This window comes from Eschscholzia californica, unplaced genomic scaffold (assembly GCF_041429995.1).
Source record: "Eschscholzia californica isolate CP2 unplaced genomic scaffold, dmEscCali1.0.p SCAF_1, whole genome shotgun sequence".
Lineage (NCBI taxonomy): Eukaryota > Viridiplantae > Streptophyta > Magnoliopsida > Ranunculales > Papaveraceae > Eschscholzia > Eschscholzia californica.
This window is the reverse complement of record NW_028238198.1, coordinates 28681424-28825242: the sequence shown is the minus strand read 5'-3', so window position 1 is coordinate 28825242 and position 143819 is coordinate 28681424. Positions and strand designations below refer to the sequence as shown.

At 36.8% G+C, this 143819-nt stretch overlaps 10 protein-coding genes, 1 long non-coding RNA gene, 1 other non-coding gene and 2 pseudogenes across 15 annotated transcripts; 10 read left to right on the top strand and 4 right to left on the bottom strand.

The window, feature by feature from the left end:
* The first annotated feature begins 7628 nt into the window (after positions 1-7628).
* LOC147565810 (protein TIC110, chloroplastic-like) lies at positions 7629-10442 on the top strand. 2 transcript variants are annotated; one of them, XM_086668043.1, is made up of 4 exons: positions 7629-7750; positions 7898-9362; positions 9724-9783; positions 10232-10442. In XM_086668043.1, the coding sequence occupies exons 2-4, from the start codon at positions 9070-9072 to the stop codon at positions 10296-10298; spliced, it is 420 nt and encodes a 139-aa protein (XP_086524169.1). In that variant the 5' UTR covers positions 7629-7750; positions 7898-9069; the 3' UTR covers positions 10299-10442. The 2 variants fall into 2 exon arrangements, 1 of the variants encoding a protein (XP_086524169.1); XR_015237370.1 differs by having other exon boundaries at positions 7633-7750; positions 9156-9362.
* Positions 10443-17178: 6736 nt separating this feature from the next.
* LOC147565809 (secreted RxLR effector protein 161 pseudogene) lies at positions 17179-17796 on the bottom strand (annotated as a pseudogene).
* A 12998-nt stretch (positions 17797-30794) lies between these two features.
* LOC147565808 (F-box protein SKIP23-like) lies at positions 30795-32400 on the bottom strand. The gene has a single exon (XM_086652301.1). It carries the CDS (start codon positions 32105-32107, stop codon positions 30992-30994), a length of 1116 nt encoding a protein of 371 aa, XP_086508427.1. The 5' UTR covers positions 32108-32400; the 3' UTR covers positions 30795-30991.
* A 22249-nt stretch (positions 32401-54649) lies between these two features.
* Positions 54650-58962, bottom strand: LOC147565807 (rop guanine nucleotide exchange factor 1-like). The gene is made up of 5 exons (XM_086652294.1): positions 57734-58962; positions 57460-57576; positions 56712-57247; positions 55449-55802; positions 54650-55362 (listed from the first exon to the last, which is right to left on the bottom strand). Exons 1-5 carry the CDS (start codon positions 58017-58019, stop codon positions 54937-54939), a joined length of 1719 nt encoding a protein of 572 aa, XP_086508420.1. The 5' UTR covers positions 58020-58962; the 3' UTR covers positions 54650-54936.
* An 11775-nt stretch (positions 58963-70737) lies between these two features.
* Positions 70738-73242, top strand: LOC147565806 (expansin-like A1). The gene is made up of 5 exons (XM_086652293.1): positions 70738-71225; positions 71417-71526; positions 71633-71811; positions 72461-72593; positions 72848-73242. The coding sequence occupies exons 1-5, from the start codon at positions 71111-71113 to the stop codon at positions 73100-73102; spliced, it is 792 nt and encodes a 263-aa protein (XP_086508419.1). The 5' UTR covers positions 70738-71110; the 3' UTR covers positions 73103-73242.
* An 853-nt stretch (positions 73243-74095) lies between these two features.
* Positions 74096-76671, top strand: LOC147565805 (NADH dehydrogenase ubiquinone 1 beta subcomplex subunit). Its single transcript, XM_086652292.1, has 4 exons — positions 74096-74373; positions 75515-75560; positions 75650-75724; positions 76460-76671. The coding sequence occupies exons 1-4, from the start codon at positions 74267-74269 to the stop codon at positions 76469-76471; spliced, it is 240 nt and encodes a 79-aa protein (XP_086508418.1). The 5' UTR covers positions 74096-74266; the 3' UTR covers positions 76472-76671.
* Positions 76672-78876: 2205 nt separating this feature from the next.
* On the top strand, positions 78877-81159 carry LOC147565804 (protein FAR1-RELATED SEQUENCE 5 pseudogene; annotated as a pseudogene).
* Positions 81160-81980: 821 nt separating this feature from the next.
* On the top strand, positions 81981-84219 carry LOC147565803 (uncharacterized). Its single transcript, XR_015230289.1, has 3 exons — positions 81981-82072; positions 82718-82784; positions 83793-84219. It is a non-coding gene; the product is annotated as an uncharacterized LOC147565803 (long non-coding RNA).
* Positions 84220-90070: 5851 nt separating this feature from the next.
* Positions 90071-92072, top strand: LOC147565802 (cytokinin riboside 5'-monophosphate phosphoribohydrolase LOG5-like). The gene is made up of 7 exons (XM_086652300.1): positions 90071-90323; positions 90411-90508; positions 90636-90666; positions 91015-91114; positions 91214-91284; positions 91406-91549; positions 91932-92072. Exons 1-7 carry the CDS (start codon positions 90201-90203, stop codon positions 92028-92030), a joined length of 666 nt encoding a protein of 221 aa, XP_086508426.1. The 5' UTR covers positions 90071-90200; the 3' UTR covers positions 92031-92072.
* A 1689-nt stretch (positions 92073-93761) lies between these two features.
* On the top strand, positions 93762-93834 carry TRNAA-UGC (transfer RNA alanine (anticodon UGC)). The gene has a single exon. It is a non-coding gene; the product is annotated as a tRNA-Ala (tRNA).
* Positions 93835-95792: 1958 nt separating this feature from the next.
* On the top strand, positions 95793-99701 carry LOC147565800 (uncharacterized). Its single transcript, XM_086652299.1, has 6 exons — positions 95793-96302; positions 96835-97073; positions 97148-97406; positions 98917-99096; positions 99193-99348; positions 99436-99701. Exons 1-6 carry the CDS (start codon positions 96273-96275, stop codon positions 99607-99609), a joined length of 1038 nt encoding a protein of 345 aa, XP_086508425.1. The 5' UTR covers positions 95793-96272; the 3' UTR covers positions 99610-99701.
* Positions 99702-100200: 499 nt separating this feature from the next.
* On the bottom strand, positions 100201-106658 carry LOC147565799 (uncharacterized). 3 transcript variants are annotated; one of them, XM_086652295.1, is made up of 16 exons: positions 106437-106658; positions 105015-105385; positions 104683-104908; positions 104328-104579; positions 104133-104233; positions 103804-103902; positions 103624-103711; positions 103282-103511; positions 102942-103126; positions 102505-102704; positions 101833-102165; positions 101644-101745; positions 101246-101543; positions 101011-101159; positions 100636-100920; positions 100201-100502 (listed from the first exon to the last, which is right to left on the bottom strand). In XM_086652295.1, the coding sequence occupies exons 2-16, from the start codon at positions 105293-105295 to the stop codon at positions 100317-100319; spliced, it is 3015 nt and encodes a 1004-aa protein (XP_086508421.1). In that variant the 5' UTR covers positions 105296-105385; positions 106437-106658; the 3' UTR covers positions 100201-100316. The 3 variants fall into 3 exon arrangements, with proteins under 3 accessions (XP_086508421.1, XP_086508422.1, XP_086508423.1); XM_086652296.1 differs by having other exon boundaries at positions 106399-106580; XM_086652297.1 differs by having other exon boundaries at positions 106308-106563.
* Positions 106659-118460: 11802 nt separating this feature from the next.
* Positions 118461-122448, top strand: LOC147565798 (polyadenylate-binding protein RBP47-like). Its single transcript, XM_086652291.1, has 6 exons — positions 118461-119156; positions 119404-119869; positions 121476-121543; positions 121624-121754; positions 121881-121977; positions 122086-122448. Exons 1-6 carry the CDS (start codon positions 118869-118871, stop codon positions 122218-122220), a joined length of 1185 nt encoding a protein of 394 aa, XP_086508417.1. The 5' UTR covers positions 118461-118868; the 3' UTR covers positions 122221-122448.
* Positions 122449-130530: 8082 nt separating this feature from the next.
* Positions 130531-134305, top strand: LOC147565797 (putative pectinesterase 15). The gene is made up of 5 exons (XM_086652653.1): positions 130531-130655; positions 132219-132390; positions 133529-133735; positions 133828-134078; positions 134158-134305. The coding sequence occupies exons 1-5, from the start codon at positions 130531-130533 to the stop codon at positions 134303-134305; spliced, it is 903 nt and encodes a 300-aa protein (XP_086508779.1).
* The last annotated feature ends 9514 nt before the right edge of the window (positions 134306-143819 follow it).

Genomic DNA, 143819 nt, shown 5'->3' with positions numbered 1-143819 from the left:
CTTTGGTAACGACCAGTTCTTTCTTTTCACTTCTTGAGTAACAAGATTAGTAGAGAAACTTTCTTGTTGTCTTAACCTTGTCTCCTCTTGAACTAACATACTAGATAGTTCATTCACATTCCATTGTTCCTTAAGTGAATTGTAATTCATCTGGAATGGTCCATACTGAGGAGGCAAGGAATTCCTAATAAAACGAACAAGAAAAGGCTCCTCTACATTCATACCAAGTCCATTAAGTCTCGCCGCAATGTTAGTCATTTCAATTAAGTGCTCTTGCATATACCACATGTTATACATTCTATAAGTAGTGTTCATGAGACAAGTTAGCAATTCAAAATCTTCTCATGAACACACAAGAATCTAGGGACTCATGTTTGTCACAAAATCAATATGGGGATATGAACATTAGATAATTATTAACATGAAATAATTACATACCTTTCTCCATTGTAGAGATTAGAAACAACTTCTTACTAGAACCAATATAAGCTCCTTATAACCAATATAAGCTCTTTACTTCAATATGTTTTAACTCCTTAAATCTCTACTTACTAGAAGATGAACTTGTATACTCTTTTCTCTTCTATTCTTCAAGCACTAGTGATGGAGAGACTAGCTTGAATTATTGAGCAAGAGCATAGCTTTCCATCTCATTCTCCATCTCTATTTATACAATTCTCTAATCCATCATAGAGTTTGTACAAGTTACTACATGGGTGTCATGTGTCCCCTTATGTGTCAAGCAACAAGTCTATTAGGTGTCATTAGGTGTCATGATACAAGACAAGTGTCTCTTATGTGTCAAGCCACAAGACCATTAGGTGTCAAGACACAAGACAAGTGTCCCTTATGTGTCAAACAACTAGACCATTAAGTGTCAAGACACAAGACAAGACAACACACCTCATTAGTCTATACACCTCATGCTTATAGATGGGCCTTGTTGTCAACACATATTTAGTGTCCATAGATTCAATACATGAATGAGTTTTATGAGCCCAACAAACCTTTAGCCCAACAAGTCTATACATGGTCTTATTGTATGGGACATACTAATGGGCCTTGTTCATGCAAATTGGCGAATGGGCCTTGCATGAACATAGCCCATGTTTACATTCTCCCACTTGGACCATACAATTGAAAACAAAATTTTAGGTTTTCAAAGATCATTTAAAACTTTTAGTAAATGTATTGGTTAAGGCTTAGGCTCAAAAACATATATGCGCGCATTTTAAAATTAACTCCATTCATATCTAGTGAACACAATCTCATTAACAGGTAGGCTACTAATGCGAGTCATAGCGGTTATATGTCTTAAAGCGACATATTTCCTTCCATGTACCACGACACTAGCAACTTCCTAACATTACCATTCATTGGAGATTAGATACAAAACCAAGTACATAAGTGGTTTTGTTTCAATTCAGCTATGTCTGATTAAGACTATTCCTGTCTAATCAAGACTATTCTTGTCACTTTCACTCATTTCGATTATGCACATATGAGTAAACAAGAATTTGGAAACATAACATTCATGAGATCTCAATTAGTATTTGTAGAAACTTACATACATATCAATCCACTACGATACAAGGATTACTAAGACCCATCGTTGCAACATGTTCCTTAAAGGTCTTAGATACCAAACCCTTAGTTAGTGGATCAGCTACCATACACATGGTACTAATATGTTCTACAATTACTGTATGTTTCCGAACCTCCTCTTTTACAATAAGATATTTGAGCTCAAGGTGTTTGCTTCCTCGTGAGTTCGAATACTTATCATTTTTAGAGAAGTATACTGCGGCAGTATTATCACAATAAATTCTCAGCGGCTTGGCAATAGAGTCGACAAGTCCAAGTCCTGAGATAAAATTCCGCAGCCATAAAGCATGAATTGTGGCTTCATAACATGCCACAAACTCAGCCTCCATTGTGCAAGATGCATAAATACTTTGCTTAATGCTTCTCCATGATATCGTTCCTCCAGCTAATAGGAACACATATCCAGAAGTGGATTTTCTACTATCAGTACATCCAGCAAAGTCGGAGTCTGAGTAACCTATTATTTCCAGATTATCTTTTCTTCTGAAAGTAAGCTTATAGTCTTTCGTTCCTTGTAAGTACCGCATCACCTTCTTTGCTGCTTTCCAGTGAGTCATCCCTGGGTTACTTTGGTAACGACCAGTTCTTTCTTTTCACTTCTTGAGTAACAAGATTAGTAGAGAAACTTTCTTGTTGTCTTAACCTTGTCTCCTCTTGAACTAACATACTAGATAGTTCATTCACATTCCATTGTTCCTTAAGTGAATTGTAATTCATCTGGAATGGTCCATACTGAGGAGGCAAGGAATTCATAATAAAACGAACAAGAAAAGGCTCCTCTACCTTCATACCAAGTCCATTAAGTCTCGCCGCAATGTTAGTCATTTCAATTAAGTGCTCTTGCATATACCACATGTTATACATTCTATAAGTAGTGTTCATGAGACAAGTTAGCAATTCAAAATCTTCTCATGAACACACAAGAATCTAGGGACTCATGTTTGTCACAAAATCAATATGGGAATATGAACATTAGATAATTATTAACATGAAATAATTACATACCTTTCTCCATTGTAGAGATTAGAAACAACTTCTTACTAGAACCAATATAAGCTCCTTATAACCAATATAAGCTCTTTACTTCAATATGTTTTAACTCCTTAAATCTCTACTTACTAGAAGATGAACTTGTATACTCTTTTCTCTTCTATTCTTCAAGCACTAGTGATGGAGAGACTAGCTTGAATTATTGAGCAAGAGCATAGCTTTCCATCTCATTCTCCATCTCTATTTATACAATTCTCTAATCCATCATAGAGTTTGTACAAGTTACTACATGGGTGTCATGTGTCCCCTTATGTGTCAAGCAACAAGTCTATTAGGTGTCATTAGGTGTCATGATACAAGACAAGTGTCTCTTATGTGTCAAGCCACAAGACCATTAGGTGTCAAGACACAAGACAAGTGTCCCTTATGTGTCAAACAACTAGACCATTAAGTGTCAAGACACAAGACAAGACAACACACCTCATTAGTCTATACACCTCATGCTTATAGATGGGCCTTGTTGTCAACACATATTTAGTGTCCATAGATTCAATACATGAATGAGTTTTATGAGCCCAACAAACCTTTAGCCCAACAAGTCTATACATGGTCTTATTGTATGGGACATACTAATGGGCCTTGTTCATGCAAATTGGCGAATGGGCCTTGCATGAACATAGCCCATGTTTACATTCTCCCACTTGGACCATACAATTGAAAACAAAATTTTAGGTTTTCAAAGATCATTTAAAACTTTTAGTAAATGTATTGGTTAAGGCTTAGGCTCAAAAACATATATGCGCGCATTTTAAAATTAACTCCATTCATATCTAGTGAACACAATCTCATTAACAGGTAGGCTACTAATGCGAGTCATAGCGGTTATATGTCTTAAAGCGACATATTTCCTTCCATGTACCACGACACTAGCAACTTCCTAACATTACCATTCATTGGAGATTAGATACAAAACCAAGTACATAAGTGGTTTTGTTTCAATTCAGCTATGTCTGATTAAGACTATTCCTGTCTAATCAAGACTATTCTTGTCACTTTCACTCATTTCGATTATGCACATATGAGTAAACAAGAATTTGGAAACATAACATTCATGAGATCTCAATTAGTATTTGTAGAAACTTACATACATATCAATCCACTACGATACAAGGATTACTAAGACCCATCGTTGCAACATGTTCCTTAAAGGTCTTAGATACCAAACCCTTAGTTAGTGGATCAGCTACCATACACATGGTACTAATATGTTCTACAATTACTGTATGTTTCCGAACCTCCTCTTTTACAATAAGATATTTGAGCTCAAGTTGTTTGCTTCCTCGTGAGTTCGAATACTTATCATTTTTAGAGAAGTATACTGCGGTAGTATTATCACAATAAATTCTCAGCGGCTTAGAGTCGACAAGTCCAAGTCCTGAGATAAAATTCCGCAGCCATAAAGCATGAATTGTGGCTTCATAACATGCCACAAACTCAGCCTCCATTGTGCAAGATGCATAAATACTTTGCTTAATGCTTCTCCATGATATCGTTCCTCCAGCTAATAGGAACACATATCCAGAAGTGGATTTTCTACTATCAGTACATCCAGCAAAGTCGGAGTCTGAGTAACCTATTACTTCCAGATTATCTTTTCTTCTGAAAGTAAGCTTATAGTCTTTCGTTCCTTGTAAGTACCGCATCACCTTCTTTGCTGCTTTCCAGTGAGTCATCCCTGGGTTACTTTGGTAACGACCAAGCATTCCTACTGCGAAGCTAATGTCTGGACGGGTACACACTTGCGCATACATAAGACTTCCTACTGCAGAAGCATAAGGAATACTTTCCATTCCTTTTCTTTCCAAGTCATTCTTAGGACATTGCATGAGACTTAACTTATCTCCTTTCTGTATTGGTGTATCAGTCGGTGCACAATCCTTCATGCCAAATCTCTCTAAAACTTTTTCGATATAGCTCTTCTGAGACAAACCAAGTAGACCTTGTTTTCGATCTCGAAAAATTTCGATCCCGATTACAAATTTTGCCTCATTCATATCTTTCATTTCAAAGTTCTTAGAGAGAAATTTCTTGGTTTCATACAGTAGACCAAGATCATTAGTGGCTAGGAGTATGTCATCCACATATAAAATCAAAAATATTATGGTCCAAGTGGGAGAATGTAAACATGGGCTATGTTCATGCAAGGCCCATTCGCCAATTTGCATGAACAAGGCCCATTAGTATGTCCCATACAATAAGACCATGTATAGACTTGTTGGGCTAAAGGTTTGTTGGGCTCATAAAACTCATTCATGTATTGAATCTATGGACACTAAATATGTGTTGACAACAAGGCCCATCTATAAGCATGAGGTGTATAGACTAATGAGGTGTGTTGTCTTGTCTTGTGTCTTGACACTTAATGGTCTAGTTGTTTGACACATAAGGGACACTTGTCTTGTGTCTTGACACCTAATGGTCTTGTGGCTTGACACATAAGAGACACTTGTCTTGTATCATGACACCTAATGACACCTAATAGACTTGTTGCTTGACACATAAGGGGACACATGACACCCATGTAGTAACTTGTACAAACTCTATGATGGATTAGAGAATTGTATAAATAGAGATGGAGAATGAGATGGAAAGCTATGCTCTTGCTCAATAATTCAAGCTAGTCTCTCCATCACTAGTGCTTGAAGAATGGAAGAGAAAAGAGTATACAAGTTCATCTTCTAGTAAGTAGAGATTTAAGGAGTTAAAACTTATTGAAGTAAAGAGCTTATATTGGTTATAAGGAGCTTATATTGGTTCTAGAAAGAAGTTGTTTCTAATCTCTACAATGGAGAAAGGTATGTAATTATTTCATGTTAATAATTACCTAATGTTCATATTTCCATATTGATTTTTGTGACAAACATGAGTCCCTAGATTCTTGTGTGTTCATGAGAAGATTTTGAATTGCTAACTTATCTCATGAACACTACTTATAGAATGTATAACATGTGGTATCAGAGCTATGGGTGTGGACTTCATGTTTGTTCGAAATCGTTTTGGCAAATTATCGAATTTTAATCTATGTTTAGTTGCCATATTGGAAATATATTTTTAGAAGCTATATGAGTTGATTTTGAAACTTAAAAATTTTTGTATTAAGGAACTCATGTAGTTTCATAAAAGGTCTTTTAATTGAGTTAAAAGTTATTAAAAACCACTAATGAATTTTGGTTTGATTTAAGAGAACCTTTCTTTATGTGTTTTATCGCCTTATGAATTTTCGATAAAAACTAGCAAAGGTTAATTTTAGAACTTGTAAGGAGACAATATTAAAGTTCATTATGTTGACTAATTAAAGTTTGGTTATAGTCAAATAATTGAAGTATATGAAAATTGTCTTTTATAAAAGTTTTAAATGAAAATTTGACATAAGAATAAAAGTTTAATCATGATATGTATAATTAGTGAAAAGGTTGCCAAAGTGACTTTTGAACTAATCTTACATATCTAAGAAGGTTAATTAATGTTCAAACTTATGTCGGATAATTTGCATTAAACGATTTCGATAACGTGTAATGTCTCCAAAGAAAGAATGATGAGATTAGTGAAGGATGGGATTTTGTCAAACCTAGACTTCACCGATTTCGGGATGTGTATCGATTGTATAAAAGGAAAGACAACAACACACACCAAGAAAGGAGCCACAAGGAGCAGAGAACTTCTTGAGATCATCCATACTGATATTTGTGGACCTCTCTCCACTGCATGTATTGGTGGAGAGAAATATTTCATCACATTTATAGATGATTTTTCACATTATGGGTATATCTATTTGTTACATGATAAATCTCAGGCAGTCACTATTGTTGAGATTTTTATCACTGAGGTTGAAAGACAATTAGATAAAAAGGTGAAAATCATCAGGTCAGACAGAGGTGGTGAATATTATGGAAGGTATGACGAATCGGGACAACATCCTGGTCCGTTTGCTAAACTCCTAGAAAAGCTTGGCATTTGTGCACAGTATACAATGCCAGGAACGCCTCAGCAGAACGGTGTTGCTGAAAGGCGTAATAGAACTCTAATGGATATGGTTAGGAGCATGATGAGCAACTCTACTTTACCCATTATGTTATGGGGTGAAGCTCTTAAAACTGCTGCATATGTCTTAAACCGAGTTCCTAGTAAGTCAGTTCCTAAAACTCCTTTTGAGTTATGGACTGGTAGGAAACCCAGTTTAAGGCACTTTCGTGTTTGGGGTTGCGCAGCAGAAGCTAGAATCTATAACCCACAAGAAAAGAAATTGGACTCAAGAACTATCAGTGGGTTCTTTATTGGATACCCTGATAAATCCAAAGGGTATAGATTTTATTGTCCTAACCATACCACTAGAATTGTTGAAACTGGCAATGCAAGATTCCTTGAGAATCATGAGAATAGTGGGAGTACTGAACCACGAAATGTGGTTATTAAAGAAGTAAGGGTAACTGTTCCCATACCCTTACCTATTGAAAATATTGTTGTTCCTCATGAAAACTATCCAACTGTTGATAGTGAACAACAATTGATGGACCCACAATCTCATGATCACTACAAAATGGACGGCTTTTAGCTACGGATTTTTAGTTACGAACTCTCTGATCCGTAACTATTTGTCAGCATTTGCTATGATTATGTGGCTGTCGTAGCAAATACCAGCCAATAGCTACAGAGTTTTCATGCACTTGCTACACATAAATCCGTAATAACTGAGTCATACGTGAAAATATTTAAGAAACTGAAAAATGTTTTTTTGCTATGGTTTATTTGTCATAGCAATTTAGGGGCAGTTGCTACGAACTGTCCGTAGCTAGTAGGTTTATAAACAGTAGCAGATCCAGGAGACGTTGCGCGCGAAAATTTGGGCCAAAATTTTAAGGTGCTTATGGTAAAAAGAGGCAAAATATTAGGTGCTCTCTGTACAAGAGTTCAAAATTTTGGGGTGCCCTAATCCCGGCCAAAATTTGGTGTCTTCTTCCAAACCCAAACTGTTCTAGAGAGAGAGAGAGAGAGAGAGTTCTGGAGAGATTTCGAGAGAGAGGGGGTTCGGGATCGAGAGAGAGAGAGAGGGGGGTAAGAGCAAGAAGAAAGAGTTCCAGCACATCATTCATTGAAGGTGAGAATCATCACAATCATTCTTGTTCAAGATTTACTCTGACTGATTTTCTAGGGTTTATTTCATCGAGCATCATCATACTCTTAATGTACGGAACTTACATTAAGAGTAGGGATTTTAATTAGCATCATCTTCATCTTTATGTAGGTATCAAAGAGCATCATCATCCTTTTTATTTTAGGGATTTTTAAATATAATTTTTTGAAGCTTCATCAATAATTACTAGGTTATGAAGACGAGCAGAAGAACGGAACTTACTCTAGTAAAACTAGGGTTTATACATCTTCGTCTACAAAAGAGAGGCACTTGTGTTTGTGAGATAGGAATTTAACTACTTAACTATCTAAACCAAGGAATTCACATACTTAGTACTTTTTTTTTCATATTTCAGACGAGAAAGAGGGGTCTGAAATTTTTTATCAAAATTTTCCCTCGCAGTCCCGCATTTTCATCGTCCCTACCAATTTTCTCTCTCAATAATTTCTCGTTTTTAGGGTTTGCTCTACTTCCTATTCAGTTCTCCCAGTAGCTTCTCAGTTTGATCATGATCGTGTTTATTATTCAACAGAGGTCAATTGGGTTAATCTAGATCAATTTTTGAGGGTTGTTTCTTGAATCTTTCTGTTTTTTGTTGATTTAATCTTTCAATTTCTGTTATCCTATTTGTAGGTTATGAGGTTATGATTCGTCTTTCATTTTAGGGTTTGTGTCTCTACAGTAATCGAACTTTTAATATTTCATCTTGTCTTGTTCAATTGATAGGTGGTAATATAAGTTTTTTGGGTTGATGTATTTATGTTTATTTCATTTTGAGTGGTAGAGTTTCAATATGCTTGTATTCTAGTGATGGCACCTCAACTTTCTGAGTTTGAAAGAAGAGGTGATTGCACCTCTACTAGGGTTTATGTTTCAGGGGAGAAAAACCATCCAACCTGGGGTCGGCTTCCTTGGATGGGCCTTGTTTCTCAATAGAATCCCAACAGTAGATTCCCTCTAAAGGAAAGGCTTCTCTCTAGCTACTAGTTGCTCCCTTGATTTCAAGTCTAGGATACTTTGTTGTTAGTTTTCATAGACTATAAGAGAAATGATACAGTTTTCTCACGTTTATTTACATCACGTAAATTTACGGGTGATAGATAGATGTCAAACTATGAAGTCTGAGCTCGAGCTTATCATTTTACTTTCTTCGTCTACTAAAGAGACACACTTGTGTTTGTGAGATAGGAATGTAACTACTTAACTATCTAAACCAAGGAATTCACATACTAATTAGTTTGATCAATCCTCCAAATTATACCTAGTTAGCTAAAAGAGGATATATGCATGATATGTTTTTTCAAAATGGGGGTAACAAAGAGTTCTTAGGATTTCAAACAGTTGTTGATAGTTTGTCTCCTCCTGTTAGGTTAGCTAGCTCAGTTGTGATTGTTGCTAGTGCATTGGCTGTTGGATATGGATTAGGTTTTCGATTTGGTGCGGCAGGTAGTGCTGCAGTTTATGCCTTGAATTCTTCTGTTCCAGAAGTTGCTGTAGTGAATTTGCATAATCTGGTGGCTAGTTCTGATGATCCAACAGCTCTAAATAATGAGCATATTGAAGGAATTGCAAAGAAGTAAGTTTTTTCTTGGTTGTTTTGTTAGTTTGCTTATGTCGTTATGGTTTCTAACGATGCAAATTAGAATAATCCAATCTTGTTATGATTTTGGGAGGTGAGTTAGGGATTAAAGTGACAGTTCCTATAATTATTACTAGAATGATCAGCAACAATGGTTATGTGAGAAGAGGAGTGCTTGTGCAATTTGAGTTCTTTAGGATTCAAAGAGTTTCATTTGATGAGGAATGGGCTTAATATCACAATGGATTTTGATTCTCCATCTTTTTGTATCTCATTTTTTTCTTCTATATCCCAATTTTATAAGACTTACGAGTTATCTAATCATATTCTTATGTTTTATACATGTTCAACTTTCTAGGTATGGTGTTAGCAAACATGATGAGGCCTTTAATGTGGAGCTCAGTGAGTTGTATAGTAGGTGAGGTTCTTTCTTCGTTTACTCATAAGTTTTCATCAAATTTTTTCTTCCGGCTGAGTGAAGCACTAGTTGTGATCATGCTATTGCTATCAGATGATAACCACCAACATTTAGACCCTGACGTGCCATCACGAGGAAATTTTATAGTGTGATTGTCATAATGTTTATGATATTTTATGGTGTCTAGACTCTATACCGTCATCATGCGTCTTGCATAAAATGGTGACTTGTGAGTGTATTTTTATTCGTTTTGAACTTACTTTTATTTTTAACATTTATTCTCTTTATACTAAATATTACCATTGTTTCTCATTAATTATGAATATAATAAACATCATGTTGCTCGTGTAAGTGTTCATTCGTTTTGAACTTCTTTTTATTTTTAATGTTTTATCATATTACCATTTTTTCTCATTAAACTCTAACAAAATATTATCTCTTGTTACAGGAAAAGCTGGAGAAGTGGACCCTCGTACGAGATTTTTTTGTTAATATATAGTACGTTGAACTTATAGATAGGTTGACATTATTTAGTTTGGATTGTTTACTCAATGTATTACGTTCATATTTTGGTAAATGTAGTTAGTAGATATTGTACTTTCGCGTTTGTACGAAGGATTTTTTATATATGAATGGATGAACAGATGATTGACATGTTATTGTATGTCTTATATGAATAGATACAGGTTGAACAAGGTTATGATTAATGAATGCGAACAGGTGCTAGGATCTGAAAATGGTCATTTTTTTGCTACTGATGTTTCTGTAGCTAATGGACATTTGGGGAATCTTCTTTCAAATATATGACCTTTTGCTACGGCCAATTCCATAACAATTAGACAGTCAACGGTCAATTATTTTTAGACATTTAGTTACGCCGAAATCCATAGCAAAAGGTTTAAATTAGTAGTTACGGATTAACTCGTAGCAAAAAGTTCGTAGCTAAAACCTTTTGTGACGGCAATATCAGTTACGGGGTGAAGGTCGTAGCAAGACATCTTTTGCTACAGAAATTGGGGTAACAGCTACGACCTCAGTCCGTAACTAAAGGCAGCCTGTTTTGTAGTGGATCCAGTAGAGTTACGCAGATCTCAGAGAATAAAGAAGTCTGCGATTTCTTCTGATTATTTAGTATATCTTCAGGAATCTGAATATGACATTGGGACAAGTAAGGAAGATCCAGTTTCATTTTCACAAGCAGTAAATAGCAATAATTCTTCTAAATGGATTGATGCAATGAATGAAGAGTTGAAATCTATGAAACAGAACAAAGTCTGGGATCTGGTTCAATTGCCTGAAGGGTGTAAGAAAATCGGGTGTAAATGGGTCTTCAAGACCAAACTCGACTCTAAAGGCAAAGTTGAACGATATAAAGCCAGACTTGTTGCAAAAGGTTTCACTCAGAAAGAAGGCATTGATTATCATGATACATTTTCGCTTGTATCAAGAAAAGACTCATTTAGAATCATTATGGCTTTGGTGGTTCATTATGATATAGAGCTTCACCAAATGGATGTGAAAACAGCTTTTCTAAATGGGAGTTTAGAGGAAGAGGTCTACATGGAGCAACCAGAAGGTTACTCAGAAATGAGTATGGAACATATGGTGTGTAAATTGAATAAATCAATATATGGACTTAAGCAAGCCTCCAGACAATGGTTCCTTAAGTTTAATGATACCATTGTGACCTTCGGATTTAAAGAAAACATTGTTGATCAATGTATATATCAGAAGGTCAGTGGGAGTAAGTTCATATTTTTGATTTTATATGTGGATGACATACTCCTAGCCACTAATGATCTTGGTCTACTGTATGAAACCAAGAAATTTCTCTCTAAGAACTTTGAAATGAAAGATATGAATGAGGCAAAATTTGTAATCGGGATCGAAATTTTTCGAGATCGAAAACAAGGTCTACTTGGTTTGTCTCAGAAGAGCTATATCGAAAAAGTTTTAGAGAGATTTGGCATGAAGGATTGTGCACCGACTGATACACCAATACAGAAAGGAGATAAGTTAAGTCTCATGCAATGTCCTAAGAATGACTTGGAAAGAAAAGGAATGGAAAGTATTCCTTATGCTTCTGCAGTAGGAAGTCTTATGTATGCGCAAGTGTGTACCCGTCCAGACATTAGCTTCGCAGTAGGAATGCTTGGTCGTTACCAAAGTAACCCAGGGATGACTCACTGGAAAGCAGCAAAGAAGGTGATGCGGTACTTACAAGGAACGAAAGACTATAAGCTTACTTTCAGAAGAAAAGATAATCTGGAAGTAATAGGTTACTCAGACTCCGACTTTGCTGGATGTACTGATAGTAGAAAATCCACTTCTGGATATGTGTTCCTATTAGCTGGAGGAACGATATCATGGAGAAGCATTAAGCAAAGTATTTATGCATCTTGCACAATGGAGGCTGAGTTTGTGGCATGTTATGAAGCCACAATTCATGCTTTATGGCTGCGGAATTTTATCTCAGGACTTGGACTTGTCGACTCTAAGCCGCTGAGAATTTATTGTGATAATACTGCCGCAGTATACTTCTCTAAAAATGATAAGTATTCGAACTCACGAGGAAGCAAACACCTTGAGCTCAAATATCTTATTGTAAAAGAGGAGGTTCGGAAACATACAGTAATTGTAGAACATATTAGTACCATGTGTATGGTAGCTGATCCACTAACTAAGGGTTTGGTATCTAAGACCTTTAAGGAACATGTTGCAACGATGGGTCTTAGTAATCCTTGTATCGTAGTGGATTGATATGTATGTAAGTTTCTACAAATACTAATTGAGATCTCATGAATGTTATGTTTCCAAATTCTTGTTTACTCATATGTGCATAATCGAAATGAGTGAAAGTGACAAGAATAGTCTTGATTAGACAGGAATAGTCTTAATCAGACATAGCTGAATTGAAACAAAACCACTTATGTACTTGGTTTTGTATCTAATCTCCAATGAATGGTAATGTTAGGAAGTTGCTAGTGTCGTGGTACATGGAAGGAAATATGTCGCTTTAAGACATATAACCGCTATGACTCGCATTAGTAGCCTACCTGTTAATGAGATTGTGTTCACTAGATATGAATGGAGTTAATTTTAAAATGCGCGCATATATGTTTTTGAGCCTAAGCCTTAACCAATACATTTACTAAAAGTTTTAAATGATCTTTGAAAACCTAAAATTTTGTTTTCAATTGTATGGTCCAAGTGGGAGAATGTAAACATGGGCTATGTTCATGCAAGGCCCATTCGCCAATTTGCATGAACAAGGCCCATTAGTATGTCCCATACAATAAGACCATGTATAGACTTGTTGGGCTAAAGGTTTGTTGGGCTCATAAAACTCATTCATGTATTGAATCTATGGACACTAAATATGTGTTGACAACAAGGCCCATCTATAAGCATGAGGTGTATAGACTAATGAGGTGTGTTGTCTTGTCTTGTGTCTTGACACTTAATGGTCTAGTTGTTTGACACATAAGGGACACTTGTCTTGTGTCTTGACACCTAATGGTCTTGTGGCTTGACACATAAGAGACACTTGTCTTGTATCATGACACCTAATGACACCTAATAGACTTGTTGCTTGACACATAAGGGGACACATGACACCCATGTAGTAACTTGTACAAACTCTATGATGGATTAGAGAATTGTATAAATAGAGATGGAGAATGAGATGGAAAGCTATGCTCTTGCTCAATAATTCAAGCTAGTCTCTCCATCACTAGTGCTTGAAGAATGGAAGAGAAAAGAGTATACAAGTTCATCTTCTAGTAAGTAGAGATTTAAGGAGTTAAAACTTATTGAAGTAAAGAGCTTATATTGGTTATAAGGAGCTTATATTGGTTCTAGAAAGAAGTTGTTTCTAATCTCTACAATGGAGAAAGGTATGTAATTATTTCATGTTAATAATTACCTAATGTTCATATTTCCATATTGATTTTGTGACAAACATGAGTCCCTAGATTCTTGTGTGTTCATGAGAAGATTTTGAATTGCTAACTTATCTCATGAACACTACTTATAGGGACTCATGTTTGTCACAAAATCAATATGGAAATATGAACATTAGGTAATTATTAACATGAAATAATTACATACCTTTCTCCGTTGTAGAGATTAGAAACAACTTCTTTCTAGAACCAATATAAGCTCCTTATAACCAATATAAGCTCTTTACTTCAATAAGTTTTAACTCCTTAAATCTCTACTTACTAGAAGATGAACTTGTATACAAATCCAAAAAACAACCAGTATCAAGTTTTAAACGATAGGTTCCAACAGATAAAACTTCAGAGGAAATCTGGTTTGCCATAAAAATGAAACGTTCAGACTGACTTGGGTTTCGGCTTGAAACAAAGCCCTGCATCGTTTTAGAAACATGAACATTAGCGCCCGTGTCGAGCCACCAAGTATTAGAAGGAATTTTAACAAGATTTGATTCGAAACATACAAGAGCTAACTGCTCACCTTTCTTTTCGAACCAAGCCTTACGCTTTGGACAATCTGCCTGAAAGTGTCCAATCTTTCTACAAAAATGGCATCTGAATTCCTTCTTCTTAATATGAACCTGTGGAGCTAAAGCAGGTTCATGGTTCTTTGGTGCGACAACTTTCTTACCTTTCTTGGGCTTCCAGTTCTTTCTTTTCACTTCTTGAGTAACAAGATTAGTAGAGAAACTTTCTTGTTGTCTTAACCTTGTCTCCTCTTGAACTAACATACTAGATAGTTCATTCACATTCCATTGTTCCTTAAGTGAATTGTAATTCATCTGGAATGGTCCATACTGAGGAGGCAAGGAATTCATAATAAAACGAACAAGAAAAGGCTCCTCTACATTCATACCAAGTTTATTAAGTCTCGCCGCAATGTTAGTCATTTCAATTAAGTGCTCTTGCATACCTCTCACACCGTCATACTTTATGGTAGTGAGTTGAGCCATTAGCGTGCCAGCTAGAGACTTATCGGCTGCACGAAATCTCTCCTCAACTGCATTAATGAAGTCTTTAGCATTATCAGTTTGAGGAAGCGATGACTTTATATTGCTTGCAATAGTCATTCGCATAAACATCATGCTTAGTCTGTTTGATTTTTCCCAAGCGTCAAACAAATTTTTCTCAGCAGTGCTACTTGATACATTTAGAGTAGCAGGTCTATCAGACATAAGGGCTCGATCCATATCAAGAACACCTAAAGTGAACTTGACATGTTCGCTCCATTCTGAAAAATTTGAGCCAGTAAGCAAGGGAACAGACGCAGCTTGCGAATGTAGGGATATCGGCGCAGATACTGCAAACATTTAGACAATATACTATAAGCAAGTTAACTATATCAAAATTTATCCTTTGGGTCTAAATTAAGATATATACCATACCATTCATCATTTAAATATCATACATAAATGAGTCCATTAGTGTATCGTCTAACCACAAAAGAGTTCATCACCTTTGGGCAAAAGAACCAAGTTGATTAGACGGTACAAAGCATTAACAATAATATTCAATCAACTTATAATTCTTCTTTGGAAAAATTACACGTTATCGAAATCGTTTAATGCAAATTATCCGACATAAGTTTGAACATTAATTAACCTTCTTAGATATGTAAGATTAGTTCAAAAGTCACTTTGGCAACCTTTTCACTAATTATACATATCATGGTTAAACTTTTATTCTTATGTCAAATTTTCATTTAAAACTTTTATAAAAGACAATTTTCATATACTTCAATTATTTGACTATAACCAAACTTTAATTAGTCAACATAATGAACTTTAATATTGTCTCCTTACAAGTTCTAAAATTAACCTTTGCTAGTTTTTTATCAAAAATTCATAAGGCGATAAAACACATAAAGAAAGGTTCTCTTAAATCTAACCAAAATTCATTAGTGGTTTTTAATAACTTTTAACTCAATTAAAAGAACTTTTATGAAACTACATGAGTTCCTTAATACAAAAGATTTTAAGTTTCAAAATCAACTCATATAGCTTCTAAAAATATATTTCCAATATGGCAACTAAACATAGATTAAAATTCGATAATTTGCCAAAACGATTTTGAACAAACATGAAGTCCACACCCATAGCTCTGATACCAAATGTTATACATTCTATAAGTAGTGTTCATGAGATAAGTTAGCAATTCAAAATCTTCTCATGAACACACAAGAATCTAGGGACTCATGTTTGTCACAAAATCAATATGGAAATATGAACATTAGGTAATTATTAACATGAAATAATTACATACCTTTCTCCATTGTAGAGATTAGAAACAACTTCTTTCTAGAACCAATATAAGCTCCTTATAACCAATATAAGATCTTTACTTCAATAAGTTTTAACTCCTTAAATCTCTACTTACTAGAAGATGAACTTGTATACTCTTTTCTCTTCCATTCTTCAAGCACTAGTGATGGAGAGACTAGCTTGAATTATTGAGCAAGAGCATAGCTTTCCATCTCATTCTCCATCTCTATTTATACAATTCTCTAATCCATCATAGAGTTTGTACAAGTTACTACATGGGTGTCATGTGTCCCCTTATGTGTCAAGCAACAAGTCTATTAGGTGTCATTAGGTGTCATGAAACAAGACAAGTGTCCCTTATGTGTCAAGCCACAAGACCATTAGGTGTCAAGACACAAGACAAGTGCCCCTTATGTGTCAAACAACTAGACCATTAAGTGTCAAGACACAAAACAAGACAACACACCTCATTAGTCTATACACCTCATGGTTATAGATGGGCCTTGTTGTCAACACATAGTTAGTGTCCATAGATTCAATACATGAATGAGTTTTATGAGCCCAACAAACCTTTAGCCCAATAAGTTTATACATGGTCTTATTGTATGGGACATACTAATGGGCCTTGTTCATGAAAATTGGCGAATGGGCCTTGCATGAACATAGCCCATGTTTACATTCTCCCACTTGGACCATACAATTGAAAACAAAATTTTAGGTTTTCAAAGATCATTTAAAACCTTTAGTAAAATGTATTGGTTAAGGCTTAGGCTCAAAACATATATGCGCGCATTTTAAAATAACTCCATTCATATCTAGTGAACACAATCTCATTAACAGGTAGGCTACTAGTGCGAGTCATAGCGGTTATATATCTTAAAGCGACATATTTCCTTCCATGTACTACGACATTAGCAACTTCCTAACATTACCATTCATTGGAGATTAGATACAAAACCAAGTACACAAGTGGTTTTGTTTCAATTCAGCTATGTCTGATTAAGACTATTCCTGTCTAATCAAGACTATTCTTGTCACTTTCACTCATTTCGATTATGCACATATGAGTAAACAAGAATTTGGAAACATAACATTCATGAGATCTCAATTAGTATTTGTAGAAACTTACATACATATCAATCCACTACGATACAAGGATTACTAAGACCCATCGTTGCAACATGTTCCTTAAAGGTCTTAGATACCAAACCCTTAGTTAGTGGATCAGCTACCATACACATGGTACTAATATGTTCTACAATTACTGTATGTTTCCGAACCTCCTCTTTTACAATAAGATATTTGAGCTCAAGGTGTTTGCTTCCTCGTGAGTTCGAATACTTATCATTTTTAGAGAAGTATACTGCGGCAGTATTATCACAATAAATTCTCAGCGGCTTGGCAATAGAGTCGACAAGTCCAAGTCCTGAGATAAAATTCCGCAGCCATAAAGCATGAATTGTGGCTTCATAACATGCCACAAACTCAGCCTCCATTGTGCAAGATGCATAAATACTTTGCTTAATGCTTCTCCATGATATCGTTCCTCCAGCTAATAGGAACACATATCCAGAAGTGGATTTTCTACTATCAGTACATCCAGCAAAGTCGGAGTCTGAGTAACCTATTACTTCCAGATTATCATCTCTTCTGAAAGTAAGCTTATAGTCTTTCGTTCCTTGTAAGTACCGCATCACCTTCTTTGCTGCTTTCCAGTGAGTCATCCCTGGGTTACTTTGGTAACGACCAAGCATTCCTACTGCGAAGGTAATGTCTGGACGGGTACAAACTTGCGCATACATAAGACTTCCTACTGCAGAAGCATAAGGAATACTTTTCATTCCTTTTCTTTCAAAGTCATTCTTAGGACATTGCATGAGACTTAACTTATCTCCTTTCTGTATTGGTGTATCAGTTGGTGCACAATCCTTCATGCCAAATCTCTCTAAAACTTTTTCGATATAGCTCTTCTGAGACAAACTAAGTAGACCTTGTTTTCGATCTCAAAAAATTTCGATCCCGATCACAAATTTTGCCTCATTCATATCTTTCATTTCAAAGTTCTTAGAGAGAAATTTCTTGGTTTCATACAGTAGACCAAGATCATTAGTGGCTAGGAGTATGTCATCCACATATAAAATCAAAAATATGAACTTACTCCCACTGACCTTCTGATATATACATTGATCAACAATGTTTTCTTTAAATCCGAAGGTCACAATGGTATCATTAAACTTAAGGAACCATTGTCTGGAGGCTTGCTTAAGTCCATATATTGACTTATTCAATTTACACACCATATGTTCCATACTCATTTCTGAGTAACCTTCTGGTTGCTCCATGTAGACCTCTTCCTCTAAACTCCCATTTAGAAAAGCTGTTTTCACATCCATTTGGTGAAGCTCTAGATCATAATGAGCCACCAAAGACATAATGATTCTAAATGAGTCTTTTCTTGATACAGGCGAAAATGTATCATGATAATCAATGCCTTCTTTCTGAGTGAAACCTTTTGCCACAAGTCTGGCTTTATATCGTTCAACTTTGCCTTTAGAGTCGAGTTTGGTCTTGAAGACCCATTTACACCCGATTTTCTTACACCCTTCAGGCAATTGAACCAGATCCCAGACTTTGTTCTGTTTCATAGATTTCAACTCTTCATTCATTGCATCAATCCATTTAGAAGAATTATTGCTATTTACTGCTTGTGAAAATGAAACTGGATCTTCCTTACTTGTCCCAATGTCATATTCAGATTCCTGAAGATATACTAAATAATCAGAAGAGATCGCAGACTTTCTTATTCTCTGAGATCTGCGTAACTCTACTGGATCATGAGATTGTGGGTCCATCAATTGTGGTTCACTATCAACAGTTGGATAGTTTTCATGAGGAACAACAATATTTTCAATAGGTAAGGGTATGGGAACAGTTACCCTTACTTCTTTAATAACCACATTTCGTGGTTCAGTACTCCCACTATTCTCATGATTCTCAAGGAATCTTGCATTGCCAGTTTCAACAATTCTAGTGGTATGGTTAGGACAATAAAATCTATACCCTTTGGATTTATCAGGGTATCCAATAAAGAACCCACTGATAGTTCTTGAGTCCAATTTCTTTTCTTGTGGGTTATAGATTCTAGCTTCTGCTGCGCAACCCCAAACACGAAAGTGCCTTAAACTGGGTTTCCTACCAGTCCATAACTCAAAAGGAGTTTTAGGAACTGACTTACTAGGAACTCGGTTTAAGACATATGCAGCAGTTTTAAGAGCTTCACCCCATAACATAATGGGTAAAGTAGAGTTGCTCATCATGCTCCTAACCATATCCATTAGAGTTCTATTACGCCTTTCAGCAACACCGTTCTGCTGAGGCGTTCCTGGCATTGTATACTGTGCACAAATGCCAAGTTTTTCTAGGAGTTTAGCAAACGGACCAGGATGTTGTCCCGATTCGTCATACCTTCCATAATATTCACCACCTGTGTCTGACCTGATGATTTTCACCTTTTTATCTAATTGTCTTTCAACCTCAGTGATAAAAATCTCAACAACCGCTACTGCCTGAGATTTATCATGTAACAAATAGATATACCCATAACGTGAAAAATCATCTATAAATGTGATGAAATATTTCTCTCCACCAATACATGCAGTGGAGAGAGGTCCACAAATATCAGTATGGATGATCTCAAGAAGTTCTCTGCTCCTTGTGGCTCCTTTCTTGGTGTGTGTTGTTGTCTTTCCCTTTATACAATCGACACACATCCCGAAATCGGTGAAGTCTAGGTTTGACAAAATCCCATCCTTCACTAATCTCATCATTCTTTCTTTGGAGACATGCCCCAATCTTTTATGCCACAAGTTGCTAGAGTTCTCATTTATTTTATGCTCAATTCCAAAACTTACATTAGGATGCAGGCTTAAAATAGATTCAGCAAACTGATTATCAAGACTGATTTTATAAAGTTTATCATATAAAACGCCAGAACCTATAACACATTTATTTTTATACAATTCAAAACGTTGGTCTCCTAAAGACAGTTTATAACCCAAAAGATCTAGTTGAAACATAGAAACTAGATTACGAGATACGGTTGGAACAAAAAGAGTATTATACAAATCCAAAAAACAACCAGTATCAAGTTTTAAACGATAGGTTCCAACAGATAAAACTTCAGAGGAAATCTGGTTTGCCATAAAAATGAAACGTTCAGACTGACTTGGGTTTCGGCTTGAAACAAAGCCCTGCATCGTTTTAGAAACATGAACATTAGCGCCCGTGTCGAGCCACCAAGTATTAGAAGGAATTTCAACAAGATTTGATTCGAAACATACAAGAGCTAACTGCTCACCTTTCTTTTCGAACCAAGCCTTACGCTTTGGACAATCTGCCTGAAAGTGTCCAATCTTTCTACAAAAATGGCATCTGAATTCCTTCTTCTTAATATGAACCTGGGGAGCTAAAGCAGGTTCATGGTTCTTTGGTGCGACAACTTTCTTACCTTTCTTGGGCTTCCAATTCTTTCTTTTCACTTCTTGAGTAACAAGATTAGTAGAGAAACTTTCTTGTTGTCTTAACCTTGTCTCCTCTTGAACTAACATACTAGATAGTTCATTCACATTCCATTGTTCCTTAAGTGAATTGTAATTCATCTGGAATGGTCCATACTGAGGAGGCAAGGAATTCATAATAAAACGAACAAGAAAAGGCTCCTCTACATTCATACCAAGTTTATTAAGTCTCGCCGCAATGTTAGTCATTTCAATTAAGTGCTCTTGCATACCTCTCACACCGTCATACTTTATGGTAGTGAGTTGAGCCATTAGCGTGCCAGCTAGAGACTTATCGGCTGCACGAAATCTCTCCTCAACTGCATTAATGAAGTCTTTAGCATTATCAGTTTGAGGAAGCGATGACTTTATATTGCTTGCAATAGTCATTCGCATAAACATCATGCTTAGTCTGTTTGATTTTTCCCAAGCGTCAAACAAATTTTTCTCATCAGTGCTACTTGATACATTTAGAGTAGCAGGTCTATCAGACATAAGGGCTCGATCCATATCAAGAACACCTAAAGTGAACTTGACATGTTCGCTCCATTCTGAAAAATTTGAGCCAGTAAGCAAGGGAACAGACGCAGCTTGCGAATGTAGGGATATCGGCGCAGATACTGCAAACATTTAGACAATATACTATAAGCAAGTTAACTATATCAAAATTTATCCTTTGGGTCTAAATTAAGATATATACCATACCATTCATCATTTAAATATCATACATAAATGAGTCCATTAGTGTATCGTCTAACCACAAAAGAGTTCATCACCTTTGGGCAAAAGAACCAAGTTGATTAGACGGTACAAAGCATTAACAATAATATTCAATCAACTTATAATTCTTCTTTGGAAAAATTACACGTTATCGAAATCGTTTAATGCAAATTATCCGACATAAGTTTGAACATTAATTAACCTTCTTAAATATGTAAGATTAGTTCAAAAGTCACTTTGGCAACCTTTTCACTAATTATACATATCATGGTTAAACTTTTATTCTTATGTCAAATTTTCATTTAAAACTTTTATAAAAAGACAATTTTCATATACTTCAATTATTTGACTACAACCAAACTTTAATTAGTCAACATAATGAACTTTAATATTGTCTCCTTACAAGTTCTAAAATTAACCTTTGCTAGTTTTTATCGAAAATTCATAAGGCGATAAAACACATAAAGAAAGGTTCTCTTAAATCAAACCAAAATTCATTAGTGGTTTTTAATAACTTTTAACTCAATTAAAAGAACTTTTATGAAACTACATGAGTTCCTTTTTTTTTTTTTTTGTTGAACTAAACTACATGAGTTCCTTAATACAAAAGATTTTAAGTTTCAAAATCAACTCATATAGCTTCTAAAAATATATTTCCAATATGGCAACTAAACATAGATTAAAATTCGATAATTTGCCAAAACGATTTTGAACAAACATGAAGTCCACACCCATAGCTCTGATACCACATGTTATAAATTCTATAAGTAGTGTTCATGAGACAAGTTAGCAATTCAAATTTCTCATGAACACACAAGAATCTAGGGACTCATGTTTGTCACAAAATCAATATGGAAATATGAACATTAGGTAATTATTAACATGAAATAATTACATACCTTTCTCCATTGTAGAGATTAGAAATAACTTTTAACTTGAACCAATATAAGCTCCTTTCTTGAATAAGATTAAGTCATTAATTCTCTACTTACTAGAAGATGAACTTGTATACTCTTTTCTCTTCTATTCTTCAAGCACTAGTGATGGAGATACTAGCTTGAGTTAATGAGCAAGAGCATAGCTTTCCATCTCATTCTCCATCTCTATTTATACAATTCTCTAATCCATCATAGAGTTTGTACAAGTTACTACATGGGTGTCATGTGTCCCCTTATGTGTCAAGCAACAAGTCTATTAGGTGTCATTAGGTGTCATGATACAAGACAAGTGTCCCTTATGTGTCAAGCCACAAGACCATTAGGTGTCAAGACACAAGACAAGTGTCCCTTATGTGTCAAACAACTAGACCATTAAGTGTCAAGACACAAGACAAGACAACACACCTCATTAGTCTATACACCTCATGGTTATAGATGGGCCTTGTTGTCAACACATAGTTAGTGTCCATAGATTCAAAACATGAATGAGTTTTATGAGCCCAACAAACCTTTAGCCCAATAAGTTTATACATGGTCTTATTGTATGGGACATACTAATGGGCCTTGTTCATGAAAATTGGCGAATGGGCCTTGCATGAACATAGCCCATGTTTACATGTTAAAGTACTTCAAATTCATTTTATTTGATTCTTAACCTAGAACATTTCAAAACAGGGTTTAAGTTTAACCAATTCAAGGGTAAATTTACATTCGATCGTCATTAAACCAAGACTATCTCCATCATAACAAGAAAAGAACAGTTAACAAGTAGATGCAGTATGCAATATCTAGACAAAATTGATGCTCAAAGACAACTATATTAGTCCATACTTCATCTCCTTTCTTACTGAAAACTAATGACCCACTCTGAATAAGAATTGATAAAGCAATGTACTTAAGTGTCTTGAGAAGTAGCGAGGGTTAACAAGACTAAAAACTGTAAGAACTAAACCCATTTCATCGATAGCATAACTAAAGAGAACACAACCCAACTTCAAATACTTCTGTCAAATATTCTTCAAGGATTGCAACCTAACATGGAATAGGGGTAAACCAAATAGGAACAGGACCTAACCAAGACATGCTCCTAAAAAATGGTATCCATTTGATACTACCGTTTGCTAAATCAAATACTCCCATATAGTGATTTTCGTTTCCATTCTCAGTTAGGTCATCAATAAAATAGATGCAGTTACCTTCACAGCCAGAAAAATCAGTAGCTAATAGAGACGACGATGAGTAACCACGACCCACAAACAAAATTCGATCGTCTAAGCTTGAAACTGGCTCCCATTTTTCTCGTTTGAATCGAGTCTGTAGACATCGAATCTAGTTGTTTTAGGGGTTAGATCTTGAACCTTAGGATCATCTAAGAAAGAGAAATAAATACAAATGATAAAGCATCTGAACAAAAAGAGAAATAAATTCAAATGATACAAGGATGAACTCAAATGGGGGAAGATGACCTAGGATTTTAGAATTCACCTCATAAAATCACCTTTAATACACATAATTAAATAACTAGTTCTTTTTTCTATAACTCAAAATTCTGGATAATAAACTATCCGAATTTCGGAAGATGTTTTCGATAAAATCGATTTTTAGATCATAAAATGGTAATTGTCTTCTTTTGAAAAATATATTTCTAGACTACTATCTATCAATTAATAAGTATGAACCGTCAAATGATTTAACATAAGCACGATCCATCAAATCTAAAAGCATAGATAGTGAAAAGATAACCGATTTAACAAATCAAAACAAATTAATCTTTATCGTTTAATCAAAAGAATTAGTCTATTAAGAATATGCCTAAAAGATCAAGATTTGGTTTCATCATCAACCCTAGATAGAATGTTAGCTAATCATGATTGAGATTTAAACAAATATGACAAATAAGAGAGAAAAGGGAAGATGGGTTAAGTTTTTCTCACTGATTTTCCATCTAGGAGCCAAACGCGTCCTTAAGGAAAATACTTTTCCAGCAGTGGGAAAATGATTTTCCAGCAGGAATCTAATTCCAAACGTGGTCTTCTTCTCCACCAAAATCTCTCTCTTTCTCTCTCTCTCTTTTTTACTTCAATCAAAAACAACTAAGACCAGAAATTAAAGATGAAGATTACTCAACACTTCTCTGTTTTCAATTCCTCTCTCTCTATCTTCCCATACAATATAAAATTACAAAGAAAAGAAAACAACTGTTGAACCTCTCTTTCTGACTATTCACTCACTTCTTGTTTCTCTATAAAGCTCTCTCTCTCTATACTGTTCTCTCTCACACAAAAAGAAAAGTACAGAAGATGGTGAAGAAGGAAAAGATAAATGAATAAGAAATAATATTCTCTTCTCTACAATACTCTGTCTCTCTCTGTCTATCTATTACATCATGAAGCTCAAGAGAGGATCATCTCCCCAAAGATGAGATACCTTTCAATTCTCTGTTCTCTGATATTTATAGCAGTAGCAGAAGCAAGAAGTTGTAGCAGCTCCTTTATCTCTCTCTAAGAATATTTTGAATGAGGAAAAGAAATCCGGCCAGCTTCTCTCTGAAAATCATCTCTTTCTTTATTCTGTAAAATTCTTGTTCCAGCCAACTATCTCTCTGTCAAAATTTCTCTCTGATTTTATTATATCTGTCGAAATCTCTTGGTTGTCCTCTTTCCAAGTTTGTTTCAATCAAAACCGAGAGCTTCTCTCTTACTTACATATTCAGCCGAATCCTCTGTCCAAGTATCTCTCTTTGATGTAGATTGTTGCGGAAGCGAAATAACATTGGAATCCATTACTAAAACTAAAGAAGAGACAAGAAAGAGACAAGAAATAACTAATGATAAACTAAAATAACTGTAAAGAAAGAAGATGCAATCAAGGGGTTTGTTTATAATTCAATTCAATGTCTTACAAGATAAACTGAACTTCTCTTATATAGAGATTATGCTTTCCTAATTAGACTCAAAGTGGGAAATAAGATAGCTACTAATATTACTTTCCTTGATTGCTAATATTCCTAAACATAGAAACCCTAAATAATAAAATAGGAAACTTATAATAATATAACTTCTAGGCCGTTGGGCCTATAGTTGGGCTAGCCGTGAGGCCCATAGGTGGATGGCCGCCATCATACTCCCCCTCCGTGGAACAACTTGCCCCCAAGTTGGTGTCTTCATAAATTGGTTCGTCCGGAAAAAATGGATAAATATCGGAAACATTAAAAGTGTTGGAAATATTGAAATCCGATGGAAGATCAATCACGAACGCATTATCATTGATTTTGTGGAGAATCTTGAATGGACCAAATTTATTTTGGCCTAACTTCTTGAAAGTTCCCACGGGAGTACGTTGCTTCGAAATATAAATCATGACCAAATCACCTTCTTTGAAATCTTTATGAACACGATGACGGTCGGCGGACGCTTTGTAGGACGAATTGGCCATAGAAATATTATGCCGAACCTCATCATGTAAAGAAAGGATATGAGAGGCGAAAGTGTCGGCCAGTGGGTCAAACTCGGCAATAGAAGGAAGAGGGACGAGGTCGACCACATGGTTCGGTCGAGAGGTGTATACTATCTCGAATGGTGTCTTCCTCGTAGTACGGTTGACGGTGCTATTATAAACGAACTCTGCATGAGGAATAGCGGTTTCCCAATTGACACCCTTATCTTTGATAATACAACGAAGTAGGTTACCAAGAGAACGGTTGACAACTTCCGTTTGTCCGTCACTTTGAGGGTGACAAGTACTACTGAAATTAAGCTTAGTATTGAGTCTCTTCCACAAAAAGCGCCAAAAGTGGCTTTGAAATTTCACATCTCGATCAGAGACGATACTTTTAGGTAACCCGTGAAGACGAACAATCTCCCAAAAGAATAAATTAGCAATATTAGAAGCATTGTCAGTTTTCCTGCATGGAATAAAGTGAGCCATCTTGCTAAAACGGTCAACGACTACCATAATTGAATCTCGTCCTTTCTGAGAACGGGGAAGACCAAGAACAAAATCCATCGATAAATCCTCCCAAATAGTTCCCGGAGTTGGCAATGGTAAGTATAGGCCTGAATTTTGTGTTTTGCCTTTACTTGATTGACAAACATAGCAACGCTCTACAATTCGGGAGACATCTCTTTTGAGCTTAGGCCAATAAAATCTTTCAGAAACTAACATGAATGTTTTGTCACGTCCTACGTGGCCCTCGTTGTGTAATTCTCGAATAATATGTTCCCGAAGAGAAGAGATAGGAATACATAACTGATTACCACGAAATAAATAACCGGAAGATACGGAAGATATAAAGAACTCACCTGAAGAACGATTTTGACTGCATGAATCCCAAATTGTACCAAAATCGGGGTCATCTTTATATTGGTCGGGTAATATCTCAAAACCCGGAACGTGAACGGTCATTGTGGTTAACAGACTAGCTCTCCGACTAAGGGCGTCGGCCACGGTGTTAGAAGACCCGGATTTGTGCTTGATAACGAAGTTAAAACGTTGAATAAACGAAATCCATCTCATATGCATAGGATCTGCGGTTCTTTGATCGTTAAGTGTTTGTAACGCTTTATGGTCCGTATATAGGACAAACTCTACCCCGAGGAGAAAACGTTGCCAATGACGTAGTGCTCGGTAGAGAGCATAAAATTCGGATTCATAGACCGTCCACTTTCGTCTTGCGTCCCCTAATTTTTCACTCATAAATTCAATAGGTCTTTTATGTTGAGATAGTACTGCTCCAATACCTAAGCCTGACGCGTCACATTCCACTTCAAAAAGTTTGGAGAAATCTGGGAATGCCAAAACTGGAGCTGAACATAATCATTGTTTAATTGTAGAGAAACTCTCATCCTGTTGGGGTCCCCATAAAAACTTACCCTTCTTTAAGCAATCAGTAAGTGGTGCCATAACTGTACTGAAATCCCGAATAAAACGTCTGTAAAAAGAGGCCAAACCGTTGAAGCTACGTACTTCGGAAGGTGAGGATGGAATAGGCCACTCAGAAATAGCTCGGACTTTGGCGGGATCAACTTTCATACCGCTTTTACTGATAATGAATCCCAAAAAATAAACTTCATCCAAGAAGAAAAAACTTTTGAGAATATTCATGAAAAGTGAGTTTTGTCTCATAACCTCAAAAACTGCTCGAATATGAACTAAGTGATCGTTTCTTGATTTACTAAAGATGAGGATATCATCGAAGTAAACGACTACAAATTTGTTCAAAAAAGGTTTAAGAATTTGATTCATGAAACGCATAAAAGTACTAGGAGCGTTAGAGAGGCCAAAAGGCATTACTAACCATTCATAAAGTCCTTCTTTTGTTTTGAAAGCTGTCTTCCATTCATCTCCTTCTCGAATCCTTATTTGGTGATAACCTGCTTTTAGATCGATTTTGGAAAAAATTGCTGAGAGAAGATATTCGGATCAAGAAACCCTAATTACGGATTTTTCTAAATTTTGAATCGACAGAGTTAACGAATCACAAAGAAAGTTGGTGTTCCTAAAGATAATGAGAAGATTGGATCTAAAACTGGTTATAAGACCCCCCCCCCCCCCCCCCCCCCGATAGAAACCCTTGAAGAAACGAATCAAAGAGGAGAGGGAGACATTATGGGGAGAGATAAGATGAAGACCAGGGAGCAATATTTGATCAAATTATTTTTTGGATTAAAAAGAAAATATGTTCCTAAATCAATATTTATTGACGAAATTTTTATTCCCTAGAGATTATTCTTTATTCCCTAAAGTCGCGACCATAAGAAAATATCCAGGAAACAAAGAGATCTTACCAAAATATAGGCACCAATCAAGTACTGTTGGTTGTCAAGAGGATGTTATGGTGCTTCTCGGGACAGTGAAGGACGTGCAGCAGAACCCCTTAGGTGTAGCCACGTATGCTAATGGTTTTAAGCCATTGGATCATAAGAAGTTGTGGTATGCCTAATTTCAGAAGAATTTATTTTTGTAAGTATATTATTGAATTTTTAAAATAAATAAAATGCTAGAAAAAATTTGAGAATTCTGTTATATATAAGAATATTGTTAGAATCAATAAGATGCTAGCGAAATAATAAAATGATTATCAACCTACTTCTAACATATTCATAACAGATGCTAATAGAATCAAGAAAATGTAGTAAAATACTGAAAATGTAGCAAAAATAAATTCAGTTTATATTTATTTTTTTGAGAACAAGATTATTGTATGGGAAATTTGGCCAAAACTCCCTAAAAAATTTGAGTTTTGGTTAAAAAAGATTTATCAACTTTTTATAGGCTTCAGCTCCCTATGACATTTTTGTAAATAATCTAATATAGGGAAAAGACGAAACTAACCTTATTGCAAACCAGCTTGCAAACGAGAGTGCAAACCAGTTTGCAAACGAGATTGCAGACCAGTTTGCAAACGAGATTGCAAACCAGTTTGCAAAGCTCTACAAACCATATTGCAAAACTTTGCAAGACAAATCAAATTGCAAAGTAGTGCAAACTAGTTTGCAAAGCTCTGCAAACTAGATTGCAAAGTGTGTGCAAAGTCATTGCAAGGCAAACCAGATTGCAAAGCTCTGCAAACCAGATTGCAAAGTAGTGCAAACCAGTTTGCAAAGCTCTGCAAACCAGTTTGCAAAGCTCTGCAAACCAGATTGCAAAGTCATTGCAAGGCAAACCAGATTGCAAAGCTCTGCAAACCAGATTGTAAAGCTCTGCAAACCAGATTGCAAAGTAGTGCAAACCAGTTTGCAAAGCTCTGTAAACCAGATTGCAAAGCAGTGCAAACCAGTTTGCAAAGCTCTGTAAAACAGATTGCAAAGCAGTGCAAACCAGTTTGCAAAGCTTCGTAAGCTAAGAATCTAAGGGCAATTTCGGCATTAGAAATGGGAGTGCTTTTAGAATTGTCCTTCAAGACTATTTTCAAACTATATATGGGGCCTAAAAGGACAAAAAGATAACTTGTCCTTTTGACAAAAAAAAACATGAAATCGGGCCTTCTGCCCAATTTCCTGTTATTTATTGTAATAGATATTTCAAAATTCACGATGTACGAAAAAGTGTTACATTTTAAGTTTGTTGTTATAATAAAATATTTTTTTAACAAGATTCTAAGTTTAATCGACATATATAAAATTTTCTTAATGATTTCCAAGAAAAAAAATATGTTTTAGAGGTGGAAATATCGAGGTAGAGATAAAAAGCCAATCACAAATTCACAATTTCTTCAAGTTCGAAGAACATAGAGTTAGAGAGAGAGAGAGAAACCCGTTTTAGGTAAATCACGATTGTTATGGTACGATACTTTAGACAAATATAAGTTTTGAAAATAAATATTGACAATAAATATCCACCATAAATATTTCTCTTAAAATATATGGAAAGAATAAATATATTAACTCAACCATTTATTTCAACAGAAAAAAAATATTAACTCAACCATTAGAACTTTTGATTGGCCCTTTTGATTTACCAATGGTTAAATTTATATTTATGAAAGGATAAAAATTAGAGGAAATAAATAGCTTGATGCATGGGGCCCACTAAATAGTAAATTTTTGGACTTATTTTCCATTTTCTATTTGTTTTGGTTTTATATTATTTATTAATTTAGGAGTTGATATATGACTAATTACCAACCTATTTTTGGACCTTAAACTCAAAAATCCTTATGTTTATTGTAGGGGTGAGAATCGATCCGGGACCGGTCGGTATCGGACTCTAACTTCATCGAATCGGTCGACTCGATCATAAACTGTTGGTGACCACCTATTTACTCGGGCGGACTCGGACGGTCACTATCAAGAATTCTTTGTCCATTGATCGTCCAAGACCGTTTATTTTACCGGGCCAGTCGGACACCGAACGGTCTCGGTCCGGGCTTTCCAATAAAATTTACTTAAATTCAGAACTTTATTTTTATTACCAAAAACAAAATTACTTACAAATAAAGATGTTTAACCAAGAAATCAAAAGTAAATATAAAAAAGAAAAAAACATAGTTGATCACCATTTGACAAGATATAATTAAGTCATGTACTAATGTTTGGTCTTCTAGAGGACTATATGACTATAGGCAACGACCATCATATATTCATATGTCTGTAAAATTCAACGGTGAACTTCTTAAAATGAGGACAGTTTAGTCGGTCAACCTATTCGGTCACTCGTACCGGTCGGTTATTTGGACGGTCTATATTTGTCGGTCAGTTAACGGTCGGTCTTTCGACATAGAATTTTGACTGTGACCGCCCGCCAATTTTTTCGGGCCGGTCGGACATTGACCGTTATGACCATCTGGTGTCCATGGACACTTTTTATCTCGATCGAACGGGTCGGATAGCGGTCTTCCGGATCTTTTCCCCGCCCCTAGTTTATTGTGGTAAATCCTGCTTAATACAACACAGAAATTGGAACATTTGATGTTCATACAAGGAACTAAATTGAGGATTAAGGAGATATGGTCATCATTGCATAAACAAAACTTCAGGGGGAAAAGATCAAATTAGAAGTCTAACATCAACCATTTCAAGAACAAGAAACTTCACAGGATTAATAGTAACTCAACTTTATTTATTTACTCAAAAGTAGCAACTACACCACATCATCTAAACCTAGCATTCCTCCGATTTCACCACATTATCACACAACATAGCTAATAACATAACTAAAGAAGAAATCACAACTAAAGAAAACACAAGGCCAACTTCAATTACTACTGTCAAACATCCTTACACGATTCCAATCACTTAACATGGATTAGGGGTAAACCAAATAGGAGCAGGACCTGACAAAGACTTACTGGTAAGAAATGGTATCGGTTTAATACTACCATTTGCTAAATCGAATACACCCATGTCACGATCTTGGTTTCCATTATCACTAGTTCCAGTGTTCTCATCAGTAAAATAGATGCAGTTACTTTCACAACCAGAAAAATCTGTAGCTAATAGACACGACGATGAATAACCACCACCCACAAACAACATTCGATCGTCTAAGCTTGAAACTGTTTCCCATTTTTGTTCGCTCGGATCGAATCTGTAAACATCGAATCCTGTTGTTTCATATGGCCCAGGTTGAAATTCAGGATCGTCAAAGCCACTGAAATACCGAAAAACCAGCAATAATTCCCCAAATGAGTTTACTAGATAAAGCTTGAAGTCATCACTGATGTATACTGATTCCGGTGGTGGTGGTTCGATTGTAGAAACTAATGAAGGAACACCATTAATAACATCACAAATTGCTAAAGATCCATGTATGTTTACAGCATAGAATGAGTTATTATAATATATAACATCTTCGGTATAAGATCGAGCATCTTCGATAAATGTCCATGATTCATCTCCTTTCTTATAAAAACCCAACTCCCCAGTTAAACTAAAGATCGTTACAGCTACAAAATCTTGTGACATGGGATTTGAAGATAAAACAACTTTCTTCATTAATGATTGCAATACATTTGTAGTAAAGGAATCCACTACAAAAGGTGGAAGTTGAATTTGAACCCTAGTAAGGGGATTGACTATGGTGTTTGAGCTTTTTTCATGTAAAATAAGCCAACCTAATGAAGACCCACAACAATAGCTTCTCAACCCATTACTGCTAATCTCCTGCAGATCCAAATGATGAACTTTGTTTTCTAAAAGATTGAAGAAATCAATTTGGTTTGATGGTATCTCTGATGAAGAAAGCAGTAGCCATGGAAATTGGGGAGGAAGATGATGAGGGGTAGGTGATAAAGATGAACTCCATTTCACACAAACAGCACCAAATCTAATGTAATCAGCATATATTGTTATTTTTCTAGCTACCATATCTATTAGTTCAGGTGGAAGTTCAGACCAATCTACTCCTTCCATGATTTCGATTTGAAATCTTTTTCAAGAAATTCAAACTGAAAGGAGTAATGGGTAGTGAAGAAAAGTAAGGTAAGATGAAGTAAAGAACCTGATTCCTGGAATTTGATCCTCCTCACCTGAATGAAGTCTGGAGATTCACCAAGGAAATTAGTTGAGAAAAGTAAAGAATTGGTCATGAAAAGTCCAACACAAATTCATTTATGTGCCAATGGTCAGGTATCAATAGGACATAACTTTTTGTGACAATTGGTAGCCGTTCATTTAAATTCATCTTACTATCTTGTTTAATCTTTACCATTGATCTAAACAAATTTGTACTTTTTTTTCTGATGAGATAACAAATTTGTACTTGGAAAAATAGAAGTGAGATATATGAAGTCAGTCTATTAGGGTTTGTTTGGTTGGGGAAATGGGACACTGTAAATCGATTTTCTCGAGAAAATTGTAATCTAAAATAGTGGGGAAATGACTTCTAACTACGGAATCAACAACCAAAAACTCATTAATATACTTTACGCCATTTTACATGTGAAATCCAAATCTCATGGTGGAACTTTAGGGGTGGGAATCGGTCCGGTCGGGACGACCGCGGGCCTTAACTTCATCGGTCGGTCTCGGTCGGGCACTCAAAATCAATGTTCGCCTATTTACTCGGTCAGTCCGGTCCGGTCAAAATCAACATTTCCATTGACCAAATCCCGCTTGTGACCGAGAGACCGGTCGGGACTCACCGGTATCGGTCGGACGGTATCGGGCCAAACCACCTAATTTACAATTAAATAATACCTAAATGAAAAGTTAAAATTAGATTTCATTAACTATTCTTATACTCTTAAATACCACTTAGACTTAGACTTGGTCACTTACAATTTACATGTAAGACTAATGCTTTAAAAAAAAAAAAAGTAACATTACAATATTGTGGGTATTTAAAATAACAAAAGGGAAAAGTGAGATATTAGTATATTAGTTACAAAGGGATATGACGGGCCTATCGGTCGAGGTAGGTTGTTATTTCGGTACTTAATAGTCATGCCTATCGGTATTAACCATCGGTCTTTAATCGGACGGGTTAATCGGTCCGGTCACCCGGTCAAAGGGATATGACCATTTCCCGCCTGCTAACTAGTCGACTGGCGGGCCGGGCTTTTCCCGTCACGGGTATCGGGTACCCGCGGTACCTAACGGACCCGGGCGGACCCAAGCGGGTATCGGGCCTCCGGGCCGTTATCCCACCCCTAGGTGGAACCCTCTACCTCAACTCTCTTATGATCTTAGTTAAAAATACATGAATAATTGAATATTGATCTGTATCCAACTCGATTTGCAACCTAAGAGATCTTCTAATCCGCAACTAGAAATTTTAAGTCGACTAGTTTACTTAATGAACAAGAGAGATAAGAGAATCTACAAGAAGCCGAGAAGAATGGAGACTGCTCCAATCGTCATGATGAGTTTGTATAGGTGTGAAGAGGCGTCCATTGGGGGTTTGAAGAGATGGCCCTTCTTAATCGACAGTTGGATTCTCTCTTGAAGAGACGACCCTTCTTAATCGACAGTGGGGATTCTCTCTTGAAGAGACATGTATCCCAGACGTTAAATATGTGTAGTCTGCCATGCGGGCATTTCAAGTAGCAGGTTTCTCATGTCCGGGTGTTTCGAGTCTATACTAGTGTCCCTACCATTAATGTCTGATTTCGTCGGGTGACCCCGACTTGGACTCAATATTCCGACATACCTTTTGTAGGTTAGGCGCTCTGGTTCGAGTGACATGCTCTCAAGTCGTTTTCCCAACCCTATTTACACCCTCGTGTCTCTCAAAATTCCCCCTATCTCTCTCTCTCATTGTGTTCTCTCTCACTTAGAAAATCTCTTTTCACCTAAACTCTATTTTTTGTACTGACTTCCTATAACTTTGCAAAAGTCTAAAATTTAAATTTCTTATCAAAAAATTCATATTCTTTTCTCTTGGAAAAAAGATATTTTCTTATCAATTTTTTCCACAAACCAAACAGAGCCTTACGTCAAACAAAAGTCTGTAAATTCACCAATTAACATAATGGACTCCTGAAAATTTCCTTTCAAAATCTGAAAATTTTTTAAAGACCAAACAAACATGGAGACTTAGAGGCTAAGCAAACAAAAAGTTAAATCAAGAATATGAAAAGCAAAGAAAAGAGTTAAGCACAAAAGGACAAGATAATGGATATCTGAGCTGTCTAACAAAAGCTGAGGTTTATATTTTGATAAGGACAGTCTTTAGTTTATGAGAGGACATCAATATATGATTATGCCTAATGCATTATAATAAGAGCCTTTTGACAAACCAAAGTGCTTATAAAATTTTGAAATTGACCTTTAGTGGTGGGTTAGGCTTGTGTTCAAGAAAAATCTAAGGCCCCCCCTGAAGTGTTAGCTATGTCCCCTCCTCAAGACAAATTTGAGGAGGGAAGGGGAGAGAACGAGGAAAAGGGGGGCCTATAACCCTCCGCGTAAGGGTCAATGAAACTACCCTCACTTTTTTGGAGATTTGTTGTTTTTCTCTTTCGTATAATTGACTAGTTTGAATTTTTTCTCAGTGTTGCATTTTGAACTCTCTTTTAACTGTATCACTAATTATGTTGATATTCTGTTCGACCGGATTTAAAGAGAGAAAGTGGTCGGGTAGATTTTCTAGACCTTCATTATGTTGCTTCAATTTGATTAGACTACATGATGATTGTTGCAACATAAAAAACAAGATCAATGGAGAGCTCAATGATCCAAGTTAGCAGCAAATTCAATGGAAAAAAAGGCTTTTGTGTGAACAAATAATTGTGGTGGGGGTCTTTTAGACCAATTAAAATATGCATGCGTTGAAGACAATGCTCTCAAAAGTTTAAAACAACAGTGAGGAGAAAAAAAGAAGGGTATGAGAGAGTGAAAGTACTTCATCAAAAAAAAAAAAAAAAAAAAAAGAGAGAGAGTGAAAGTCACATGACACCAAAGTAAGAGAGAGAGAGATGAAAAGATGGACCAAATTGGGCCCATCATCACCAGTTTCATAACCACACTTCCATCATTCATGTCCTTAAGAATCTGCAAATAAAATGTCAAAACCCAAAATCTACCTAATTAACCTCAACCTTCTCTCTCTCTCTCTCTCTCTCTCTCTCTCTCTCTCTCTCTCTCTCTCTCTCCCTCCTCCTTGAGGGCATCATGCATGAACATGATTCATAGCTCACCTGCCATACCCTCTGTCACGCTCCATCATTTCATTATCCTCACATGCTAGTCTTCCCCTTCCATCTCCTTAATCAATTACCCTTATTACTTCCACTACTTAAATCTCTCTAGAGGTTAATTAAGTTATCTTCTGATAGCATATATACTAATTAACTAGTTCGAGAATGTAGCAGTATAGTACTAATTGACTAGCCCAACCTAAGCTATATAATGTAATCAAGGTATTTCTATAAATTCATCATGGCAATCAAAGATTTGTAGTAATCAAATGTCTTAATTTTCTCAACCCCAAGTATAAGGAATCATCATGTCAACGCCTATCTCTCACTTGGCGTGCCACCCTCTGCCTCAACATCTTTTTATCTACTTTAACTTTAGAATTACAAGTCAATAAAATATTCTTTACATTATCATTAATAGCTAAATTAGTTTTATAAACAATTAAAATGTAGATTAAATGTTTACAACTATAAAATATTACTCGTCTTTTACTATCTATCGGGATATAGATTATGGGATGACTTAGTATCTACTTATTTTTTCTTGTCTTATAATCATACGGTCAAATTAGAGGTCTTGTAGGTGTTGCATTAAGATTGACTCGGGTATCTATGAACATTTAAGACTTTTAGATCGCTAGCATTTGTAGCTATAAAGTATCAAGAATACTATAGTTTGGGATCAATTCGAGCCAAGCAAGTTTAAAAGTATTTTGCCCAAAATCTGTTGTTGGCTCTTATCGGTGTAACGGGCTAATGTGGTAACGGGTAATTTGAAACAAAAGCAGTCCCCACCGTAGTCAAACTTTGAAAAACCCTTGTCTTTTAGTGATTCCACATCAGCTGGGCATTAAAATGCCCAAAAATTTGGGCACTCTAGCATCTCCCTTTATACGTAACTCAACTACATAACAGATAGTTACGTAGTTACGTGTACGGCTCCAATTGGTTAGCCCATGTGGATCGAGAGAGAAATGGTTGTGAGCTAGTAACGTAAAACCCTAGTAATGGGCGTGGAAAGGCAAGGAAGATGGACAAAAAGTTTGCCCCTCCCCTTAAATTACTGGCATCTCTTTTCACCTTGCATGCCTCTCTCTCTCTCTCTCTCTCTCTCCACCATATATACCTATTACATTGCATGCATATTTGTCTTTAAATAGACATACTTGTGTTACCTCGCTCTGGGTGGGTGGAGAAAGAAAACAAAGAAGACATGCATTGAAGATAGAAGGTTTCATGGGGGGTTTAATAAAGGGTTTCTAACAGAGATTATTTGGCATTCTGTCCACCTCTCCTTACTGCAGAAACAAAAAACAAAGAATTTAAAGAAGATGCATTTTCTTTAATATCTTGTTAATGGGGGAGGTGGGCATCCTGCCAACATAACTCTGTTTGGTTTCTCTTTGTTAAATTCCCATGAATCATATATTTTACTACTTACTACCATGGAGCTCTCTCTCTCTCTCTCCCTCTCATGCATTTTAGTAGTATTTGATAAGAAACTAAAGGTGATGAAACTTTGGCTTAATCTATAGTACAATGGTAATATGGAATATATCTCTCTCCTACTAGAGACAATATCCATATCTTCTTTTTTTTTGTTGAAACAGTGTTTGAATCTTACTATTTCCAAAAAAAAAAAAGTTTAGCAGTATGTGTTATTTGTAAGTTTTATTTATTTATTTATTTCCCATCAATTTGTTTGTTATATCCCCATTCATTAATTTCTTATTTGCAGGTTTGTGTTAGAGAATGTTAGATTGTATTTTACTTTTTAAGAAAAGGTTCAATCGTATATATTTAGTTTGTCAAGATGGCAACAACAAAGGAAACAGTGAAAGGATTGATAACTGGCCATTCCAAAATGCATGCTAGTACTCGTTGACTACTAGTAAGCTTATAATTAAGGTTACAATTTGGAAGATCCAACCAATTAATCATACCCTTTTATGACCTTTGCTAGCTAGTGGTCAGGTTAATTCATTTATTTTTCTCTATCTTCTACTTGTCTACCTAAGTATAGAAGAAGCAAAGAAGATTTGCCAAAGGAAGAAAAGAAAGAAACAATGTTTGTGATGCTTCATTTTGGTTCAAATTGTCGGGTGGTCTTGGGCCTCTCTCAATCCAAAAGTTAGCTCAAGATGTAAGGCTTCTCCCACACTTATTAACGCACCCCGGCCTTGCCCCTTCTACAACTAATGTGGGATTAATCTAACAATCTCCCCCTCACACATTGGCTCTTAACATTAATAATTATTGGGCCGAGACTTGTTATTACCTGGGCTCTGATACTAGTGTTGGGTGGTCTGGAGTCTCTCTCACCGCAAAAGCTAGCTCAAGAGGTAAGGCTTCTCCCAAACTTATTAACGCACCCCCTGCCCCTTCTACAACCAATGTGGGATTAACCTAACACATTCACTGGGATACTAAGATTTTGACTGGGATACTAAAATTTGGTGGAGTAACAACATTCACTGGAGTTGTTTTCCGGTGCTTATTTGGGGTCATTGAATTTTCCAAAACAAAGTTCAGGTAGGTTTTTTTTTAGTGAGAGTGTTGTCTTTACTGGTAGTGTAACTCCTTTGTTTAAAGGAAAATGTTGTTATTCTCTCTCTGCATCTGGCCCCGGCCGGAATTCACCTGAGAGAGTGGTTAGGCATAGTATCACGACTGTTGTTTAAATTGTTGGAAGGTCCACTCCACTCGGCCAAACCGAGTGGACTTGGTCCAAATAGGAATCCTACTACAACTAGGATTCCTTAGATATTAGGATTATAGTTTAGATTAGTTTTGATTAGTTTTGATATTTTAAAACTCTATCATGTAAACCTATATAAAGAGATCCATACATAATGTAATATACAAGTTGTAGTGTTAATAAACAAGGTATTTACCTATCTCTCTCTCTCTCTCTCTCACGATCAACAAGCTCACCAATCTTCATCTCTCGGTTTTCACCCGAAGATCATCAACAACCATCCTCGGTTATAACCGAGAGCACCATTCTCCTCTCTCGGTTATACCCGAGTATACTCATCATCACTCTCGGCTTCACCCGAGAGTTGTCACATGCCCTTGATGTGACACGAAAATGTCACATTTAAGGAGCCTAACATAGACTAATTAGTCCTTTTCGAGTGTTATCAATAACATTTTATGTGTTTTTCTTGTTTAGGTACCATATTTGGAATAAAGAACTCAATTCGGAATAAAGGGAGCGAATTATCATTATCATTTCATGTACCCAAAACGAGAGAAAAAGACTTCAAACAAATCAAATGAGAAGAGGAGTCAAAGACGAGTCCAACGGTGAAAACGGAAGTCCATTCCGAGTTCGGACGGGGAAGTTGTGAAAGAAAGAAGTCGAGGTTCGGTCTTAAAACAAAGATTCTATGAAGGCACCCCCCTTGATTTCCAAGTGTAGATTAAAGCCTAAGTCTAAAACCCAAGAGCCTAGATATGAAGGAATAAAACCCAAGCCCAAAGAAGATGAAAGAAGGAAGAGATTTTGGAGGCACCCAATGGACTCAAGTTTGAGTCAGAGTCAAGGTTGACTAAGTCTAGGGTTTGAGTCAAATACACTATTCATCTTCTTCTTCATTCTATCAACTACACAACTTTGAAGTGAGAGAAAGAGGCAAGAGGCTAGGGTTTTTGTTCTTGGAGTTAGAGAGCTTGAAGGTTCGATAGAGAGAGAACAAGAGAGCAAGAAGAAGGAGGTTCCGACCAAAGAATAGGCCGGCCAGCTCACTAGGCCGGCCTAGCTTTGGCCGGCCGAGCAGCAGCTCGGGCTGCACACGAGCTGCTGCTCGGGAGAGCTGCACGGGAGCACGGGACAGTAGCCTTCACGGGACGCGCACAGAAGCTCCAGAACGAGCAAGGTCGCGGGCAGCAGCAGCACCCGCGGGACAGCAAGGGAGCAGCCCCGATTTCGCTCGGTTTGGACAGATCGTGCACGGGAAGCTTGCTAAGGACGCGGCTACAGCTCGGAATGCTTCGGTTGTGCACGGGACGCTCGGATCTGGCCGAGACTTGGATGGATTTACATGGTTTTTGGTTTTGGCCGAACCCTAGGTCTTTTCTTTGGCCGAATTTCTAAGGTGTTCCGGCAACTTTCTTGATTCAAAACCTTAGGGCTTTTACTCCCCATGTCTTGATCTATCTTCCCATGTAGTTTGATTTGATTTTGGGTGAAAAATCTTTAGAGAGAAAGCTTGGTGAAGCTTTAATGGTGGATGTTCTTGAGATGGAGAAGATGATGATGGGTGCTATGGGGAAATCTGATTTTTACTCGGGGACACCCAAAGTTCACTATTAAAGGGAAATCCAGAAAATTGCTACGGGGAGATCGACTATACGTAGAGACTCATTTTTCTCGACGAACCTAGCCTCGAGCCACATCGAAAAAGGGGGATTTCTCATCATCTTCTTTTCATTTATTACTTATTCACCATGTTAGCTAAATCAAGTGTGTCGATTATATGAGATGAAATGTGATGAATTTGTGATTATGTTTAATATGATTTGATGTTTTGATTATAATTGATGTTCATTCATTTCGATTATCGTTTTGATCGTATTTTCATGTGTCTTGTCATGCACTTCACATAGTTAGGCGACTAGACGACACTTTCGATGACTCGGGATTAACCGATTTAGACGTTTGTTTGACTAAGTATGATCTCCGGATATACGTAGTACTTAGAGACATCTACTTTAGGAGTCGAATATCGATTGTACCTCGACACATTAAATCGGACTACACATAGTCGTAAGTTTATCATTATGGATTCCCGGACTTCGACACCTCTCTCACTTATTTGTTGCCCGAATCGAGTCTTACTGTTTCCCGACTCTTGTTCCTTCGACTCTTCTCTCGAATCTCTCTCGCCCGTTTACTTTTATTGTTTAGTTTAGTTTATTTTACTTGTTTGCTTTATTCTCTTATCACCTTATTCGATCAAACCCCCATTTATCTTTGTTTCCTTTCCTTTTTAGTCTAAGTTAGCTAGTGATACCTAGACCGTGGGACAAGACCCTTCGATATCCAAATCACCTTCCTATCCTTGGATCGACTCCGGTTTTACCGGTTACTACTTGATACCTCCGCTTGGGTGTGCAACCTTTTCGGGTGCATCAAGTTTTTGGTGCCGCTGCCGGGGATAGGTTTAGTAGTTAGGACAGCGTTAGTTGTTTTGTTCATTAGTTTAGTGTTATTTGCTTCTTAGACGTCTTTATTTTATTTTGTACTTTCTTAATTTCACTTTTTTTTTAGGTACCGGTTTATAGAAAAGAGTCAAAAGTGACATAAAGGCGAAGGAAAAGGAAGGAATCGAGAAGCTTAAGAAGAAAGACGAACGAAACGAGAGGAGCACTCGATAGTATCACATCCTATCTCTTCCTTTTTACTTGTGTGTGATTGTTAGTCTATAAGTGTTTGTTCCCATTTTGCGATTGTGTGTTAGTATCCTTGAATATTGTGAGATCATGGCAAGTTGGTCATTTGATGAGAATGATCTTATGCGAACCCTTTCCAACACTAGTCGACCATCTACAAGTCATCAGGACTACTCAAATTTACATAGGAATGTTCCGACTAGTGATAGGAATAGGCGAGTTGAGCCTGACCGACCTAGGATAACCATGGGTGAATATCGACGGATGTATGGAGTCGGTCAGACTCGTCATGAACATGGTTTTAGGAATTATGAGCATGAGGGTAATCAACCCCGTAAGAGTCTTCGAGACTATCGACAAGAATTTGGGATGACCACACCTTCATGTATGAATTTGTCATTTGATGATAACCGTAGTTCTATTAGTATTGATCGACCACGTCGAAGTCTTCGTGACTATCGACAAGCATATATGAACGGTTCATTTAGTGATGACAATTCCCGACTCGATGATTCCACTCAAAGAGTCGAGTCTAGGTATCTACATGAAGGTAGTGAAGAAAGGACCATGGAGACCATTAGCGCGGTTTGTGCTATTTGTGCGAGCTTGCACCATTTGACCGATTATTGTCCCATGATCCGTGTTCCGCGAGAGTCTTCGTCTAGTTATACTCATGTGCCTTATTACGAGGAGATGTCTGAAGAGACTCTCCAATTAGTTTTAGAGTATCAGACTAGGTTCAATCGAGATGTAGCACAGATCACGGAATGGATTCTCAAAATTGTTGATAGACTTGAGTCGGAGCCTATCGTCGACGAGGAAGGGGTTTGCGCACCCCAAACTCAAGGAGAGACTATGAATGATGGTGAGGGTAATACACCTAACTCTAGTCTTAAGATAAATGTCGATGAAGCTCCTGATAGACCCTTTGAGCATGAATTAACCGATGACTCTCATTGCTCACTCCCTCGACCATCGTCATCTCACCATGATCAGACCTCGTTAGGTTTTAATGTTCAGGATGATAGCTCCAGGAACAATTTTGGGGATGACACTATTTTGAGCTTTCCGATTTTTAACACTTGTGAGGAGGCAGTCTTAGATGCCATGTCAGAAAAGAATGGTGTTGTAACAAACTTTGAGGCTCCAGATGCCTTTAAGGATGTCGATAACATAGTAGTTGAAGAGAAAATGGATAGTTTGTCAGACCATTTACCTAAGGAAACCACGGACCTAGACTTGGTCCCTGAGCCGATTGCCTTACCTTTAGAGTCTGGTTCGACCTTCCACATGATCTTAGACTCGGTTGTTGACCCCTTTTGGGACGCTTCGGACGTCTTTCCTAGTATGTCTAGGGACTTAGTGGATGTTCTATCCACTAAGCTTGAGTTTGACTTTTTGCCTTCGACTGACCTTCCCTCACTTCGCCTATATGTCGATCCTTTTGACGACTTTTTAGTCGTCGGCCCTGGCATTCATGCTTACTTTGTGGACAGTGCATCCACAAAGTTTGGGGATGGCTTCTTTTCGCTTTTAGTCTCACATGCACTTCTTAGGATTGATATTCTTGTGAGACTATTAGCATTTATATATAGCTTTCTTTGGGTTGACCCCCAAATCTTCCGTCTTTTGTTATATGATCGTTAGGCCGACTAAGATGGGCCTTGATGTTTGTGGGTAACATCTCTGGAAACCCTCCGCGAGACATGACTCGTGCTCTTGTGTGAAAACAAGAGAATCAAAGGCTAATTGCATAGCTCGATGCAATCGTCTATACCCGCGTTAGTGGTAGACTTTATATGGTCATGTCTTCTTTTGTGCTTCATTCTCATTATATTTTTGGATATTTTAGGAGCATTTCTTATATGTTTTACTTCTAAGGCGTGGTTTGTTCCAAGTTTGGGGATGGCACGAGCTTAACATCAACTTGGAACCTCTTTATACATGAGCCTTGGTAGTATCATCTTTATCTCCCTCGGTTATGGTAATATCTCTCCACTCTTCTCTTTAAATTGATGTGCCTCTTTATCTTTTGGTGAGTGTATGCTTAGAACATTGAGGACAATGTTAGTTTTAAGTTTGGGGATGCGGGATATGACCATAACCAATGCATGACCATGGGTTTCAAAGACAAAAGGGTTCAAATTAGCCAAAATTTGAAATTTTTTTAACATTTTGAGTAGATTTGCATGTGATTGTAGTGATATTTTAGAATGTTGATGCATATGTATCGAGTTGTTGAGTTTTGTGATTGCTAATGGTCTTTGCATGAAAGTCGAGTCTTTGAGTGTTTGTGTTATACTATGGGAGTAACATCTTAGTGAAGAAGAAACATCTCTAAGAAACCTAGAGTAGTCATTAGTGGAGACTTAACATATGTGAGAGCTCAAAGCCTAAAATGTCCTTCGAGTGTACTCTTCCGCGCTAACTCCGAGTAGAATGAAGAGCTACTCAACCTCGTAACTATTAAAAGAGCTCATTTGATCTCGTGTGCTCAACTTTCTTAGCCACTAGGAGTGACATTAGGATAGCGAATTAACCTTGCCCTTGTAGTCCATGAAACCCGATAAGAATGCCAACTAGAGGGAGGCGGATACTCCATCACCATCCATCATCTTATATCCCAAGAATGAAGACATGAGAAGAAAAAAATGAAGAATGTCAAGAGCAAGTATGAAATGAAAAGTTGATTGCAAGAATAGAGTTATGTGTGTTGTATTTTGTTTTGGTTGATTGTATTTGTGTTATGAAAAAAAAAAGAAAAAAAAAAAAGAAAGAAGCAATAAGAATAATAGTGGTTCATGTTATGTTTGAGCATGTTAGCTTTTTTGTGTGAGTAATGTGATTGTATATATGTGTTTGTGTTCATGTTCATGAATAAGTATTCGAAGCAAGAAACAAATGTGGAAGTGCTTGAGAATTTCTATAATGAAGTAGTCGACATTCTCGGGAATCCACCATCATCATCCATTTCTAGTATCCGCTAACCTTTAGAAGGCATCTTTAGAGGGTAGAATGGGTGAGAAGGGCGAGTGAGCTTCCCCACTCTATATAGTGGCTAATTCCTTTTCGAAGATCATTCGTTCCAAAATGTTGTCCTCACCCCTTTTTATGTGTTGAGTCCATGTTAGTGATCACACTCACACATACGAGCGAACCATTCTTGAGTGATTTCATATTTGGAGTGTATGTCCGTGAGGCCGAAGTCGAGGCGAAATGTACTAACTTAGGAATCAAGGTTTTGTGGCTTCGGAACGTAGATGTTGCTCATTATGGTATGACACTAGCACTTTAGGGTAAGATCATTAGTGAAGGGGCCTTTAGCTTTTACAAGAGCTCATTTACTTGATTCATTATGTATTGACATGCTTAAACCCTTTACTATATGAACCATGTTTATCTATGATTTAGATTTTGGACCCTTGTGTATTTGAAACCACGATGTTTGTGGGAGTCATCTATGGAAACCCTCACGAGACGACACTCGTCCTCTAGGGGTAACCTAGAGGTTTAAAGGCTTGTTGCATACGCTAAATGCAACCGGGATGCCTCCGAAAGTGAGTTAGGCTTTTATTTTGTTTTATTTGCTCGAGGACTAGCAAAGTTTAAGTTTGGGGATGTTGATGTGACACGAAAATGTCACATTTAAGGAGCCTAACATAGACTAATTAGTCCTTTTCGAGTGTTATCAATAACATTTTATGTGTTTTCTTGTTTAGGTACCATATTTGGAATAAAGAACTCAATTCGGAATAAAGGGAGCGAATTATCATTATCATTTCATGTACCCAAAACGAGAGAAAAAGACTTCAAACAAATCAAATGAGAACAAGAGTCAAAGACGAGTCCAACGGTGAAAACGGAAGTCCATTCCGAGTTCGGACGGGGAAGTTGTGAAAGAAAGAAGTCGAGGTTCGGTCTTAAAACAAAGATTCTATGAAGGCACCCCCCTTGATTTCCAAGTGTAGATTAAAGCCTAAGTCTAAAACCCAAGAGCCTAGATATGAAGGAATAAAACCCAAGCCCAAAGAAGATGAAAGAAGGAAGAGATTTTGGAGGCACCCAATGGACTCAAGTTTGAGTCAAAGTCAAGGTTGACTAAGTCTAGGGTTTGAGTCAAATACACTATTCATCTTCTTCTTCATTCTATCAACTACACAACTTTGAAGTGAGAGAAAGAGGCAAGAGGCTAGGGTTTTTGTTCTTGGAGTTAGAGAGCTTGAAGGTTCGATAGAGAGAGAACAAGAGAGCAAGAAGAAGGAGGTTCCGACCAAAGAATAGGCCGGCCAGCTCACTAGGCCGGCCTAGCTTTGGCCGGCCGAGCAGCAGCTCGGGCTGCACACGAGCTGCTGCTCGGGAGAGCTGCACGGGAGCACGGGACAGTAGCCTTCACGGGACGCGCACAGAAGCTCCAGAACGAGCAAGGTCGCGGGCAGCAGCAGCACCCGCGGGACAGCAAGGGAGCAGCCCCGATTTCGCTCGGTTTGGACAGATCGTGCACGGGAAGCTTGCTAAGGACGCGGCTACAGCTCGGAATGCTTCGGTTGTGCACGGGACGCTCGGATCTGGCCGAGACTTGGATGGATTTACATGGTTTTTGGTTTTGGCCGAACCCTAGGTCTTTTCTTTGGCCGAATTTCTAAGGTGTTCCGGCAACTTTCTTGATTCAAAACCTTAGGGCTTTTACTCCCCATGTCTTGATCTATCTTCCCATGTAGTTTGATTTGATTTTGGGTGAAAAATCTTTAGAGAGAGAAAGCTTGGTGAAGCTTTAATGGTGGATGTTCTTGAGATGGAGAAGATGATGATGGGTGCTATGGGGAAATCTGATTTTTACTCGGGGACACCCAAAGTTCACTATTAAAGGGAAATCCAGAAAATTGCTACGGGGAGATCGACTATACGTAGAGACTCATTTTTCTCGACGAACCTAGCCTCGAGCCACATCGAAAAAGGGGGATTTCTCATCATCTTCTTTTCATTTATTACTTATTCACCATGTTAGCTAAATCAAGTGTGTCGATTATATGAGATGAAATGTGATGAATTTGTGATTATGTTTAATATGATTTGATGTTTTGATTATAATTGATGTTCATTCATTTCGATTATCGTTTTGATCGTATTTTCATGTGTCTTGTCATGCACTTCACATAGTTAGGCGACTAGACGACACTTTCGATGACTCGGGATTAACCGATTTAGACGTTTGTTTGACTAAGTATGATCTCCGGATATACGTAGTACTTAGAGACATCTACTTTAGGAGTCGAATATCGATTGTACCTCGACACATTAAATCGGACTACACATAGTCGTAGGTTTATCATTATGGATTCCCGGACTTCGACACCTCTCTCACTTATTTGTTGCCCGAATCGAGTCTTACTGTTTCCCGACTCTTGTTCCTTCGACTCTTCTCTCGAATCTCTCTCGCCCGTTTACTTTTATTGTTTAGTTTAGTTTATTTTACTTGTTTGCTTTATTCTCTTATCACCTTATTCGATCAAACCCCCATTTATCTTTGTTTCCTTTCCTTTTTAGTCTAAGTTAGCTAGTGATACCTAGACCGAGGGACAAGACCCTTCGATATCCAAATCACCTTCCTATCCTTGGATCGACTCCGGTTTTACCGGTTACTACTTGATACCTCCGCTTGGGTGTGCAACCTTTTCGGGTGCATCAGCCCTCTCGGTTATAGCCGAGACTAATACCTTTTCTTCCTCTCTCTCGGTTATCCGAGACAATCGTCTTCTTCATCTCCACTCGATCATACTCGAGTGTGTTCATCATTCAAAGGTTTAAACCTTTTCACATGGTATAAGAGCCTTCAAACTTTTTTTTTCTCTTGAATCATGACTACTCCCGAAACTTCGGAAACTTCTCAAATTCACACTAATCTCAATAGTGGGCCGTTTGATGTTCACCATTCAGATTCTCCTACTACTATTCTTATTACACCACTTCTAACGGGTGATAATTACTCCTCATGGTCTCGAGGTATGTCAAAAGCTTTAAGAGCTAAAGGCAAACTAGGTTTCGTAGACGGAAGCATCGATAAACCCACCGATCCTAATGAATTAGAACAATGGGGACGATGTAACGATCTCGTTTCTAGTTGGCTTATTAATTCGGTAGATCCACCTCTTCGATCATCTATATTATATGATGAGACGGCATCCGATATACGGAAGAATCTTTTTGATCGATTCCATCAAACCAATGCTCCTAAAATCTTTCAATTAAAGAGAGCATGGACATGATGTTTCCTCATGCTACAAATTACATGGGTATCCACCCAACTATGGTCAACGTGGAAGGAACCGTACACGACAAGATGCCGTGACTGCCTCCGTTATGGACAACAATGGTTCGGCCATGAACCATAACGGTTCGGGGGTGCCTGCAACGTCATCTTTTACTAATGAGCAATATCAAGGTATTTTAGCATTATTGGACCGAAATAGGCAACCAACCGACCACTCTAACGGCACCAACAAGGATCCCCTCATCAATCTCACAGGTAAGTACTCTTCTTCTTCTCATCCTCCATGGGTTATTGATTCGGGAGCCGCTAAACATATTTGTTCCAATCTTTCAAGATTCTCTTCTTATTCCCTTGCACCACCGGATTTATATGTCCGATTACCGGACAACTCCCGAGTCAAGGTTGATCATATTGGTACCATCTATTTTACGAATAGATTTTATTTAAAGGATGTTCTTCACATCCCTTCTTTTCAATTTAATCTCATATCTATATCTCAGATTTCTAAATCACTTCGTTGTACCGTCCTATTTGACCGTGATTTGTGTCTTTTTCAGGACCGAATAACGAAGACGGAGATTGGGCATGGTAGTCTTCATGACGACCTTTACTTCCTTCGCACGGAGCGTCCCATCCTTTCAGTTTCAAATCTAGTTCGAGATAATTCTAGTCATGAGTCTTTTGTTTTATGGCATTGCCGTCTTGGCCACCCATCTTTTTCACGTTTTCAATATTTTAATTCTAGACTTCCATGTATGAATTTTAATTTTTTATCGAATAAAGTACCGTGCGAATTATGTCCTCTTTCAAAACAAAGTCGCTTACCTTTTCCAAATAGTACTACTACTTCTTCACGTATTTTTGACATAGTACATATGGATTTATGGGGTCCCTTTCCGGTTCCCTCCACCTCCGGGTGTCGTTATTTTTTAACCCTTGTTGACGATTTTTCACGTTGTACTTGGATATTTCTCATGAGTTTCAAATCGGACTCAAACACGTTAATTATGAATTTCTCTAATTACGTCCACACACAATTCAATTGCAACATTAAGACAATTCGATCGGATAACGGATCCGAATTTATGAATAATTCTCTACAACGTTGGTTTCTTGAAAAAGGAATTTCCCACCAACGTAGTTGTACCTATACACCTCAACAAAACGGAGTTGTTGAGCGCAAACACCGTCACATTCTTGAAGTGGCACGATCTTTACGTCTTCAAGCTCATCTCCCTCTTTCCTTTTGGGGAGAATGCGTTCTAACCGCCGTCTATCTCATTAACAAGTTACCTACACCTATCCTTGATGGAAAATCACCTCATGAAGTCCTCATGGGTTCTCCTCCGAATCTTTCACACTTACGTGTATTCGGATGTCTTTGTTATGCCCGAATCCCTTTGGTCAAAACTAAGATGGATGCTCGTTCCTCCGCCGGTATCTTCCTTGGTTATCCAAATGGACAAAAGGGTTATCGAATTTATGATATCTCCACACGACGTATATATATTTCGCGTGATGTGACCTTTTTTGAAAACCGATTCCCGATGTCTTCCACACCGACGGTCAAACCCTCTAGCTCGCGTCCGGCACCCTTCATCTTCGTCGATGACGACGACACGTTCGTCTTTCCGGCAAACGATAAACTTCAATCCATCTCACCGCCGGACAACAGCAGATTCACTGATGAATCTGCTGTTGCTGTTCCCGCGAGTCTGGATCCAGGAACAGGGGTGCCTTCAGACACCCCTGGCGACCCGACTACAGGCCCTGTTCGCACAGGACCGTCTTCCCCATCAGAGGTGCCTTTAGCAGACCGTGATGGGGATCCCGGTTCTGGTGTGCCTCCAGACCAGTCCGCCCCACCACCGAGCAATGACTCCTCATTGCCGAACCCCTCATCCGACGACCGCAGCTCCGACTCTGTCGTTGCCGATTTCGGCCGACCAGTTCGGTCTCGCCGCCCACCTAGTCATCTTGATGACTATGTGTGTTCCAATACAAACACTATAAAATATCCTCTTGAAAACTATTTTTCCATAAATTCGTTTTCAAATTCTCATCAACAATTTCTCTCTTCGGTATTATCAACTACCAAACCAACCTCTTTTACTCAAGCAATGAAGTCCCCTCATTGGAAAGAGGCCATGGCCAAGGAAATCTCAGCCTTGAAAGAAAATAAAACCTGGACAATCACTGGTTTACCACCCGGCAAAAAGCCCATCGGTTGCAAATGGGTGTATAAAATTAAATTCAAATCCGATGGATCCATATAACGATATAAAGCCCGCTTAGTAGCCAAAGGCTACACCCAAATCGAAGGGTTGGATTATAATGACACTTTTGCTCCAGTTGCTAAATTAGTAACCGTTCGTGTTCTTCTTTCGCTTGCCGCCATTAAAGGTTGGAGTCTCCATCAATTGGATGTCAATAACGCCTTTCTTCAAGGCGACCTTAATGAAGAAGTTTACATGAAATTACCCCCTGGTTTTTCATCTCAGGGGGAGTCTAAAGTATGTCGTCTCCATAAATCTCTTTATGGTCTCAAACAGGCCTCCCGACAATGGTTTTCCAAATTTTCCTCCGTTCTCATCGAACGTGGTTTTTCTCAGTCTAAAAGTGACTATTCTCTTTTCACCTTTAGATCTCACTCCACTCAAATTTATGTCCTTGTCTACGTAGACGATATAATTATCACGGGAAATAATGATCATGCTATCTCCCAGTTAAAAATATTTCTGAATAAAGCTTTTTCACTAAAAGATCTGGGCCGTCTACAGTACTTCCTTGGTATCGAAGTATCTCGCTCATCACAAGGCATTTTCCTATGTCAAAGGAAATATGCTCTTGATATTTTGAAAGATTCTGGACTCACCGCTGCACGTCCTTCTGAGTTTCCCATGGAACAAAAACTCCGTCTCAGTCCCACCGACGGTACATCTTTACCAGATCCGTCAGTTTACCGTCGTCTCATAGGCAGATTACTTTACTTAAAGGTTACACGGTCGGGCATCACCTTCGCTGTAAACAACCTCAGTCAATTCATGCAAACACCTAGCCAAGTACACTTAGACGCAGCTCATCGCGTTCTACGATACTTGAAGGGTACTCTTGATAAAAGAGTCTTCTTATCCGCAGACAGCTCTCTCCATATTACAGGATACTGTGATTCAGATTGGGCTGGCTGCCCTTCAACCCGTAGATCCACTACTGGATACTTCACAATGTTAGGATCCAGCCCTCTCTCCTGGAAATCAAAAAAGCAACCCACAGTTGCCAAATCTTCGGCAGAAGCAGAATATCGAGCTTTAGCCATCCTCACATGCGAATTACAATGGCTCAAGTATTTACTACTTGATTTTGGAATCGACCACTCTGACCCGATGACAGTTTACTGTGACAATCGGGCCGCTCTCCACATTGCTGATAATCCTGTCTTCCACGAACGTACAAAACACATTGAGATAGATTGCCACATCGTTCGTGAAAAGATTAAAGACAACGCCATTGCCACACGCTTCACCAGTACAGAAAATCAGTTAGCGGATATCTTCACAAAGCCACTTGGGGCAGAACCGTTCAAGAACATAATTGGAAAGTTAGGCGTTACTTCCATTCCCGCTCTAACTTGAGGGGGAGTGTTGGAAGGTCCACTCCACTCGGCCAAACCGAGTGGACTTGGTCCAAATAGGAATCCTACTACAACTAGGATTCCTTAGATATTAGGATTATAGTTTAGATTAGTTTTGATATTTTAAAACTCTATCATGTAAACCTATATAAAGAGATCCATACATAATGTAATATACAAGTTGTAGTGTTAATAAACAAGGTATTTACCTATCTCTCTCTCTCTCTCTCACACGATCAACAAGCTCACCAATCTTCATCTCTCGGTTTTCACCCGAAGATCATCAACAACCATCCTCGGTTATAACCGAGAGCACCATTCTTCTTTCTCGGTTATACCCAAGTATACTCATCATCACTCTCGGCTTCACCCGAGAGTTGTCACATGCCCTCTCGGTTATAGCCGAGACTAATACCTTTTCTTCCTCTCTCTCGGTTATCCGAGACAATCGTCTTCTTCATCTCCACTCGATCATACTCGAGTGTGTTCATCATTCAAAGGTTTAAACCTTTTCACATAAATCAATAAAAACAACTCTCTTTCGCATGTTTTAGTTTTAAAATTCTCCAGATGCTAGAGATGAACAGATAAATCTTTACAAAAATGATGATGATGATTACAATTGAAGGAAGAGTTGATGAAGGCCAAAATGCGAGTTGGTGTTGCCCCTAGTAATAGTTGGAGTGCTCTTGCGTGTGACAATTTTATAGATGGATGAGTTCCAAAATATAGTACTATTTTCTTTGTAATCTTGAAAAGATCCTAATTATGCACCAAACATCTCCGGTTGAGGCCTCTCAAATCTATCCTCTCGATTGAGTTTAGAGTCAGAGCATAAGAGCAATCTCAATGCAGCGTTGAATTTTAGTAATTTTTAAGTGTTACATTAGATTGTTAGAGTTTATGATTGAAAATTCTATAAAATGCAAATTTCAATTGGATGATGTAGCAGTATTTAAATGGGTTATTTCCTAAATAGCCCCCAATTTTGTGACCAGCTTCCTGCCTAGCTCCCAACTTTATCAAAAATACCCAGATGGCCCCTTTTTTGAATTACCGTTATAACTCCGTTAACCAGTCATATTTTCTCTCTCCTCCATCTCATCATCTCTCTCTGCCACTTCTCGCCACTTCATCTTCTTCACCGGCGAAGGTCGCCGACCGACCAATTTTTCGGTCGGCGACCTTCAAACCCTAAAAAAAATTTCTTCTTCCTCTCTCCTGTTTTCTCTCTCTTCTTCTTTCTCTCTCTTCCCCTCTCTTCTCTCTCTCTCTATAATGGTCGGCGAAGGGTCCCCCCTTCGCCGGCCATTATAGAGAGATTGAGAAGAGAGAGAAAGAAAAAGAGAGAGAGAGGAAGAAGAAGAAGAGAAATATATATATATATATTAGGGTTTGAAGGTCGCCAGTCGGAAAATTGGTCGGCCAGCGACCTTCGTCGGTGAAGAAGATGAGGTGGCAGAGAGACATGATGAGATGGAGGAGAGAGAAAAATATCAGGGCTTTGCAATATTTGATTGATCACAATTCTGTATATTCCATTTACTATAGAGGTTCGCAGGGAATTCATTAAAGGAATGTTTCCAATAAATATGGGTTGTTCTTGTATATCCCCACCGGATGACTGGTTAATGGAGTTATAACGGTAATTCAAAAAGGGGGCCATCTGAGAATTCTTGATAAAGTAGGGGCCTAGGCAGGCTGGTCACAAAGTTGGGGGTCATTTGAGAAATAACCCTATTTAAATAAAGATATCTCAAGAAGACACTTGAGATATGTTTAATTGTCTGCTTAGCTCATCACTTTTAATATCTAAACAAATAAAAAATCAAGTTCTGGTGTATCTTCAGAACAATTAATTATTCTTTTTTTAAAAATAACCATATCATATAAAGTAAATAAAACTGTTTCAGAATTTTGTACTAGAGACAAAAAAAATTTAGGGTCTCATTTTGAAATACTCTAAATGACACGTAAGATTATTTGAGTTTTTAGACAAGAAAAACTTTCCCCAAAGCAACAGTCAATTTAGATCTCAAAATGATGTGACATCTTTTAATGTTGAGATATATCAAAAGAAACCTAATATCTGAGTTTTTTGTCTTGGTCACCCAGCCTTATCTTTTAATTTTTCTTCATAATTAATTTATTTTTATTGAATCAATTAATGACATATATATCGAGTAGAGTTCTTTTTCAAATATCCATTGGAGACACACAAGCTTAAAGACACTCAATTTTGCAACGTAGGAAGGAAAATCTCAATTGAGACTTGATATATAGGACTAATTGAGTTTTTTAGTGTTTTTTGCCGCTGATTTTAGGGGAAATAAAAAAATCATCCGGAGAAAAATGCGGAAACCCCAAAAGACATAAACCAAACATACCTTTAAAGTCGAGGGCACTAAGTCGCGAGCCGGAGTTAACTGGCGACGACTGACGACTTCGTTCTCTCCTTCCTGTCTCTCTCTCTTCTCTCTCTCTCTCTCTCTCTCTCTCTCTCTCTCCTCTCTATCTTCTCTCTCTCCCTTTCTTCTCTCTATCTCTATCTCTCTCTATCTTCTCTCTCCCTTCTCTCACTGAATATTCAAAGTTTCTTAAGTTTTGCATTAGATTTTTGCAATAAAAAAAATTTGCATTATAAATACTTCTAGTTGGGAATGAAAATCTTGATTGAAACTCGACCCACAGTTTCTACTTTAGTTTGGCACTAGAGATGCTCTTACCTTATATAGTCGGGGCTCGGGAGTCATGATAGATATTAAGAGCATCTCCAATGGAAAATTCAAAAAAATCTCTATTTGTCCTATGTGTGAAGCTCCAATTGAGTTTCTCACTCCTATGTGGTGGAAATAGAGATCTTCAACTCTTTTAGAGCATCTCCAATGCAAAACTCAAAAAAAAATCTCTATTCATCTTATGTGTCAAGTTTCAACTGAGATTCTCACTCCTAGGTGGCGAAAATAGAGATCCTCAATTTTTTTGTGTCTCCAATGCAAAACTCTAAACTTATCTTATTTACTTATGTGGCATAGTTATTTTTGTAAATAAATAATTAGTAATTTTAGATAATATAGAATACTCGATTTCTATTGGTTGAAAATCAAATATTGATGAGTTGGACAAATAGAGATATCTCAAGAGGACACTCTGATTGAAAACACTCTAGAATCAGTGTCCTCTTGAGATATCTCTATTCCACCCTTGACACGTCATATTAGAGATCCAAATAGAGTGTTGCATTGGAGAGAGTTTTTAAGAAGAAACTCTAAAAATCATATGTGGCACTCAGAGTTTCTAAGATTGAGTGTTGCATTGGAGATGCTCTTAGGTCTCCAATGCAGAACTCTAAAAGACTGATTGTTACTGAAATCTAAGGTAATCTGGTGATAATATATGCATCCTTCCATAAAAGAGACCAGGATTTGAATCTTCCAGTTTAAAAAATAAATCATATTCCATTGGTCTGAAAACTTGGTAACCAGTAGTTGGGACAAGTAGGGCCTGAACCGAATTACAAATACTGGTAGGACCATAGCCAATTGAATAACAAATTGGGTCCATGGGTTTTAAGTCCAAAATAAAGTTCAAAAAAAGTTTAAGGTCCAATCTTCCTAGAAAATAGGTTTTTAGTCCTTTTCGTTTTGGAAGAAACATTGTTGATAAATAACGTGTTATGTATGACACATATAAAAAAAATGAAATAAAGTATGGAAAACATGAAATAAAGTATGAAACTTTGACAATAAATAACAGGTAATTTATGAAACAAAACAAGAATTTTTAAACAGAAAAATACTGTAACTTTGAAGTCTAGACATACTTTAACTAATTTGGACTAAATATCCATTATAATTATTATTTTGGCTTAAAATCCTATATTAATATTAAGGGGGACTAAATGTGTGTTTAGGGGTAGATTTTTTGGACTAGGAACCCAAAAATTCTAACAAATTCCACTTGAGAATCAAATAAAAGATAAAGGCTTGGAGCAACCAAAAAGGACAGATAACATAAAGGAATTAGAGACGTTAAAGATCAGGACTCCATTATCTGACTATGTTAGTTAAGTTATACAAATAAAACTTCAGTATCAGACAAAATGGAAGGAAAATAATTGATGAGGTTATTAAGAAAAGAGACATGCTTCCTTGCTGATACGAAACCAGTCTCAAAACATCGAAAATGAGCTTATAACCTAATCGATATACAATAAGATCAAATCCCTATAATCTAAAACAACTTACAATCGTAAAGCATGAGAAATCAGCACCTTGAATCCTAAATGACAGCATTAACTCGATTAAAGTCAGTCTCGCTCTGGTGCATTTCCAGAATCTTTTCTAGAACTCAAGTTTCCTGACCACATTCTATCTGAATTGCTAAGAGTCAGTTTCTCTAATTTCGCATTCTGTGAATCTAAATTCTTGTTCTTTTTAAGGGAAGGATTAGTCCTTTTGGGACTTTCGGATACTGGTGAAGCAGAAAAGAAGCTTGGTGTTGCAAATGGGGAAGCATATGGAGTGGTTTGAATTGAAAATGGACTCGGTGAAATTGGTTTTTGTATCGGTAGACCACTCATACCTCCTCTGCCGAAAACAGAGATAGGCTCCATTGCTGCACACTCCCTTGTTGTATCATCCACGTAAAGGAGATCGTCGATCCTTGCCATTATATTGAACGCCAAACTTTCCATCACCCTTGAATAACTTTCGAGGATCGATTGACCCACATCCTGCAAAACAATAGAAGAGAAAGTAAATTAGCATTTCCTATCCTTCTCCGAACAAAGAATTAAGATTTAAGAAGAATTATCAGTACCTTGTTGTATTGAATTTTGTTCATGTCCAACAAGGTCTGAGGAAGGCCGGGATATCGAAGTCTTAAAGTCTGCAACAATGTCTGAGCTCTTTGTGCAAGAAGTTGATTTTTGCCCATGTGGGAAACAAGGCCCTTAACCTTACCACCCCATGATGATCGACTAGCATTTTGGTGATCAGACTGTTTTTTCCGTTCTTTCTGCCTCCAAATGAGCACAGCTGCTTCAACCCTGTTTGCTATTTCCAGAGTTTGGAGTTCTGATGACAGGTCCAACGAATCAAGGAGTGATTCTGGCGAGAATCTGTGGGCGGTAATGCAGCGATATAGGACCTCACCTAAGCAATCTTTTCCATTCTGTGAAATCAGTAGAAACCAAAAACAAAATTGGCATGTTGAAATGAGATTAAATGTTGAAACAACTAATTTAATCACCTACGAACGAGAAAGATTTGGTAAGGGAGAAACTAATAAGCTATTGAAAGTCAACTAGACGAAGGCATGCTACTATTCCATAGACAACATCCCTGGACAGTGGACATCATTAACAGAACTTACATCCACGAATACCATTTAAATGGTCATGACATAGCGAAACCGATAATCTTATACCCTCTACCAATTTCCTGTATACTATCTGTTTATCTATCACGTCATTTACTAGGAAATTCTACTAAAATTGTTTTGAGCACTAACATGAGATGGATCCATCAAAAGATCAAATCCAGATATGGAAACAAAAATCTTAAGGAGTGACAACCAACATGTGCAAATCAACAGTAAAGCGAAAGATCTGAGCATTGAAACAAAATCAAAAGGGAAACAGTTGGATCAAGAATATTTGCAAGAAGCAGATTGGATAAGGCCAAACATCAAAATGTTGGCTAACTACCCAGCCAACGAAGTCTTGAAAGACTCCAAATACAAAACCTTCTAATGAAGAGAGGAGCTGTATTATAAGATGTATATGTGGTACTTAGTATGAATGAAAGATCAGAACAACTATCGCAAATTTGTTTGAGTATATAGATAGTTTGTAAACGGTCGAGGTTTAACGGAGAATCTGAAATGCAACAAAACGGTAAAGCAATTTATCTAAAGGAATGTCCATGAACTTAAAATTGTGGTGATTAATCTATTAGAAATGAAAGATTATTCAACTTGGTATCAGAGGCTAATTGTACGCCGTATAATGGTGTATTACTACACAAAATCCAAGGTAAGAAACAGTTCAATCAATGTAACAGACTAACGGAGTATCCATACCTTGGGTAAGCTTTCCAAATATGCACTTGGGATCTCCATTTCAGCAAGTACACCACTATTAATTGCCATAGCTGCCTTGAGGATCTGATTTGTGCACTCTCTACATTGTACCAATCTCTTTCTTGCAACTTCCGATAACCCTTGTGGAGGAACCCTTGGACAGGGGAGCCACCATTTCTCTTCTTGTCTCACCGAACGCCTCCCGACTAATGAGGGCGACATATTTACATCGCTATTATTCGTATCAGTCAGAAGTATCCCTCGATCATAACAGAATTCAGTGTCACGAAATCCATCAAGCATGCTAAGTAACATAGCATCAAGCTTCTTTAGGGCAGGGAGGTTAACGTATAGGTCTGATCTAGGGCGAGTAACCATCACCTCAAACGTTCCACCGCCAGGAAATTCTTGAATTGATGGAATAAGCTCTACAATTGAATCACTCACACATAAAAGCCACTCCATCTCTCTACACCACATTGATTTCTTCTGTGGCGCCAATGGTTCTAATCTCCATAGCTCCCCAAACACAGTAGCTGCCATTTTTACTCAAAAAATAAATATTCTACAAAATTTCATGAAACCCTAACAGAAATTAAAAGCTAACTAGTAGCAGCTGCCATTTTGACTCCAAGAATTGATTAAACAAACAAAATTTAACAAACTCAAGAGAAATTGAACAGATAATTGACAAAAAAACACATCAAACAGAAGAGATCTTGAAGGAAATCAAAGTAAAAGAACTAACCAGAGAGATTAGTAATGGCATTAGAAATAGCAAGAGCCGTACAAACTCCCTTTCCTCCACCAGACATGTCTTCTCCGAGTAGAAGTTTTGCAAATCTCTCCTTCATCATCTCCATTTCTGCAACAAATGAAACAAAATTCACAGAAATTGATAATGAGTGCTAAAATCAGCTTATGAAAGAGTAAAGATAGACTCACGAAGCAGAAATCTGATTCAAAGTCTCATTAAACCTAAATTAAATTTCTAAAATAAGAAAGAAAAATTGACTACTTACCAGATAAATTAGTCTCACTACGTTTTTCCGATTTCTCCTCCCAACCGACCACATCTTTTCCACCAATTACCGGCAACATAATCGGAGGAACCACCGGAAAACCAGTAATCCGAGTTACAGGACGAGATGTTAGTGGTGATGAAGCTAAAGAACTTGAAGCACCTTCACCATCGTAACGATTACATGAAAAACTACTTGAACTTTCTGATTCACTTACATCTGCACTTAAGCTATAATCACCAAATCTTTCACTATGAAAACCATCTTCCGATGAAATACTCGCCATTGTTGAACTTTGTCGCTCACTATTAAGCTCTCAAAATAAAATTCAACAACACAATCGGAATCGTAATCGGAATCTTCAACCGTTCATTTCCTCCGGCAATTAAAAAAACTTTACTCTCTGATCGAAGCGTTGTTGTGCTTTGTGGTGATGAGTGCAGCTAAAAGCAATTTCTCTCGATATTGTTTTTCTCTCGTTCTTTCACTTTCTCTCTCTAGGAATATTATCTTCTTGTGTTTCTCTCTCTACTTTTTCTCTCTTCACTCTGTGAATAAGTCTCTCACTGTAGTAACTCTTGGATATTAAAGAAAAAGATGAGACGCCGTTTCTAGTTTCTTTATCTTTACGTAACGGGCAGCCCAGACAAGTTCTTTTTCACTGTCTATCCAGTCATTAGTCCACGTCATACGCCACCTTTATTAATGCTGACGTAGTTAGACCGTTACGGATTCCAAAGAGACATTTCGAGGGATCCGTACCGTTAATTTGGAAAGTAACGGAGGGAATTAAACCAAAATGGCGGTGAAAAAGGATATAAAATGACTATTTTGACCCCTGACTTTTAGCTGAATTGCGTTAATTCAGTCTTACTAGTAATTCTTTACTTTTCCTTTTTGAAGAAGATGCCTTCTTCCCCAATAAGGGAAACCTCAAATTTAATATTTTAATACTTGTCAGAATTTATTGGCTAGAGAGAATCTGAGTACATGGAGAAAATTTGTTTGGTGAATTGAATTGATTGTTTGTTTTGTTGTTGGGTTTGGAAGGAGGTGAGAAAGAATAACAGATGTGGATTTGATCTAACTATCTAAGATGAGAGGAAGATTTGAACAACAAGAAAATAGGAAGATGATTAGTTGGTGAAGGAAGGGTTTTGATTTTGAGATGGGAAGTTTAGGTATAGTTGCACACGTGCAGGAAATAGGTGTGAGTTTGTATTGGACATAGTTAAGCTAAAGAAGTAAACTATATTATCCATTGTCAGGTATTAGGGGCACTGCAACAAAAAAAAGGTATACGGGGGCATAACCAGTGCCACATGATGGACTAGACGCACAACAAACCTAAATGGATGATGGACTAGACGCACAACAAACCTAAATGGATTTAGGGAAGTTTTAAAGGCGCCCACGTGAGTGTAAAATACGCCTTCTCCGCTCACAAAATCACTCTAAATTTTGCTCTGAAAGAGGCTCCTTTAGGCTGTAATATTTATAGGTGGCGTGTTTTATAGAGGGTGCCATTAAAATTACCATTGGATTTACAGAGACACAGGTTACTCGTACACACACTTAGCCTCAGGGACGGATCTACATGCAGGCCAAAGGGGGCCATGGCCCCCCTTGACTTGCCGTAAATTGTTTTAGAAATGCTGATTGCTTTCTGATTTATCGCATAAATAAAGTTCGAGTCATACATAGAACATATATTTAGTGTGGGTGAGATGGTAGAGGTCAGAGTTTTGGACGTGAGAGACCTGGGTTCGAGCACATAGACTTAGATTTTTCACTTTTTTTTTAGTTCGGCCCCCCTTGACTACAACTCCTAGTTCCGTCCCTGCTTAGCCTTGTTCTCAAATTTCGCCAACCGGTTTACTTTTGCCTTCTTTTGTAAGGTCGCCAAGTTGACGACTACCACAGTTATCTTTCTCGCTGAAATATCAAGAATTCATTCGACCTCTCTCTCTCTCTTAATAGTTCTCACTCTTCTTCTCTGTTCAACTACACACGGAATACATAATGCAATACACATGACACATAACACATTTCAATTAAGTCATTTAATGTCAAATATTGATAATGCTTTTAGGATTAACCCATTTGTCAAAGAACGTTGGAGTGTAAGAGTATTGGAGAGAATAAGAGAGTTATATTAGAGACCTAGATTGGAAGACTATCATACCAAATAACTAAACAATACAACTTTACAGATTTGTATTTTTTATGTTTCAAATTGGAAGATTTCTATTTTGTCTCATATGAATGAGAATCTGGATTGAAAGTCGACGCGTAGGACTAATGGATTTTCTATTATTTTTACATAGGAGATGTTCCAATACATTTGTCATTCGTGACGGTGTCAGATAGTTTATTACGTTTCCTATGTATGACCAACGATAGAATCGTACGTTGGGTAGGAATCAGGCTGGTACAAGCATCCGCTGGTAACGCAGTCAATGGGTTGGGAGAGGCAGATATTTTTTGTCTTTTGCTATTGGGTTACTTTTTTGGGGAGATTTTATAGGCAATCTCCAAAATTGTTAAAGGCAATATCGCAAAAGGCAACTCCTAGTTTGGTTAAAGGTAATGTGTGATTAGGAGGCAATGTCTAAATCAGAATTTGACCTAACGACGTCAATTCTCGGTCGACGATTTTTGCCGAAGAATAAAGGAGATGGAATTGCCTCTAACCAAAATTGATCAACTTGTTTGGACAAAGTGTTGGAAAAAATACATTACCTTTAACAAAATAATACATTACCTTCATTATTTCTTTTTCTTTTTCTTTTTTTTGTTGAAAGTTCTATTGGGTTACCTGGACGGAGTCGTGCAAACTTCATAAAAAAATTTCATGCCTAATATCTACCAACCCACCAAGACATTCAAGTTTGTCAAAATCGCGAGTTTGGGTGTGGGGCTCTTTAATTTAAAAATTAATTTAAACTAAAAATATGCACAATGATATCACTAAAAATGAGAAACATTATCATATAGAACTCTTATAATTCATTAATTATCTTTTATGAACTTACTAACTTTTTTGTTTACATTATAGTTTTGCTAAGTTGATAACTCTATCACAGAACCCTATAATGTTTTCTTGAGTCTTAATATAAAATAAACACACGAGTAAATAGAGATAAATCAAAAGAAAAGAGAGATTTATAGGCAGATAGATGATCGGGCCATTTTGGGGTCGCATTTGAGTTGGACCTTAGGTTCTACTCATCTACCAATGTTGTATATAACGGAATAGTCTAAATTACTTTTTGAGAAACTATATTTAGTTATCAGTGATAAATAAATTCTCCTAAACAAATTGAATATAATCTTGAGTAACGTGATTTATGAGTGAGTATGGATGTATAATACTTAATGGGAAGTTTTGTAGGCCCCCATTCTTGTTAAAAGGGTCTCTTACAAATCGGTACGAGTACACCGGATTCGAAAAAACAGGCTACTGGAGTGAAATGTCGGTGGGCTTGTACCGAAAGGTCTCTTGTGAATTCGGTGGGGTCGTACCGAATGGTCTCTTGTGGATTCGGTGGTCTCGTACCGAATTCACAAAGAAAGGTCTTTTAACAAGAATGGAGGCCCATATAAAACTTCTCATACTTAATTACTAGGTATGGACGATTAAAATTATGTAATATAATAATCCAACTTATAGATAAGACTGATACGTGGTGTACACACCCAGTGCAATAATAGAGGGAATTTGTAGAAGCAATGGTGATATCCAACACAATTCTAAGGGTGGTAGAATCTCGATCGGTTTTGATATAGAAGCAGAAACAATAATCTCGATTGGTTTAGATGTACAATCAGAACTTATATAGAGTGTTAGTCCTTTCAACAACAAAAAAAAAAAGTAAAAAAACGAGTGTTAGTCATTTTTTTTTTTTTTTTTTTTGTTGAAAGAGTGTTAGTCATTGTTTCTCTGAATTCTGTCTTTTTTTCCCTGTCTTAGAAGAACGTGGCTCAAATCGGGTGAGAGGATCCGGCGGGATACCCCACAAGCACTATTCCCTGATGGCCAAGGCGAATAGGCATCAAGTTCTGTGGGCCTATGGCTATTAGAGGGTTGTTGGCCATGTTATAATTGAGGGTATGTCGGATAGGATGGATATTCTCCAGGGAAAGTTTATATATACACTCACAAGTTTTACTTGTAACATACTCACAATGACATTTATATTGACTTGGTCATTGTATCTTGACCGAGTTGAATCTTACTCACACTCACCGCTAAGTCAATTATGGTCAAGCTGATGAACAAGTTCTCAAGATATTCCACCACTCCCAGTGGAACGCCCCCGATCAGTGCAATGGGATGTGTCTATTTATCTATCTCTTGACTCCTCTAGGGATCCTCCATCAACCAGGCTCTTTACCCTACCACTTGAGGTTTTTTTGTAGGTGAAAACATTATGAAATCAAACTATTATTTACCTCTAAGATCATATTCTAATTATTAGAGCTTTGCATTGGTATTCTAATGGTGAGATTCATGAAAAAAAATGAGAAAGTTCAAATTATTATTCGGCTCCAAACAAAACTACAAAGACAAAACGATCATCCATTAGAATGGTATAGAAACATCTCATTGATGATGCACAAAATGTCCAGCCGTTGACTAACGTCTGAAGAGTCAAGATCAGACCTTAAGTCTACCGGGTCAACCCGGCTTAAGGTAGCAGGACAGCTGAGCCCCTGATGGTCCACCGAATATTCCCCTAACTGGGAGATCGGTCAGAAGAAACCAGCCCTGCAAAACGCCTTTGGCATGGACATATCAGTCCTGGGGTCTTCAAAGGAGTAAGGGGAGTCTGTACAAGTTCGGCCAGTGTCTTACGCCCAGAACTGGGGAGGCAGCAGCGTCAAGCGACCTACTAACTTAATCCCGAAACTTCCAGAAAGATCTCAGTCGGCTACACATCTCGAAGTGTTTAAGCCAGTTTGGACTCCACGTATCTAAAGGAGGAAACTTCTACTTTAGAGTCTATTACATCGGCAAGATATCTACGAAGAATCCTTGAACTTAGGAACTTCCACTTATCAAAGATCTGAGATAGACTCTAAGAGAAACCCGAGATACTCAAAGAGGAAACTTCTCTTTCGATTTGACGGCAACCGGTTCACCACCGCCACTAATCACAGTCGGTCTAATATCGCCTATAAAAGGACCCCCACGTCGTCCTTCACAAGACACGATCTCTTTACCCCAAAAAGATCACAAGAAACTCAGAGTTCTCATAACTCGCTCCCCAAAATGATCATTCAATATTCATTTTTTTACTGCAAAGAGCACCCTGACTGGCTTGAGCGTCGGAGCGGTTTTCGAACCCTTTGCAGGTTTCCCCCCTCAGGAACAAACGAACAGGAGCAAGAGTAAGGAGCTGGAGCAAGGAGCAAGAGCGAGGACTAGAATAAAGAGAAGCAGAGCTGGAAGCAAGAACACTAGGTTGAATACCACCCAACATAACAGCATAATCATACATAACGGAGGTTGTCATGCATCAACTCCCTTTTTCATGCTGATCTAACGGAATGCCAATTTTTGACATCAGCACTCATAAATCTTTCGTTTTAAAAAAAAATTAACGAAAGTGGTGTTATTCTTGAAAAGCAAAAAACTTCATATAGGTAAGCTACTGAAAATATCAGTCTCATAGTGTGCATTATAAGTCGACATGAGTTACCAATATATAGAGGAACATATGGTACTCACCACACCAATATAATGCGTAACCGGTCGATATGGATATTGTCGAGATCGTATGTTACACATTGGTGATATCTTTTCGACCCGTTTAGTACACTATTGGTATCATTTATATTAATGGAAAACTTTTCAAAATTGTCAACAAATCTTGCTCTATGTTATCCATCGGTAGGACATTTACCGTAGACATGGCGTTACACATTAATGGTGTCTTTTTTTACCCCTAGTGAACAACATTTGTACTCATTTTATTGACAAAAAGTTCATCAAAATTCTAAGCAAATGTTGTTTTCTGTTATTTAGCGGTAATGCTATCACTGGGGCCAGCCACAAGTTACAAATTGGTGGTGTCTTTCCGACTTTTAGAGTACAATGTTTGGTAGAAGACTCAGTACTCATGAAGATGGTGTAATTTAGGTGTCACTATTTCTAAAAAGTAAAGAAGAGAATGAGTGCCTCTAGCCAACAATGAATAACAGGAGACACAAATGGAGTAAGGCCCGATTATTACTTGTAACTAACACGTTTTGTTAAGTTCAGTTAGAGTCTAGCACACTCTTTCTCTCTCTAATTTTCTCTCACTAAAAAATCTATAAATAGACTTCTAATAATGTAATTTGAGAAAGATTAATAAAGTTTCATTTCTGAATCCTATTTGAGAGAAAACTCTAATTCGTTTGTTTTCTAATATGGTATCAGAGCTTTGTTAGTTCGATCCTTCATCTCTCAGTAAGATCTCTAAAATTCATTAGTGGCTTTTTCATCTTCATCTTCTTCTTTACCACATCTTCATGGCTCTATTACAAATATTGCAAACTTTGTATCAGAAAAGTTAGACGGATCTAACTATCTGATATGGAGAGATCAGCTAAAAACTATTGGGTTATTTCCCTAATGGCCCCCTACTTTGTGACTAGCTTCCCGCCTGGCCCCCAACTTTACGAGAAATACCCATATGGCCCCCTATTTCCGTTAACTTTAACTTTCCGTCATTCTCTCTCCTCCATCTCTTTTTCTCTCTCTGCCATGTCACGCCACATCATCTGTTACGCCACTTCATCACCTTCTCTGGCAAGGTCGCCGGCCGGCCAAATTTCCGGCCAGCGACCTTCAAACTAAAAAAAAAAAAAAAAATTTCTTTTTTTCTTTCTCTCCTCTCTCTATCTGTCTAAGAACTCCGGCGAAGGAATCCTTCGCCGGAGTAGATCTGTTCTCCAAACAGACGAACTCCGGCGAAGGGTTCCTTCGCCGGAGTTCTTAGAGAGAGAGAGAGGAGAGAAAGAAAAAAAAAAAAATTTAGTTTGAAGGTCGCCGGCCGGAAATTTGGCCGGCCGGCGACTTTGCCGGAGAAGGTGATGAAGTGGCGTAACAGATGATGTGGCGTGACATGGTAGAGAGAGAAAAATAGATGGAGGAGAGAGAGTGACGGAAAGTTAAAGTTAACGGAAATAGGGGGCCATATGGGTATTTCTCGTAAAGTAGGGGGCCAGGCGGGAAGCTGGTCACAAAGTAGGGGGCCATTAGGGAAATAACCCAAAACTATTTTAATTAGTTCTGATCTTCTCGGTTTTGTCGATGGATCAATTAGCTCACCTTCTGAAACAATTCTAGTTGAAGATAGGGAAATACCTAGTCCTGAGTTTATATCATGGAGGAAAATGGATAGTTTTGTCAAATCATAATTGAAATCGACTTTTAGCAGAACTATCTCATCTGATGTTCTTGGATTATCAACTACAAGAGATATATGGATTTTTCTTGGTAAAAATCATGTTGAATAATATGAATACAAAATCGATGCTCTTCGACATCAACTTCAGAATGTGAGGAAAGGAGAATCTACTGTAAGTGATTATCTAAGAAAGATTGAATCAATTTCTAATGCATTAATAGCTGTGAATGATAGAACTTCAGATAAAGAGCTTTGTAGAATTGCTCTTCAAGGATTAGGTAAAGCATATGATCCTTTCATAATTGCAATTCGAAATAGAGAAACCATAATAACGTTTTCAGAATTAATGTTGAGATACGTGTGTAAACACGTGATATAAGAGACGAATCGAGATGAGGAAATCCGACGATCAAGACTATTCTAAGATATTTGAAGATATGTGAAGATCAAGAATATTCAGTTTCATATATTTAGAATATTTCTTGTAATATATCTATTATTATTATTAGATATATTTTATATTGTTTCTTAGTTTAGTTAGGAGAAACTAGGAAACCCTGACCCTAATTTCTCTATAAATAAGAAAGGGTTCTTAGGATTAAATCATTCGATTACTAATCAATCATTGTAACGAATCACCACAATTGTGGTTAAATAAAGTATGTAGTCATTCTGGCTTTCTCCGAGGATGTATGCCGTGAATGTCCGACTGAACTTCGTTAAATATGGTGTCCTTTATTTATGTTCATATATCTCCAATTATCACATTACCGTGAATTTCTACATGGTATCAGAGCCAGAGCGATTGTTATTATCTATGAGAAGTCTTCCTCTTCTCCGTGAAGATCGATTCAGACAAGACTAAACCAAAATCAATTTATCCTGGTTTGAATCTCTTGTTATGATTTCTTCATTTGAACTTCTCAAGTCAAAACCCTAGGTTTAAATTCTGATTCTAAAAAAATAAAAATAAAAATAAAAAGAAGAAAAATTCCCCCCTTTCCAACCATTTTCTTTCGTTGTGATTCTACTTTCCAGTTACTTTGTTGATTTGTTCGACTTTTACAAAATTCTCTTGTGTTTATTGTTCTCACTTCCAAACCGAGAACACCGGGTAGAAGATGACATTATGTTATCAGTTATGGCTAATGAGGTTTTCAAGAAGAGTGTGAAAAAGGTTTTGGATGTGATTATTTCACTCTTTTCTTCAAGTCGATCACTTCAAAAGTTTTGTGTTCCGACTTGCGGGAGGGTGTTGAGATACGTGTGTAAACACGTGATATAAGAGACGAATCGAGATGAGGAGATCCGACGATCAAGACTATTCCAAGATATTTGAAGATATGTGAAGATCAAGAATATTCAGTTTCATATATTTAGAATATTTCTTGTAATATATCTAATATTATTATTAGATACATTTTATATTGTTTCTTAGTTTAGTTAGGAGAAACTAGGAAACCCTGACCCTAATTTCTCTATAAATAAGAAAGGATTCTAAGGATTAAATCATTCGATTACTAATCAATCATTGTAACGAATAACCACAATTGTGGTTAATAAAGTATGCAGCCATTCTGGTTTTCTCCGAGGATGTAGGTCGTGAATGTCCGACTGAACCTCGTTAAATATGGTGTCCTTTATTTATGTTCATCTATCTCCAATTATCACATTACGGTGAATTTTTACATTAAGAACAATGATGATACATCATGAGCAATGGCTCAGTATACAAGATATAGAAGAAGAAAGTTCGGTTGCTTTCTTTGTGAAGAGAACTATTCCTAAATCTCAGAATGATGGAGTTATGAACCAAAATTATGATAGTTCTTCTCATTTCAGGAGCAACTCACAACAAAAGATAAATCATACAAACCTCAATAGACAACCAAATCAATAAAAATCAAATAAGAATTATCAACAACAAAGACAATATCAAAGTTAAAATCAATCAGGAAGAACAATCGATTTCGATTTTAATAGCATTCCATGTGGAATCTGCAAAGATGGGGTCATCAAGCCTCAAAATGTCGATTTTGATAACAACCTGATGAGAATTAAAGTGGAAGAAACAACAGTAATTATTACAACAACAACAACAATCACAACAACAACAAAAACTTTACAAATCAAACTAGAAGATTCAATAATGCTCCTACAAGTAATTTTGTTGGATTACACATTCATGAAGAAGGTAGGTGTTCTGAACTCAAGAAAGAAACTATTTTAACAGATGAAGAAGCTTATGAAATGAATTTTGGAGATACTCAAGAGAATTATGATTATGAGGAAGCTCACATGGTTTTCCTAACCTCAAACAATTCTTAAACTATTGAAAGGTGTCATAAGAAAGAATCAAAGACTTGGTTAGCTGACACTGGTGCCTCAAATCATATGACAAATGACTCTCACACAATCATTGAACCTAAAGCATATAAAGGAAGATTCTGTAATGGTTGGAAGTGAGAAGTGCATTCCTATTTTGAGTATTGGATCTGATCAAGTTGAGACTGATTCACATCAGTTTACACTTCAAAATGTTCTATTAGTTCCTCATATCAAGAGAAACTTATTATCTATCTCAAGATTCACAAAGGATAATCACTATATAGTCCAATTCTATCCTTGGGATTAGAAGATTAAAGATATTTGATCTGATCAAATACTAAATGAAGGTCCTATGCAAGATAATCTCTATCCTATTACATTTGATCTTTAACAGAGAAGGCAAGGAACATGAGGTTTTTCACTCCATCACCACCACTGTAGCTTCTTCTAGACTGTGGCATCAAAGGTTATGACACACTTCTTATTCTATCTTAACTCTTTTGCATAGAAATAAACATATAGCTATTAATCATCAAGACCATAGCAGCATATGTCATTACTGTCAACTAGGTAAGAATAAGTGTCTACCTTACTCAAACTCTGAAAGTTTTACGACTTCTCCATTATATCTCATACACTGCGACATATGGGGTCCTGCACCAGTAACTACTAAGAGTGGATTCAGGTATTACATCTTATTTGTTGACGACTTCAGTCGAAATATATGGTTGTATCCTTTGAAGTATAAGGTTAGGACACACTTAAAAACATCTTATTTCTGAAAAGTAAAGAAGAGAAAGAGTGCCTCTAGCCAACAATGAATAACAGTAGACACAAATGGAGCAAGGCCCGGTTATTACTTGTAACTAACATGTTTTGTTAAGTTCAGTTAGAGTCTAACACACTCTTTCTCTCTTTAATTTTCTCTCACTAAAAGTCTATAAATAGACTTCTAACGCTGTAATTTGAGAGAGATTAATAAAGTTTCATTTCAGAATCCTATTCGAGAGAAAACTCTAATTCGTTTGTTTTCTAATAATGTTTGTACCCATCTTACTGGTATAAAATTTTTCTAAATTGTAAACAAATGTTGCTCTATGTTATCTGTTGGTAGGCTTATTACTAAGACCATATTATATCTGTCAATGGTATCTTTTTGACTCGTAGAGCGAGAGTGAGAGAGAGACGAAGAAAGAGATAGAACAACCGATGGAGATGAACAATCTGATTTCAAATTGAAATTTTGGTTAAGTCATTAGACCAAAATGTGTGTATACATAAAAATAAATGTACAAGGGTAAAAATGGGTCTGAGTTGTGGGTGTGAATATCCTGAAGTGTTTAATGGTGAGTGTAAATAACATTTCCCACTTCTTTATATATGAGCTTGTTAGTTCTAGTGCTTACATATTCACGACGCCGTCCACCACCCTAATGGTAGGGCATCCCTCTTACGCCTATGAGGTCCTGGGATTCAATCTCGGTTAAAGCAGTTTATCACCAAGATTTATTACATGTAATTTAGACACTAAATAAAGCAGATGTTGTCGGATTTTAGGTATCTTTGTTTTTAGGCTTTAGGCCTCTTTAATTATTGGTTTAACTCAGGCGGTTGTCGTGCTTATCACATGTTAATGATGTATCATTGTCTTGTAAGGACTAACGTAGATCGTAGTCAATTTCTCAAAAAATATTCACGACGTCATTTGTCACTTAGAAATTTATAAAGGGAGAACACAACTGATTGTCGACTGGAATTCTAGTAATCTAGAGCGTACACTTTTTGGTGTTTGGAATAGTTTTGAGATGGTCGATGTTTTATGAAAACAAAGAAATTTTTCAAAATACCAATTTTGATGTAGATGTTATGCCCAATCGGGGTTAATGTGAACAATATGAGTAATCCAAGACAAGCAATAGGAATAGTAAAGAACAATCAAGAACAGAACACAGAGATTTACGTGGTTCGGTTGGTGAGACCTACTCCACGGCGACAACGGCGCGATGATTTCCACTATGATAAGCAAACAAGTTTACACAAGAGATTCGTGAGATTGTGCCTTACTGATATCTCATTAGGGTTTAGTTTATATAGCCACTAAACCCTAATCCCACCGCCTCACCGACTCTCTACAACCGACTCTCTCTACAACCGACTCTCTCTACAACCGACATTATACACGGATAACACTAATCACCGACATAAGCCTAGCTTCCGCATTCCAGCTCTGTCTCGGAGTCCAGCTCTGCCTCATAGCCCTGCTTTGCATACCAGCTCTGTCTCAGCAATCAGCTCCGCTAACGGGTCCAAAATTCGACTTGTGGACGGGTTGGGGGGTCGTAAACAGGGTTCGATACCAATCCATATTCGAGTCACTTCTAACAGTAGAAACAAAAAAAATTATACGTTAGAGATTTTTTTAGAAAAAATTCTAAAAATCTAAGTGACACTCTAAATTTCGAAGATTGAGTTTTATATTAGAGATGGTCCAAGATGACTCTTCCTTGTGAATCTAAAATGGAGTTAATTGGAATTAGTGAAGCAAATGATTTTCTTTGTAATTATCTATTCCACCCTATTGTTGTTTCTCTATTCTAATCATTTTAGGTAATTTCAACATTTCTAAGCAAGATGTAGTCCAAAACTACTAAGAGCAACTCCAACGTTGCCGGGCTGGGGCTCCCAAATTCAAATTTTGGGAGCCCCAGCCCCTCCTTTCCAACCCGGGAGCCCCGGGGCTGGGCTCCCGGTGGGGCTGGGAGCCCCATGCTCCCGGGCTCCCAAATGGGAGCCCGGGCTGGGGGCTCCCAGCCCCATATTCTATCCGTTGGGAGTCCCCAACGGCTAGTTGGGGACTCCCAACAGTTGAATTGGGGTGGGGGGACCCACCCCATGTTTAATTTTTTTTTTGTTTTTTTTTTTTTTATTATTTTGTTTAATCTTTTTCTGATTTAATTTTTTTGGTGTAATTTTTAAATGTAAATCATTTTTTATTATATTTTTTTTAAATAGAATTTCTTTGATTTTTTCTTAACACACTTCATAGATTGAAAATCAAATACATAATAATCGAAATACATAATCGAAATACATAATCATTTTTTAGAGCCAAAATTTAATGGGTGAAAATTAAAACACAAACCTCACACACTTACACCACACATGTACAAAATTTAGATTTGGGAGCCCAACATTGGAGTTGCTCTAAGCCTCGGGGCTCCCAAAATTCAGGGGCTCCCAAAATTGGGAGCCCGAGCCCCACATTGGAGTTGCTCTAATGATCTAAGATTTCCCATGTATGAAAAAGAAAAAAGAGCAGATCCATAAATGTGAACAACTACAAAAATAGTCTCATGTTCTCACTTACTCCACCACTGTAAATTGAACTTGAGATAAGTCGGTGAGATCATAATGGGGACTAAACAAACGCGTCTTTGTCCCCCCTTCTTCCCCTCCTTGCTTGTCTCTTTCCCTCTATCCCCAATTTCTATTTAAAACTACAAATTACCAAATCATCTCAAATAACACATCCCAATCTTCAAGCTGACACCTGGATTCCACCCTTCCCTCTCTCTATAAAATTAAGAACTCACTCCACTTCCACTCCACCACAGATAGTACCACTTTCTCTCTCTAAACATTAATCAAAATGGTGATGATCATTCTCCCTTTTCTTTTCCTTCTGATTTCTTATTCCTCTGCTTGTGATCGTTGTGTTCATCAAAGCAAGGCTGCTTACTTCTCTTCTTCCTCTCAACTCACTTGTAAGTTAATTATCATCTCTCTAAAGAAAACTTTTCCTTTTGTGTTTTTCTCTTAAAATCATCATTCGTGGTGAATACCCAGATGAGAATTCGATTTAATCAATCAAAAAGGAGACATACCCAGTAGATAATTTTGTGAAATAATTAAAGGGTAGGTTTTGATTTTGTTGATTACTTGATCATAATTGCAGCTGGGGCTTGTGACTATGGTTCCTTGGCTATGGGCTTTAATGCTGGACACCTTGCTGCTGGTGTACCTTCCCTTTTTAGGGATGGAGTTGGCTGTGGAGCTTGCTTTCAGGTGGGTTTTTAATTTTTTGGAGAGAGAAACAAAGAAATACTTTTAACAAATTTTCTTTAGTAATTCAATTTTTTAACAGGGAGATTATGGTTAATTGTTTGAGCAGGTAAGGTGTAAGAATGAAAGCATTTGTAGCAGAGGAGGAACAAAAGTGGTATTGACTGATCTCAATAAAAACAACAGAACTGATTTTGTTCTCAGTAGCAGAGCTTTTAGGGCTATGGCTCTTGATGGAATGTCTCAAAATCTTCTCAAGCTTAGGATTGTTGATATTGAATATAAGAGGTAAATCAAATCTTGCATCATAGTAGTATTAACTGTTTTATGAAAACCTCAATTACTGACCAAACAAAGATAAAAACTGCATCTCTTGAGTAAAACTTGGAGCGACTTGTGTCAATTGTGTAAAATTCGGACTAATAGTATTATCTGTCTTCTGAAAATTTCAATGATTTAAAAATATTATGTCACTAGAGGGAAATGGTTTTTTTTTTATGAGAGAGTGAAATGGTTAATCAAAATGTTTCTATTGTCTAATCAAAATATTTCTATTGTCTTATCGTTACGTCGCTTTTTAGGGTTAATGTGTTCAATGGTGGGACCAAAAATTCTCTTAGAACATAGTATTTTATTAGTAAAGGTTTAGTTACACCAACCCCCAAAATTCGGATATGATAATGCTTATAGATGTAGGTGCTCTTCATTATCACTTGTTCTAAAAAATTCTATAGAAAGCTTATCCATGTCGATTGTGAGTTAAAGAAACTAGGGAGTATTAATTAAAGATCAAATTATGCCTAACATAAGATATATTATAAGTACATTTTATGCATTCAAGATCCGTATTTTTATGCGAAAAGAATTATAGAAGTAATTAATTGATATTATCACACTTAATAAATAATGCAAATCTAATAGTGAGATGTATGTGTAGAATACCATGTGACTACAAGAAGAAGAATTTGTTAGTAAGAGTGGAAGAGACGAGCGAAAGGCCGAACTATTTAGCAATCAAATTTCTATACCAAGGTGGGCAAACTGATATCGTCAGTGTAGACATTGCTAAGGTAATTAAACATTTAATTCAGATTAAACAACCATTGTTTAATTGAATCAATTCTAACACTAAAGTAATGTTTGTTTTTTCGTGAAGAGTTTGTATTGACTTGAGTAAAACTTCAAAAATGTTTGTATTTGTATGACTTGCTGAATAGCTAGTTTGAGTTTATTTTCCGTCCATTTGAGTCAGATAATTTCCATTTAGGTAAGTGAGAGGCCTAAAAAAAAATTCAAATTCTTTTGGGTTGATGATTTGGTGCAGGTTGGGACTTCAGGGTGGAGATTTATGAGTAGGAAGAAAGGGCCAGTATGGGAAACAAACGGGTCAATTCCAAGTGGGGGATTGCAGTTAAGGATGATAGTAACTGGTGGATTTGATGGGAAGATGATTTGGGCACAGAAAGAAGTGATTCCTGCTGATTGGGAAGTTGGGAAAATCTATGATTCTGGTGTTCAAATCACTGATATTGCTCAAGAAGGTTGCTCTACTTGTGATCAGGAGCAACTCTGGAAATGAATAATGGGATTCTGTTTTTCTTTTTTGAACTTGTTTTCTTTTGTTGTAGGAATGTACTGATAAGTTACTCACACTGTAGCTATTTTTGAAGAATGTATTCACTTTTCTAACATTATTATAAATTTCTTCCTTCACCAGTCTCCTTTTGGGTTTCAACTTCTCTTCATATTTATTAATAAAAAGTTTGTTTTAAGTCGATTTTGTGCAAGATGATTGCAAGTGTATGTTAAGTACAAAATTTCAGGTCAAACAAAAATTTCATGTGAGAAGTACTTAAAGTCGTATGATTTCGGATATGACTTAAAATTTGCCTTTCATACTAGTTATGCTTTCTAGATCACTTTAACGACTAAATAGTTATGTTTTCTAGATGACTTTAATAACTAAATTGGTTTGGGAGGAACTGGAAAAAAAATTGGTTATCGAGGGAGGAATTGCTCAAAATTGGTTAGGGACTAAATTGGTCTCAAAATTGGTTAGGGACTAAAATTGGTCTGGGAAGAACTGGAAAGAAATTGGTTAGCGAGGGAGGAATTGCTCAAAATTGGTTAGGGAATGTGTCAGAAAAAAAAAATTGGTTACGTGGAGAGGAAGGTGTTGGAAAAAGGAATTTGGTTACCTCGAAAGGAATTGCTCGGGGAAAAAAAAGAAGATTGTGCAATTTTGATTATGTGCATTAATTGTGACACAATTTGAAATATATTAATGTGATACGAGATTTGTTATGAAGGTTGTTCATTTTCATAATTTCTAGTTAAAATTTGTAAGAATACGTCTGATTTAAAATTATTTTGAGTAATTAACGATCCATTTCTGTCATAGTGATCTTTAGTGTATTTAAAACGTTGGATCTAAAGATTTATTCTTCGCTCCATTTTCTCCCTCCCCCAGCCCTCCGCCTGATGTGGCAACGTCTCACTTGAACGTGGAGCAAATGGAGGGAGGAATAGAATTTTTCAATTTAAAAGTTCACTTCCCAAATGTTACCTAAATGATCAGATCATCTATTAGGCAAAACATGAGGTATAAAGATAGAAGCATATGACAATATGGGGGGCTAAATGAAAATTAACTTAAACAAAGACTGATCTTCTTCGCCTGCGTTTAGGGTTTCAGATCGAAATCAAAAGAGAGAAAATAGAGAGAGAGAGAGAGAAAGAGAAAATGGGAGGAGGAGGACATGGACAGAGCACAACTTACAAAGGCTTCACTATGCATCAGCCAAAGCGATGGCATGTCGTCACCGGAAAGGGCATGTGTGCCCTCATGTGGTAACTTTAGATCCCTCTTTTCCCCACCACACAGAAACCCTAAATTATCTTAATTTTCACATATTTGGGTCTATCAGGTTATTTAGAATCAGGATATTTTTCCAAGATTGACGTTTTTTCATTTTCCTCTCTGCTTTTCTGAGAAATTAATGGCCAATTCATACCCTGACTGTGTTTTGCGATTACCTGCTGGGAATGCGTAGAATGAATAATTATGCCCTAAGTAGACAATTAGTATGTTAAAGATCAAACCTTTTAACCCAATTACTTATCTTTTGAATTGAAATTGATCGAATTTGCACTTCGGTCTCGCCCCAAGGGTCGTGCATCTGCTCCAGGAACCCGGAGGTCACAAATTTGATACTGGTGGAGGTGGACTTCCATGGTTTGTTCATTCTGTGTTAATAAGGGTATAAATAATGGCCTATAGCATATAGGTAGTTTGTCACTTTGTATTGCCTTTAGGGTGTAGGACAGTTTATGCTGAGTTATAAGCATATTCCATCTTTACGACGTATCCTAGCCGAATGATGTATGTTGTATGATTGTCTAATGTACTTAGTGTGATCATGTTGTTTCAGAAAAAAAAAGGTTAAATTTTGTATTCAGGTGTAGAATTTTTGTTGTCATTGTGGCTCGATTCGATAAAGTCCGAATTAAGACTTAGGGTTTGCCTTTTGAGACCTAAAAAGTAGGTTATAAAGTTCCATAAAACTCGGGTTGTTGATAAAGTTAGAATTTTTTTGGAAATGTTTTGGTTAAGATCGGCTTTTCGTTTTGGAGAAGTTCCAACATAGTATTACAGAAAATTGGGTATGAAAAATTGGAACTTGAAACATCTTTTCATCAACAAAATATCTGGGAGAAAACAGTAACCAAGTCATGGAGTTATATGAATGGAACTTCTTTAATGGTAGCAGGTCTCAAAATTAGGGATTAGTTTTAGAATGAACGCGCCTACTTTAACACTTGCATTTGTCGGAACGTTAGGAGCATCCAACTTGCTATTGCTTATTGTAATAGATCCGATTCAGAGTTGGGTGGAGAACCGTCACTTATCTTCATAATGATTGTTTCATTTTCCATTCCTTAAAACTTATTATGAACTTGGGAACATCCTTATAATTCACTGTCGTTGTAGGTTTTGGGTGCTTTACAGGGCTAAGCAAGATGCTCCTGTAGTGTTGGTAAGATTTTACGAGTTCCGTTCTTTGAAATTTGTCGCCTTTACTTTCGGAACAAAAGTTTTATCCTTGACCTATTAATTTGTTAATAGGGCTGGAGACATCCTTGGGAGGGTCACGAAGATCACTCTCACGGGCATGGGAATGAACATGGACATGAGAATGAGGTAACTCATTATAACTTTTGCGTGGTGCTAGATTTTGTTCCATTTATCGATTATATAGGAAAAAAAATTTTACTTAAGCAAAGTGTTAAAGCCTCCTTTCGTCTTAGTAATGGTGTCATTTGGCCTTACCAAAATAGAACAGCCTCTAGCTTTAAATCTTTATTATTTGTCACTCTTTTCCCAAACATTGGATGGATATAATGGAAAAGATCACAGCTGGTGGCAGCAATAATCTTTCTCTAGTGGTTGTGCTAAGAAATATATGCAGCTCTCGAGTTGTAAACTGAAGCAGGAACTAGGATTATCGATGGAAGTACATCTGAGAATCCTTCTTGAGCGTGTACATATACTCTAGGATCTGGTATTTTTGATTGCTCTCTAGTTTTGAACTGAATAGAAAACTAGTAATTTAGAGTGCTCTCTAGTTTTGAACTGAATAGAAAACTAGTAATTTTGAGTGCTCTCTAGTTTTGAACTGAATAGGAAACTAGTAATTTTGAGTGCACCACATATATAAATATATGACGGACGATTCACACGATCATTGTACAAGAACAGAACTTTAAAGATCAATGGGTCCTATTCCTTGATGTGAAAGTTTTTGGTTACCATTCTTGACAAAACTTAGGTCATTTACTTTCTTGTAGTATCTCTTTGTATCTTTTGCTAATCCACCAGACGAGGGAAGTATCTCTTTCTTTTTTTTTAATGCCTTTTTCTTTTTCCAATTTTCAGGCTTCTCACTGAAGTTCCATGAAGAATGCCGAAACTCACCTTTGTCTGGTTTTTCTTTTCCGTAGAAGTTTGATGTTGTGCATAAACAACATATCTGAATAAACAAAAACACAATTTCAAATCTTTTCTGTTTACTTCATTTTTCTTTTAGCAGGTTGATTTAATGCTGACCTTATAAGCATAATGTGGTTATGAAATTCCTATGCTCCAAATTGTTCTTGCACATTTTTTGCAGTATTTCCGATATAGTCTGAAGCTTATGTCACATATATTGTGACCTTAAACTTCCATTTTGAAATTAACTATTCGACAGGACTTCAAGTTTCTGAAGCAAAAACTTTTTGTTTGTAAATAATCTGTATTGATTTTAGAAGTGAAGTAAAATAACCAATTCTGCCAAGTTGTCCGATAATTTGTTAATTAAGCTCGAGTTTGTACATAGTCTACTATATGGGACTATCACACTATTGGCTTTCGAGAAATAAGTAATCCTGATTTTTGGTTTTTATTTGGAGTTTCACTCTCAACCAAATTTAATTGATGGAAGTATATTAGGGAGATTTTAAAAGGCCTCCCCGTTTTTGTTAAAAGGCCTCCCCATGGTTTCGTTGACTTGGTAAAACACGTTTGACTTGGCTTGGTTAAAGGGCCCCCTCTTTGAATGGGTGAAAAAAACCCCCTTTAAGGGTGTATTTCACCCACATCATTTGACCACGCCACATCATCACCTTCTCCGGCAAAGTCGCCGGCCGGCCGAAATTTCCGGCCGGCGACCTTCAAACCAAAAAATTTTTTTTTTTTTTCTTTCTCTCCTCTCTCTCTCTCTAAGAACTCCGGCGAAGGAACCCTTCGCCGGAGTTCGTCTGTTCGTGAGAACAGATCTGTTCTCACGAACAGAACTGTTCGTGAGAACAGTCGTCTGTTCGTGAGAACAGACGAACTCCGGCGAAGGGTTCCTTCGCCGGAGTTCTTAGAGAGAGAGAGAGGAGAGAAAGAAAAAAAAAAAAAAAAAAAATTTGAAGGTCGCCGGCCGGAAGTTTGGCCGGCCGGCGACCCTGCCGGAGAAGATGATGATGTGGCGTGGTCCACATCACCGGTCTTGGGTTAAGTTTGACCTAACGGCGTTAACTTTGCCGTTAGGTCAAATAATGATGAAGGAGGTGCTCTTTTGTAGAGGGGGCCCTATAACCAAATGGGTTATAATGAGAGGCGCTTTTAGCGGGGAGGCCTTTTAACAAAAACGGGGGCCTTTTAATTAGTCCAAAGACATCCAACTTTGTGTGATGTGGGGGACTAGGAGGAGATAGTCTGAGAGAGCATTAAATTGGACTATAGGTGGGTAAGGTGGCTTCAATTGAATGGTGTGAGAGAGAGAGAGGGGATGGTGATGTGATTTAATTAGCCGCCACAATATAAATGTATAAGACGGCCCCTATTTATTTTGTAGCATTTAGCCTTTCACTATCTATCATTTCTAAGGCCATCCATCTTTCTACACCTTTTCTTTTTTGATGAAGACATCTTTCTACACCTTAACCTTATGTTTCATTTATGTGCACCACTATCATAAAAAACTATGTGCAGGAAGATAGCACGTGGGGTGTCCTATATTTCTTTTTGTGCTTTGGGGCCGACCCTCTCTTGGCACTCTTGGCGAACTTTCCGAAATCTACAAAGAAAGCAGTCCGATGTCCACAGACAAGATGTATGAGTGACCTTGGACTGCTCTTATTCGTGGGATGTTAGGAAAGTAAGTGAACCAAGATTAAAAACATGGACGCCTGTAGATTTATGTATGTACGAACATCTCATTTATCATATAGATGACATACTTGTGACATCTTTTTTATCTCTCCGGCCTCTTCCAGACCGAATGTGTGCTGTAAAATTGTTGTTATTCGGATATGAGATTTTATAAGAGCAGTGATTCATTGAGCTCTCGAGCTAATGACCGTAGATATTAGGAGGGTGTGATGGATGTGAGTTGTTGACAGCTTGCATTCACACCTAACATTTATGGGAATTTTAAAAATTATGGAATAAGGTTTGCCAATCAACTTAATTACAAATTGCCATTGTCTTTAAACTCAGCACACACACACGATGTTCTTTCCATCTAATTTAAACAATTAATTGGCACGAGTTCCTAAATCAACCAGTTACTTTTTTTTTTCACTTTTTGCAACATATAAATACTTCTCTATATAAAATTTGGAATTTTTGTTTGATTTAGGGAGCTTCTTTTTCTTCTCATCTATTATTTTAGAGAGTTTCCTTAATAAAAATGTAATACCACATTAAATTGAAATATAATTTTAAACTTTAATCATATAAAAAATTATTTCTTCATCTTCTTTCATTCGGACTTTCAAAGTAATTAACGGATTCGATAAACAAATTTTTTCATCTTGAAGAACATGCTTCCACAAAAAGATACGTTTCTCAACAACAAGGGTGAATCCCAACATATAACTATTGATAGTGATGAAAAAGATGATATTTACAGTGTGCATGAAAGAGACGATGAATGTAAATTAGGAGATAAAATCAACGGAGAACGTGAAGATTTAGAAGGAGATGTACGAGAAAAAGACTATGATGATAGTCAGAATGAGATAAATGAATTTCGGCCATATGTTGGCATGGAAATTAAATCTCCCGATGAAGCTTACAACTTCTACAATCAATACGCATCTAATATGGGGTTTAGTGTTCGAAAGTCTTCGACCTGTAAGTCTAATCTCACCAACAAAATAATAGGTCGAAAATATTGTTGCTCGCTACAAGGATTCTACAATTCCACTACATCTGAAAATTTCAAAGATAGAAAAAAAATTCGTTCGGAGACAAGAACGGATTGCAAAGCAATGATGTGTATAAGAAAGAGAGAAGAAACTAAATGGGTAGTCTCTCAATTTGTAGAAGAGCATAACCACAATCTTGTGAGTCCAAATAAAAGACATAAACTTCGATCACATAGGAAGATAACAGAAAGTCAAGGAGTATTGTTAAATCACATGCGTTCAGCAGGTATGAAAACAAATCTTATGATGAATTATATGGCCCGTGAAGCTGGGGGTAACCGCAATGTTGGATTTACAGAAAGAGATGCGAGAAATTTCTTTAATGCAAAGAGAAAAAAAGAGCATATAAAGAGTGATGCAGAAGCTTTACTTGATTATTTTGAACGTCAACAGAAGGAAAATTCATCATTTTTTTTATTCAATCCAAGTTAATGCAGAAAGTCAAATAACAAATTTTTTTTGGACTGATGCTAGGTCAAGGATGGATTACCATTACTTCGGAGACGTTGTTTGCTTTGATCCTACATATGGAACAAACAGGTATGGCATGCCTTTTGTCCCCATTGTTGGCATAAATCATCATTATCAAACAATATTATTTGGCGGTGCATTACTTTATAATGAATCAGAAGAATCTTTTGTGTGGGTAATGGAAACATGGATGAGATCAATGAATGGTAAACAACCAAAAGTAATTCTTACTGATCAAGAATCTGCTATTGGGGAGCCATTGCGAAGGTATTACCAAGTAGTCGACATCGTTATTGTTTGTGGCACATATATAGAAATGCAATGAAGAATTTAACTCATACTATTAGTCAACACAAGGGGTTTACTCGTGACTTTAATGATTGTTTGTACGGTAACGAGACAATTGAAGAATTTCACTCAAATTGGGAAACAATGTTGAAAAGATACAATTTAGAAAACAATAATTGGTTGACAAGGCTATTTCAAAAAAAAGAAAAATGGGCGTCAGTTTATACAAGGGATATATTTTGTGGAGCTATGTATACAACTCAACGCAGTGAAAGTATCAATTCCTTCTTCGACGGTTACTTGAAAAAGAGTTTGCCTTTAGCTGAATTTATTAAAGAATATGAAAGAACAGTATTAGCTAGAAGAGAAGCAGAAAACGATGAAGACTATGAGACCAATCATAAAATTAGAGTTTTGAGATTTTCAATAGGTATTGAGAAACAAGCAGCAGAAATTTACACAAGAACCATCTTTCAAAAATTTCAAAGTCAACTTTTTGAGGGTATTTCATACCGACATGAATTGGTAAAGAGAGAGGAGACAAAATCTAGTTATCGTGTATGGAGACCAGAACACAAACAAGCAACACGTATGGTCACTTTTGACTCTCTTGACATGACTACAAGTTGTAGTTGTCAACTTTTAGAATTTGCGGGTTATTTGTGTAGACATATTCTTAAGATATTTTTAGTTGAAGATGTTCAGAATATTCCAATTCAGTACATACTAAAGAGGTGGACAAGATATGCAAAATACGGACCGGTGATCGATGAAAAAGGTAAAGAAGTGATAAGTGACTTGAATGAAAGTGTTACAATGAGATATACTAAACTTTGTCAAGAGGCAATTAATATTGCAGCTAAGGGTGCAACATCTATTGAATTATATAATGTGGCAATAAATAGCTTACATAATGCACTAAAAGAAGTCGAAAGTGCAATGAAGAATCAGACGACTATTTTATCTAAAGAAAATATTACTAACAATTCAGCTGAGGAGAAAATGCAATTGTTGGAACCACCTATTGTCAAACACAAAGGCCGGAGGAAAAGAATAAAATCTTGGATTGATCAGTTACCGAAGAAGAATGTTGTTGAAACTACAACAAAAAAATCTAAAGGGGTTGCGAGAAGGTAATGTTAATTTATGGTCCCGGATAAAGTATTTATCTTGTCATAATGTGTTAAAATATTGATAATTTTTATTCGGATTTTTTGTAGCTCACAATGCATGCACACAACAACAAAGAAGATTCCTCATAACACAAAAGGAAGAGAAAAGTCGGCAGTATCACAATACCAAATCAGGTATTAATTAAGATAAGATAGTTTATATTTTATTAGAGTCAATGAAAAAAATTAACTAACTTAAAAATTGTATTTTTTTTTCGTAGTGGTAATGATAAACACATCATTTCTAGCACAAGCAACGATATTTTAATGAGTCAGGTAACAATAATTTTAAGTTACACGTAATTTAAAAGAATTTTTCTAAATTTTACTAACGATCTTCATTACTTGAAGGGTCTCTACATGATTGATGTTTCTTCAATGAATAAGAAGAAAAAAAATGTAACATCCCATGTTTTCGGTTAAAGAAATAAATGACTACGGTTAGAAGAGGGGCTATTTGGCAATTAGAAAAGGTCAAATTGAGGGTCGAATGGTAATTAATGGAGGTTGAATTAGTTGGTATATATATGGAGGGACGTATTTATGAAGTACATGTAAAGGAAGGACTTAAAAGAAATTAAATAATCAACCATCTCATGGAACGACATGTGGCATCCCATTTGCCTTAAAGTGAATCCAAACCGGTTTCTTCCTTTGACCGTGCATGGAGTGGGATGATGTGTTGGTTGGAGAATTAATTTAATTTTCTTTAAATCTTTATGTGGACCCCACTTCACATATTTCATTTAAAACTCAAATTGAGGTTTTCTTTTAATCCATTGTAGAAAATAGCCGACTAGTTAATCTAATGGATTTTGGATCTTGTTGGTTCGATTTCTTCGCGGTAAATGGTCGGAATTCAACAAAACTTGTTCCAGGTAATTCTATTCGACTTGCTCTACATATCTATCCGTTCGGAATTTTCTATTTCGTCCGAATTTGGTGGTTTTATGATAGTTATTTCGATAACTGTATAGTTGTACTAATTTCATTTGGGATCGAAATTTGAAGCTATTTAGACGATTATTATTCGATTTCTTCTAATGGTTTATGTTCAGGATCATGTTTAGAATGTTATGGACTATTTTGGGGTGACCATATATAGACGGGGTGCTGCCGAATTATTTTACGGCTCGAATTTTATATTTGGACTAGTTTTGAGAATGAACTGAAATAAAGATTGTTACCCAAATTTTGTCGTATTTCATATAAATGGACAATTTCGGTTATAGATTTATATTATAAAGTTCATTATATGATTTGTCAGCTTATGAAAACTCTAAAATGAAAAATAGAGTTTTTGGGAAATTGGTTAGTTGGTTTCTATGCATTTCAAGTATTCAATGGATTTGGTTATGAAAGTTAGAGATCGATTCGACAGATACTTGAAGTCTTCCGAATTTAGCGAATTTGCTTTTAAGTTTTCATGGTTTTGTTTTAATGATTCTTTTTATTTACGAAGGTTCTTAGTGTAAGAACCTAATATTTATATTCAGTGTTTTGGTTATTCTTCCTTATCCCAGACTAAGCGAATGAGGAGGAATTAGGTCGTCTGGTAGGCGGGAGGTCTTTGGTGATGCAAGGACTGAGGTAGGGGTTCTGAATCCTTTATCCAGCATGGTTTTATAGATAATGAATATGCTAGATTCTATAGTTATATATGCGCCATTATAACTAGAGTTTAGGTAGCATGAAACTCGATTTATGTGATGAACTGAAATATGCTTGAAATGTTTTGATGCGATATGAGAAATGTTTTCGAATTGATTTTACGATGATTGTGAACTACTGGAAATTTTCTTGTATGTACCCGACTGCGGATTATGTCAACCTACGGGCACGTAGCCATTGAGGGTAGGTGACATGTGGACACGGGTGTGACCCGTGTGAGACCGATGAGGTGGGCGACACTAGTCATGAGACCTGTGGGAGTAGAGTGCTTCACTTGCTGGCCATTGGTGCTCGTGCCTCCAATTCGAGGCTCAGGGACGTACTCCTGACTCTTGGTTGTTCCACTTCCGTGTTTGATAAGATAATGAATTGAATATGAATATTGGTTTTGATATACGAATGAAACTGATTTTGAAAGATCGCATTAGATGCATGACAGGGTACCGAAGAGAATGAGGTTCAGGTCCTTCCATGGGTATTGGGGGACGGCTCTCTTATTCGAACTCGGTGATCAAAAACGTATTTAGATACTTAAGGTATATATGTATCATGAGGTAAACTCTTCAATGATTGCGGAGTCCCTTAGTGGGAGAGGGGCTTACCGGCTAGGGGTAAGTCTCTTTCTCGAGGAGACGTAGTGCATTAGCTAGTGCCATAAATGGGCTGGTACTATCTAACGCACTCTAGGTTCTCCTGAGGTACTCTCCTCTTATTGGGAGCGCACCATGGGTGGGCAGCTAATCACTGCTATTGCTTGCTAGATTAAGGAAAATGGTTTTGTATATAGTATATACGATAACTGGTTTGATAACTCGCTTTGTCATGATGTTTACAACTTATTAAAGGAACTTTTGAAAACGTGATGGGTTTTGGATTGGTCTTCTACCAGAATAACTCGTGTCGGTGAGTATTCTGACCCCCTACCAGTTGTTAGTGTGCAGGTTCTTGGTTGTAGCCTCGAGGCGGAGTGTGTATTCCAGCCGGTGATCTTGTCTGACGAGGCTAGTGGAGTTATGTCGTTTTATATGGTTTTTTTCGTTATTTCCAAGTTATGTATTTATTGCAGAAACCAAACTCTAATATGTATATACGTAAAACTTAGAGTTGTTTATAAGTTGTATTGGTGTTTTATGAGGCGTGTGTATCTTTCGTGGTTCGAGTTTCGACCCGAAACTGAGTTAAGTTTGTTTAGCTTCCGCTTAATAGTTTATTCTTGTTTATGCGAATGTATGGTTTGCATGACAGGTTTTGCAGGTGCGACCGGTTCGATTTACAGAGGAGACTCTGTCGGATTTTTGTCTCGTCTGTGAATTGCCGGGGTGTGGTCGTGTCTATTTTGGGACACGGGGCGTCACAAAAAATCTCTTACCGGACCTCAACGAAGACCTTCCACATGAAATTGAAGACAACACCTCACAGTGGGACATGGATATAATGTCTATTTATTCTGATCGATTGTTAAGTTGTCATAACCAAAATACTAAGGAGATAGGTTTTGTTAGTCAAGATCTCATACTAAAAGATGTGTCCGATGAATGAGTTTTAGAGAGTTTATTGTCTGAGTTAGGTGTAAAAGTTAAACAACATGTGATTGAAAGGTTAGAAGATGTTCCTGGTGATGGTCATTGTGGATACAGATGTTGTGCAGAACTTTTAAGTTTGGACAAAGAAGATGGATGGGTAATTGTTCGTAAAAATATGGTTGAGACATTAAAAGAAAATGAAGTTTTATTTTCTGAGCATTTGGGTGTTGATCGATGCATATACATTAGAAAAGTACTTGACTATTATGAAGAATATTGTGGTAAGGAGAATTGGTTTACTTTACCTGATATGGGTTGCTTATTTGCTACTACTTTCAATTGTGTTTTGTGTGTGCTATCAGAAACTCAAAATATAACGTATCCACCGCTTAAAGGGGGTGTTCCAGAAGAGCCAAAGATTATTGCAATTGTAATATCTGAGAGGAAAAATCACTTTGTCAAGGCAATCCTAAAAGAAAATGCTCCAATTCCACGAGTATATAAAGGTTGGCTTCGATATTGTCTCCCTTGTGCAGTTGAATGGGCATTTTGGGTTAGACCCAAAAGTGAAACATGGAGTTCTTTAGTAGCTAATTAATTTTTCTCAAGAATTTTATTAATACTTTGTTATACTTATTAGTCTAATTTTCTTTTAATTTTAATTTATGATTATATTTAATATTGTTAAATTTTCATGATTTTTTTTTCTAAATTGTTAGATGAAAAGAAAAAGAAGCTCCCTAAATTAAACAAAACTTTCAAATAGTATATAGAGAAGTATTTATATGTTGCAAAAAGTGGAACAAAAAAAAAAGTAACTGGTTGATTTAGGAACTTGTGCCAATTAATTGTTTAAGTTTGATGGAAAGAAAATCGTGTGTGTGCTGAGTTTAAAAATTAATTGTTTAAGTTTGATGGAAAGAAAATCGTGTGTGTGCTAAGTTTATAGACAATGACAATTTGTAATTAAGTTGATTGACAAGCCTTATTCCATAATTTTTAAAATTCCCATAAATGTTAGGTGTGAATGCAAGCTGTCAACAACTCACATCCATCACACCCTCCGAATATCTACGGTCATTAGCTCGAGCTCAATGAATCACTGCTCTTTTATAATAAAAAAAACTTAATCTTAAAATACCAAAGCTATTTCCTATTGTTGTACTTGTGAGATTTATGAGAGTATGATTTGAAGGCATTAAATTCTTATAGTATTATTAAATCTCCCCTTAAAGCTACGAGACAATGGTTTGATATAACTTTGAGAAATTCACACTCTTATTTGAACAAATGAGTTACCTCTATAAGAGCAAGTCCAACCCCAGCCGGGCTGAGGCCATAAATTCAAATTTATGGCCTCAGCCCCCCGCTCCAAGCCCAGCCGCTTGGAGCGGAGGCTGGGGTCGGCCATTCAGTCGCCCCTAACATTAGGGGCGACTGAATGGAGGCCCCAAGTGACCGTTGGGGCCTCCAACGGTCACTTAGGGATCCATTTCATCTCTCACCCTCTTCATCACTTTCTTTCTCTCCATCTCTTGCAACTTCCTCTCCATTTCTATCTCTCTTTCTTTCAAATTTTTTTTTGATCTTTTGATTTGTTCACCCATGGATCCATTAGACATCAACGAATTCGATAACCAAAGTTATATGGAAATGTTGTCTCCTAATTCTACTTACCCGTCGGCTCAATTAGGAGTTGATGATTATGAAGTATGTGAGGATTCTTGTGTGCAAGGAGGGACGTCTTCGACAAAGATAACTAAACGGGAACCGTATAAGCCGGATGAAGATATTTTACTTACTAATTGTTATTTGAAAATAACATTTGATGCGGTTGTCGGAAATAGCCAAAAATATAAAGTATTTTGGCAAAAAATATCGGATGAATATAATGCGAATGCAAAGTTTCAACGCACACTTAGAAGTTGTAAATCTCGTTTCAGTGAGATAAGCTCGGAATGTCAAAGTTTTATATCGACTTTGAGGATAATAAATAAAGTTCCAAAAAGCGGAGAAAACGATTATGACCGGGTAATTGTTTCTAACTTTTTAATTTCTTTTTTCTATCTTTTCACTTCATTCATAATATATACTTATATATATATATATATATTTTGTTTATTTTAGTTACAAAGAGCTATCGAAATGTATAAAAAAAATCATCAAGGTAAAGGGTTTAGGTTCATACATGTTTACAAAATTTTGATGACACACAACAAGTGGATGGCAGACATGCCAGGAGAGTCAACATCCGGTAAAAGAGATTCTAATACCAATCCATCGGAAGAAAGACCAATTGGCCGTAAACAAGTCAAAGCAAATGCAAGAGTTGGCGAACCATCCACACATTCTACCGCTTCAAAAACTCCCAGTGAGGGATATTGGGAAAAAAGAGACGAAGATTCCCAACAAAGATCAGTAACTTTGAGTGAAGAAGTACGGGTTCAACAAGAGACCCTAAAGGTGCAACAAGATTTTCTACGGGTGCAAACGGAGTTGGCGAACCGACAATATGCGATGGATTTAATGAAGATTGATATTAGGTCTCTCGACGAACATGCTCAACAAATGCTTTTAGCGGCGCGAGACGCTTTGTTCAACGGTGCACCACAAGACCCAAGAAACCTCTTCTAGTTATTTTTAATTAATTTTTCTAGTGTTGTTTAGTCGTATTTAAGTAGTTTTAAATTTTTAATCAATTATTAGTTGTAATCGATGTTTTTTTAATTGAATTTTATTAGTAAATTGGGAAATTCTAAATTCAAATTTTCGGCCTCAAGAGAGACTGGGGTTGGAGCTGAATTTTAGAGGCTGAGCTGAGGCCAATAATTTTAGGTGAAAAAATGGTTTTTTCGGCCTAAGACAGACTGGGATTGGACTTGCTCTGAACAACACTAACATAAATAAGGTGGAACAAAGCAACCTAACAAGCAGAACAAAGGAGCTCAGAATGGCAGTAGCAGGAGGAAAGATTAACTTCTCAGCAAGCATTTTGGCATTAATTTGTTGTTCATTCATGATCAGCAAGTAAGAGTGAATGAGTGGCGGATAAAGGACGGTTACCTTGAAAATAGTGACCCTACCCTAGGTAGCTAATAAACCCTAGAAAAGAAGATGAAAGAAAAAACGGAAAGGCAAGCAGAGAGTGATGATCAGGTAGGGGAAGGGGAGGAGGCTGAGCTGATAGCCTGATATGATCATATCAGAAACAATTCAGAATCATCAAGATGTAGCTGTTAGCCCTAGCTAGCTAGCTAGGTTCACAGCACCACCAACACATAAATTAATGTCATTTTGTTTTCACCCATCCCACTGTTTTGTTGGAAAATTAGGAGAAACAATCGCCAATAGCATAATAAAGGTTATATGTTATCTAACCTATGTGAACCATCGTAAAATTGTAAGGGTGTATTCCCAAATTCGGACTTCTAGTTAAAAATCTATGAACGAGATATTCGGCTATATTTTTATAATTTTTTTTTGAAATACACATTTTGTATGTGTCTTTTTAGGTCATCTTTGGAGAAAAAGTGAATCACCAAGAACTTCACTCGGAAATAGTTGGTGTTACACGACGATGTATTATAAATTGAATTTCTAACATAATGACTCCTCTTGAGAAGGAGAAATTTGTAGCCAATAAGTACTACACGGGGGTATATTGGCTAGCGTTGACAAAGTCAAAATTTCAGCAGATTGATCAAAGTAGGACGTGAGCAAACTCCCATCAAAATCATAAAGGAGGTTATTCTGGAATAGCTCCGTCGCCTGAGCCGTAAAAGGGAAGGTTGACATGAGTCTCCTAAATATCTAAAATCCTGCGGTGGCACGGTGAATCCTAGCCAGCTTTGGTAAGAACTTTGTTTTGGTCTTAGAAAAAGTAGAGGGAGTTGTGCATGAGTCAGCTCAATAATACATTGAGGCTTGATCTGACTTAGGGAAAGAGAGAAAGTGGATCTGAGTTATCTTTACAACCTCAGCCTTGCTCTGGTCAGCGACACGCGATAGAGAGATTGGTTAGAGTAATTTCGATTCCTCGAGCTCAAATCTGCCAAAAGAGAAAGGCAAAGACGTGGAAGGCCAGACGGAACTAAAGATCCACCTTTCTTACATGAAATATTACGTGTCCGAGAAGATTTCATCACCCGCTCTCATGTTTAGGTCATCACAGGATATCACATTATACGATTGTGTTTTTGTTTTTAATTTGAATTTGACTTCGATGTACGATAGTCATAACAATGGCGTTGATACATCAAAGATGTGGTAAGCACGGTGACTGTCAGATTAAACAAAACAGGCCTAAAGGCCAGCTGACTATGGCCTAAAGCCCATTTACATTATTTATACCCTAATAACCCCAAATTCAATAATCCAGAGATTCCACCTCTTTTAGGGGATCAAACCCGAGACCTTTGGAGCATATGCCTTACATTGTACGATTGTTGTCCTTGATAATCACATTCTTTTCCTTAAGTTAGAGAAAAAAAAATCAATCTTTATTGTTTGTATTTCTAGCAAATTAATCCAAGTTACTACTTTTGTTAGAAATCCCATTCTTAATTTTCTCCAATAATGGTCTTATGGTTTATTTGACATATTTGATCTTATGTTGGAGCATTGCAACAACTTCGAAAGGAAAAGAGATAATAAAAGGGGTTATTTCCCAATGGCCCCCTACTTTGTGACAAGCTTCCCGCCTGGCCCCCTATTTTACAAGAAATACCCATATGGCCCCCTTCCGTTATAACACCGTTACTCTCTCTCCTCTATCTCATTTTCTCTCTCTGCCACATCATCTCACCTCGCCCCGTCATCATCTTCTCCGGCAGGGTCGCCGGCCGGCCAAATTTTCGTTCGTTGACCTTCAAACTAAAAAAAAATTTCTTTTCTCTTCTTCTTCTTCTTCCTCTCTCTCTCTCTCCTATTTTCTCTCTCTTCTTCTTCTTCCTCTCTCATCTTCTTCCTCTCTCTCTCTCTCTTCCCCTTTCTCCTCTCTCTCTCTCTACACACTCCGGCGAAGGGAAAACCCTTCGCCGGAGTACCTCGATCTGTTCAAGGAACAGATCACGGTCTGTTCTTTAAACAGACCGGATCTGTTCTTTGAACAAACCGGGATCTGTTCAAGGAGCAGACCTTTGAAGGTCTGTTCCTTGAACAGATCGAGGTACTCCGGCGAAGGGTTTTCCCTTCGCCGGAGTGTGTAGAGAGAGAGAGAGAGAGGAGAAAGGGGAAGAGAGAGAGAGAGGAAGAAGATGAGAGCGGAAGAAGAGAGAGAAAATAGGAGAGAAGAAGAAGAGAAAAGAAATTTTTTCTTTTAGTTTGAAGGTCGCCGGACGGAAATTTGGCCGGCCGGCGACCCTGCCGGAGAAGATGATGACGGGGCGAGGTGAGATGATGTGGCAGAGAGAGAAAATGAGATAGAGGAGAGAGAGTAACGGTGTTATAACGGAAGGGGGCCATATGGGTATTTCTTGTAAAGTAGGGGGCCAGGCGGGAAGCTGGTCACAAAGTAGGGGGCCATTAGGGAAATAACCCATAAAAGTATGAAGAATGTTTCTGATTACATTCTCTCTTTTGTTTTGTGTACGTTTTCTTGTGTACGTACGTAGAAGTGACTCTTGCTTAATGAATTCTTCATTTAATAACTCTCTCTCTGTCTCTCTCTCTCTCTTATGTACTGCTAGTTGCTATAAAGTCATGGCTGTGTGTTATGGGTATTGGCAGTAGTATCAATAATCAATTTTAGGTCTTGAACTCCAAATAAGAGTGATCTGATACTTAAAAGAGAGAGAAGATAGAGCTGAAGAGGATGGAAGATGAAGTTATGAAGAAGACATCAAGCAGGTTTAAGAGTGTGTGTGTATTTTGTGGTAGTAGTTCTGGAAAGAAAGATTGTTATAGTGATGCTGCTCTTCAACTTGGGGAACAACTGGTTAAAACCCATTTCTAACTTCAATTTCTCCCACCCTTTTGCCTCTTGATGATTAACATATTTATTGGGGTTGTTGTTGGTTTTTAGGTGTCAAGAAAGTTGAATCTTGTTTATGGTGGTGGAAGTATTGGCTTGATGGGTTTAGTCTCTCAGACTGTTCATCAAGGTGGAGGTCAAGTTCTTGGGTAACCATTTCTATACTCCTCCTATATAGTATATATACACTCTTCTCTCTCTGCACCCATCAAATCTTTTCCTCATGATTTTCTACTCCATTTTTGGTTTTCAACTTGTCTCTCTGTTTGTTATCAGGATCATTCCCAAAACTCTAATGTCCAAAGAGGTAAGACTTTTTTTGATCCTATTATATTATCATGTTAGGGTGTGTCTATAGGCACCCCTCCTGTTTTACTCTCGGTCAACCTCATTCTTAGCGTCCCGACGGATTGGGTCAGTCCGAAGGCACTCGGACCGGGACTAATCCGTGTTGGACTTGAACAACATGAACTCAGTCCAATGGAAGTGTCTTCGGACTGTTTTGTCTGTAGGCCTCGGACTGCCCAGTTCGAGGTCCCCAGAGAATGCCAAGAGAAGGGGGCCGCCCTAGAGCAATAATAGGGGCACCAATAAGAATATGGTCTTGATTTTCCCTCTTTTATTGAGATTGACATGTTTTCAATGAATAAAACAGATAACAGGTGAAACAGTAGGACAAGTAAAAGCAGTGGCAGATATGCACCAAAGAAAAGCTGAAATGGCTCGCCATTCTGATTGTTTCATTGCCTTACCTGGTCATGCACATACCCATTTTATCATCATCTCTCTAGCTACTTTGATATATTGAAATAACTTTCCTCTTTCTAACTTCCATTTTATCTGCATATTTTCAGGTGGGTATGGGACATTAGAGGAATTATTAGAGGTCATCACCTGGGCTCAGCTTGGTATTCATAATAAGCCTGTAAGTGTCAAGTGTGATAAGGAAAGAGGAGTGCAGTTGTTGTAGTACTAAAAGAGTGTAATTGATCAAACCCTAATAATTAAGTTGCTTACATAAAATTGTGTACATGTGGAAAATGCAGGTAGGGTTACTGAATGTGGAGGGATATTACAACTATCTACTAACTTTCATAGACAAAGCAGTGGATGATGGTTTCATTAATCCTTCTCAACGCCACATTATTGTCTCTGCTCCCAATGCCACTGAGCTTTTTCAGAAACTTGAAGTATTGCTGCTCATCTTAATTATACCATGACTCATTTGATACTTCATTTTTTGATGTTATGGCATCTTTTTAGTGTATATGGTGTCCTAATGATTATAAATAACAATGATGCTAAACAAACCGAAAAATGGGACGACCACATGCTGAAAGCCAACGTGACCTACTCCCATTGGATGGTCGTTTCCCTCTCACTAGGGCCTGCCCGTCTAACGGGAGCCAGCCATGTCGGCTTTCAGCATGTGGTTTGGCCCATTTCTTCGGATCCTTCAGCAGTTTTTTATAAATAAATGTGAAGCAAAATTTGGGTGGCGGGTGGAAACATTCGAGATCTTAACTGAGGAGACTACCATTTGAATCTTAGTGATTTTGTTTGTTTGGTTAGGAGTATGTGCCTGTACATAATGGAGTTGTGGCCAAGGCAAAGTGGGAAGTAGAACAAGTTGAATCGAACGCCCTGTTGCAGGTTGAGATTGCTCGTTGAAAAAACTATGTTTGTTTAGAGAAAGAGAAGAGGCCCAAATCAGCCGAAGTTGTGAAACAAGGGGTGTTACTACTTGTATATATACTATATATATATACAAAACTTATGAATGCTTATGACTAGAAAAAAAGGGAGGGTGGTTTTTTTTTGGTACTTATAATGCTAAAGGATATGGTCTTCGATGATCTAAAACTTATGAAATGAAAAGGAGGGTTGTTTTTTTTTGGTTTTTGGTGTGTAAAATGTAAAAAGAAAATGCTTATAACTAGAAAAAAAAGATCGATATTACTTATAAATTTCTTTTCATGTTCTCCAATATCCTAGAGATTTTTTTTCTACCATGATCTAACTATGATCTGAACTACAAATAGTGTTAACGTGACCCTATCTGGCAGGCATATCGCCATTTATTGAGATAATGAAAATAAGATGGTTGAAAAATAATGGGATTCTAGATATATGACAAGCGACCGACAAAACTAACGCTAGTTCGTGCATTGTTTAGTTTTGTTTGGCCGCATTGTGAAATGATCACCACCCAATTTCGTATATTCAGAATGACTTTAAGAAGCCTCAAGCTTTTCCCCACCTCAAAACTAGTTCAAAAAGTAAAAAACTTTCTTAGCACTTACAAAGTTACAAAGTGATCATTGATAACCAAACAAATACGAATGTTTGTCTGATTGTCGGTGTAATGTATCGTTTGTCAAGGTAATTTTTTCTAATGTAATGTGAGATGAAATTTGTGTAATGTGGAAGAAGAGTAGAACACACATGAGCAATCTTAAATGCCAAATGTATTAAGTCCCATCAGAGAGGAGAGTGAAAGAAACAGAGAGGCTCTGGGTGGGTATGGTAGTTGGAGAAGGAAAGAGTAGAGAAAGTGTCACCCTTAATCTATTGCCCACACCTCTTCCATCCTCCCATTTCTCTTAGTACACAGAGTGGCTTCTAAACTAGTGGGCCTTGTCATGTCTAAGATCTTTTATAATTTGTTGCATTCCAACCAAAAATCCTTCCCTATATCTGACAATGAAGTAATTTAGCCTTTGTATGGGTATTAATATCAGACCACTCTAGAAAACCTGAGGAGAATATATCAAACATAATTAGTCTAATATGATCACAAGACAAAGACAAACTATCTTTATTCATGAACTACAAGGAGTTGAAATGGGAACGCGATCAATCCAGAAACAATTATTAGATATTGACGTGTACCTTGATTCCATGAATATTAAGTATCTTCTAACTAAATTGAAGCAACCGCTGGCATGGCAGGCACAAAGACTCTGGAACCGAGTGAGACGGCTTAAGAGAAATTTCGGACTATACGAGTAACCTCCGTTTTTCGAGAAGCCAACCAAGCAGTAGATCTACTCTCTAAGATGAAACTAGGACCGGGAGAGACATTCTCGGATAGCACCAACTTACCACTAGAGTTAGTAAATATCATAAACATGGATGCGAGGGGAATGGTTCGGATGAGAAAGGGTCGGGGCTAAAGTTGATAAAATACAGATGATTCTGTATTTTTATTTATTTATCTCATAATGAGGCCGGACCTTTTAATCCGCTTATCAACCGAAAAAATGATCTGCCCTAAATTATAACTATTTCAGTTACCACTTATTCTTTCGAATGCAGATAAAATACAACAGAATTGTGGACATATATGGACATTGCGAAGTAGACGTGCATATATCTTTTTAGTTCAGCCAAATGGCAAATGGGGATGTAGCTCAAATGGTAGAGCGCTCGCTTTGCATGCGAGAGGTACAGGGTTCGATCCCCTGCATCTCCAAACATACTTTTTTTTTTTTCCTGTTAAACGCCGACTTTGGACCAAAATCAGAGTCACCAACAGCTATGATCGATGATCGTCTACCATCTGAAAGAGAGTTATTGACACGAAAATCATGACCGTCCAAATTGATTTAGGTAAACTTTAACCTCTGACTCTTTTCAGCCTGTCTACCATTATTGATAATATAGTAGTTTTGGGGCATGTAATCATGTGCAAGCACAAAGTTTCAAACTTTTAGATGGCAAAAGAGGAATAAGCACTTTACCATAAAAAATGTTTGAATAAAGAGAGATGTCACTCGAATGCTCTCAATCGTGTTTTGGGGCTGGACCGGCTGGTGTTCTTCGGTACTCATGACCCAATTTTCGGAACACATCAAAGTCAAATAAACATTGCCATTAGGTTTCCGAAATCTACATTTTTTTTATCAAAATCATATTAGATAAAAGAAGGTTAATAAGATATTAAGAATTTATAGTGGAGCTCATGTCATCTAGAAACTCTATTCTGCTCAAATTAATTGAAAGTCCAATTGCTTTGAAAATTTTAACCAAATTAATCAATATCCATGACATAGTGCAACTATATAATTATGATTTTTTAACATGAGATCTAAATTTAATAATTTATTAATTGGGGTTCGAGAACTTTTGTTCGACTAAAAACTTGTCAAGATATATAATTTGTTGTGGTCTACTAAACAATGTAACACCTTTACTTGCAATTTTATGACATAGATATGATGTAATGTCGACTAAACAACCCAAAAATTCATTACATAATATCACATAACATCGTGAGATTATGAGAATTACCTTTATTTAATATGTATATACACACCTATAAATCATAGAAGACAAATCTAAAGGGCGAATTATGACCTTTCATTAAGTTAGGTGATGCATAACTAGCAAGCGTATTTCAGAACTCGCTAAAAGTTTAAAATTTGTAACGACTATATACATATCCAGACCTCAAAATCCTAAACTACAAGGTTTAATTAACCGTTATCGTTTGTGGCATGAGTCATCAAACTAATAGAAGCGAAATTTTATCCCTCTTGCCATCCCTTCGGATGATCTGAAAACGTGTCACTTGAACATGTTCTCTCTCCATTTGCTCTAAGCACAAGAGAAACGTTGGGACATCATCCGGAGCCGGGAGGGTTGGGAGAATAAGTAAATGGAAGGAGAAATAAAATTTTACTATAAAAACTAAACATGATAAATAAAATTTGTTTTAGGATGATGGAACATTTAAGACTATACATTAAAATTTTAAGCTTTTTCAAATGTCAGAGGCATCAATTTCTTTTTAGAGAAAGATTAACACTCAAAACGAAAACATCTAGTGAAAGAAATTTAATCTTACCTATAGAAATAAAATGTTGAAAAATAAATACAAAGTTTTGTTATTACGTGTATCTTACGTGCTAAAACCTAATCTTTTTAATAGTTTGAAATCACAAGGATAATACTTAAGGAAGACTCATTTTTTATTTATTAAAATGAAGACGGGCTTTCTTATACAGGAAAAAAAACTTTTAAATACCATAATGCTCATAAAAAAGTAAGAAAACACTAAAATAAAAAAAGTTTATCTGTCCACTACTCTTTGGTGCAGTCACTGCAGTGGTTGGATACTCCATTTTAAATTCATGTGGTCGTGGACTCGAGTCTCGTTTGAAGCAGTTTGTCATCAAGATTCATGCCATGTAATTAAATAGAAGTAGACAGAATTTCAGGCGCCCTTGCACCCTAATGACTTTTTGGAGTCCACTCTCAAAAAACAAAAATAAAAATAAAATTCTTATCTAAAAATAAATTGACTCTGAATTGGTCAACATTGACCCAATAAAACTACAACGTGGAAGGCATATATATCCAAAACCAAATACACAAGACCATATATATGATGACAAACATTGAAGACCTTTCCCCCCATCAAAACCTAATAAACCCCTAACGTTGGATTTGCCCTTATAGGCTGGAGGAGTGACTCTTGTATGTCTGAAATTTGTGTTGTTGGGTCAAAATTCATGCTTGAATGCAATTACTGAGTCAAACAATTCACAAACTAAGATTCGGGTTTAGAGCTACACAATTAAAGATCAACCGCGTATATGTTTTTTTTAAGAGAGAGAAAGTGGAAAAAAGAATATTCAGATTTCTAGAGAGAGAAAGAGAAAGAAAGGTAAAGAAAGGATTGAAATACATAAACAATTCTAATTAAGAGAGCGTGGGGTTGTGTTAATTGTACTTATTGTTCTTCACGACGACAGAAAACCTGAATTTACAAAAACGAAAACCTCCATCTTGTCTGAAAGCTTTCTTCTTCTTCTTATGAGGGAGATTTTAGAGAGAGAAAGTAAGGGAAGAATAGAACAACAATCTGAGCTACCCAATGCCCTTTTGTCTTCTCTTGTTTGAAGAAAAATGGCTGAAGATCTCAGCTTACTTGACAAGGTAAGCTTGTTTTCTGATTCATGCCTTTTCTCCTCTTAATTTTGTATCTTCCTTTCTGAATTCTGAAATAAAAGTTTAACCTTTCTGCTTGTTAACAAAGATTTGCTTTTTGTTTTATAAAATTAATACATGGGTTTTATCTGGACATAGATGCTAATTTCATTGTCCTTTTTTGTTGTTGTGCAATTTCATGTTCTGGGGTTGTTGATCTTCATCCCTAATCTGGGTTTTTGAAGTTAAGGTCTAATGGGTTATTATATCATAGTATTTGTAGTTATTTTGTTCAAATACCCTAACAGAGATAATCCCACATTGCCCTTTTTTTTCCCTCTTCACTTTTTGTTGATCAAAGTTTTTCAGATATAGGGTAAAAGCTAGCTCCGAAAGAGAGAGATTTTTCACATACTTATATTTGATTTTGGATATAATTCAGCTTCTGTTTGAACAGTTCATTAACTATATTCATCAACTATATCGTCGAATCTTGTGATATTATTGAAAATTAACAGTATGATATTCTTTTGATGTGTAGGAATCGACATTCATTATAAAAGTTCCTAAGAAGTCTCCTCTAGTATCAAGGATGGTTCTATTACTATTTGCGATGGTTTGTGGTGTTTATATTTGTTCGATATGTTTAAAACAAATAAGTACTCAATCGAACCTCAAGTTAGTTAGCGTCCCATATATCGAACGGCCTTGTGATGCTCCTAACGTTGAAAAGTCGGAACTTCGCTACCTTCATCACCCAAAGCCAAAAACCTATAAGAGGTAAAGTGGATAACAATACCTTTGATTTATATTGTAAATCTCGTTTAGATAGTGAATTATTGGGTGCAATACAGGGCAGAATGTGCGTGCAATCCTGTTCGGTTTTTCGCTATTTTGTCAATGCAGAGATCCGGGAGTGGATGGTTCGAGACATTGTTGAACAGTCATATAAATGTGAGCTCAAATGGTGAGATTTTTTCGGTTAAAGATAGGAGGAGTAATATTTCATCGATAATACAAACAATGGATAAAGTTTACAATTTGGATTGGTTTAGTAGTGCATCGAAGAATGAGTGCTCAGCTGCAGTTGGCTTCAAATGGATGCTTAATCAGGTTAGCTATGAAATTTCTTTCGTTCCATTTACATGAGTGGAGACTGGAGAGGCCGTTAATTTTTTTTTTTTTTTGAATAATTTGATTGAATTAGAAAAGAGAGAAGCAGGATATACAAGAACCCGTAGGGGAAAAAAACAGCAACAACAACAAGAAATTACATAGAAAACACACAAAAGATCTAAGGTTCACCCCTGGCCCTGGAATAGTTCTGCTCCAATGGAATATGAGACATTTAGAAAAGAAAACGATGTGTTCTGCTGTTCTAATTTTGTCTAGAAAGACTATTTCGTTTCTTGCCTTCCACGTGGCCCAGATAATGGCGCTTTTGGGATGAGATTGATAAGTTGCTTATTTCCTTTAATGCTTGACCAAGCCAGGATCTGATCTGAAATAAGAGCTGGAAACGTCCACACAACCTTCAAACTAGACAAGAAAAAATGCCACACCTTATAGATTATCTCGCAATGTAAGAATAGGTGAGCTGCTGATTCCTTGTCCTTTTTGCACAGAGGAAATCTGTTGGGGAAAGTGAAGCCTCTTTTCCTAAAAAAATCCAAGGTTGGAACTCTATCCAAACACACTGCCCAAAGGAAGAAACTGATTCTATGAGGGATACCCTTCTTCCCGATGTCCCTAAACAAAAAGAATCTTGATCTGTGTTGGAAGACAGCAATAAATAGCAAGATTGAACCGATAACACTTTGAACTTTGGAGATATCCGAGCTCTAGAGTCATTCCTATCAGATAGAATACACTCTGAAAGGATGCCCAACAAGATGCTGAACTCATCCCCTTCCCTATCATTGAGATTTCGTCTAAGGGGGAGGTTCCAAGCATTAATCTCCCAATCATAAAATTCAGCCACTGAACCATTTTTCTTCTAGCAAATATCAAAGATAGCAGGAAATTTGATCCGAAGGTGATGTTCGGTAATCCAAATATCCAGCCAGAAATTAGTATGATTCCCGTTAACAACTACCAATTTAGTTAGCGGCTTGAATTTTACCCATCTATTGTAGATCCCTCTCCAAACCGAGAACCCATAGACACCTTTTGGTTGCCGTGTTATCCACCCAAACTCAGCTTCACCGTATTTTTCACAAATAATCTTTCGTCATAGCTTATCTTTCTCTACCCCAAACCTCCAAATCCATTTAGTGATCAAAGCGTCATTCATAAGTTTCAAACTCTTGACATCCAAGCCCCCTTGAAGAATAGGTTTACATACTACCTCCCAGTTAATTCATCTCGGGTTGTCGATAAAGATGATGCTTATCTCAATTAATTACTTTCTTTATACACTCATTTGATTAGTTCGTGGTAACAACGAATAAACGCTGAGGCTTTAAATTTCTTAAACCCAATTTACGTTTTGTTCACATTAGTCATTAATATGTTGAATTAGGAGAGAAATGAGATATGAATTTTTCTTAGAGAGAAAGATTGTATCTAATGTTTGTTTTTCGTGTGAATACTTTTAAACTTACGAGAGTCACGGTGACTGCAGGGATTGATGGCACATCATGAGGAGATAGTAGAGTACTTCAACCGAAGGGGTGTTTCTGCAGTGTTTCTCTTTCGAAGAAATCTTTTACGAAGGATGATTTCAGTTCTTGCAAATTCGTATGATCGTGATGCTAAACTGTTAAATGGAACTCACAAGTCTCATGTACATTCACCACATGAGGTATCCTCTCAACCTATACCGTTTTTTTCTCCCGAAACACGTTAGTACAAGTAGTATCATAAGATTTTGAACTATAACTTTGTTAACCATTTACAGGCTAAAATACTTGCCAAGTACAAGCCTATTATCAATGCCACATTATTGATAAAGAATCTGAAAGTTGTAGAAGACACAACTTTCAAGGCTTTAGAGTACTTCAAGACCACTCGTCATACAATTCTTTACTATGAAGACCTTGTCAATAATCGCACTGTACGTCTACTCTCTCTCTCTCTCTCTCTCTCAATGATGTATGTCAAGCTAAGATTTGGGACTAAATGTTCAATACATTTCTTGCAGAAACTAAAGGAGGTGCAAGAATTTCTAAGGGTGCCACAAAGGGAGTTGAAAAGCCGTCAAGTGAAGATCCATAGGGGGTCGATGGCTGATCATATCGAGAATTGGAGTGATGTCAACAAGACGCTGACAGGAACTCAATATGAGAAGATGCTTTACGCAGACTATAAAATGTAATTGTTCATCTCGGTATTCTACTTGTGTAAATAGGCAACATATCATGTCAGCCAGAAATACGCCCGCCTGAGTTGATAATTTTGGTTCCAGCACAGGCTATCTTCTTCATTTTGTCCTTCCATTATAATTTTTTTCGTTACCAGAATAACACTTTATTCTTCTCTTTAACATATTAACCTTCTCCTGTAAATTCTGTCCTTCCATTTAGGCACATTGAAACAATACCAAAGAATCAACTATTCTTATAGAAACATTGCTCAAAAACGCATTCGGTTAATAAGGGAATTGAAAAAATAAATTAGAAACAATTACGACTGGCATTTCTATAGAAATCATATTGAACCCCTAGAGCACATGCTTCTCCATTGTAACTTCGCTAAAAGTATATTATTTTATTTTTATCAATAGTGCGCCCATCACCTCACTTATGCAATGGATATCATCGTGGAATCATAAGAAAGTTATCCGAACTAACTAAATCAGATGCGAGCCCCTGGTGCCCTTTGCTCAGCCTACGGGGTATTAGCAGCCGTTTCCAGCTGTTGTTCCCCTCTCAAGGGCAGGCAGATAAAATTCCTTTTGAAGTTTCTCTTTTCACCATTTTTCTTCTTTTATTAACTTAGATTTGAGAGAAATGTTGACATTATATACACATATATATATATATGAATGCCCTAAATTGAATTTACTATTTAAAAAACAATTACTTAGATTTCTGAAGTAGAAATTGTAGTTTGAATAACGAAACGATCAATAATTCTAACGCTACTGAGTGGATCCTGCTGAGGATTAGTTGCAGTCCACTGGCTTGGGTACGTCCTACAATGACTTGGTCGATATGGCTCTTTTCGCTCTTCATCCCAATTAGAATCCACTTTCCACTCTCTAGGAACCTGCATTTCAAAACGAAGATATCGACATAAATTTTCCTTTACAAATTTCGAAAAGAGATAATGTTTGAAGTTCATCAACTGCAATGAAGAAGCATTGTCATTCGAACTTGATGCTGTTATGATATATTCTCACCTTGTCAACTGCAAGAGTGAATACTTCTAGGTTGCCGTCTTCGGTGATGTGAAAACGTGTAAATGCCTTGTAATTTGCAATCCGTAGAGAAGAAAATGCTTCGTCGAAGTGTATGTGAAGCCAATTAATGCAGATGTATAAGTAGCTTCCGAACACGAGTGACACCACAGGGGTTGAGAAGACCCAAAAATAGAGAAAAACAGATGCATAGTAAATGATCACACCTCCTCGAGAAAGCGAACCTATGCCTTTCTTGCATATGGTGCTTCTAGTCACAGCCATGACCTATAAAATTCTTCCCATGTATTTAATTATGCCGATACAAAAAGAACGAGAAACAGAAAATGCTATTATCAGAAGGAATTGTTCTCTCACCTCAGGTACATCAAATGCTGACATGAGATACTTGATACATGCTGGGTAAAGCCCAAATGTCCATTCTTCGATACGTTTACGAAGGCCTGTTGGGTCCGGGAAATGCTCGCTCTCCACTGAACGATACCATTCATACAGAGTATGATAGCCTGAAGAATTGGAAATGATAGTAAATAAGAATGTTTGAATCAGATGTGGTTTTGAGTAAGCATTTTGAACTGACAAGTGAGCAAACCTGATGTTGCTAGTAGCTTATTTCGAATACAAATCTCAATACCCAGTTCTAACAACAACATGAGAATGAGTGCTGCAATCAAATGTGACAAAACATGAAGAATTCCAACTATTGCTCGCCTCTTTCGAGACAATTTGGAGGGGACAAAACAAACCGCTATAAACAGAAAGAGCAAAGTTCCGGCCGAAGAAACGTAGGAGTGTTCCAGCATGTACATAAATGCATCCCACGCTGTGGTAAAGAAGGTCTTTAAGTGATCAGAAAACGATGAGGATTTCAGGATATGATCGAGCTTACACTGAAATTAACAAAACAGAAGTAAACAATCACGTGTTATGGTATCTGAGTTAGGTTTGAAGGAAATCATGTGCATAAATAGAACGGAATAGAAGGGTTACCTGAGGAAACATAGAAACGACAAGTATAAAATATATGATCCCACCAATAAAGTCGAATTGCCAGTTCTTCTTCCGGAATTTTAAAATATTTCCAAGCGCAATCTGCTCAATACAGAAGAAGTGCATAAGAATAGTATCAACAAATTCAGCAAAACCTTAATTCCTGAACCCTAAAGTCCATTAACATACCTTACTTGAATCTTCAAATGAAGGATAAGATGCCTTAGTTTCATAATAAGTTTCATCTATTTTCTTGAAGTTTCTGAAGACATGGGTAGGATGCAAAAACGCCCCACCACAACCATTGACAAGTAGATGTGGCACATAAACTGGATTATCTGATCTAACAGCGGAGTGGCGCATGTAATGGTGCAAGTCACCGGCTATTCGAAGCTTACACCTCCCTTTTAAATGGTTAAGTATTAGGTGAGTAACATTCTTCCCAGAGGTATCATCCCAATACCAATCACTAAGCCAACTTGGTTCATGGGTCATAATGATCACTGAATCATTTTCTCCAACCTGTAATATAATACAAATCTTGAAACTCGAAGAAAACCCATATTGTTAAACTAGAAGATAAAATCATGGAACAATACAAATTATTAGTATTGAAGGGCAACGAGTTTGGAGTGATGGACAAGCGAAAGTTGCTCTCAAATGCATAAACATGCAATAGTGGCAAAACACAACATTTTGCATTAAATCTCTTAACAATAAGATTAATAATCTCACCTAATACATAAACAATCGCGATGCTCTAACTAAAAAGTTCCATCGTGAGTTGTTTAATAAAACGTCAACACGATTTAGTAAGAAAGCTAAATGAACCAAAACCAAGGAGAAAGGCGGAATTAGTACCTTGTCTCTAACCAATTCTGAGAAGAATTTGAATTGGAATACATCAATGTCAGCATGGAGAGCCTGATCAAAACCAAATACCCACCATCCTTTAGGCAGTTGCAATGCAAAATAACTCTTTTTTTGGGGTAGAAACCACCCGCCTAACCAGCTTTTATGACATATGTATCTCATAAAAGTTTGAAGTCCATCAAACCAATCTGTAATAAAGAACAATTCAGCGGAAGACCTCCATAGCCAGCAATCTTAGAAATCAGACTGTAAAAGACTGTTTATAGATGATTTTATCTATTTGTAAAACTGAGACCATCATGACACAGAAAACTAAAATTCAAGAGTCTTTGTGATCCTCAAAAGTTGAAGCCAGGAATATATATATATATATATATATATATATATATATATTTAATGAGTCTAAGATCTTAAAATGCACCAACCATGGTTTCCAGGAATAATGAAACATTGAGGCCCATCATACTGCTCGAGTCCATATACACCATCAGGTAACTCAGGCTTGTTTGCAGCTATATGTTCTGGTTGATACGACTGAGGGGACTGAAGAGCATCCTGGAATGGGCGAAAAAAGCGCTTCTCATATGTGGTTGCTGAAGGATTTGGATATCTGTTTACAAGTACATCAATGAATCGCTAAGGATCAATAACTATTTAGCACTGGTTATTGTATTGTCAAGGGATGGAATCAAGTAGTTCATATTTCATTTATATGTAAATAACGTTAGTATTTCAAGACATTTGAAAGTGGTAGCTTGAGCTTACGCAAGATCCCCTCCAATAAGAAGTAAGTCTCCGCGAGGTAGTTCACGGGAAGAATCTCCATCATTGAGTCGCAAGGAAGGTTGAGCCAGTAACCGCGCAACAGAGTACGTTGAGTTTCCACCATCTCCGGTATCTGCCATGAAGTCAAACCATAGCTCTTTCTTTTCAGTAAATTGATCATAAAGAAGATCACCTCTTGTATCTCCATCTTGTACCCTGCTCATTGCAGCCTGATCATAGGTGTAAATGTTAACAGCAAAAAAGATAGAAAAGAGGAAGAAGGAAATAACGAGAATGAACTAAAATAAGTTTTACAACCTAAACACTAATAGATAAAATTACCTGCATCATACGCATGTCAAATCGACCGACAAATACAGTTACAGACACCAGGAGATCAAAAACGGTCTTGAATAAATCAGCCGAGGTTCTGTGAGAAAGAGACCGACATAGTAAGGCAAGCTGATGGACCTATCTCATTTCGCTTAAATGGAAAAAATGGCCACAGTATTGAAAGCATACCCAGAATACCAAGGAACCATATCCAGGAAATCGGGTTTATCTTGAAGCTCTTTCAACCTTTTGAGCTCCTCATCTGACTGAGGGTGTGTGTAGGTCCATCTGCCAATAACATAAAATCAACAAACTACAACAATCAGTCGCAAATGTATATTAAATGAAACACACCCTTAAGTTGAACAAACAGAAAAGAGCAACACTTTTTTCCTTATTAAGAAACATAACATGTTTTTCCTCCTAATTTTCCATTTTGAGTGCATTTATAGGCATAGTCGATAGAAAACAACACTGGATAGAACAGAACAAACTCAAATCTAGTACTGTTCACTCACCCTGTAGATCGCTCCACCACATAATTGGCCATATAAAGCCCTATAAGCGTGGCCCACAACGACCATATGGGAGAGATTTCATCAGAAGGACCCTCGCTTAACTGAAAAAAAAGGTATGAGAAACATAATCAGATACCTTCAGAGAGATGAAGTGCAAAACTGTATCATGAAAAACAAAGTTACTCCCGTTCATACCTCCACGTAGATGAACCATTTGGATAGAAGGGGGTAGTCACTGGCAGACCCAACTGAAGCAAACCAAGATGAGCAAAACTCATCCTTCAACTCAATCATTTGAAGCAATCTTGCCAACCAAGTGTTCTTCTCTTCTCTTTTCCAAAATGGAGAAGAAAACCATCCGGAGTGTTTACGCTGAAAGGGTCTTTCTTTCAGAACCGCACGATTACCACAATGATTATAAAACACACAGCAGGCTATACTTAGAACCTGTATGTAGAACAAAGGAACATAAAAATAAAGGGAGAGAAATGTGAAAGTGCGATCTATTTAGTATAAATAATTGAATCACATAAAGAAGCTAGGCACATACTGTACAATTTTGGATGACGGTTAGAACTTCTGGCTTCTTCCCAGCCGCACTGCCAACAAGACCAATATACCAGAGGCCAAGAAATATAATGTGGAAAACAAGAAGGAATAAAATGGATGAGATCCATATTGTCAAAAACAAAGAGAGATTCATTCTCAGATCTACTCCCATGGATTGAAAACTAGGAAGATGATATAGAGCTGCTACTAAAATCCATGCAATATACCTGCAGAAACAATTAATATCGGATTCCAGGAACCAAAATCATGTAAAAGCAATCCTTGAAGCCACCACTTTTAATGAAACGTAAGGGCATTAAGAGAAGTAATTACCATCGACTAAAGTTCGAATAGCTTGGTTGGATAGTCTTCCTTAGAAGTGGAGATGAAAATACATAGCAAAAACCAAGAATGCAACCATACATTGACCACCACTTAGTGTTTGTGTCTAACTTCTGTATGAGGGTATACATGTGGTCAAGAGAGATAAAGAAAACACATCCCACGACTACTGTAATTATAGCATGACGTGAATGTTGGTGAGGGTATGGATATTTCTGTCTCAAAATACTTCTCACCCTCTCCAAACCAACCGAGTGCGAAGTGGAAACCATCTGATCTTTAATTACACTTTCTAAGCACCGCAAAATAATTCTAAATAATTCTTCACTTCAAAACCTTGTATGGTAGTCAACCTAGAATATCTGCAAAGAATTCATCAACATAATCGTCATCATAGTCGCATGAAACCTAATACAAACCAAGTTTTTTTCACAAAGAATTTCCACACATTACACTATTACAAGTTAAACTTTTGTATTCTCTTGTTCATGACTTCAGTTTGTGTTCTTTTACGGCTCCACTGTAACACCCAGTGCCCACAATACATGCACAAGAGACATCCCGACAATTCACAAAGGAGACAAAAATCCGTCATTTGTCATGAATGATTAGGACTTGACGGATAAGAATGATTTGCACCAATTTGGATGTGCAAGTAGGTCGGTCGCCGAGGAGGGAAGTACACCATACAGTTCTCTATCTCTACTAACTCAACCAAGGGGAATTTTCGGAAAACGGGTAATCTATTAACCAAGTGCTTTTGAGGCACAAAATATAAAGGAAAGTAAAGTTAAATTCTTGTTGTAATAGAATCCTAATTCCCTCAATTCCTAATGGAAGTCCCTCAATGAACTCTTTGAGAGTATTTCTATAATTAGAGTATTGCTCAACCAAGGGGATCAAAAAAAGTAAACCTATATATAAAACTCTTCTATCTATCCTTTCTGTTTTAATTCTACAACTAGCTGGTTTAAACCATTCAAGCTAGAAATATTGGTTCATAAGTTCCAATAAAGGTCAATCCAAAGACAATTTCTACATGTTAATCAAGTTCAATGGAACAAACAAGAACTACAACAAAATGGGTTCCTTGATTGAGAAGAAACCCATTTTTAGGGTTTCAAATGGATCAAACAAAATCCAAAATTTGTAGAATGAAACTCAGCCTCAATGTTTACTTCACCACCAAGTTCACTTACTACACAACAACTCATCAAAAATTTAAAACAACCATGAAACTAAAATTCAAGTTCAAACAAAAAAAACCCAAAATCAAAATTATACCAGAATTGTAACATTCATTATCAGAAAAGGTCAAACCCTAAATTGTAGATGGAGGAACAGATGTTAGAGAGAGAAAATTGAATTATAACACCAAATTCAAAATGAAGAATGTTTCTAAGGAACCCTTACCACTATATTCTTCTCTCCTCCAAACAGATAAACATTACCATTAAATTCTAGAGAGAGAGAGAAAGCTTAGTCAAACAAAACACTACTCCTTTTTGCCTTCCCCTCTCTCTCTCTCTCTAAAACCTCTTCAAATCAACTTCTTCATCATCAATTGAGTTCTTAAGCAATATAACTGAAATCCACTCTAATTTTGACCGTTGGATATGTGATAATATGCATGTTAAATCGGTATCAACGGTCTAGATTAAGTTAATTACATCATTTAGTAGGTGGGACCCATTTAAGGGATTATACACGTGTTTGTTTACTGTTAGGTGTGTGAGGCGGTAACTGTCAAAATACACTTTTTATTTCTGCACATCAATGACGTGGCAATCAGAGGAAGGCTACTTTCAGTTCAATTGGATGACGTGCCACCAGTTAAGTTGAGAGTTTTGTACACTCACACTTCTTTTTGGCTAGGTCATACCATGGGAAAGGACACAGCAGGGGTTTTAATAACCTACGTTACAATGTTAGGTATGAGTACTGTGTCTTCAATCTCTGATACTCTAAAACAATGCCTTCATCCACCACCTTTCGCTTAACGGTTGGACACCCCTCTTAAGTCCATGAGATCGTGGGATCAATTTTCGATTGAAGCAGTTTGTCGGATTTAAGTCAGATTCGTTATGGTTTAAATTAGACGGTTATCGTGTTCATCACATCTTCATGATGTATGAATGTCTTGTAACGGCTAACGTCGATCGTAGTCAATTTCTCGAAAAAAAAAAAGAATGCCTTCAATCTCTTGTCTCTCCAAACACTTACTTGGTTGGGTTTCTATCCAAAATTTCCAGCCGTCCTAAATCCAATTCCCTTAAAAGTGTGCTCATGTTCACTAGTTTCACATAAGTCATTTTGTGGAAGAGTGCAAATATATATTTCGTGAAAATTGATTAAGAACCGTACCTTTTGTCAAGATTTTGAGTTTACACACCCCCACTTCCATAGAAATAGACGAAAGCCCAAACAACAAGAGTTAATCAATCTGTAGGTTCCATCTATTCTAATAGAGATTAAGGCTAACATAATTGTGGGTAAGTCTTGTAAACTACATATGAATGTTAATTTTTATCTCAATATTTTGAATCAAGAATCCACCCAGTGTCATGCTTAATAAATAACAAATTTCATGGGTAGATTTTTCTTGGAACTACTAGTCAACTATTCTTGAAAAGATATATAGGGCGGACGAAGGACTTTATGTATGAAAGTAGCTTTCTTGGGGGGAAAGTCTTTGGTTTTTTTGTGTGACGATAAGGACTCTAGGAAGGACTTGTGTATGAAGCTAAGACAATCTTAGTTTTTTTTTTTCCCTTTTTTTGTTAGAAAACATGAAATCTTTTAGTCTAAGGATATAAGAAATTGGTTTTTTTGTGTGACGGTTACAACTCTAGGAAAGACTTATGTATGAAGTAATGAAGGTAAGACAATCTTTTTTTTTTTTTTTTGTTGAAAAGGTAAGACAATCTTAGTCTTCTTTTTTGTTAAACAACAAGAAATCTTAGTATAAGGATATAAGAAATTCAATACAATAGTATTTATGTTGCTACTAAACTTGCCAGGAGTGGAGACTAATAAATAAACCATATTCTTTCAACAAAAATAATAAATGATAGTATTCATCAACTTGGTCCAGATTATCAAATAGAAAATGTATCATAGCGACATAACACAATTTAATGGCTCAATTCTTTTTTGTTTGAGATTGGAACCCAAGAGTCATTACATATGAATGATATTGATACACGATGATAGTGGTGGCCAACGGGCCGTGCCGACACGAAAACGGACCGGCACGGCCCGTTTATTTGAGGACACGGAACGGTCCGTTCCGTGCCGTGTCGGGGCTGGGATTTTAGAGCCCCTGACCCGTTAAACACGGCCCATTAGACACGCAGGAACGACACGGAACAGATCGTACACGGCACGACCCGTGGGCACGGAACGACACGGAACGGAAACGACAACAACGACACGCTAGCAACGGCCCAATTTAGTTATTTTCATGACAACTACTTTATATTACAAAAAGAAAAACACATTAAAAAAAACGTAATACTTGAATTTAACAAAAGAGGTTTTACTTTATTTTTTTTTTACTTAGATTTTTTTTTTTAAAACAAACTAAAACATTTTTTCAAAAAAATAGACAAATAAAGTGGTAAAGATAGTCCCACACCTAAACCACAAAATATAAAGTAAATGTGGAGAGTCTTTATACAACTCTTTTCCAATAAAATAAATAAAGATATGACATAGACTCTAAAGTTTTTGTACATCAAAATTTTTTACTTGAAAAAAAATGTAATATTTCTTTTATTACTTTTTTTTTACTAGTAAAAAAAATATTTATGAGCGGGCGGAGCCACTGGAGCGACTACGGGAACACCACAGAAAGGCCACGGGAACGACTACGGGAACGCCACGGAACGGCCACAGAAACGCCCAGAAACGCAACGGAAACGCCACGGGAACGACTAGGCCGTTTCTGTGCCCAGACCTTTGTGGTCTGGCCACGGCACGGAACGACACGGCTCAAGCCATGCCTGGCGTGGCCGTGGCGTGTCAGACACGCCACGGCAGCCAAACGGGCCGTGCCCGCACGGCACGACCCGTTGGCCACCACTACACGATGATTATAATATGCAATACATCATGAATTTAGATGAGCACTATAACCGCTAATTAAAACATTTTGAACCCTAAAAGCCATATAAAAACCCGTAGGACAATCTTAGGGGCCTGAAATCCCATCTGTTCCTAGATATACCTTATTTCTTGCCTAAATCACATTTTGATAAATCTCAATAAAAAACTACTTCTACCGAGATTCGATTCCACGACTTCATGAACTTAAGAGAGAGTGTTCGACCAATGCATCAAAGAGTGGTGGACTTAATGGCTCAATTAGTATATGATACTTTAGTTCTTAGCCACGAGGAAAGTTCTATAAGCTACCCTTGCAGTTGCTATAGACACCCCTCGTGCAATTTCTTGGAGTTGCATTTGGGTTGCACGAAGGGCATGAGAAAAGATGGTATTTTTTAGCAACAAAGTGAGGTGCCTATAAAACTTCCTCCAGAACTTTCCATGCCTATTCCTATCATACAGTCACAGACAAGGGAAGTGTTAAGCAAAAGGAGTTTAACACGGCCACACACCTTCATATTCTTTGACAGTTTGACTTGGACCAAACAATTGTTAACCCCACAAAACACAAGATGAACAGGTCTAGAGTTAGAAGGTTGGTAGACCAAAGAATTCTAGGAGATTTCACTCCATTGTATTGGGCGACAATATAGATTTAACTCCATTGTTTTGTTAATTACGGTGTCTGCAAAAAAAAAAAAAAGAAAAAAAAATTAGTATATAACTTCGTGTGAGAATAGTCCCACATTGGACAATGGGATTCTAGTAACCAAGAATATAAGATCAAGGTCCTCTCCACTCATTGCCAATTAGTTTTGAGTTGGATGGCCACAAACTTAACATGGTATCAGAGCTAGGCCCACACGTGATAGGTAAAAAACCACACGTGCTCCACGTCGCCCGAAGAAATACACGTGTTAGGGTCAAAGAACCCTACACGTGAGGGGGCGTGTGAGAATAGTCCCACATTGGACAATGGGATTCTAGTAACCAAGAATATAAGATCAAGGTCCTCTCCACTCATTGCCAATTGGTTTTGAGTTGGATGGCCACAAACTTAACACTTCGTACTCCCTGGATCGAAATCCTGCATCCGTTCCTGAGTTGTAAGATTGATCGACCAATCTATTGTTTTACCTTATACTATTTGGGGGACGATTCAGAGAGAGCGAAATAATAGTTTTTCCCTCCTACTCAAATTATCCGATGAGGAATTTTTCATCAACATTTAGGAAATCTCTTCTGCGGCTTTTAAAGACAATTCTAGGATTTCTTTTCGTCTGAACCTTAATTTTATGTAATCTTTTTTTAATTGTTTGTAACTTAGTTATATAATATTTCAGCTCAATATATGATCATCTTTTGAAAGAACTTAACCCAAATGAGAGAGAAAGCTATGGGCCTATGGCTATATTACAAGGCTACCACACTTTTTTTTTTGGCCTTTCCAGTGCATGCAATCACATTTGACTGAACATAATTAAATGAATCCTAAAAGCTAGGATCACATGCTTCTTCCCCTTTTCACTCCTTTAAATAGTGAAGTGGGAGCTGAGGGTTTTTGTACCATATCATCTCTACAGCTTCAATCAACTCATCCTCTCTCTTTCTCTCTACATTTCTTGCTAATATATATCGTTATGGGCAAGATCAAGTTTACTTGCTTGTTTCTTCTTGCCCTAATCATCATTTCCAACCTTGACTTTGTATCTGTTGAGGGAAGGCATTTGAAGTTGAGGAAGCAAGTGAGCAAAAGCTCAAGTACTTATGAAAAAGTTGTAAGAGAGTTGATGAAGAGAAGGAATTCTAATGGTGGTAGTTTGAAGCGTAAACTTATAACCACGAACGGGGATGCTGAAGCTTTTCGACCAACAACACCCGGTCATAGCCCTGGCGTTGGCCATTCCGTTAAAAATTGATGAAGATAAGCATACCATACAGTTATATTTGATGATATTTCAATTATCTTAGTTTACGTTTATTTTGATAAATAATTTTCATAATTTGTATTTGTAAATGATTGTGAATTTGTGATGCAATCTATATATAATCTGTAAATGCACGTCTGTTGTACTAATATGATTCTAATTTAAACTTTGAATATCTTGAAGTATCTTCAAATATCTTAAACTCTAGTTGATCGTTGGATATCTTCTCCTTTTCGATTCGTCGTATTATTCATGTATCTCATTATTGACAAACATAGGGCTTCAACCTACAAATTTTCTATGTAAGCACATTAATGGCCATTACAATATATATTAATACACCAAATTTACAAGCAAGTAAAGAACAGGAGTATCATTAATACAACAAATTTATAATAGTTGTACAAAAGATTATATTTGTGTTGTTTAAATTGTTTCCTGCAAATTTTGGGAATTGCAGAAGTAATAAATACAAATGATCCTGAAATACAAGTATTGGAAATAATATTATTTCAAATGGTTGTACATATAGGTGTGATAGTCTCGCATCGCTTGAAAAAGAGTCTGGAACCTGGGCTGCAGGAGTACTCGCAAGCTTAGTAAGTATCGAGACTTTTTGGATGAGCTCATGGAGCCTTTGCCGGAATCAAAATCCTGTATTCACGGACTTGCGTTCAAGTGTCAAAAGTGGGACAATATCGAGAATTGCTTAGAATTTAGTCGTTAAAGATGGTTTTAGAGCCGAGGAAGGCTTCGCCTAAGGCATGAGATTGTGAGTCTCACGTCCCTTGAAAGAGTCTGAAGCCTAGCTAAGCTGTAAGTGTTCGCTCATGATTAGTTAGTGTTCAGGTGTTTTGGGTGGGCCCGTAGAGCCTTTGCAAGAAACAAAACTCCATACCCATGGACTTGCATCTGGATGTCGAAAATGAGGTCAAAACTAAATACAATATCGACATCATCTTAGGCTTGGGGCGTCACAGTATGATTTTTCTATCATGTGCTGTAAGGGAACATGTCAAGATATAATTCTTTTAAATTTTTTGAAAACATTAGAAAAAGATTTATGACTTCTCATATGTCTTCAAATTAAGCAAGGGTTACACCTAGATGTAAATCTAAAATGTAATCACACTACCAAGTAATTGATTTTTCTTTTTCTTTTTTTTAAATCTCACTTGATCGACAAGAAATCTCAGTATATCTTCAATCAAACCTTAATAAATACACACAACAAGAAAAACTTTAAACTATTGATCAGGCCTAAGAAGAAAGAAAGGGATGTCCCAAACCAGTGGTGGTGGTGGTAGTGGAATTTGAGTGTGGGTTGTTAACAATTCAGTGTTGTACTTGGTGATATTATCAGGTATGATTCTATCTTTTTATTTAATTAATTAATTATTAGATATTCATTTCTTTCTTTTCTACTAATAGGTAGAATTGGAGGCCCAATTTTGCAAAATATTGGTCAAAACTCAAAAAGTAAACCTTTAGAAAAGAATGTCTTTTGATATTTTATTATAGGACACTATTATAGTAAAGAAGTAGAAGACCTAAAGAAGGTGTCTTTTTCCTCAAGGAAAAGACTATTGTCATTAATAAAAAAGCGGATACAAGAGAGAGCGAAGTTTTTATGCAACCAAGGTGGTTGCACATAAAATCATTAACTAAAACTAAATATGAGTACAAACTAAAAATTAGAGAAACATGATTACATCTCAATTGTTCAACAAGTACAAAATCCACTTGTTTTGCTCTACGATTGATTGTTGCTCCGTTGCAATTAAGTAACAGTGACTGGTCGTTTGACTCTCTCTGATTATTTTTTCCAAATTCTTACTAATTAGTCAAAATCAATTTATTTTTCTGAGTATGTGAGCTTGTTAAAGCAACCCATTATATATATAAAGTTCCCAATTCAACCCTTATTTGTTGACTACAAAGAAAACATAAAATATGGTTTTGTGTTTAGAGTGCAAATAGAATAAGCTTGGAAATATCACTGGCCCAATACAATAGCAACTTTTTGGTATCTTTCCACAAGCTAAGGAGATTTTCTAGTTATATTTCTACCTTTCACTTTCATTTCTTTTATTCATAATATTAACTCTGTGGAACCTTATGCTTTGACGGCTAATGATCACTTAAACTAGATTTTTTTGAAGGGTTGAGTCTTTTCATCTCTTTTTTAAGGGCTGGGGTTGCAAAAGTGCCCTAGAAACCCTATTTAGATACCTAAACTCATATAATAATCTTATAATCCTTCCAAACTAATGGTTGTAAAGTTAGGTTTACTAGGGCAAAACCTAAAAGGAGACTTGAGTTCATTAGGACCATCCAACTTATTAAAACAGTATAGTTTTGCATTCTAGGGTTAGTGGGAAGGTTGGTGTGAATAGTAGAAGTTCTAAATGATCAACTTGTTTGATTCAATTAGTTTTTCTAGAAGAAGTTTATATAAATCAGAGGTCAAGTACATTCTTCCGTATATTTAAACCCTTTCCTAGGGCAACTAGCTCTTGAGCTCCTTGAAAGGAAAACTGTCCCTTTCAAATATTTGAAGATCAACTCTCTCTCCTTTTACCAAAAAAGATTGTAAGTGATTCTCTAAGTAAAAGATCTCTTAAAATTTAAAGTAGTAGTCAAAGTAATATAAAATATGTGATCGGAGTTACTGAAACTAACAACGTCATGTGTGAATTGTTACAATTAATGTAATATATAATGTCTTAATATAGAAGTATTATCACATAACATGCATTGGGCTAGGGGCTAAAATAGATGGAATTTGGTCTGGTTCAAGAATGTAACTAAATTGAGTTTAATATTGTTTATTTTGGGAGAACTCTGAGTAAATGAACTCGAACACAAAAGTTACATTTTGCACTCGAGCTAATTTACATAATTTTTACATGATGTAATAGAAATTTGGACGATCAATAATTGGATTGAACTCGATGCAAATGTTAGAGATTGAGATCACTAAGTTGTTCTTATGGTGGAATATATGTCTCAAGATGAGCTGCCTAAGTACAAATTTTACCTAAGTTTTGTAAATATGGCATGGATTTGAATGGGGACCCATGTAATTAGTATTCAAGGAAAAGATTTGATACCAATCAAATCAACAACCTATATCTAAATCACACATTTGGAATAAATGAAAATAGAAATAGATTGTTTTTGCTTTTTCATTTTTGAGTGGAGAATGGAGGGCCTAAAATTAGATGACTTCAATATAAAACTATCCAACTACTTGTGTCTTATAATAAAGAAATCTTCATAATCCTAGGAATCCCCATCCCCACATGCTCACTATCACCTTTAAGTACTGAAAGGAAAAGAGGGACTTCACAGTACCAAGATCATCAATCTAACACACTCTCTCTCTCTCTCTCTCTCAAGTAAACTCATCAAGCAGTATGGGAAAAACAAAACTCATGATGTATACTTGCATCTTTGTTGTTGTAATGATATGCTCTTGTGTAGTTATTTCAGTAGAGGGGAGGCATTTGAAGTCTAAAAGGAAGGAGTTAGGTACTAAGAACTTCAATGCCACTAACAATAGTGATAGTCTAAAGGCAACGCCACCGATAATCACCTCATCGAAGAAGATGCATCACTCGAAACAGAGAGATGAAAAGCAAAATCATGAAGGCCATGAGACAAGAATGGTGGAAAATGTTGAAGATTTTCGACCCACTGAACCTGGTCATAGTCCTGGGGTTGGTCATTCCATTCAAAACTGATGAATGATCATTTTAACACTCGTATATAATTGAGGAAACTGTACTATTTCTTCCATTCTGTATCATTGAAGTTGTATATATATGCCCATGTTGTTCTTTATAGACTTCTTGATTGCTTAACTATTTCTTTTAATTCATTAATTTGGGCTAAGGTGGTTCAAAAAAAATTAAGGCCCATCTCAATGGTCGAATAGTTGACTCTAGCTCACTTTAGAATGTTTGCCTAATTGCCTTGTAACGAATCGTTTGAATGATTTACTCAGGTTGATTTTGGGTTTATTTAAGTTAATTAAATATAAATAAGTTTGAATTAAGAATCAATTATCTACACATAACTATTGTACTCTGACAAAAATAAGTCAAACTCAGACAACTCAAGTTTCACATAAATCGTATTTAGATGAGTAGGATTTATATGGTGAAAGAAAAATAAACACGAGCTAGTCTTGAAATCGTTCAAAATTTTATCAGAAACAATGATATCGAACCACTTATGGTGAAAATTGGACATTAATAAGTGATGTATATATTGAATGTAATTTTTCGAGAAACTGAATATATCTTGATCGAAAAGTGCCAAAAAGACGCATCCATATAAAGTTATGTAGAAGGGAGAAGACAAAAAAGAAAAATTATTTACATATTTTCCACTCGAGTTACCCAATTCATATTAAAAGAATCCAACTAATATTATGAAAATTCGGAGGTGTACACTGTATGCAGGGCGTGTTTGTGGGGGGGGGGGGGGGGGGGGGGGGGGGGGGCACAAAAGGGCCCATTTTCTATAAACGGCCAAAAGTACTTATATACTTTACAATATTAGCTCCATTGTTAAGGGTTATTGATGTCCATACAATCGACTCGGGTTCGAGTCTTGTGTCCGATCAAGAATCAAAGACCCTAAAGGTCGACAAAAAGATCCTATGGATCGAGAATTAAAGACCCTAAAGATCGACAAAAAGAAAATTACAACAATAATATTAAACTAATAAAAGTGAAATCTTGATAGTTGTGTGCCACTTATTGTAGTTTGTTTTTGGAATTTTTGCTCCACTATACTTTGTCTTAACCATTTTGTAATTTAAGGTGTTATTCTTTCATTTTCGAAGTGTTCGTTAAGAAATAGAAAGCTAAGTGTTTAAAAAAAAGAAAAGAAATAAATCTAATAATACAAAAATAATTTGAATCATCTACGATTTTCATCATCTTACATTTTGTTCAATTTTTTGTCGTAATTTGTTTTTGTATGGAATACCCACAATTAAATTTCGTCCAGGACCCTCAAATTTTCAGCCACGGTTCTGCTCGTATGAGGAGATATAACTTGGCCTAGTAGACCAATCGATTGTGGTTTGCCTCCACACCACGGAAAGTTCTGGTAATTTGTTACGCCAAATGCTCCACCACATAGCGAAGAGTGACGCTTGAGAGTGAAAAGCACACATAGATCTTGACTTTTCTACCTTAATTTCATGCTCGTGTAAACTGACGAAGGGGTAGCTATAATGAGTAGACCCCGAAAAAACTGACTAAAATAGTACTATAATGAGCAACTTAAGTGATACTTAGAAATTCTTAAGAGGACACTCTATATTTAGAGTGTTCTCCCGAGGTTCTCTATAATAAATACTACCGCATCATTTTAAAGATCCAAGTTGAATTTTGCATTAGAGATGTGTTTTAAAGAAAAGCTCTAAAATGTCTTAGGCGCCACTCTAAGTTTTAGAGTTTGAGTGTTGCACTAGAGATGTTCTTAGTGGCAAAATAGATAACTTCTCCACTTTTTGTGACTCCAGTGAAGATATGTAACTTAGTTCTATTTAAGCGCGTCAGAGCATGTTCAATGCAACACTTAATCGTAAAATTTTTGAGTGCCAAATAGAATTTTTATAGTTATTACTTATAGATTGTGACGGTAGTTAATGGAGATATCTCGAAGAAACGATCTACTTCTAGAGTGTTTTCATAAAATATCTCTAATTGTCCAACTCACTGATTGTTAGAATTTAGATTAATAGAAATCAAATCTTCATATATATATTCACAATAACTAAATATTTCTTTACAAAAATGATAATACAACATAAATAAACAAAATAACTTTTTAGATTTACATCAGACACACATTAATATTAGAGGATCTTTATTTTATCACAGAAGAATGTAAATCTCAATTGACACTTTATACAAACAGAAGTCAATCAATTCTTTCCGGTCATTGCATCTAACGACCCTCCACCTTTCCCACGCTATTTCACTTCCACGTCAACTACATGCCTATTTAGCTTGGTTCTTGGTAGGTTCTTGCAAATTCAAACAGATAATCCTACTAATTCTAGCATCTTGCTCGCCATATCAGTTAAACGCGCTATTTCTACTGTGTGAGATCGTTTCGTCCTCGTGGTTTCAAACGGTCCAGCGATCTGGATCGTCCACTCGCTCATTAGGTCTGTAACAAAGTGTTCCAATGTTGATAACTTTTACAAAAATTTAAAGATTTAATGGGAAGGAAAATGAGACAAGTACCATCTAGATGTACTATCTTCTTTTTTTTTGAAACCAAGGGAACAATTTCCATTAATAAGTGAATAAATCACAATGTTTACATGGATGAATTCTTATTTCTCTCCTCTGAAAACTTCATGAGAGTTACATACCTTTAAATGCAAAGTGCCTCATGAAGAGAAAGAAATTGGACTAGATACGGACACTATTGGGATCCTACAAATCCGAGAAAAAAGACCCTAAAGGTCTGACAAAAAGGATCCTAAAGATCCGTGAAAGAAGACCCTAAAGGTCTGACAAAAAAAGAAACATAACCACCCTAGTCTTCACCGGAAAATCGTCGTCGTCACCGAAAAAACCGCTTTCATCACAGGAAAACCGTCTTCATCGTCGGAGAACCGCCGCCATCCCCGGAGAATCACCACCACCGCAGAGGAACCGCCGCCTCTGAAAGAACCACTATCCCGGCGTAATATTATTATTATTATTATCAGTTGAAGAGGAATTAACTGAATTGATCATCTTCACACTTTCCACAGTTACCCGAAACAAATCTTTCAACGAAATCTATCAACAACCCTAATTTGGTTCCAGAACTCAATCACAACCCTAATTATAATCACCAAATCCAATAAAAAAACATCAGAGAATCAGAAAATTTGATCATCTTGATGTCTAAGTCATTCAAATAATTGAAAAAAGAAAAAGATAATCAGAAAATTCGATCATCTTAATTCTTTCCATTTAGTATCGAATAAAATAGATCAACAAAGAGACTATCACCGCACTTTGTTCCATAGTTTTTCAAAAATGTCAAACAAAGATAAACTTCAGAGTTTCTGATGATTCTTCCTAAAGTTGAAGATGATTGAATTGATCCTTTCTAGGTTACCTTTTCCGGCAAGAAAAGACCGTTCGAATTGCTTTCTTTAAATTACAGGCGAGATAGACTTGTTTTTATAGGAGTTCTCTTCAATTCCCGACCCTAGAAACTATTAATGGAGGAAGAACTGACAACATAGGAAAGAAAAAGGGGATGAGGACGGTTGAAAAGTAGAGAGAGAGAGGTTTTTTGTGATGTACTATCTTCTTGATCAAGTAAGACAAGGAGTAAAATGATAGTTACGGTCGAGTAGATGGTAAATGGAGATGGTACACATGTCGACTTTGTTACGGGAAAGGGTGATCAAAATGTACGGTAGAGCCGTAGAGGTAGAGGACTAGAAGTAGAAGTAGAGGGGGGAGGTCGAAACCTTATCAGGCGCCCTACTATGCATCAAATGAGCCGCCTAAAATAAACGGTGACGATTGAACTAAATTAGTTTAATCCAACGGTTGATATACAAGCCTCGCGTTAAGAGAGAGCGAAGGTGATTTCCCTAATAACCCTCTCTCTGTCTGTCTGTGTTTATCGCTCTTCGTACTAACCTGTTCCGGTTTTTGCTATTTTCTCTCTCTCTCTCTCTCTCTACATTCAGATCTTTGTCTTCTCTCTCCCTCAGAGAAAAAACCCAATCTTTTTTACCAACTAAAGTAGAGAGAGAAAGTGAGAGATAAAGATGATGAAATCAACAAATGGTGCTGATTCTCAACAACAGCCACAGCCGCAGCAACAGCAACAGCAACAGCAGCAGCAGCAATGGATGAATATGCAGTATCCGGCGGCAATGATGATGCCACATCATCATCCGATGATGCCTCAACCATTTCATCAATCTTTCATTCCTTATCAACTTCATCAACAACAACAAGGATCTAATGATGAAAACAAAACCATCTGGATTGGAGATCTTCATTATTGGATGGATGAGAATTATCTTCACAGTTGCTTTATTCATACCGGAGAGGTTTCCTCTTTCTCTCTCTCTCTCTCTATATATATTTCTCCTCACCTTATTTCGTTTTATTGGTTTCTAGATAAGGTTTTTTTCCTTTTATTTTATTTCTGAGCTCAAATATAATACAATTAGGTTTTGATTTCAAAGGTATTTAGAGATCTGATTGAAACGAATGATAAAGAAGATTCCAACTTTTCTCACAAAAAAGTACTAAAAAGATTCAATTTTAGATAAAAAAATTAGTGTTTTTATGCAGGTGGTTTCAATTAAGGTCATTAGGAATAAGCAGACTGGTCAAACTGAGGGATATGGGTTTGTTGAATTCTATTCGCGTGCAGCAGCGGAGAAGGTTCTTCAGAGTTTCAATGGTGCTGCAATGCCGAATACCGATCAACCTTTTCGCTTGAATTGGGCATCGTTTAGCATGGGAGATAAACGTTCTGATATTGGTTCGGATCACTCTATATTTGTAGGAGATTTAGCTTCGGATGTTACTGATACAATATTGCAAGAAGCTTTTGCAAGTAAATACCCATCTGTGAAAGGGGCTAAAGTTGTCATAGACTCAAATACTGGTCGTTCCAAAGGTTACGGGTTCGTGAGGTTTGGTGATGATAATGAGAGAACACAGGCTATTACAGAAATGAATGGTGTATATTGTTCTAGTAGGCCTATGCGTATTGGTGTTGCAACCCCTAGGAAACAACAACTATCTTCTCAAGGTATGAGAGATAATAATCACTACTTTTTGTTTGTCGAATTTTGGATTTTCTATTTGGCATTTATGATTTCGCTTAATCCATGATAGCAACCAATGTAATTATTAGCTCCTCTAAGAACTTCAATATTTTAAGAAGGTTGAATGACTAGATGACCACATGTCTATATGATGCAGAAAATGCGCATATCTAGAAGAGCGAGTTACATATAGGGTCAACCTTAGATAGAAAGTAATCTTCTTTCCTGGATCGAAATTTCATTTGAACACAAACAAAAACCTATAGGTTTCATTTTTTTTTTCTCCTAAAAAGAATTGATTATATACCTAGTTCTCTTCTCCTCGTTTTCGCAACATGGTAATTTCTCTGATCCTCTCTTATATTTTCGATAGAGTAAATCATCATAAGCTTGATTATTCTTTTACGGCATACACAAATATAGTTAACTTCTATGCCTTCTTATTTTCGTCCCTCTTTCTTGGTTTCGGTAGGTTCGTTTCGCTTTTATTTTTTTCACTGAGCATTTATTAAGACTTATTCATGGTTTTCTTTGTTATTTAACAACCAATTTCCTCTGTGATTCCTTTTCTCGCTAATGATGTATTCATATCTTGGCATTATACCTTGAATGTAAATTTTCCTTACTGAAAATTTTAGTACAACTACTTTCTTTCTTCTTTTGTTTGTCTTTCGGTTTTAAATGACGAGTTTCTTTCTGATGACAGTCTTGAAGATATTTCCATTTAGATCATCCGAAAATTTCTCATAGAACTAATTAAGTTCATCCCATATCCCACTTGCATTTGTTTGTCAAAAATTCAAATTCCTTCGCCGTATGGAATTTTAGGTGTCAACAGTTTTTGTTTCCGAACAATTACTGTTTCTTCTTTTGTTTCTACGTTATAGTGATGGATTACTTCATTCATCACCACCGCCGCCATCCAGTTTTTCAATTTGTTGCTTCTTAAGTAGGTAAGGGAATAATAAATAGAGGTGGTGGACTACTGGTATAGTCACTATGATCCTAGGGTAAGTTAAGACTTACCAGAGTCTTAACTCAAACTTGTCTTGCGAAAAGGGTGAGTTAAGACTCTGGTGAGTCTAAGCTCTTCTGTGCTTTCTTACAAAATCAGTTTCCTCCATTAACGCAATTATTTATCAGTCATCAAACCACTAGTAGTTAAAAATAGCACGGTCTATTGATTTATCGCGTGTTCATGGATGAATCTTGCATGAAAGGTAACGTACTGTGGCTTTCTCTATGATATATACACTATTTTGTCAACCTTTTATTTATGTCTTTTTAAAGACATATTGAATCATTTAACAATGAGCATAGTTCATCGTACGTCCCTTTCGGGCTTGTCTTAAATGTAGGTTATATAAATACAGAATTATTACCCAAAGAATTATGCTGCTGGAAAACAAAAGTGGTTCTTTTGGGAGGAATTGGTTCTTCGTGAACAGTTCACAGTTGTAATGTGACTTGTAACTTCTTGAATATAATGTTCAAGAAGGCCAGAATGTCATAATTGGGTCAATTTAATAATCTCAATGGTCATAAGTGAAACTTTGTTTTATTCTCTCTAATTGTCTGTCTCATTGGTAGGTGGAAATGGATCAAATGGTGCTGCTGCACAAGGCTCTCAGTCCGAAGAAGATCATACCAACACAACGGTTAGTCTGTGCTCCTTATCTCTCTCCTAATTGTTCATCAGTTAAAAGTATACTTATCATTAACGAGTGTCAGCCTACAGATATTTGTAGGTGGGCTTGATCACAGTATTACCGACGAAGATCTCAGGCAACCATTTTCTGAACATGGTGAGATTGTCTCTATAAAAATACCAGTTGGTAAAGGATGTGGGTTCGTTCAGTTCGCTAGCAGGTAATACAATTACGGCATTATATTTGAAACTCAATTAAGAAAGCCAATCTAAACCATAACTTTTGAAGTTGAGAAGTACATTTACCTTTCACGATGCTTCAAGTTTTTATCTCGTATCTATTTCAGAAGTAACGCAGAGGAAGCTTTGGAGAAGTTGAATGGAACGATCATTGGCAAGCAAACTGTTCGACTTTCTTGGGGACGTAATCCTGCCAACAAACAGGTCAAACATTTTAACAAAAATCAGACATGAAAAAGTTTGAAAAAACCAAGTTACCATTGTTTGTTTGTTCGACGTATTAACATATTTGGGTGTTGGAATTTGACACAGTCGAGAGGGGATGGTGGGAACCACTGGAATGGAGGAGGGTATTATGGAGGGCAAGTATACGACGGGTATGGCTATGGTATGGCGGCATATGGGGCCTATCCGATGTACGGGAACCACCAACAACAAGTAAGCTGAAATGCTTGGACCAAGTTTAAGGTATAATCATGGAACAATGAAAGCTAAGAGAACATTGTGGCATCATTTGGTGCCGATCGGTCTTTTATTTTCTGTCTCTATATGTGAGTTCTGTACTGTTCCTAATTATTGAATTTTTGACTCTAGGATTCTATTAAAATTCTTTTTCAACCTGAAAATTTTGAATTTGGTGGTGAAATAATTTTGAACAGGGCTAGAAAAACAAAATGCCATTTTAGTTGTCTTTTGCCATTATGAATTGAAAGTGCACTTTATAAAAGCCTCATTAGGGTTTGTTTGTTGCCTAATAGAGCCTGGGTTGAGTACGCTTGTACTCAAGACAAATTTGTCAGGGTTGAAATTAGGTGTCCCTTATTTCTACCATCTAGACAAGGCAAAGGGAAAAATGATGTCGATGGAAAGGGTGACAATCATATACACCCTTCTTTTTTCTTGAAAGGACAATCATATACACCTAGAGGTAGGGGTGGGAAAAAGACCTGCAAGACCACTACCCTACCTGTTCGCTGGAGAAGAAAAAGGTCCGTGGGCACCCGACTGTCAGTACCCAACCGACACGAAGGATTAGGTGGGCTGGTCACGGTCAAAATTTATGTCGGCTGACCGCTCGCTAACCAACCGTTTCAAATGACCGAATGTCCAACCAAATTATTATAAGAAAACTTATCTATAGTAGACAAGTAATATAATTAAAAGTTGACGAATTTTTAGAGTTATTATCATTGGCCGACTTATGTAACTAGTGAGACAAATAATATTTCATGTAAAGTTGACTATAACATATAGTCACCTATGTAGATATACTTATCGTGAAAAATGATCCATCGCGAACAACTCTGCGTAACTGTGTACCCACCTTAGAAAGTGGGAGAGATAAATTAATTGTACTTGTAAATAGAACGATTTTAATTAAACTCCTAAAAATGTCTTGATCCATAACTTGAAATTTCATTCCTGGGCGAAAATCGTTTATACGTCTCTTTCTGTATAATCACAGGATCACTACTGCTGGGTAAATTCTATTTGGCAAATGGTCAGAGAAAGTTCATGGTGTTTTTAGGATTTGAAACCTCCATACTCTTATATTGGATTTCGAATCATTCTTCAAAATCAGTTTACTTAATTATTAATACATTTGTTTGGTTTGAAAATGATTTATAAGTTTTCTCAAAATTTTAATTGGGAAGTCCGGACCGAGACTGTGTGGTGTCCGACTGACCCGAGAAAATAAACGGTCTTGGACGGTCAATGGACAAGTAATTCTTGAAAGTGAGTAAATAAGTGGCCACCAACATTTTATGTCCGAAATCGACCAAACCGACGAAGTTAGAGACCGACATCGACCGATTCGAACCGATTCCCACCCTACCTGGAAGAAGAAAAAGTAAAAAAGGAAGAAAACAAAAGGAGGAAATTTTTGTTGTACGACGAAACCTTCTTTCGTAGGACGGTAAGATGTGTTGCTGTTAACACCTACGTGTGATTCCGGTGTGGTCAAAACCTAATTTGCCTTGGTGTTCAAAAAGTTTATTCACCAAAAAAACCCAACTGTTAGCCTTCGTATATTAATAATGTAATAATGTGTTAGGTGTTGTTTATAAACCTCTTTCGGATAGAAATTGGTTTCGTATGCTCCTTTAATGTTTCTCCAATTTTTTTGGAGCGAGCTTTCCCGCCCACGACAATTTGCTAATAAGAAGACACCTCTTGAACCTATAAATAGAACAGGTAAATACAATTAGGTGGGTGCTGATTTTCAGTTGTACGATGTCGTTTCCACCGTTGCAGGTGTCGTTGTGTGAAGGAGATTTCAGTGAGGAGATGTATGCTTGGAGTGAGGTTTTGGAAGATTCAAGTGAAAATAACCCTTTCTGGAGGCTTATATACCAAGTTCTGGGAACCCGCGACCCGAAGGTGACCGCTCGGACCACCAAAGGCCCGTTATCCCCGACAACTAAGACGTGGTGAAGTGTGTTGGTTTCCCAAAATCGGCTCTGATTCCAACAAAATGCACCCGAGAACATGCCCCTTGTATTCTGCTCTATTACCGCCTGCTAAGGGGACACCTAGTAGTCCGCCTGAGTGCCCACATGTAAAAATATAGATCCAACGACTGAGGATTCGTATCTCTTTAAGATAAACTCTTAGTTGTTGGATCAAAAGGGGCGTCTGAACAAAACCCTAAGACGCCCCTTCATTCCCTATTTAAACCTCCTCTTAACTCAGTAATCGTTTTACTCCATCACTCCATATCCCTTATTTCCTGTCTCTTCATCTTTTGTTCTTCAGACTCCCTCATCTTCTCACACCTTTTCTAATTCTCTTCATCTTCTGATCTTCAGACTCCCTCACTTTTTTGCACCTTCTTTAGTTCTCTTCATCTTCTGTTTTTCAGTCTATCTTGGTACCTCACATCTCTCTGTTCTTCTCTGATTACTTCGAAAATGGTGAGTAACTACGCTAACTTGTTACTGAGTACACTGCCACTTTGAATTTCTATGCCCCTCTATCTACTTCTGTTGATGGTCCCTCTGAGCCTTCTGAATCTTGAAAACCGGGTGTGTTTAGAAAAAGTATCAAGAGGGCTTAAACTGTCCCTTTGGCTACTACTTCTGAAGAATTGTTTTGGTGTGATTCCTAGCCTGATCCTTCTATCGATGATCTTGAGAAATTTGATGTTTTGGGTTGGTGGAGTGAAAACGAGAACAGGTACCATGTTTTGTCCCACATAGCCCGTGATGTTCTTACTGTCTTGATTTTGACTGTTGCTTTCGAGTTTGAGTTCTCTTTGGATAAAGAGAATTTTAGGTGACTATAGGAACATTCTTACTCCAGAAATGTTGGAATGTTGTATTTGTATCAAAGATAGATAGAAACACCAAATTAATGTTAGTATGATGAAGTTTGACCCCTTAAATGACGAATTTCTCGAACCGGTGTCCGACAACTCATCGTCTCACTCTTTTGATGTTGTATTTTTTTGTTGTAATTCTTTTTTGATTTATTTATTTTTTTTGTAAGTTTTGTCTTATTTGATTAATGAAATTTAGTTTATTAGTTCTTTTATTAATTTTTGTTTCACGGGTAACCTGGTGCTCGATCGACTCGCGTCCGCCAAAGACCGATCGGGTTCGCAAGCACTAACGAGTCGCGGGAACCCCAACGATGAGAAATGCCAGGCCCAATCTGCCTCATGTGAGTCAGTCCGACCCGATCCTATAAAGAGACTGCCCGAGCTCGAACACGCCTGTCAGATTCCCACTCCTACATATATAATCCCAAAGGGAGGTGCCAATAAGTATGCGTTGTCGACATGAATTGACCGAGGCAATTTAATATGGGGAGGCCTAATAACACAATTTGGGGAGGCCCACTTTATAAAACATAACACAAATGAAATGGTAGGATGAGTCTTGCCCTTGTGTTTAAGGAGGAGTTGTCTGCATTGGAAGTTGGGGATTCTCCCACAACCTTCCTTCTTGTTTATTACTATATCATCTTATGGGTAAATTTGTTTGCCGTCTCTATTTCTTTATTAACTATCGTTTTAGGCTTATATGTCTTCCTTTTCATCTCTTATCTTCAAATCCACTATTCTTTTAGTTTTTCGTTTCTAAATCTGTTGTTGACCCGTTAACTTTGTTACAACTATTTTTCTTATTATTCCCATGCCTTCTTTTTTGCTATACACAGTGCCGGCCTAAGTCCAAAGCCGTCAAAGCGACTGCTTTGACCCCCAAGTCCGAGAGGCCCCTTCCTAATTTTCATAAGCACTCCACGTTTAAGGAAAAAGATAAAATATGCTAATTGTCGGTGGGACCCAACGACTGACCTTATTTCAAAACCATGTCAATGTGCTAAGCCTAGTTAAGTATTTTTTTGGCCGCGGCTTTGGGGAATAAAGAAAATTCTCCGGGGAATAAAGACTTTTCTTAAAACTAGTCAAATAAGATTGACTTTTTATGTTTCTTTTTATTGCTAAGAGGCTTCTAATTTTAGAGGATGCTATAAAAAAGACTCCTCCATCTCATCACCTCTCTCTACCACTTCATCTTCTCGACACCTCATCATCTTCCCCGGCGAAAGTCGCCGGCCGACCAATTTTCCGGCCGGCGACCTTCAAACATAATTTTTTTTTTCTCTCTCTTTCTCTATTTTTTTTTTCTCTCTCTCTATAGAACAGATCTAGAGAGAGAGAAGGTCTCTTCTCAGCGAAAATGTAGTGAAAAAAGAAATCTTTAATGAGTTTTCTGAACTAGATGATGGATCTATTAGCAGCTTTTGTTTAGAAGATTGTGCTTATTTTGTTTTGTTTAGATGAATTGAAGTCTTGGATTCTTAAATCTAGGTTTTCAAAGATCCTAAAATTAGGGTTTTAACAGTCTCAAAATCCTAACAAATTTTTTTTTGGATCTCGATGAAGAAATTGCTTTGGTTTAAGCATATTTCAAATCTAAGTAAACCTGAGAAACGAAGAAACCACGAAGAAAAATCGTGGTCGAAGTACTTAGTTTCATTTGGTGGAGAAATAAAAGGAAAAGAAGAAGAAGAATGGAGTGTTGATATGTCATAATTGTTAATTGGAAATAAATTTGCTTCTGGAAAACACAGTAGAATTTATAAAGGGATTTACAAGCAAATGGAAGTAGCAATTAAGCTAATAAGTCAGCTTGAAGAAGATGAGATAACTACTTCGTAGGAGATATTAGCAGAAAGGTTGGGCAAAAGGCCCAAAATCAGCCCAACAATATGTATCAGGCCCACTGCAGATAAAGAATGAGGGGCAGGTCCAAAAAAGTCAGGCTAGGGGTGGAATTTCCGAAACACCCTTCTTCTTTTTGAAATTTACGAAACGACCATCGAAAAATTCCCGGGAAACTCGAAAATTTCTGACAAGTAATCTGACATGCCTCCCATCAGACTGTGTACTTTCCATAAATTCACAAAATTGCCATCGAAAAATTCCCGGGAAATTCGAATTTTTTTGGAAAATAGTCTGACGCACCTGACATTAAACCTTGTACTTTCCATGAATTTACAGAATTGCCATTACAAAATTTACCAACTTGCCATTTTCGTTCTTTTTTCCAGATTTATTTCTTATTTCTTTTTTATTTTCTCCCACACATATTTCTCTCTCCAATCTCAACAAATTTCGTTCTTTTTTTCCAGATTTATTTCTGATCTCTTTCCAATCTCAACAAATTTCTTCATTTTTGGTAGTATTTCATTGATTTGTATAAAGAAATTTTCTTGTGTACCGGGAACTATTTAGTGTACTGGTCATTTTTTAGATATGTACTACACATTTTTGTACTGGGAATTTTCTTGTGTACCGGGAATTGTTCTGTGTACAAGCCATTTGGTTATGTACTAGAAATTTTTGTAGTGGGAATTTTCTTGTGTACCGGGAATTGTTCTGTGTACTCGTCATTTGGTTATGCACTAGACATTTTTGTACTGGGGAATTTTCTTGTGCACCGGGAATTGTTCTATGTACTGGTCATTTGGTTTAGTACTGGACACTTTTGAACTGGGAATTTTCTCCTGTACCGGAAATGGTTCTGTGCACTGGACATTTGGTTATGTACTTTGATGTTTTTAGAGATGAAGAAGATAAAATGTGAAACAAATAAGAGTGATGAAGAAGAAAAATAAGAACATAAAACTTTTAGAGAGAGAGACAGAAAACTTTGATGTTTATAGAGATTGAAAGAGATGAAGAAGATAAAATGTGAAACAAAATAAGAATGATGAACACCCAAAAATGAGAACATAAAACTTTTAGAGAGAGTAAGAACAGAAAATTGATGTTTTTAGAGATTGAAAGAGATGAAGAAAATAAAATGTGAAACAAAAAAGAATGATGGACATCCAAAAATAAGAAAATAAAACTTTTAGAGAGAGAAAGAAAAGAAAATTTATGTTTTTAGAGATTGAAAGAGATGAAGAAGATAAAATGTGAAAAACAAAATAAGAATGATGAAAAGAAGATTTTTGGATGTATAAATAAGAAGAAAGAAGGAGTTGAAACAAAATATAATGGGAGGGATCAAAAAAAATTGACTGAAATTTCGTCAAAAAATGGCGCCATTTTTGAATTTTCAGAAAATCTGAATGTTTCTCTGACATGACGTCATGTACGGGGAATTAATTGATTCGCTGTCGTCCGTCAGATTGTCAGAAAACACAGAAATTTCCCGTGGAGGGGTAAAAGAGGGATAAATAAAATAAAAACCAGGAAACTGTGAGCTGTCCTGACAATTTGGACTGGGTTCTAATTTTTTTTTTGGGCTGGGGGTAATGCTTATTTACCCTCCATTTTTTGGGCCTCTCCCTCAAAAATCCATATTAGCAAATGGATTTACAAACCTTCTCTCTCTCTAGACCTGTTCTAGAGAGAGAGAAAAGAAAAAAAAAATTAGAGAGAGAGAGAGAGGAGAGAGAAAATTTTAAAAAAAGTTTTTTTTTTTTTTTTTTTTTTTTTTTTTTTTTTTTTTTTTTTTTTTTATGTTTGAAGGTCGCCGGCCGGAAAATTGGTCGGCCGACGACTTTCGCCGGAGAAGATGAAGTGGCAGAGAGAACAGATGAGATGGAGGAGAACTTTCAAAAAAATGTATTACGTATTCCCCATAAAAATTTATTCCCCGGAGAATTTTCAAAAAAATCTAGATTCCCTTGAGAATTTATTCCCCGGAGAATTTTCTTTATTCCCCAAAGCCGCGACCATTTTTTTTTGTTGAACTAAAGTATTTTCTTTTGTTGAACACCTAGTTAAGTAAGTTATTTCAACAAAAAACAAAAAAGAAGATATTAAGTAAGTTATGATTTTTTTCTTCCAACTCTAGACTGTACCTTTTTTTAGCATAATTCCAATAGAAGTCTTTCCTTTTTTGTCTTCAATCTCTCAATTTTTTTCTCCCACTCGTTTTCTCCTATTTCTCATTGATTTGTTTTTCCTTTTTTTTTCATTTACTCTAATTTTTTTACTTCGAGTTCCATTTATACTTTATTTGTTTTTTATTAGCCATATAATAATGTATTTTCTTATTTCTTTGAATACTATTTCATTTGATATAACAAATAAATCAGATAGTTATTAGTATGTTATAATGCTACATTATATTCTTATAGTTTCCATTTTTTCATATAATTAAGATTTTAAGATACCTTAAATTTGTAATATAATATTGATAAGTGTATTTTCAATTTATCTCTAAAGGCTATTTAATAGTAATGCATTTAGCTTATTCTACTCATATTTAAAGTTGTAACAGAATGCATGTACCATCTGGACATTTATATAGAAATAAAACAAAACTATCGATTTATGGTTCGTTTTTATGAAGCTTTGTGACAAAATTTGTCATGATGAGAGAGATCAATAAACATTTTCGACTAGTGTATAAGGGGCCCCATATATTTACCCGATTTAGGCCTTGCCAAACTGCATCTCTGTTTTTAGGACCTATCCTATTTAAACTAGGGGTATAAGTCAAAACAATATAGAAAATAAGTAAAAAAACATGAAACATTTGAAAATTATTATTCAGGTCAAAAAGTATACAAATACTAAAATACCCTTTTTTATCATTTTGTGTAACTAAAATTTTTTATTTTTCTTTAAACTGTAATTCGATATAACTTTTGTTTGGGATGTCAGATTTCTATAAAAATTATGTATTTAGAAATGATTTTTCATTAGCTTTCTAACGAGATCCACTTTCAATATTTTTTTTCCAAAAAAAATACCCAGAATAAAATACCGTTTTTTTTTCCTTGCGTTTTTTCTGTAAACATGTGTTTGCAACAATCTATTTTGGAAACAACTGTTTGCAAATCTATTCTGCAAACATGTGTTTGCAAGAATTTGTTCTGCAAACAAGTATTTGCAAACAAGTTCTGCAAACATGTGTTTGCAACAGTTAGTTCTGCAAACATGTGTTTGCATAATGTAAACTGCAAACTGTGTTTTGCAAAATATAGATTGCAAACATGATTTGCAAGCTGTGCAGAATATAATCTTGAGATGCATATCTTGCAAACACAATTAGCAAATTAAGAATATAAACTAAGAGTGTGTCTACGAAATTTTGAGTTTGGAATTGATTTCATCATATAAAACTCATGAAGAAATTGTATGGTCGACCTTAAGATCAAACCTTCAAAATTCTTGTTGATGACATTGACATACATAATGCTTTAACATATAGAACCTCCATATCCTTTACACATAATCTAGTCATGTCAGTAGACAAGATTAGTCCCGTCTTGCTAATTTTGGTTGTAATGGCTCTTGTGGTTGTAACACTAATGAGTCATTTTGCTAATGCTAGCACTCTCACTTCTTCGAGTGGACCACAAAAGCGGTTTACAATCATTGTGGATGTTTCAACAGTAACTACCATGGAAGAGTATATTTATCGAGTGTTAAGTTGGTTGATTCAATTTAACCATTTAACCAAATCGTTCATATGTACATAGTAAGCAGTCCAAGAAAGAGGATCCTTATAAGAAAATTCATCAAACAGTTTCTGGGCATGTTCAATTTCTCCACATTTCACATACTCAACTGTTCATTTTCTTCTACAAGCTATATATTACTACAAATTACTAATATTAAATCGTTCATATGTATTACTACGAGCTATGTATTTCACATACTCAAGGAAGGTAATGAATTTGAAGGAAACTTTTTCGTCGCCATTATTTGTCGGAGAAATTGTATGATTTGTCAGAATAGCTACTGGAGAAGATTGGGCTATTGTTGGTTCTATAGGTGTTTTTTTTTCGGGCGATGAATACCAAAAAGAATTTCGTTTGTTCATCTTTTCAAACAAAGAAGCATGGTTATACACGACCGAATATATAGAACCGAGTTTTTGTTACTTTAAAATCCATAAACACTGTTTTCAAAACCTTGGTTTTTTATAACTCTGACGAAGAGAAGAATGTTTTGATGAAGGAACTTTGGAAGAGATCATGGCTTTGATTTCTGCTCTTGACGAAGCCATTGGTGAAGAAAGAGAGAGGAGGCGGTAGAACAAAGGATGAAAAAACCCTGAATTAGTTTAACATATGGAGGGGTATATTTGGAATGAAAAAAAAAAAAATCTAAAATGACCTTAATGACAATTACTGATATTATTTAAACCTAAATAACAATTACCAATAATAAAGTTGACAACTTTGCTTATTTAAAAATGTAGTTGGCTTTTTTTAGCTATTATGTATTTTATATTTACTTAAATAGCCATTTTCCTCCCTTTACCCTATGCTTGGAAAAATAGTGTGAGTGGAACAGTGGAAGTGGCACGTCAACTTCCCTTCCCATATTTTGATTTTTTGTTGAAAAAATCCCATATTTTGGTTAATCTCTACTTTTCTCGTACTCATAATGGGGAGTTCTAAATACACCCATTCTTTAGATGCCAATGTTCTATCAAAGAAAAAAAAACACAACAACGCACGTTCTATATTTCATCAAAAGAAAAACAACGCGGTTCTACAAAGTTGAGAGAAAAGAGAAAACACATTTCAAAAACCTGGTTTTCATTTTCTTCAAGTTAATAACTACCATGGCAAATTCACAAACCATTTCTTTACTATTCATTTTTATTTTATCCTCTCTACTTCAACTATTCTCAACGAGATCCAATCCACAATCATGTGATAGTTCTACGTGGATTTCGAAAATTCCACTTCGTTATAATCCGAAGACGAAAATCACCGTTGATTTAGGTGGATGCGGGATGTTTAATTCTATTCAACAAGCTATCGACCATATACACCCTATAAATCCCAACATGACGTTAGTTATGATCAACTCAGGAACTTATAGGTATGATTTTATTTTCTATCAATAAATTTAAGCATGTTGATATTATGATCATGGAAGTGTTTTTAAGTTCATAGTTTTGTGTTTAAAGTTCACCCAAAAATGTTTTGAATTTAATTACGTTGAGCTTTGCATGTAGGGAGAAAGTCCATTTGTACGCAAATCGAACAAATGTAATCTTCGAAGGAAAAGGGTCTTCTACCACTTTGATAGATTGGAATGATACCGCGAACTCCACCGGAAGTTCGTTTAATAGTTGGTCGGTTGGACTGTTTGGTCTAAATTTCATCGCATTTGATATTAGTTTCAAGGTATTTTCTTTTCTTAATTATTTTGAAGCACAAATATGATTTTCTCAAGTTTTGCTTATTTGATTTTTTTTCTTTTACAATTTCTAAAGGCATCTAATTCTAACAAAAAGGTCTACCTTTTTGTTCTTACTCGTTTTACGAAGATCTCTCTTCAATTGAAAATTTGAAACTTTTTTTAAAGGTTCGTTCCAAGAAAACCTTCAAAACTTTCTGTTTGATTGTATGTGCGTTTTTCTTAATCTAGTTGTATGTGTTTTTTTAATCTAATTGTATGCACACAAATTGAGGGGCCTCAACTGTGAGTCCTCGCTTTGGGCCACACAAATTGAGGGGCCTCAACTGTGAGGGAGTGCCTACAGAACTCATCTATACCTGACTAGTTGGAGGCCCAGTTCGTCAGTTTTCTTGATTGCATGCTCACTTCTTTTACGTGAGCAACTGGGCCCCACCTCAACCAACTCCATCACCCTATATCCCTATCTCTTATTTCTCCTTACTTTTCTCTCGCATGATATTTTGATCTTTGGTACATACTTAACATCTCCCTCAGACTTACTATATATAATTTGTGTAATATATAATTATATGCATAAATACATTATATGATATTTTGATCTTTTGATACATAGGGAGTATATGTCTCATGGATTTAGGGAGTATATCAGAAAGTGTACTTGAAATGTAATTCAAAAACAATAATACCTTTGCTAACACTTCATAATTTGATAACTACTTACATACGTAATTTCAAAAAGTTCGGAAATGAATCAATGTCTTTGGGGCGCCTCGTATGTAATATGCCCATTGCCCACATACAGTTTCAAAACCAATTCTTTATTCAGATAGATGTCAAGGTATTGTAAAATGCGAAGAACCAAGAATGAAAGCTCGAAAATTTTTTGAGTACGAAATGGCCTCTGTCTTAAGATAATACCATTCATAAGTCTAGTTTGAAACCAATTCATATGATTAGACTACCAATTCCAAACAAAACTCATACTTCATGAATCAATGCACTATTGGCCTATAATGTCCACCTTGTTTGTAACTTTATTTTTTTTCTGTTTTGTTTCATTTGTCTTTCAACAAATATCAATAAAACTGACTAACTCTATGGGGTGTTGCCATGTTGGTATAGAATTCAGCTCCTTATGCACGCCCCGGTGATGAAGGAGGTCAGGCTGTGGCTGTGAGGGTTGCCGGAGATCAATCGGCATTTTACAACTGTGGATTCTATGGTGGACAGGATACCCTCCACGATGACCGAGGTAGACACTTCTTCAAGGACTGCGTCATTGAGGGATCCATAGATTTTATATTTGGGGACGGCAGATCCTTCTATAAGGTAATATCTATCTATTTCTCCATCTCTTTATATATATCAACAATACAAATATAATTACTTGAATCAAATCCATATTTTTCCTTATAAACTAGGGTTGTACTATTAAGTCTGTAGCCGACACAACTGCTGGCGGAATAACTGGCATCATAACGGCTCAAGGAAAACATTTGTCCGATGAGAAAACAGGCTTCGCCTTTTTCAACTGTACTATTGAAGGGACGGGAAGAATATGGTTGGGTAGGGCGTGGAAGAATTTCTCTACCGTTGTTTTTGCGAAAACAATTATGCCTGATATAATTGTTCCAGAAGGATGGAATAATGGTGGTCAATCTTCTCGGGATGGGTAAGTAAATGTTCATGGAATGCTTATGTATTTTACAGTGTAAAAAATTTACTTGCTTTGCTTACATATTGTGTTGCAGGAATGTCTTCTTTGGAGAATTCGACTGCACTGGTGAAGGAAAATTCTCCTCAAAAAGAGTACAATATGCGAGGAACCTTACTGCATCCGAAGCAATCCCTTTCATGAATGTGTCATACATAGACGGGCAGAAGTGGCTTCTTCATTGAGGGAATCACTGAAATAGGACCGGAACTAGGATTCAAGTTAATCGGGGCTAACCTTAAATTATTAAAAATGAAATGTCTACCTATATAGTCTATGAAGTAGTTTTTCTCGATGAGATGTCTATGAAGTAGTTGCAATTAATATAATCAGGACAATGTTTTTAAGTGAATACAATTGCAAATTAATATAATCAAAAATATATACTTAAGTAAATACAATGGTTTTCAAGTCATGTATCTCACGTGCAGATGAGTTTTTAAAATAGGTCATTTGTAACGCCCCGTAGAGGTAGTAAGAGCTTAACTTGAGAACCAAAACGCAGGAACATAATTGATGGAAATAAACGTACAAGTAAATTTTGGTCAATTATTGGAGCATCTATGCATCAAATTTACCATATATCTATGATATAACAAATAAGGATCTTTGTTTCAAATACAACTCTCACTTTCTTTGATTGATTTAGTGGTTTCTGTGGACAATCTCGTTACGTCCGTTAAAAATTTCAAAATATTGGTGAAACTTGTGACAACTGTGGAGTTCTGTTGTTAATAGTTGAATATACCCTAATTTAACTGAGGATGCCCAAAGACTACTTGTTTCAGTTTGGGATGGGCTAGGTCGAATGTGATTACATGTTTAGTTAAGATCATGAGATTTTATTTTGGCGATAAGATTATTTTTTTTGTTGAAAGAAAGTTTTTTTTGTTTATTTTTTGTTGAACTAAGAAAGTTTTTTTTGTTGAAAGGCGAAAATAATTGTTTGTATATTGTAAATAGCTTAGGGAGTTCTAGAAGAAAATTAATAATAAAGGTACGTGTTAAATGGTAAAGGAGTTCAAGCAAACCCGATTGGTTAACATTAGTGAAGTCCAAACAAGAAGGAAAATCTAGTCCAAGGCCCACCATAAAAATCTATAGATACTTTTTTTTTTTGGGGAACATATAACTTCATTAAAGGCAAAGCCAAGCGAAATACAAGGACTGAAGTTACACGAAGAAAAACGAGAAGCAAAACACAAGCAAAATAACTCTGGTGCTCTTAAGAACTATAGGATAGGGCCTCGTGGGCCAAATTGTGGGCCTCCGTATTCGCCTCTCTAGGACAGAAGAGGACTGCCCCTAACCGATTGCAGCTGATGAGTTGTTGGACCTCTTTTATCAGCGGTAGTAAGCGCCACGTGACTTCATCTCCACCGTTCGATAGCGCATCCACTAGGGTCTTGCAATCACCCTCGTATAAAGCCCCAACCAATCCTAAATCTAAGCTCATTTGTAAGGCCATCAGACAGGCTCTTACCTCCGTTTCCAACGCCGCCGAGTAAGCCTCAATCTTCTTTGCCATTTTGTGAATCACTTTCCCTTCTTTATCCCTTGCAACCACTGCTATAGATGAACCCAAACTCGAGAAAACCCCATCGAAGTTTATCTTCAAGATATCCCCAGTAGGAGGGATCCAATCGTTGTTTGTCCCTCTTTGGCTTTGAGGTCCCGAATGATTTAGATGTTTCTTTGCTTTGATGAAGGATTGACTCACAATATATTTGATGTTGATCTGTTTGTGCGCAAAGCACAAATCATTGCGAGCCTTCCAGAAGTTCCACATCAGGTACGCTCCATAAACTAGATCCCTTTCATTTTTGTTGTTAATCAAAAGGTTTTGTATGAATAATATTGGATCTGTTTCGATATTGACTTGCATGTTGGATGAGGCCGAGAGCATCATCTCTTGAAACTTGGAACAAGTTCCAAAAAGATGTTTCGTTGATTCTGGCTGTTGGTTGCATAGTAAACAGAGTTGATCTATATTTGGATTTCCTCTACCAATACTTGTCTTCACAGGTAACCCATCATTTACTATTTTCCACAGAAAAAGACTTACCTTGGGTTCAATATTTTTGTTTTATCATATTCTTATCCATGGAAAGTTACTTGTGTAGGGATTTGTGTATCCTATACACTATCTAGTGTTCTAAGCGGAATCTCAAACATCATATGTTAACACTAGATTGCCCAGGATCATATGCATAAACTAATCAATGAACTAGAGAGGGATAAATACCTTAACGCGTTTTTCCCTCGAACCATTGCAATCGCGTGTGAAGATCGAGAGCTCCAAGTGTAGCTTCTCTACTTGAGACACCGAGTGAATAGACTTGATCTCCCTTCCTTTCAGAGTGCTAGGACTTATTAGAAGGTTGAGAAGAACTCTTCTTTTTGACTAGATTGATAGAATGAGAGCTTTTTCTCTATATTCCTCTCTCTCCACTAGCTGTATATTGAGAGAGAGAGAGAGAGCTGTATATTTTTGCTTCCAGAGAAAAATCCACACCTTTCTGTTCTCTACTGACCCTATATATAGAGAAACCCTAATTAGAATCTCATTCAGATTAGATCTTTCTATTTTCGGGTCACAAAAAAATAATTACCAAAATACCATTTTGGGGTATTTTGGCTAATCCCTTAAGTGTGGCCGGCCAGGGTAGCCCACTATGGGTTTTCTATGGCCGGCCCACTTACCTTGGTCGACCATCACATGGCCGGCCTAATAATCCTTCCTCCGGGCACCACTTTTTAGGCCCGGTTCTTTCTATCTTGTTCCGAATCTCCATTCGAACCTTTTTGGCCTTTCCAGTTGGATCCAATCCATCTTTAGCCTGCTCCCGTCTAGTCAAGTCTCTCCGATCAAGTTACCACTCTTATGTGTAACCCTTTGTAGGATCCGGTCTATGTAGCCGCGAATCAACGACTTGATCCGACGATCGTAGTTGGCTTCTAGCAAAGCATTACAACCCCTAATTGGGCCGGACTGGATGATCTTCACCGTATGGTCATCTTTATCCTAACTGACAAATTGATCGCATTGCCACCTTGGTCGAAGGACACTCCTTCGGAAGGACATCTCCTTCAGACCGAACGGATATATCCTTCAGTCTCCCACTTGTACTTAGAACAAGTGCAATGCTCGATTCCCATGTCTCTTCGTATCTCATCTGATACGTCATATCTTTTCAGACTTTCTTGATCTGGAGAACAAATGTCAAAGCAAATGATTAACCATTAATCCATTTGAGTGTGGCCACACATTTTCCAGTTGCTTCTCCTCAAGTGGCCCGGAGATACTTATCCCAACTTAATAGGAGGACATCATTCAGTCTTGTACTCCCACTTAACTTCATGTCTATCCTGTCTCCCCCAGTATTCCGCCTTTATAACCTCCTTTTACGGCACGACGTTTGACGGTACCAAAGTTCGACATTCCTTACATAAGATGAGTGAAGTACTCATGTTTAAGGAATCTCTCCAATCTTGCCTATGAGCGTTCATGACGTTTTTCAACTCTTGAAGAACTCTCATGTTTGGGTCATCCAGTGTATATTCCCCAATTATACACCCATGTAATTGACTTAAATACCATATTCCTATAGCCCATGAAACTGCGCTATCAGTCAATCTCCCATGCTAGTCTTCATGAGTCATTGTTGTCCATGCAATGACCTGGACTAGGGACTTAATAATGAATCTATTCCATGTTCACTTAGTAGGGTTCCATTTACCAGATCACGTATCTGATAAACCTACTTGGAATGCTCCATTATTTTTGGACTGTCGATTAAATACTAAACCACGATTTAACGATGAAATAATTAAATTATTTCTGATAATAAGAGTTTGTAAACCTTGAGCCTTCCCGTGTAACTCCTTACACCCTCAAGTTTACCAGTCTAAGCTTTTCAGGAAAGCTTAATGCCTATGACCTTAGTAGTATTACTTCCATACTTAGTCGAAGGTGACAGTTTAGTTAATAGATCAAATCTATGTGGATTTTGCTTGTTATCATCCGATGATAATCTTTAGTATTACCGTACTAAATTAAAACTTCCCAAGTTTTAACTACTTTCTTTTATTTGTAAAGTTTGCAACAACCTCTGCCTGAAACCATTCCAGCTTACTGTTCTTCCAAGCAGTGGCAGACCCAGAAAAATTTCGTTGTGGGGGCACTTTTAGTTATAATAAGTAGGTGTAAATCATTAAAAAATCTTGATATGATGGTCAAGCGAGTGACTTATATCTTATAGTTACATTCACAACTAACTTGACTAGTGCTAACTTGTGCCTTGTATGGACTGTATCTCAATATAAATAATTAGTCATATACACGCTCAAATTATATAAAAATAATGTGTAAATTTTATTTCCAAATAATAAGAAACCTTTACATCTTGAAAAGTGGTCGTCATAATAAAGAAGATAAAGAAAGAGAGAGAGAAAAAAATCTCTGTATTGATTTTAGATGAATTAGTCAGAAAAAAATAAATATATATATATATATATATACTAAATCGCCTAAAACAAAGGGAAAGACTTGTATGGAGAAACACAATTGTAACAGGGTCAACATCAAACTTACAAAAAAGACAAACTAAAAGAAGAAGTGATTTTAAAATAAAGGATCAAAAGAAGGGCCAATATGATAGGCAATTAAAATGTAAGGGCCAAAAAGAATTTTACCCATTCAGATTTGAAATGAAAAAGAAAGTTGATTGGGGGGGGGGAGTCGAACACAAGACCACATGTGCGTACTACCTCGCCCTTCCCCACCGAGCCAATACCTAATCCTTGATATTACTTGTGTTGCACTATTATATAAAAGCACTTTACCTCTATCCAAACAAGGCTTAACATTAGGCCTGTGGGGGCACGTGACCCCACAGGCCCTTATGTGGGTCCGCCCTTGCTTCCAAGTCAAGATTGTCATCTTATTCTGGAAGTTTGCAACATATGACTTTTCAACCTTTTATTTTCATACCGAGATCTCACAAGTTCTTCTCAAGTACATTGTGTGATCCAGATCAGCTTATCTGGATTTGATTGGTGACAACCATAAATACTACAAGTACTTTGCGACATCGAGGCGAATGCTAATCATGTCCCACATGACCGATCTTATGCCTTTTGCATAACCATCTTTCTCATGCGTGCTTGCTCATCAGAATCCTTCAGATTCTAAATCTTGCTAAGCTGTGTGCCATGAGACTTGGGTAGAAATACTCCGTTTTGAGTGTTTCACATTGGACTTTTCAAGACCTTTTTTTGAACAAGTCTTATCACCTTCTCGATCTATATCTATAGATCTTTGGTGCCGAAAAGCATTTCACCTTTATGTGGTCCTTTTATTGAGTCAGTTCTAAACTGTTTTCAACATCAGAATGTTGTTCTCAATCTCTAGTATGTCATCTACATACCTGACCAAAGAAAATTGAGTCACTCCCACTAACCTTCTTGAACTTCCTGAATTAAAGATTTCTCTTAATTCCCAAAGAAAACAACGCTTGTATACTGTGCTGAATCGTCGATTCCAACTCCTACTTGCCCGCTTGAATCCCTTGATGGATTTTGAAGCTTGCGTTTTACACTAGCTTTAGAAGAGTTAACTTCCTCCTGAATGTGTCATGTACACATTCTTTTGCTAGTAATAGATCATTATGGTCTTGAGCATTCTAACACGAGGGTTGGTCTTTCCTGGTCCATACCATGAATTTTGTGACCTTTAGTCATGCTCTGGGAAACACCAATGTTTCCATCCTTGTCTATTTTCACTTTGAAAAACCTATTTGAACTTAACAGGAACCCTTCCTTTAAGTAAATAGACCAAGTTCCAAACTTGATTTCAGACATGGATTCCATTCTGATCATATGGCTCCAAGCCATGTTTCGGAGTGATTCCGTCACAGCTTCTGTGTAGCTAGCTCATTTTCTTCTTCAGCCGGATCTCCATCCTCTGAGACAGATTTATGAGCTTTCAAGGTCTATAAGGGGTGTGAGCAACTTTGAGACACTTTCAACTCTTTGAAAGTTCTCCTGTGAATCTAATTCGCTTTATGCGGGAGGATCTTCGAGATCTTCCATCTCTACCTCTCTTTTCATGTCTATTGGCTCTGAATTGATAGAAACCGCAATTACTAACATTCGTACACCACTATCAGTTTTGTTGCTCAAATCGAATTTCTTCGATATCTAATATTTCTCCCACTTGTCTTCTTGAAATAACTCTTATTTCAAGGAAGACACCACCACGAGCAACAACCACCTTGTTCTCTGATTGCTTGTGGAAGAATCCCCTAATATTTCTTTAGAAATATTCTGTCTGATATGTAAACTTGGTTCTCGGAAACCATTTACGTTAATTTCATATCATTAGACTTGAGAAAAGACCACTTTGGAACCATTCCAAACCATACTCTTATGGTGTCTTTTCAGCTTTTGACGGAATTTTGTTAGTTAGGATGAACGACCGTGTTTGAGAATATATCCCACAAAGTGTTCGGAAGATTGGCCTAAACCCATCATTGATCGACTCATGTCTAACATGTTCGATTACTCCCACTAGACTCATCATCCATATGATGTGTTTGTGGAGCAAGGTGAGAAACTATTTCTCAACTTCTTTTGGTGGTTATCAAATTTCTGATTTAAATATTCATCATCTCGATCAAATCGAATGACTTATATTTTCGTCAAGTGGATTCAGGTTAACTCCAGTTAGTGTATTAATAGTTTTACGTACATCTTTATGTACGAATACTATTAGTTTACTAGCCATTCCTCCCTTTCTAAAAGGTGACTTTGTCAAATGGCCATGTTGAACAAAATTTACACGTGTCGTATGATTCAACATCATTAGACGTATAAGTCTATACCATTGGATCTTATTCATGTGTTTTATGTCAATTTGACCAATGAAAAAACATGAGTTGACCTCTTTGAATCCTTTGATTATAGCCTATCGTATCATTGTTAACGCTCTTGGTTCTCTAAGAACCTTTTGTTAACTTAGCACTATTTTAAAACACTTGATGTTTCTAGAAGAATATAATAACGCTTATTAAGTTCTACCTAGATTAGTGTCTAAAAGAAGACTTTGACCCCTTTCAGCATCCTTAGCAACACTTTGCTTCTGCTCCCTCTTGGATCCATTCTCCTTTTAGTCAAGTATGTAATTCCCTTGAGCTCCCCTTGAGTCGTACATCCGGTCTTAAATACCTGATGAAGGGAGTCTACTATACTTGCTAGATTAACTTAGTTAACAAGGATACAAGAATCGGAATTCATAATCCCATTTCTTTTGTCTTCCAGGTACTTAGGGTAGTTTCCTTCAATGGCCTAGCCATTGCTTTAGAAACTTTTACGTCGACCCTTTAACCTTTTGAATCATAAGAACTCTTCTTATATTCTTTTGGTTTTTGAATCTTAAGAATTGGCTTCTTAGATTCAATGTTCCTCAATGTTCTTTTCAAGACGACTTTCTTAGAGGCACCGTCCTCTCCATTCACGACTTCTAGTGGAACTCTTCCTTTGATTGTCGAATGGTTGTGTATGCATCCATATCATTAATCTCTACGTGAGAGAAGAATTTTATGGATGTTCACAAAAGACTTGGGATAATCATATCCTCAGTCGTCTGAAGAAACAATGAACATTAGGAATGAGATATTCTCGGACGTTTTCTATATTTCGAATTCAAGAACGTTTCTCGGATTCCTTTCCAATCATGAAAATAATTTTCGTTTAATTCCTTCTGAAGGAATGAACGAAGGTTGGAAAACTATTTTCTAATAGTCATATATTCTCTACTTCTAAAAGAAAAATAAAACAAAATCCTAAAACTTATTGTCATTGCAAAAACAGTTTTTGCCATATTATTCAATGAAAACGTCCCCCTTTGAATAATATAATTCCAAGATCCCATTCCTGTGGAGTTAAGCGTACTTTGGCACTACCCTTAACTCCACCCTCCTGGGTGAGTAACTCTTTACTGATCATACTCCTATGACTCTTGGTTGATGAATAACACTTATGTGTTCAATTCATCCTTTTGCCTCGAAATCCAAAACCCTTTTGCTGACTCGTTGAGAATAACCATTTAGACATGTAGACCTCTTCATAGGTCTACCCGTATTGTCCCGAGGTAAAAGATGACACCCTGTTTTGGCATGACCCACCATCGATGAACAAGGGCGCAACAGGTGTCTTAATCTGGGTAGGCATTACTCAAAATTCTTTTTGGGGACTTTTACGTTTTTAGCATGCATGCATAACTGTGAACTCTAACATAATCATATTCGTCATAAAACGTAAATAAGTAAATGCACGCGAGAAAATAAATCAAGCAGACATGATCCTAGTATGGCCCCTAACCTAAAAGATCTAATCTTCTTAGGTTCTTGCTTGTTTTGCCTCTGTTCGCTTGGATCTCCATCCTCGAACATCCATTGAATTCTCCCACTCGAACCACGATCTCATCCTTTGGCTCTTCAATGGACTCTATTGGACCCTTAACTCTAATTACAAGACTCAACGATTTGCAGATCATATAAAACTTGAAATTAAATTACTTACATCGGACACCCATCCGTGCTTAAAAACAAGAATATAACAATTCTATGGCCATACTAGAACCCGCATTCACATACATACATACATACATAATAATATGACACTCATAAAACACCCAAGTATGTATGAGATTCGCTTCCTTAGGTCGAATCTAGGTTCGCTATGTTTTAGATAGCTATTCGGGAGATACTACCGACATCTCTATGTCTAACGTGCCTTAAGTCTAATTTTCTCAAAATTCGGACTAATGGCTCGTTTTGGTTTTATCCTAAAAGATTTTGAAATCGTTTTGGAAAAACTCCGTTTTAGGCTTTTGGTTGGCCCGGGTCGCTTTCGGAAAAAATAATGGTTGAAGTCGGAAGAAGAAAAATCGAAACCTCCCACTTAAGTCAAGGCCCAAAAGACCCGAGTCAAACTCCAAAGACTTAAGTCAAACTTGGTCAAGGACCCCTTTGACTAGACCAAGTCAAGTCACGGTCAAGGTCCGAGCCAAGGTCGGACCCGGATTGGCACGTACCAGAACGTGCCAAGTCCCTCGGGTGGACGCGTCCTAGCCCTAGGCTAGACGCGTCCCAAGCCCACAGACGCGTCCTAGACGCTCTGTCCAAGTATATGCATCTCGGACTCCAAGTCCGAGATGGCTTCTGATTTCCCCAGACGCGTCTGGAAGGGATAATGCCGGTCCCGTCCGGATTCTCAATCCGAGACGCGTCCGGACTACTCTGGTCGCGTCCAGGTGACGCGACCTCAGACTTTGGGCGCGGATCTCTCGGGATCCTAGTCCGAGACGGTCTTGGACTCCCAGTCCGAGACAATCTCGGACGCGTCTTCTGTCCCAGACGTCCTCCGATTCCCAGTCCGGGAAGGACTGGGACGCGTCCTGGTCAGTCCGGCTCTTGGACAACAGCTCCTCCCTTCCTGTTTTTCGATTCCAACCAACTTTTGCTGTTGTTTTTGATGAAAATTCATCTAAAAACAGCAGATTTTGAAAACTCTTAAAAAAAAACCATCTCTTTAAAACTTCCCTTTTGAAAACTTTTTTCAAAAACCCGAAATTTTAAAGTTCTCCCCATTGAAACACTTTCAATTTCTATCCGATTACGTCTAAATCTAATTTAA

Excerpts from the sequence above, each read along its gene's own strand:
- LOC147565810 (XM_086668043.1), top strand. The coding sequence starts at position 9,070 with ATGCATGATATGTTTTTTCAAAATGGGGGTAACAAAGAGTTCTTAGGA. Across the intron at positions 9,363-9,723 it reads ATTGAAGGAATTGCAAAGAA|GTATGGTGTTAGCAAACATG; the intron begins GTAAGTTTTTTC and ends TCAACTTTCTAG. Across the intron at positions 9,784-10,231 it reads CTCAGTGAGTTGTATAGTAG|GAAAAGCTGGAGAAGTGGAC; the intron begins GTGAGGTTCTTT and ends CTCTTGTTACAG.
- LOC147565808 (XM_086652301.1), bottom strand. The coding sequence starts at position 32,107 with ATGGAAGGAGTAGATTGGTCTGAACTTCCACCTGAACTAATAGATATG.
- LOC147565807 (XM_086652294.1), bottom strand. The coding sequence starts at position 58,019 with ATGGCGAGTATTTCATCGGAAGATGGTTTTCATAGTGAAAGATTTGGT. Across the intron at positions 57,577-57,733 it reads TAGTGAGACTAATTTATCTG|AAATGGAGATGATGAAGGAG; the intron begins GTAAGTAGTCAA and ends CATTTGTTGCAG. Across the intron at positions 57,248-57,459 it reads TGCCATTACTAATCTCTCTG|CTACTGTGTTTGGGGAGCTA; the intron begins GTTAGTTCTTTT and ends TAAAAATGGCAG.
- LOC147565806 (XM_086652293.1), top strand. The coding sequence starts at position 71,111 with ATGGTGATGATCATTCTCCCTTTTCTTTTCCTTCTGATTTCTTATTCC. Across the intron at positions 71,226-71,416 it reads TTCTTCCTCTCAACTCACTT|CTGGGGCTTGTGACTATGGT; the intron begins GTAAGTTAATTA and ends TCATAATTGCAG. Across the intron at positions 71,527-71,632 it reads GCTGTGGAGCTTGCTTTCAG|GTAAGGTGTAAGAATGAAAG; the intron begins GTGGGTTTTTAA and ends TTGTTTGAGCAG.
- LOC147565805 (XM_086652292.1), top strand. The coding sequence starts at position 74,267 with ATGGGAGGAGGAGGACATGGACAGAGCACAACTTACAAAGGCTTCACT. Across the intron at positions 74,374-75,514 it reads GGCATGTGTGCCCTCATGTG|GTTTTGGGTGCTTTACAGGG; the intron begins GTAACTTTAGAT and ends CTGTCGTTGTAG. Across the intron at positions 75,561-75,649 it reads AAGATGCTCCTGTAGTGTTG|GGCTGGAGACATCCTTGGGA; the intron begins GTAAGATTTTAC and ends ATTTGTTAATAG.
- LOC147565802 (XM_086652300.1), top strand. The coding sequence starts at position 90,201 with ATGGAAGATGAAGTTATGAAGAAGACATCAAGCAGGTTTAAGAGTGTG. Across the intron at positions 90,324-90,410 it reads TTCAACTTGGGGAACAACTG|GTGTCAAGAAAGTTGAATCT; the intron begins GTTAAAACCCAT and ends GTTGGTTTTTAG. Across the intron at positions 90,509-90,635 it reads GGTGGAGGTCAAGTTCTTGG|GATCATTCCCAAAACTCTAA; the intron begins GTAACCATTTCT and ends GTTTGTTATCAG.
- LOC147565800 (XM_086652299.1), top strand. The coding sequence starts at position 96,273 with ATGGCTGAAGATCTCAGCTTACTTGACAAG. Across the intron at positions 96,303-96,834 it reads ATCTCAGCTTACTTGACAAG|GAATCGACATTCATTATAAA; the intron begins GTAAGCTTGTTT and ends TTTGATGTGTAG. Across the intron at positions 99,097-99,192 it reads ATGTACATTCACCACATGAG|GCTAAAATACTTGCCAAGTA; the intron begins GTATCCTCTCAA and ends AACCATTTACAG.
- LOC147565799 (XM_086652295.1), bottom strand. The coding sequence starts at position 105,295 with ATGGTTTCCACTTCGCACTCGGTTGGTTTGGAGAGGGTGAGAAGTATT. Across the intron at positions 104,909-105,014 it reads TATTCGAACTTTAGTCGATG|GTATATTGCATGGATTTTAG; the intron begins GTAATTACTTCT and ends TTGTTTCTGCAG. Across the intron at positions 100,503-100,635 it reads TCACTCTTGCAGTTGACAAG|GTTCCTAGAGAGTGGAAAGT; the intron begins GTGAGAATATAT and ends TTTGAAATGCAG.
- LOC147565798 (XM_086652291.1), top strand. The coding sequence starts at position 118,869 with ATGATGAAATCAACAAATGGTGCTGATTCTCAACAACAGCCACAGCCG. Across the intron at positions 121,544-121,623 it reads AAGATCATACCAACACAACG|ATATTTGTAGGTGGGCTTGA; the intron begins GTTAGTCTGTGC and ends GTCAGCCTACAG. Across the intron at positions 121,755-121,880 it reads TTCGTTCAGTTCGCTAGCAG|AAGTAACGCAGAGGAAGCTT; the intron begins GTAATACAATTA and ends TATCTATTTCAG.
- LOC147565797 (XM_086652653.1), top strand. The coding sequence starts at position 130,531 with ATGGCTCTTGTGGTTGTAACACTAATGAGTCATTTTGCTAATGCTAGC. Across the intron at positions 130,656-132,218 it reads ACAGTAACTACCATGGAAGA|GGAGAAAGTCCATTTGTACG; the intron begins GTATATTTATCG and ends CTTTGCATGTAG. Across the intron at positions 132,391-133,528 it reads CATTTGATATTAGTTTCAAG|AATTCAGCTCCTTATGCACG; the intron begins GTATTTTCTTTT and ends ATGTTGGTATAG.